The sequence below is a fragment of the Arvicanthis niloticus genome, chromosome 7 (assembly GCF_011762505.2).
Source record: "Arvicanthis niloticus isolate mArvNil1 chromosome 7, mArvNil1.pat.X, whole genome shotgun sequence".
Taxonomy (NCBI): Eukaryota; Metazoa; Chordata; class Mammalia; order Rodentia; family Muridae; genus Arvicanthis; species Arvicanthis niloticus.
In genome coordinates, this window is record NC_047664.1 from 72,456,491 (window position 1) to 72,600,669 (window position 144,179).

Here is a 144,179-nt window from a genome sequence, read left to right on the forward strand (position 1 = left end):
TGAGTAAAAATATTAACATGCACTATGAAATAAATAATAATTGTCACATAGCACAGATCAGTTTTAGACTTATCAAAAATCTCAACAAAATTTCACTGATAAAACCTGCTGGATGGCATTGCTGAGTATAATAGTTAAAATATTTTTAACAAAATACTTTCGTAACAGACCCACAGAAGTAAACAAAAGTTGTGATTTGATGTTTAAGTCACTTATTCTCTTTAGCATCAACTCATCCAGAATTCAAATTATCCAGTTCAAATTGTCACTATCCTAGAATCTTGTCATCAGATGAATTGGTATATTGACTTTGATTTTAATCTCTTGACATTGATATTGACACTAAACTTCTGAGATAAAGATGTGAATTTGTAGATGAAGAAAATGGCTACTAGTCATCTGTTTAAATATAGAACTTTATGAAAATAAAAAGAAAGTATAGTACCAGGAAATCATGAAAGGTCACACAAAAGAATATATGGCAAGAAGAAAATGTCAAAATTGATTTCCCTAGATGTAATCACAGACGTTCTCAGCAAATGCAGTTACTATGGGCATACAGGAAGCTTCTAGCAACACAAGAGGAGGAGAAAATCTATCCAGGATAAGGATTGATTCAAAAGTTCCTAAAGTGAGGTCACACAAGTTACATTCAGGGAGTTTTCATGTGCTCTGGAAGGGTAAATCTTTGAATAAATGAAGTGATGGGTCAAAGGTGACCTTGCATTGGATTGTGCTGTCCCTGAATGTCAGTGAGTGATTCATGTTTTATCTCATTTGATGGGGAACTGCCAGAAATTCTATGGCAAGTGTGAAATGAACAGAAATTTTCTTTAGATGTAGTCTGACATCATTCAGTAGAATGGGAAGGTCTCAAAAGATGAGATCAAGAAGCTTGAAAGAAGGTCAACTCTTGAGCAGAAATGCAAGAAGTAATTGCGTAATGGAGAATAGATTACATATCAGTCAACTTTTATGATGAACACTAGCATTTTTAGGTCTGTTCTTTGAGGGAGGTATTTGAATAATTCAGTTAGCACAGTCCCTAAAGGGTATTTTCAATTCTATGTATAGTTTATTCTTAGAGTGGCCAGAAGGCATAATTCTATTCACAATTCAATCTTTTTCAAAATAAAAGAGCAGTAACATTCCCCCCTCACATTTGACTTTATATTTTTATTTATTTTTTATTCTTTTTTTTTTTGGCTGGAAGAAACATTAGTCCTATTTTTATTTATGAGTGCAGGACACATTGTTCTCATTTCTGGAGAAACATTATCTATTATACAATGTAGTGAGTGATTTTAAAAGTACACACTTGAAAATAAACAAAAATAGAATCCATTCAGCTTTACCATTTTGAAAGCAAGAGAAACAGGGATTTTTTATTTTTTCCTCTGTGATGGTGAGACCACAGGTGATGAAGAACACAACTTTAGCATTACACAATCTTTCTTTCCATTAAGGAGCAGTAGGCAAAACAGAAATTAAAGAACAAATGCTTTCAAAATATTGATGGAGCACACTAATGTGTACATTTCTTTAAAGATGTATCAGTCTGTTTGGTTTTCAACTGAAACACACCTGTGAGCCATTTTGACAATAATATTTAGGTTAAAAACTTGTGCAAGACTTACTGAATAAAAGGGTACAGTGGATTGGCTTTTATCTTAAGACTAAAAACACAGATTCAAGATCACTTTACCTATAAACCCAAAATGAAAGTAATTAAAATCATATTATTAAGTATATGATCTTATTTTACGTTTACTAGAATAAAATGAAAGGGATAGCATTTAAGAACTCACAAGGTGAATGTACATTTGACATCAACAAAATATGCCAGAATTTAATAGCAATAAGTTACTGTAATTTTTCTTCTGAGGAAGATTGGTTTTAAGGAATGCAAAGTATGACAATGAAGACTTTGTAACATTATGAATACATTCCCAAATTACCAAATGACACAAGGTTTATGTTCACAGCCAAGAGACACGCAGTGAGCTTCAGTATCCAGTTATGGGAGAAGAAGATTGTCCACTGATGGTTATACTGTACTAAGTAAGAATGAGCTGTGTAGAAACAATCCAAGAAAAAATAAAACAAAAGCAATCGAAATGTCATTATCCTACAATGTCTTTGAGAGCTTGTTTTTTCTTACACATCTATTTATATTTGAGTATGTGGCTAGGGGTTAGTTGTAAATTTTGGACTTCTCATTTTTGATAATCATTTAAGTTGATTATTTATTTGTGTGTGTTTAATTGTACATATGAACTTATATGTATAGTTCCCCACAAATGTCAGAATAAAAGCATCAGATCCTTTAGAACACTGGTTCTCAACCTTTCTAATGCTAGGACCCTTTAATGCAGTTCCTCTTGTTATGGTGCCCCTCAATTACTTTATTGCTACTTTTTAATTGCTTTTGCTATTATGAATTTTAATATAAATATATGATATGTGACTCTTTCGGGGTTGTAGCCTACAAGTTGAAAACCATTTCCCTGGACACAGAGATACAGAAAATTGTGTGCTGCCACACATGGATGCTAAAAACTGAACTCTAGTCCTCTGCAAGAGCAGCAATTGCTCTTAACCAAGAAGACATCTCTCCAGTGCTTGCCTATGTTTTTCATTATAAACATTAAAGATAAAGAGTAGTCATTTTCTAAGGAGTATTAAGTCCATTGGAAATAGTTTTATAATCAATATGCCTTCAGAAATTAAATATTTGTATAAATACAAGTTATGTAGTCAAGAGGATGTATATTTCAAGTATTAAAGCTGTAATTAAAGTTATCTTTCTAGAGTTGAATACCATGTATAACTAATTAATAAATAAATATTGAAAGATTTATATATTGTCATTTAGGTAAACACAATAATAAAGACAATGTGAGCATATGCTTTATTAATATGTATTCATACATAAAGAAGTGTATATATGTAACACATTGCATGTAAAATGTTCTACCTAATATTATATGATGTTTTTGAAAAAGTGTAGAAGTGTTGTTTAAAGTGGGTCACTTCACCCAAATAATTGTTGATCATAAATATAAATGCCACTTTTATTTCCTCAGATTAAGTAATGAGATGAGAGTCATATCCCAGTTTTATGATACATAGTTTGGGCTGAGCCCAGAGCTTTTGTTTCTCTGTACTATTCCTAGGCCTAAGTCTAGAAGCTTCTAGCTTCCATACAATCTAATCTTCAGTAAGCCCAGACTTTGAAGGCTTCAGCTGTAACTTCTGTCTGCTAACCTAAGCCTAGAATGTTTCAGAAGCTGAAACTTACTATTGAATAAGCTCATCTTTTCTAGTTCTTTCTGAACCCTGGCTGGTTCAACTCAGCTGTTTAAGCCCGAACTCCTCTCCAATCTGACTAATTCAATCTGGCTTCTCTTGGATTCTTACTGAATTGCTCTGCTTGGTCTCAAACTAACTCTGGCAATATGTTCTAATATTCTGCCTTTTTATTCTCTGGCTCCTTCTGTCTTCACCTACAACCTGTCTCTATAAAACTGTCCCAGCAAAACTGCACTCTCATTCTCTCTCTCTCTCTCTCTCTCTCTCTCTCTCTCTCTCTCTCTCTCTCTCTCTCTCATACTCTCTCTCTCCCTCTCCCTCCCTCCCTCCTTCTACCTGCCTCCTTCCCTCTCTCCCTCCCTCCTTCCCTCTCTCCTTCTTTTCCTCCCTCCTTTGCTGTGCTGGTCTCTGAAGTCTCTTTCCTGTCTGTTCTCCTGAGAATTGGGTGTATCCTATCTCTGACACATTCTGTCAAATTTTTCTCTGATTTATCACTTTGCCCCTCAAGTAGACATTACATTCAAATATGGGGACTTCCTTCTACCAACTAACTTCATCTTTATTGTTTCGGATTAAAGCATGTCTATGTTCCAGCCAGAGGGATTAAAGACACTTGGTGTATCTGCATTCCAGGCTGATCACATAGACCTAGAAGGATTTTGAAAGTAATTCCTTGCCAGAGTAACCATGTCCCTGGATCAAAATTCCTCTACAGTTGATAATACTTCAAGAAAATATTAAAAAATCACTATCTGTGTAATTAAAAATTAATTTTATTCAATTTCTCAGAACTTAATTATGTTCTTTAGAGTTATGTTTAAATCATAGCTTGATTACTTTAGTCATTTGGAATCTTTTCGTTTTTTTGCACCAGTCAGCAATAAACACACACACATATATGTATGCATACTCATGCATGTGCATGCTTACACACACACACACACACACACACACACACACACACAGAAAGAGAGAATATTACAATATTAGTTGTTTTTTATGTCATAGTAGCTATAATTCTTCTTTTTTCTTGTCAAATTTTCCAAAAATTAAAACTGGCCATAGCTGAAATTTAGATATTATTGCTCATGTAGAAAATTACAAGCCAGCAAATATTAAAGCTGTAACAGTAGCAGAGATTCAAATGTAAAATATTATATCAGATGTAGGACTGTGGACAATTTAGTAGAAGATTTATATACCTAGCAAATTGTTATTAAGATAAAAATCTCCAAGATATAACTTTATTGTTTTAAAATTTAGGATACCATGTTTTATATTTTAATGATTCTGGAGTTTAGTTTTCTCAAATTTATCTTAAAATACAGGTATTTTCAATTATATTTTATAGAATTTATATCACTACTACTACTTTAAAGATACATTTTCAGTGACATATTGAGGCTTGAGTTCTTTGTACAGAAGAAAGCCTTTCCTTTCCATGTTCTCTATGGTTTCATCATTAAAGTGATTATTAGGACACCTCTGTCACTAGGAGAGGTCTAAATTTTGCATTAAGATGAAAAAGAGGTCTTCATATAAGCAATAAATTTACCTTTATAAATGATATGACATATAAAAATTCATTTTTAAATCAAATGTTTAAAACATCAATTTAACACATAATAATATCTCTTCTCTCAAAGGAAATTCGGACAAACAAAGTATTGCACTGTATTGCAATATAGAAAGCCAGAGCAACACTAAGAACAAGATCACCATTCTTGAGGAGGTCACACGGAATGGTTCAAAGTTCAACTGCATGTTTATAGGAAGGTAGTAGCCTCTGTAAAGTCCAAACACCTAGAATCACAGACTGAACTCTTGTAAAGATAACAGTTTACAATTTTTATTCACATAGCAAAACAATAATAAAACTTGGAGAATAACAAACTTTGTTTTTGTGATATACCATTTATAATAATTTTCTTCACTTCAATATAAAAATATTTTTCACTGTAAAAGTAAGCAATTAAAACTGATAGTGACAGAGGAGGAAGAAAATTACATTTCTTTATATTACACACCTTTTGCCAAAGAGCAATTGAAAAACAAAAAGAAACAAAAACCTGGCTTTTCAATGTTCTCCACGGTTTCATAATTAAAGTAAGTTTTGGGGTATCTCTATCATTAGTAACAAATCGGTGGACAATTCATGCCCCTGTTTCATAGTCTATCTATTCCTTGTCATACTGTATAAATATAGATTATATGATAACTGAATTCTTATTCATTATTCAATGCAAAACCTCATAAAATAATAATGTTTTAACATCAACCGGTAACAATGTGTCTGCTTTTTCATTAATGAGGTCTCTCATAATATGTACCATGTATTGTACTAGGAAACAATAAAAATAATCATTAAAAGTAACAACTCAACACTTTATCAATAATATTGGCAAAGAGAGAATATAGACTATAGCTAGCAAACAACATCTGAAAAAGATTATGTTGAACAAAGGTTAACTGCATTCGTATATAATTTTCTGTTATCAGAATTATATTTTATTTCCTCTAAGATATGTATTTTCAAGCAATTCTATGTAAAAATTTTACAGATACTCATGCAAATATATAATTTACATATTAGTTTTCTTTTTCAAATATTTTATGCATCTAATAAATGGTAAAGTTTTAAAATGAGGAAAATTCTGATTTCATTCTATGTTTATGTGATATTTCTAACTAATTGTATTCTAAAAATAAAATTAGGCATTAATAGAAAAATAAATATTTCAATTCAGAAAATTAATGCCATCAAACATATGACATGGACATTGAAAACCTCTTAATTATAACTCACATGCTAATATTCATATAAGAAAGTCTATAATGCATATGAGGAATTTTTATTAATATAATTTATAATACTTCTTTATGTTAAAATTTTGCTGACATTTATTTTTTTCTTGCAGAATGTATAGTGTTCTGTTCTGTGGCTGTCTGCTTTCTACTCTTGAAACAAGGTCTCCCACTGAACCTGAAACAAATTTGGGGCCAGAAAGCTCCAGTGTTCCTCCTAGCTCCTAAACCATTCCAGCGCTTGAGTTGTGAACACCCAAGTAACTGAGTCAGGCCTTTTATGCCAATATTGGTATCTGAACTCAGGTTGTCAATACTAATATTGCTGATGTTCTTACCTGATGTTATTTCCTCAGGACATCTTTTATAATTGAAGGAAATAAATTGCTCATAGGAAAATTATTCTCTTTAAAAGAAACAAACATTTCCAAAACTCCATTAAATTCATTATTTAAATTTTTGAAAAAGAAAGAATTTTTGTCCTCTTGGATAATTAAAAAAAACTTATCAATTTACTAATCATTTGATGAGCTGAAGAACAACAACAACAACAACAACAAAGTCAATGAATTAAAATTAGCCTAAAATACAAACAGAATACTGAAAAGTTAAGCTTCTAGGAGTAGAAGACTTGAAAAGAAATAAAAGATCTCACAAGAATTCATCTGAGATTCCTGAAGGAAGCTAACAATGCTTGCTGAAGCTCTGGTTTCTATCCCCTCTGTCCTTTTCAGTATTCTTGGGAGCTACATGGTTGATTTAACACAGTTTGTTCTTCAATCATAACACCCAGTTTTAGTGATACCTTCTACCTGGATGGCAGGAACCATTTAGCTCTAGTTACGTTAACAGTGTGGTATACTCAGTTCTTTTGAAGGTCTTGTGCAAAGCTACACCATAGGAAGTAATTCCATTAAATATGATGGAACAAACATGTTTAAATCTATCTTTTCCACAACAAACTCTAAAATAACATAGATATTGAAAACCTGAGGAAAAACTTGAAACCATATCTTTAATCAAATAAGATGGCACACAAGGTGTCTTTCCAATAAGGAAACATTTTTTTTCTCTCACAAGACAAAGGAAACTGGCTGGCATCTATCTTGAGAATGGTACAGATCCCACGGAGTATCATAGAACTGAGATGCCCCCAAAGTTGCTTTGTTTGAAGCCACCATGTGGTGGAACATGTACAAACAATATTAGAACAAAACTTCTTTTCATAAAAATTTCCTTTTATGTATTCCAGAATTGCAGAAGATTGGGTACAGGAGAAAACACTGAGATTTTTCTTCAAACCATTCTGCTGGGTAAGAAAATACTGGAAGAAAGGAAAGAGAGGCAGGGGAGAAAGCAAGAACAGTATTCACTCGTAATAACAGAGCAAGTAAATTGAGAAGCTTGAGCAGTAAACAATGAAAACCAACCAGACACCCAAGTGGAGTGAAAATTATGATCTCTGGGCAGAAAATTAAAACAGATTTTGGGAGGTGGGCTAGCCTTTGATTTAAATAGCTTCTGTAGGCTGCTCTGACTCACACGCCCACCACTTCCCACACTATAGCTCAGTAAATAGCTACCTTAATTCTATGATTAATAGAATAAAAGTAACCCAGAAAAGAGGCCAAAGCAGTAAAAGTACAATGAAATATCAGTTGAAAAATATTTTTTTCAAGAAACAGAAATCTAATATGAGTAGCTCTCTGCAATCACAAAAATAAAAAACCATAAATATCTCATTAGTATAACAGATTGAAAAGCTTAAAGATGACATATTATGTTTCAATAAAGCAAAAAAGGCATAAAAATTAAAAAGAAAACCTTTGAGAAAACACAATGAAAGCAGTAAAACCATTATTAAGTTGGAAATTACAAGTTATAAAAGTGAATGAATACAACGGAAACCCACTGAGTGTAGTTAAAAAGGCCTGAAATGTGCAAAGATACAAAATAAATTTAGAAACTGTTACAGGAAAAGATTTCGTGTTAGTATTACTCTTTTTAAAAAAGCTTATTTAAACATTTAAAAAGAGAAAAATTTCCTGAAATAGAAATCTTGGATAAAAGGAACAGCACCAGAAATCCTCTGCTTTGAAGAAAACTACCTAAATACCAACACTTATGTAATCTTTTCTTAACCTGGGAAAAATTAATTCCAAAAGTTAAGTATAATAATCACAGTTCTTAGGAGAGAAAGAAATTCAAAGCTATTCTATATATAAATATATATCAAAAACCAAAACTTTTCCATATATATATATATATATATATATATATATATATGTGTGTGTGTGTGTGTGTGTGTTATATATATATATAAGTTATATATATAAGTTATATATATAACTTATATATATAAGTTATATATATAAGTTATATATATAACTTATATATATAAGTTATATATATATATGTTATATATATATATATAAGTTAATCATCTATAGCAACTGGGGAAGCTGTGGAAAAAGAATTGAAGTTCAAGATCTGTTCAACATCTCTGATAGAGGTCAAAGATAATATAAATAATGCAGTGATAGCATACTTGCCTGTCATAAGGTGAAACTACAGGTTCCTTTTCCAGTGCTTAAGGAAAAAAAATCAGTCGCACTTTTTAGTATTTGATAATTGCATACTTGTCTCCTCACTTATAAAATGGTGCCTTTTAACCATTTTATTCCTCTCTATGACCCCTGTTACAAAGTTATTACAAATCGTGTTTATGAAATGTAACTCTTACCTTAGTATTTCATTGGTTCTTATTTTCTGCAATTTTAACTCTATTTGTGTGTGTGTGTGTGTGTGTGTGTGTGTGTGTGTGTGTGTGTGTGTGTTAGTTGGGAAGAAGGGGCAAGGCTTTTGAAAACAGGTTTTCTATATACAGATTTGGCTGGCCATGAACTCTCTGAGTTGTAGACCAAGCTAGCCTTCAACTTGTGACTTGAGAAGATCCTGTAGACTATTTACTTTTTTTCTTTTTTTATTGGATATTTTATTTATTTACATTTCAGATGCCATCCCCTTTACCCATCTTCCCTCCCTAGAAACCCCCATCCCATCCCCCCTCTTCCTTTTTGCTTTTATACCATTTTAATTACATGCAAGTATTAAGGACAGTTCTAGTTTGAGAAACTAGCAATACAATAGATGCAAATAGTCAAAGAACAAGCAAGGCAATAAGCAAAGTTCCATAAGCACTCCCATGATCACTGCTTCTAAGGGCTTATCAGGATGACCAAAATATCTGAGCCAACTTCCCTGTCCTAGCCTAAAGTCATTTTTATATCTGGAGCCTACTTCCTTGTTCTAGCCTTGTCAGGAATATGACATTGGCCAAGGACAAGGAAGTGGGCTTCAGACAGGAAGTTGACAATAGGCTATAACAAGGAAGTAATTTCAGGTAGGAATCTAAATATTAGGCTAGAACAAAGAAGTAATTTCAGATTATTTACTTTTAATTATTTATTAGTTTTGTTTCTTATGTAATATTTTTTAAAATTATGATATAATTTTTCTTTCTTCTTCTTCTCTGCAATCACTCCCAGTCACCCCTCTTGCTCTCTTTTTCTCAAGTTCATGACTTCTTTTTTTAAATCATTTTAATGTATATATGTGTGATACACACACATATATCACTATCTCTGTATCTAGACAGATGATAGACAGATTCCTAAATGCATAAATACAAACTACTCAGTATGCATATGATATCAGGACTTGCCTTCATTATTCAATTACCTTTATTTATAATAGACACATTTCATATATAAAAATAATAGTGAAACTATCAGGATTAAAAAAGAAATGGAAATCAATGATTAATTGGAAAGGTATAGATGAAGGCTCACTTGTTCTTCTTCAACCCAAAGTTCCAACAGCCATCAGTGGGTTTTCTTCAAACAGAAGCAGAAGTGTGTCAGTCTTTCCTTAATATCCTGTAATATTTTTAACCCATCATCACTAATCTGAGTACAGTTCAATCCTCTTCAGTAATTTCCAAAACTCTGTCTCTTATCTATCTCTACCACTTATTGCTGCTACCAACAACTTATACTTCCCTGACTTCAACTTTTTATCTATACAACAAGAGCTTAGCTTGACATTTTAAATCTTTGATGTTCCAGGTAATGATAGAAAGAAAATGTACTTTCAACTGTGGGTGTTCGGTGAGCTGGGATAGAAGCAGATCATGAACCACCTCTCTGAAGCTTGATCCTTCAAAACCTTCCTTGCCAAAGTCACGGTTACACTCATCCTTTCCCCATCAATATTAGACAGAGGCTAGAAAAAACTGGAGCATGAGACATAAGAAAACATTATTGACATGGGTCTACTTATTTATATCTTGTATATTTGGTTTCTGAAGTAATTTTTAGTTTTAAGATACTGGTTTCCAACACCTTGATGATTGTAACTTCAAGAGTCCTGATCTTGGCTGGGCTCTGCACTGAACATATTTATCACACACATAAGTTCCTAATCTACCTATGTATTTAATGGTAGACTGGGAGCATCTTCACAGAATGGCCAATATTTTTAAGCATAGTCTTAAATTAAATTAACATTGAGTTAGAGCTCATTGAGTGATAAGAGAGACAAAGAAAAGAAAACACTGAATATTCTTTCATCTTTAAATGGTAAAATCTTTCATGGGGGAACAAATGGTTAATATACAGAGAAAGGAATTTTTTACCTTGTTTTAATGATAAAGACATCTTACTTGGAAATAAACCACAGCCTGAAGTAATGATATATTATTTCTCAATAATAATGTATTTGTGGCTCAAGGTATGGGGTGTATCTATTATAAGAATATGCTTATACTTACTATTATATTCACAATATAATAGTAATGAAATTTAAACAAAGACTGAAGATTGTTCATATCCCTGTTATTCGCTCTGGGGTGGTTACAGAAGTCATTCAAAACAACCATGTGGTCAGAAGATGAAACCGCGTGCATCCTCTTCATTTTATTTCCCACTGCAAATTATTCTCAACTCTAGATGAGAAGACCAGTTAAACCAGGGAACTGGAGGATGGAGACCTTTTGTACCTTCTTCCTCCAACCAGAAACAACTGTCTGGCTTATAGAAAAAAGTAAAATACACACATATTTTATGTATTACTTGAAATAGCATCTCTGTTATGGTAGATGATTGAAGAATGACCTTTCAGAAGTTCATTCCAGCCTACTGCATTTATCTTCATTAGTAACTAATCTGTGACTCATCTCTCCTATCAAAGATGGTGATGCTGTTCTCTTCTTTAGGATTTGTGAAGCTCAAATTAAAGTCCATATTATAGAAAGCATTAGATCTGTGCACAGAGACAAGTTTTTTTTCACTATGGATTAGTTGTGGAAATTTATTTTATAACTAGTCATGCCTGGAGGAAATTAGATGTGATTCTATAACTAGGACCCATTAACATGAAAATGAAAGCCCGAAATTAATATATTCTTCAGTAAAATATAAATCAATCTAAACGTAAGTTTTAAAGATGAAGTTACACCAAAGGTACTCTTCTCAGACAGATTTATCCACTGACCCTGCAGTGGTCAATACTTTGAGAACCCATGGTCATTCTTACAAATGATGGTAAAAAGTGACTAAACCTTCACACAAGAATACCCAACGTGTCTCTGAGTTATGAGGAAGACATAAATGATGAACAAAACAAAAAGAAGAATCTGAATGCAACAAACCATGTGTTATTATTAAAAATACCATATGCAAATGAGATAAGTTTTGTATACGAATAATAAAATGTTTTGGTAAATACAGTCTTCAAATGAACAATGAAGCTCTTTGGCTAGTAAGTCCTTTCTAGTCTTGGATCTATATTTGTACAATCCACACACTTGGGAAACAGAAAGGAGAAACTAGGTTTGAGATCAGCTGGAATGTTATCTGTGGTAGTCTTTAACTCTTCCATATCTCGCAGCCCAAGAGTAGGGGAGTTCACTTTGATGTATTATTTTTTTATTCTTTATTCACCTGGGATTTTGTTTGTTCTTTTGTTTGAAGACAGGTTTGCACTCTGTTTCAGAATGTCCTAGAACTTACTCCATAGTGTCAAACTCATAGCATACCTCTGCTTCAGTCCCTCCAAAACGGGATCCCAGGTTTGAACTATGAAACTAGGGAGAGTCAGTTATTTTTCAATCCATTTAAAACCCATAAAATTTAAAAGGTAGCATATTTTAAAAGATGCCAATGAGGTATTTAAATTTTACAGAGAAAGAATGCCATTTTTAAAAGAAAGACAATAGGAAGATTAAAAAAAGAAAGAGTGTTTCTCTCTAAATCAGTACGATCATTGGATTGGTATAAAAAGTGATGGTAGTTTCCCATCATAGCTATGAGCATTGGCCCAAAGGCCAAAAACATTTTCACACTCATGAAGTAATTTTATTATAAGCTTTTATGTACAAGTACTCTTTATTAAATGTATAAACATATTTACAGATTTTCCCAGGCCCCATTTTCTAGAATCAACGTATAAGTAAAGATGCCTTCAGCATCTTTCAACTTTAAAGTGGATTTAATTCTATGAAATATTTAGAAATAAAAAAAGGAATTCTCAGGTGGAGGTCAATTAAAATTTGACATTTTCAAATTTTGTAAGTATCATGGACAACCATTACAAACCAATGTAGTTACTCAGAAGTTCATATTAATCAATATAGTTTTCTCCCAGAAAATAAGACATTCTGTCTATAAGATGGACATTTCTATCAAATGTTTCCCTTCCTCAAACTCAGAACACATTCATTTACACATATCAAGGACAGTTAGAAATACAGAAAAAAAAATCTGAAAGTGAAACACCAAAAATATAAACCAAGATTGAGCTATTTTTAAAAGCTGCAAAGATTCTATTAGACTTAAGCCTCCATGATGAAAAGAAAAAATTAGTACTTGAAAACCCAGATACATTGCATAACACTCACTGACATCCCACCCAAGGCTATGATATTTTTATTCTCTCCTTTTTCTAGTTGCTCCTTTAATTTTTAAAGTAGCTTGGTTACAAAATCTTATCAAACGCTCAGAAAAAACAAACCATGCCGGACCTACAGATGCCATGAGCACAGAAGCTTGTGAGGACATTAGCAATTCAGCAGCTAATATTGCTCTCTATTGGGATAAGCAGACAAAGGGCCTGTGCAGACTTTTATTTGGATGATTCTGGTACAGTGGGCAAACTGTGTTATGTGACCTGCATCAAATTTGACACAGATAATCTGTTAGGTTCTCCAGTCCCCAGATTTGTATGTTTCAGGTATATAATACTTTTTGCCTACAGAACAACCTATATCAGTATTTCCTTATAGTTTGAGAACCAATCATCTAGATTGTACTAACATGTACTTATCTCTAAGCTGCTATAGAAACTTTGTTTTCTTCTGTCAGCTCAGGAGAAACAAATAGGATGGCTATGTGGTCTGACTCTAACTAGATTGCCTTCATTAAAGAACATCATGTCCTCAGCTAAATTATGGTTCTTTAACATGCATTGACTGTCCTACTATTGAAGTGTCTTTGTAAAGGTGAGAGAGCTTCCTTAGAAGAGTCTCTAAACAGCACCTAGAACACAGTAGGTTCCAGGTTCTGAGGAACTATGGGGTAAATGCATACAGTACACAACTGAATGACTTACTAGGAAAAAGAATTTACACAATGAATTTAACTTTGGCTGAGAGCACAACGTTTCAAGTCAACTGTTAAGTATTGTTCGACCAGTTATGTGCCAGAAAATACATTTGCACTGGTCACTGTCTGTTATTGATGCATCAGAGGCGTCACTGTATCGATCAGTGTTTGTTTTGTGCCATTTTCCTCTTCTCAGTGTTTTGTTAAACAGAGAAGGTCTCATTTTGCAGGTACTATGAAGAACTGCAAAGGTCAATGCGTATGACTTCCAGCACACAGTTCTGGTTAAGGGCAGTGCCAATGGGAAGTCTTTGGTGACTGTTTGATTTCATGGGGTATATTTAAAAAAATTCACAGTCTTTTTGTTTTGTTTTGTTTTTTTCAAATCTCAATGAAAAGTGTGTACGACATATCTCTCCTGGCTCTAGTTCTCTTCCTCCAACTTTCCATAATGCTCTGTGTTCCATCCAATTTGAACACTAAATAGATTCTTTTAAAACCATCTTTCTATAAGGAAAGACAGTTCACTTTCTAGCCATTGAAGAATTAATTACCTCTCTCCATATCTGGCTTATATTTTTTTAAGTGAAAAAGTTACATAGAATTTTTATTTTAGTAAAGAATACTTACCTTTAAAAACATTTAAAAAGACAGTCTGTATTTCCATCATCGTTATGAAATTACTATAGCAACAAAATTACATTAGACTTTCTGATTTCTCCATGGTGTCCTTAGATAAATAAACAACCCAGTAGACCATGTTAAATGCCCCAAAAGTGACTGGGAAGAGAATACGAGCATATTTGTCTATTTTACTTGTGCCAGATCCAGAAGGTGGTGGAGCAGAAGGAGGAGGTGTGGTTGACACATTTCCAGCCACACCTGTCGTATTCACTGTTGTCTTAATTCGCCCAAGTCTAGATCCAAATGCAGGGCGAGTAGAAGCCGACCCCACAGAAGCTGGCCGCAATGTGCCACGAGGAGAGGGTGATGCTCCAGATGAAAGACCTCTGGCTGCTGCAGATATAGTCTCAGCTGCATTTGCCCTGCTGAATGGATTTGGACTGGAAGCTAAGTGGGCCTTAGGTGTGGCTTCAGAAGACTCCTGGACAGCGGTGGTCTTGCTGGAATGGTTTCCTACCTCAGTTCTGCTGTTGACATCTGACTCTGAGTGGACCAAGGCATTTGTTCTTTTCCTCATGTTCAAATTGGCATGTGTATTCTGAAAAGATACATTAAAAATCACATTGATTATGTAATTTTATATAGATTTGTACACAATTCAAAGATAAAATATGTGGTTACTTGGGTCCATAAAATAACCATTTTAAAATTCTCTGTAGCCATTTAACTAGATGTCATTGCTAATTTCTAGCCATATTAAATAATTTCTAGCCAAAGTGAAGAAATGGAGAAGTCCAGAGAATGGAGAAGAAGATTAGAAATGGGTGACCGAAATAAAGAGGCCACAGAGACCATCAATTATATATACATATACACATTTATAATTATGGCTTCAAAGTCAATGAGTTGAGTTTGAAAACAGAATGTGTGTGTGTGTGTGTGTGTGTGTGTGTGTGTGTGTATGTATGTATATGTATATATAATGATCTCACTTTGGAGAGACAGGCATGTTTATAACTACATTTCTCAGTACCACACTTAGACATTTTTTAAAGGCTCACTCCATACCTTGTGTACTTGTGAATCATGATTCAAGGTCAATGAGTTTGAAAACAGAGGAAAGCAGTTTCACAAACCAGAAACCAGACTCGGAGAGGCTCAGAACACATTCTTCATGTCATTCCAGAGTACTCTTCCAAGCAGATTGCCTCTGAACTAATGAGAACTTGTAACCTAACATATGGCAACTAATTTCAGTGGAGACAACTGAAATCAAAATCGACCTAAAAGCTGAAGACAACAATTATGTACCCTGAACTTTCCCTCTACTATATTTAGATCCCATTTTATAGAAAATAATAAATTTTAACTTATTATATCATATTATACACATCAAAACACCCCCAAAATATGTTTGAAGTATGTATGCTACTGCTAGGAATAAATTATGCATACCCACATATCATAATATAAAAAGAATATAAGGCAAGTAAATATATTGAAGGTAAAACTGGACAAAATACTAAGCAGGAGCAGAGCGATGGCTCAACCAGTAAAGGCATCTGCTGACAAGCCCAGTGACTGGGGTTCCATTTCCAGAACCCATGTGGCAGAAGGAAAGGACTGACTCGGGAAAGTTCTCTGATCTCTACTCATGTGCACACAACCAACACACACACACACACACACACACAAACCTATACATACATGAGAAATCAGTAAATGGAAAGGTAAATAATTGAAAGTACATGGAGGAGAAAAGGAAGTGAGGGATTATTAATTGAATATAGAGTAGAAGTGTGTGTGTGTGTGTGTGTCTGTGTGTGTGTGTGTATGCACGTGTGTTTCTGTTTTCAGCTTGATAGTTTTGTACTGTTTTCTTCCACAAAAAGTTGGGTTGTGTGTAGAAAGCCATATTTTCTCTAATGCTAAACGCAAAGATGAATGATTTCTAACTCCAATCATACAATAGCAGAGAATGAATTTTCATTCCTCATTGAAATGATGAGAAAGACCTAGATAAAATATGCAAAACAATTCATTATCAGAAGACACTGATATCAAACAACATAGGATGAGAGTCACTGAGAGAGAAAGAACTAACCTGATACTCTCCATACTGTGGTGCAGGAAAACAAAAACCCAGAAAAAAATTAGCAGATCCCTGAAACTAAACAGATGATTTGAGAATGTGTGGGGACTACCAGTAACTAGCATTTACAGGACAAAGCACTTAAGAAGCAAAGGTTGAAAAAAGATCTCCAAAAGTCTAAACAGAGTTATGTTCAGTCATGAACAGCTGATGAGCAAGAAATATTCCCCCAAGACAGGAAAAAAAAAAAAAAAAAGACAAAGTGCAAAAGAAAATTGTACTTGACAGGATCCCAGACACAAGTATAAAAAACGAGTGTTCCTATTCAAGTGTCAATATCAACTCAGAAAGGCTTTAGCTGAGGTGTGTGGAATGACCAGTTCTAAACTGTGACAGTAGCTCTAATAGCCCTACTGATTATTCATGAAATTTAAAAGCAAGATCAGAAGATGAAGTTGAGATCAATAACTTATCTGTTCTCCAGAACAAAGTGGAAGAATATTTAAGAGCCTCTTAAAGATTCCCTCTAGACGAGTTTTATACTAGAACATTCTGAAGTCCTGTGAATTCTGTACTCTCTGTCGAGAGCTGGTTACAAAACTGATTCCAAGCCATGGCGTTTGTTTATAGCCATGCCCCATGTAACATGCACACTCCTCCCCCATCAAGAGATGGAGTCAATTTCCCCGTAAGTTGCCTTCATCTTCCTTTAGCCAATAGTTTGCAGTGTGGTAATGATAGTATGTCATATACAAATCTACCTCGAGAATTCTGATTTGAATTAATCAAGCTTAAAGCAACCAAAACGGTAAAGAAAACATCCAACTTAACTTGTAGGGTAAGAGAGCATTGGCCCATAATCACTTACCCCACTGAGCCCAAACAACACGCTGATGTGTCTGTTCCAGCTAAGAGAATAACGTAAATAGCCTAAGCAAGCTAAACCAACACAAGCAGGTCACACTGATCCATAGAATTGAAAGCAAAAGTAAATATTTATTGTATATACATAACTATTGTCAAGACTTACTAGGAAGCATTGTTCCTTCAATAGTTTAACAGCTGTACACTAGTAAAGTAAGCGTTCAGACAGTGGGTGTTTCCAAACCTCTCTCATGAGGAGAAGTTTTTTCAACCTTTTAAGCTAATAAAAAGGCTGCTTTATCCAGAACCCATAGAGGACCTTCAGGGGGTACTGTTGCCAAATGTCAAACGCTTGTTAAATCACCAAGATGTGTGTTGTTTTTCAGAATTCCATTTGTGCTTGGCAAATGGAATTACAGTCCTTTTCAGCTGGGAGAAACTTTAGTGCCAGTTTACTTTGTTGAGAAGGAAAATAGGAGCACAGAGGTCCTGACTGGTTGGAAGTCATACCAAGTATTACTGTGTTAAATTTGCTGTAGCAAATAGCCTTCTACTCAGAAATGTGATGGAGGACTTCAAACACGTGTCATTCACAAGTTTATTCCAGGCTTGGAAATCAGAAGGATGGTATATTTTCTTTCAATGTTATAAAAGTGTATGGTCAGGAGACCATTCAAGGGATGACAAAACAAAACAAAAGAAAAAATAGGAACAATGACAGCAACATAAAGATTAGTCGTGATGACAAACCACCAAAGTACTGAGGAATCCATTCCTCTCCAGAATAGGACTAACTAGAAAAAAATATTGGTATTGAAGTCAAGTTTTGGAACAAATGAAGTGTCAGTCACTGTGATTTTGATTCACATAGAGTTCAGAGACTTCTATTAGCATTCTACAAACACACAGTAGTTTCCAACAAGGACCTAAGCATAATTTGAATAAAAAAAAGATTTAATTTGAAATCCTTTTAACACTAGTCACAATAGCCTAAAGGGAAAAAACAAACAACTTAGTGGGACAGAGATGGGAGATGACAGATTCAAACACGACCAACAAATTAAGCAGCAAGCAGAAAATAGGATCAGATCCAAGCAATCCATCATTCATGCATATGATCTGGCAAAATCTCTGAAGAAGTATTTTAACTCAAAAAAATAAAATAAAATTCATCTCAACTTATTACTCTACAGTGAAGATGTAAAGTTACAAAGATTAGGTTTGCAGAATGAGACCAGCTCCATTCATATTCTTTGCCAGAGAAGCTAATGAAGTCTAATAAAATGTAATTTTGCACTTCTAAATTAAAAACTAACAAGGCTAATAATGAACAGGTTTATCTTCCAGAATATCAATGAGTCAGATACATACAAAATAAGAATCAAATAATGTAAAGACATTTATTCAAGGCTACTAGAGCGGGTTTCAAGGGTGGTCACAAGTCTCATTTTAGAAGGAAATAAATAAGTATGGCAGAGCCACTACAAATATGCCCAGAGATGATTAACTAAAATCTATCAATAGTGGTTTTAGAAAGTTCTCTCATACAGAAATTAAAAACATCACTTCCAAATAAACATGCTAAATATTTCATAAATAGTTACCAAGGGATTCTATCACATATTGAGCTCCAGAATGTAAAAATGAAAACATTGAATTCCCAATTTATTATATTTCATTTCCTCCCAGTGTTAGCATTTAATCCAATATTCGAATTTCCATAAGCTACAAAATATTATCTTCAATACCAGGGACTGGAACAAACATCTATCATCTATTTGGATTAACCAACTGCTTCCTGAGATCTTTGACAATTTATTTTGTCTGTTTCATATCTGAGGGTTTGAAACACTAGGATTTCTCTGAGATAAGTGGTTTTGTGGTCAATTTTGTTTCAGAGAAATTACTGGTGTTTCTTTTTATTCCTAAGCATTTTATATATTATATGTGTCCCCAGTGAGAGAAGCTCTGTGTTGGCAACTTGAGCAATCAGAGCAGAAATTCTCAGCTTAGTAAAGTGGATGTCTCCAGAATGATGTCTGGGGTTGGTTTTTGTTTGTTTTGTTTTATCAGTTGTGCCAATTTATCCCAGAGAAGGAAAATGGCAAAGCAAACCTAGTTAGCTTTCCCAAAATCCAAACACTGAGGTGGGGGAGTCTCATTCAATGAAGCAATGGGGTAATATCATACTGTAGTCATCTAAAGTGTTCATAAGAATACTCTCAAAGGCAGTCAAACACTCTTAAACTGTATTTGTAAACAGTTCATGTGTTATTTATGTGATCTGGTTTTCTTCTTTTAAACACTGGCTAACTGGTTAGGACTTCAGTCCTCAGTCCAGATATAGCTGAATTCCAGTATATATAGTCTGTTATTTTATAGATACGGTAGCAAGTTATTTAATCTCTCAAAACCTCAGACTCCTTCATGCAACCAGATTAATAATGTGTTTTTTCTCATACTGAATAAATGAGACCATACATATAAGGTACTCAAGAGAAAACCCAGGATGCAGTAGACATCAACTAGATAGTGTACAGATTTTTAATCTCTGAGGTCAGATACAAAGAATCTGTGGACAAAAAAAATCAGAAATGATTAATTATAATAAATAAAAATTTAGGAGATATTTTAATGATCTATAATTTTTAAACAAAGAATTAGAAAAGCAGATGGATATTAAAACAGTGAATAGGCTCTTGTAAAGTGAGACAAAGAAAGTATGTTGGTAGTCGGATAAGAAATAAATGTGAATAAATACAAAACTGCATTGATGGTAAAGATGTGAATTAACTTATGTGCAAAGCAAATACAACACGCCATTTGGGGAAACTAGAAGCACACTGCAACAAAGACAATAAAAATGATGTGGTTCTCTCACAGCTGACACGAAGCTCACAGGCTTTGGCTAACTCAAGCATCACAATCAATGCCAAGCTCCATGTAGGAAAACTGTACCAACAAATATCAAGGTGTAAGTTATATATAGTTGCACAACTGTATCAGACCCTTGTCTCTTTGGTGTTTTGTAAGTTACTGGTAAAACCTAAATTCTAGTTATCAGGAAAACAAAACTGGCTGGAATACAGCTATAACCCATGTTCCCTCAGAAAACTATACTTCATAATACTATGACAGGGCAGCATTAAGTTACAATTCCAGACTAGCTAGACCACTCTCTAAATATAATTCAATATTAAAAATAATTAGATCAGTGAACATAGCTCTCTGGTGTTTTACAGTTAACTCTTTCCTTTCCTTCTTATTTCAGTTATAGTGTTCAAAAGAATAAAGGGATGAGGTCAACAGATATAGGACAGTGGAAGGCAACAGGCATCAAAGAAAGTCATAAATGCAAATATTAATAGCTTAATCCCTGCTATTTAAACTCTTCCCTCCTCAAATTCCTATGGGCTCCCAGAACAGAAAACTAGCTGGAGACTAGAAGGACCTGTCCTGGAACCATGGGCCCACAGGACTGAGCCCAAGGCAAATGACATTCATGTGGGACCACTCAGGCCAGCCTGGGCAAGGAGCAAGGCCCAGACAACCATCAGACTTGAATCATAGGCCTGGATAGGAAGCTAGCCTAAGATGACCACCAGTCAGGCACTCTGCAGGCCTGGGAGGGGTGGCAGATCATACTTGAAGTGATCCCTGCCATGTGTCATGATGCACAAGCAGGGCACTCCTGAGACCAATCCCGAGACAATCCCAGACACTCAGAAATCCCAGGTGCCGCTAAGAAAAGTAAGAATGTGGTAGAGAAATGGAAGAGAACAAGACACAGAAGGATGTGGGCACAGTGAATAGAGCCAGAACTGAAGAGTCGAGGATAGCGAGGAATAGCCTGATGTGAGCAGCTGGTAGTAAGAACAGTCTGATGCCACCTGGGACCATGGTGGGGTCCTGGCCTTTGCTGCCACCAGAAGCCACATCTGGGTCCTTGCCCTGTAGCAGCAGGGGTCTGTTACCACCAAAGGCCAGGCAGACATTTTGAGTCTGGGATGCCACCTAGAGACATGTTGATATTTGAGAACTGTGCAGAACTGGTCCCAGGCCATGCCTGAGCACCATGGGGGAACTGACACCTGGAGGTGTGAGATAAAGAGAGCTGACCTCACCCTAGTCAGCTGTAGTACTTGGGAGATCTGCCTACCCTTTGTAAGTGTTGCAGGTGAGCCAGCCCCAAGGATATGAGTTTGAGAGAGCTGGTCCTGTCACTTCTCTCCCCTGTTGTGGCATGGAAAAGGGAAAGATACCCTCCTCTTCCCTTAACCCTGACCACCTGCAGAAGATGGGAGACCTGGCCCTGGAGTCCTAAGAGTAGGAGAGTTATCAATGCCCCTCACCTGCTGCAGCACTCAGGTGTATGTGCCCTGCACCTCACCTGACTAGTAGGGTAGAGCTGGCCACAGTAGCAGAGGCAATACGTGGGGTGTTGCTGATGAGCCAGCCCTGAGAGTGTGGGATCAGGAGAGATGGAGGAATGATGTTCACGACACATGGCAACAACAGAACATGGAAGAGGAGTCTCAATGAGGTTCTAGTACTGATAGAGTAGCAGAAGCCAGAGACCTCCTACCAGACCAATGAGTCATTGCAATAAAAATTTGCAAGCAAAGATGTGTAGATGAAAAAGAGTATACATTCTCCCAATTGACCACATACTCAGTTACAAAGCGAGTCTCAGCAGATCAAAAAATGAAGATAACCCCTGTATCTTATCAAACTACCATGGATTAAAACTGGATTTCAACAACAACAGAAATAACAGAAAGCTCACAAACACATGAAAACTGAATAACTCTCTAGTGAATAACCATTGGGTCAAAGTAGAAAGAAGAGAGCAAGAGAGAGAGAGAGAGAGACAGAGAGAGAGAGAGAGAGAGAGAGAGAGAGAGAGAGAGAGAGAGAGAGAGAGAGAGAGAGAGAAAAAGAGGCAAAGAAAGAAAAGAGAAAGAAAGAAAGAAAGAAAGAAAGAAAGAAAGAAAAAGAAAATGCTAACTAGAATTCAATGAAACTGAAGGAACAACCCAATTTATGGGACACAATGAAAGTGTTGGTCAGAGTAAAGTTCATAGAGCTAAATGCCTACATAAAACAATTAGAGAGAACTAATTCTTTGTTTCATTGATTCTCTGTATTATTCTGTTTCTATTTTATTTATTTCAGTACTCAGTTTGATTATTTTCTGTCATTACTTCCCTTGGATGTGTTTGCTTGATTTTGTTCTAGAACTTTCAGGTGTGCTGTTGCTAGTATGAATTCTCTCCAATTTCTCCCCAGAAACGTGAAATAATCCAGATGTCCCCCAACCAAGGAATGGAATTTTAAAAGTGTGGTACATTTATGCAATGGAGTATTACTCAGCTGTTTAAAAATGACATTGTGACATCCATTGCAGGCAAATGGATGGAACTAGAAAAAAAATCATCCTTAGTAAGGTAATCCAGACCCAGAAATAGAAACATGATATGTACTCACAAATAAGTGGATATTAGCTGTAAAGAAAAAGGATTCTCATGCTACAATCCATAGACCCAGAGAGGGCACGTAATAAGGAGGACTTTTGGAGGATGCAAGGATCTCCCTGGTAAGGAGAAATAGATAGATTTCAAGTGTAGACTGGGGGCAGAAGGGCATAGGAATAGGAGGAATTGAGTAGGGGGTGGCAGAGAGAATACTGGGAGAATTGAGGGCATTTCAGGGGCAAGGTAGAAACCTAGTGCAATGGAAGCTCCAGGAGTCTATGAGGTTCACATTTTGTAAGACTTGTAGTAATGGGAGACATTTAGCCTGAACTTGACATTCTCTGTACCCAGTCAAGGCCTCAAGTGGTGGGACTGGGAAACCAATCTAGCCACCAAACTTCTTTCATGCATGAAAGATGTACTGGGACTGGAAACTACTATATTCAACATCAGAAAGATAGGAGAGACTTTATCCAACAACTGATGGGAGCAGTTGCAGAGTCTCATAGGCAAATATTGAGTGGAGCTTGGGGAGTCCTGTGGAGGAGCAGAGGAAGAATTGGAGAAACCAGAGGGTTCAAAAACACAACAAGAACAAAGCCCAGAGAAACAACTGACTGGAACTCATGTGAGCTCACAGAGATCAGGGAGCCTGTATGGGTCTGATCTAGGTTCTCTGCATATATGTTATAGTTGTGCAACTTGATGTTGTTCTTCTGGGATTTCTAACAGTGGGAGCAAGGGATGTCCCTGACTCTTGCCTGCCTTTGAGACATATTTCCTCCCATTTGGTTGCCTCATCTGGCCTTGATGTAAGAATATGTGCCTGGTATTATTGTAGCTTGTTACCTTGTTATGCTGTATTTGGCCTCTCTCTCCCTGGTGGGGAAAGGGGATGGATCTGGAGGAAATGGGAGGCAGAAGAAAGAGGGAGAGAAAACTACAATAGAGATGTAGTTAGTATATGAAAAATTAATAAATAAAAGGAAAAATGGAAATTAAAGGGATCTCATACTCACAACTTAACAGCACACGTGAAAGCTCTGTAACAAAAAGAAGCAAATACACCTAAGAAGATTAGATCCAGGAAATAATCAAACTGAGAGATGAAATTAATAAAATAGAAACAAAGAAGACAATATAATGAATCAATAAAACAAAGAGTTGGTTCTTTGAGAAAATCAACCAGATAGACAAACACTTATCCAAAATAAGTAAAAGGAGAAAAAATAATATCTATTAATGAACTCAGAAATGAAAAGGGAGGCAGAACAATAGATACCAAAGAAATCCAAAGAATGATGTTATATGTCAAAAGCCTGTATTCCACAAAATTGGAAAATCTAAGAAATGAACAATTTTCTTGATAGATACTACTTATCAAAGTTAAATGAAGATCAGATCAACATTTTAAAAAGACCTATAACTTATAAGTAAATAGTAGTACCAGTCATTAAAAATCCCCACCCCCAAAATCAACAACAATAAAAAGCACAGGCCAGACAGTTTTAGCACAGAATTCTACCAGACTCTAAAAGAATAGATAATATCAAATTATTCCACAAAATATAAACAGAAAAAACATTGCCAATTTCATTTTATGAGGCCACAGAAACCATAAAGACTCAAGAACCTCAACCTTGTTTGGAGGGACAGGGTCTTTCACTGAACCTTAAGCTTGATGTTTGGGATAGGCTATCCAGTGAGTTTCCAGGAACTGTTTCCATAGTCCAAACTTGAGAGTTACAAGTATATATGCCCATGGCCAGCTTTTATGTAGGTATTAAGAATTTCAGCTCAGATTTTCTTGCTTGACTATCAAGTGCTCTTAAGTACACTCCCAGACTTTGGCTACCTTGTGAGTTCTTCTTTCTTCTACCCTTCTCTGCCCATTTCCTTCCACTTTTTCAACTCCCTAAGACTAGATAGGAGACAGAGAGGATAGAGGGGGAAGGGGGCGACATTATCCTTAGACTACTTCCTGTTGATTAGAAGAATCAGGTTCCCCCAGGCAAGTTTGATCTCTGCTAGCAGGATATCTAATTTTGGCTTCTTTCTTCTTTGTAAATGATAAACAAACTGTGACCAACAGCAACCAACCAACAACCAACCAACAGCCAAGAACAACATCGCCTCTTGGGGACCTAGCATTTCTATTCCCTTTGAAGGGTCCTCAGAACCACAGAAAACATATGCAGTTGGCATAATCACACCCCTGAATGGGGCAAATCATAGTCAGCTGCTATGGGAAATTTGAAGAAGCTTCATATCCCATACCTTAGATTAAAATAAACACACATTCCCATAATATTTCTGTGTTTTTTTTCAAAGAAACCAAAATTCTCACTATACCCCAGTCCTATATATATACATATATATGTATATATATATATGCATATACATATGCATATATATACTTTCATATACAAATTAAATATCTAATCTGAAAATGTGGAATCTAAGTTTTCAAAAGAAAAACTGGAAGGTCGAGTAAAGTCACTCTTTTAGCCCAACATAATCAAATTATGAAAATAATTTGTTGCAGCCTCAGAATATTTACCAAATTACATTAAAAGTCATGCACTATTTATACAAGTTTTATTCTTCATGTACAGTTGATATAGTTTGATCATAATGAAACTGTGCTATAATGAATATTCAGAAAGACTCAGGGCTATGCCAACCCTTTAGGAAGCTGTCATAGCAATTGTCTGAGTCACAATTTTATCTGCGTCAACAGACACCAGGAGTATTGTCTAGAAAACAGTTATTCATCAAGACCAGATCCCCAGCACACATAAGCAGAAAACAAGACAAAATGAAACAAAAAACAGACAAAACCCCCAGTAACCTGGCATATTCCTTTATAACAGAATAGTCATGAACATAAAGATGTCTTTGATGAAATAAGCTGCATATTGAATTTCTTTGAAATCTCTGTCATCTACATATTTATATGCTTTTAACAAAGTATTTTTTAAAGAAAAATAGACAAACTTCATGTTTCATCTGTTGTTAGATATTACTATCTAGGAAATTTTTTATAAAAGATCTATAATTAATGTAATAACCAAAAATTCCTCATTGAAGACATTGACTAAAATCATTTATTGATTAAGTCTGTAAGTTTTTTTTACAGAAAGCTTAATTTTTCTTCAAGCTATTTACCTGGACATAGGAGGAACAAAGTGTAGAAATATTTAAGTCCTAAAAAATTTACCCAAGAATTATTATACATCATGATAATAAGTAAATACCATAAATAAACTCCAATGTGCGAATCATAGGTGCATTGCTTCACCTTTGAGCTGAAAAGGAGTCCTGATCAATGTGACAGTTAGGCTAAGATATTAAAGATGGAAGCTAAGAGGGGCTCAGGAATAAGGGAAGAAGGCACCTGGACATGACAGGAACAAATTTCAAAGATTTGTTTCAGTAATAGAAGGATGAGAAAGAACAAAACTTCTGCTTGAGAATGAAAACTTCAGTGCTCTTGACTTTCCAAAATCTCTCTTTCTTTTCTGTCTTATTTTTCCATTGAAATAAACACTTTGGGCCATGGTGTACATTCTACTCAAAATAATATCTACTAACAGCACTTTCCAGACAGAAACATTGGATCTTCACCAGCATAGATCTCTACAATTTACTGAGACCGCACTACGGGTCAAGATGCACTGAATAAAGTTTACAAGAAATTTCAGCCTGTTGCTATGACTCATGGAATTGTATTACTGCTTTAGTCCTCCAAGTCAGGGTAATGGTGAGAAGATCTTCCAGAGTCACTCAGTTAAAATATTTAGAGTCATAATTTGAATTCCAAATGATACTCTTAACCACTTTCGGAGTCTGTTAGAAACGGTAAATACATATGTTGAGGAGCCATTTTAAGCACAAGTGCATTTTCCTGAACTATATCTACACAATCCAGCTGAATCAGTGAAGTTAGCAAACAGCATGTTTTTTTCAGATCTAAATTCAACTGTATGTAGATTTTTGGGTTATTTTTTAAATTAATTTATTTTTATTATAAGTGCATTGGTGTGTGAGGGTGTCAGATTCCCTGGAACTGGAGTTGCAGACAGTTGTGAACTGTCACATGGTTGCTGGGAATTGAGCTCAAGACCACTGGAAGAACAGTCAATGCTCTTTCTTAACCACTGAGCCATCTCTCCAGCCCATGTGTGTAGTTTTGAATATAGAATAAATGCCAATTCTAAGTCTTTCTTTCCCAGATAATTACCTCTTCAGGTTGATAATACATCTTTCCAGTGTGTATAAAAATGGTTTGTTAACCCTGCTTCCTGGTCTTATTCCCACTCAAAATATGCTGTCTTTGTTACTCGATTATCATAAAATGTGTATATATCCTATACGACATAGACTCCCTATGCTCCAGCCTACATACTTATAAATAGGACTGCATTCAGATGACTTGTTCTGCAGAAAGTTTTACCTTAGCAACAAAAGCAATTTAGTTAAGTAAAGTTTTTCTTTTCTGTTCCTGTCCCACGTTTTTGTTTTCTAGAGACAGATCTTGCTACACAGTGCTAGGCGACCTCATATTCAAAATCCTAGTCTGATAAATATTGGGACTGAAGACCAGAACTATCATAAACAACTAGGAAGTTTTTTTTTGTTGTTGTTGATGATGATGATGGTGGTGGTGGTGGTGATTTTTGTTGTTGGTGGTGGTTTTTTTTTTTTTTTTTTTTTTTTTTTTTTTTTTTTTTTTTTGCTTAATTGAAGAAAGTTTTGATTTTTTTTTTAAAATGGTGAATTGAAGTCACCACTCAAAATCTGTATTTTCTGTATCTGATAAAGACTCTTGCATGTTACTCCTAAGACAAGCTTCTTCTAAATGTGCTCTAACAAATTCTTTTTTTTAATTTTATTTTTTTTATTTTATAGGATATTTTATTTACATTTCAGATGTTATCCCCTTACCCCATTTCGCCTCTGCCCAGGAACCCCCTATCCTATCTCCCCTCCTCCTGCTTCTATGATGTGCCCTCATCCCCCACTCACTCCCAACTCTCAAATTCCCCCACACTGGGGCATCCAGCCTTCATGGGACCAAGGATCTCCTTTCCCACCTATGCCCCACAAGGGCATCCTCCCCTCCATATACAGCTGAAATCATGAGTCCCTCCCTCTGTGCTCCCAGGCTGGTGGTTTAGACCCTGGAAGCTCTGCTTGGTTGGTATTATTGCTCTCCCCATGGGGCCACAAACCCTTTCAGCTTCTTCAGTCTTCTCTCTCACTCCTCCATTGGGTACCCCATGATCAGTTTCATAGTTAGCTGTGAGCATCTACCTCTGAATATGTCAAACTCTGGCAGACCTCTAAGGAGACAGCTATATCAGGCTCCTGTCAGCATGCACTTCCTGACATCCATGTCAGCGTCTACCTTTGGTGACTGCACATGGGATGGATACCCAGGTGGAACAGTCTCCAGATGGCCCCTCCTTCAGTTTCTGTACCACACTTTGTCTCCATATTTGTTCCCTTGAGTATTTTGTTACTCCTTGTAAGAAGGACCAAAGTACCCACACTTTGGTCTCCCTTCCTCATGAGCTTCAATGTAGTCTGTGAGTTGCATCTTGGGTATTGCAACCTTCTGGGCTAATCAGTTATCAGTGAGTGAATACCATGTGTGTTCTTTTGTGATTGGGTGGCCTCACTCAGGATGATCACATTTCATCACAGCACTTAAAAAAAAAGTTTAGAGATTTACTATACAAAACACAGTAAAGCTGGTGCAAGAGATCGTTCACTCTGTCAAGTGTCAAGTTCTACAAAATAAACCCAAACCTCAAAGCTATCAAGCAACAATGTCATTTTTACATGATAGTATATTAGCTGCTGAAGAAATTAATGTTAGAAACACAGATTATAAATCCAGGTAGACACACTCTGAATCTACTAGATACTACTTGTGTACTTTGGGGGAACTTAGTGTGTCTGTGCTTGACAGATATTCAACTCTTGTTTGTAACCCAGAGAGAGCTTTAAATCAGTAACATCCTTACTTTCAGACTGGAAAATGAGTCTCAAAACAGGTTAGTTACATATGAAATGAAATTCAGCAACATGTGAAACAATTTATGGGTAAGTCAAGTCCATATACACAGGCATATTCCGCAGAAGGTGACTTATAAAATAATTTATTGTATAAATTATCTCTTCTTAAGAACAAGATCTTGGCTGGGCGGTGGTGGTGTACGCCTTTAATCCCAGCACTTGGGAGGCAGAGGCAGGTGGATTTCTGAGGTCGAGGCCAGCCTGGTCTACAGAGTGAGCTCCAGGAGAGCCAGGACTACACAGAGAAACCTTGTCTCAAAAACAAACAAACAAACAAACAAACAAACACCCAAAACCCCCAAAATAAACAAACAACAAAAAATCCCAAGATTTTACCATATCCCAGGCTGGCTTTGAACTTACTATATAACTGAGGCTAGCCTTTGAACTTAGATCCTCCTGACTCACACTTCACAGTGCTGGTGTGACAAGCAGATGCCACAACACAGTGTGTACGTAACCGCTATACTTTACATCCATTACAATTTATACACTGAAGCATGGTAACTTGTTCAGAAGGCAGAGGTTGAATTATCATGCTACCAAAATGTGGTCCAAATCTACTTTATCTACAGTCAAATAGCATATTAAGTACATACAACAAATTCATGTGGTTCCATGACACCTCATAGTGCTTACAGTATCAAATAGCTTAAGTCATTTGGGATCTTTTCCAGGAAATAAATTTACTTGTCCTAAGGGGTAAGCCCCATGGTATCAGCTGCAATTTCCAATGGGGCATTATCAAAATCATTCAGGACTTAATAAGCCTCTCGTGCTGGAACAGCTGTTCATCTGAAAGGAAAAAAATTCTAAAAACTTTCTATGATCCTAAGCTAATCTGACTTGAGCTAGAAAATAAGGTATTAGTCTATTTTGCATGTTCTATCACTTTGTGACAAGAAAGCCAATTTTGCACTTCCGTAAAGGCAGACTGTAAATTTAGCATGAATTGAACCAGTAGCTGAGTTTCAATTTCTGGCAAATGGCTCATCAGTGCATTAATGTATACTACCAAGATAACCACTTCAGCCAGGCAAGCAGGAAAGTAGAAGACACAAACATTCGGGAGGCAGCAAAGGAAGTAGACTCTCTACCAACTCCTACAAAACAAATCCTAAACTTCAAAGCTATCAAGCGTCCTTGGTATTTTTACATGATAGCATATTGGCTGTGAAAAAAATTAATATCAGAACCACAGATTATAAAACAAGGTTGACACACCTTGACTCTACTAGACACTACTTGTATCCTTTGGAGGAACTTAGCATGTCTGTTTGACATGTGTCCTGCATATACTGGAGAGAAGAATAAGTATTAGAGTTATTAGTGGTGAAATATTAGTGAGGAACACAAGCACTTAAAATGATAAAATGACAAAATGATAAAATGATAAAAACTCAAATGCTATTATTATATTGGTAACATTTCTTATTAATGACAGATACACAGATCCTTCCTATGGTGTAAAACACTAATATAGAGGTTCCATTCTTTCTGTATGTTCACTCTATTTTTTCTCCACAGAGCTAGATGTTAAATGAATAAGTTGCTGAAACACAGTCCAAGAATGGAGTCATGTGAGGATTCTCTGTGTGCTCGGGAGAAAACTCCAAGATAACAAGAGTATTTTGACATGGCTTTCTTCAAAAACACTAAATTGTTCTTGGAATGTGTTTTCACTCCTCCCTGGTATAGCACATAGGACTGAGTTTACTTTAACTGTTGTTCTTTGGTCTTTATGGAAAAACATGGTTCTGCTGTGTATAGATTTTCCTTGTGATTGTTTATTTTTACACAGGTAACTCTTAACCCTCAGAGTATAAATTATCTGATTCTCTAAATCAAGTTGGGTATTGCATGAGACATTAGGCTGCCTCATTTTTAGGACCCAACTGCCAAGGTCACACTCCCAGTTAGAGTGGTAAACATACAACTCAGACAATTATGATAGCTATCCCCTGCTCAGATTTCATCTTGGCTACTATTCATAGGTGGAGACATTCAATTTCATTCCTTAGGGTAATGCTAAGAACTAGTTAAAACCAAACTAGCCCTGAACTGCTAGTTGACAGAATAAATAAAAAAAAAAAGGACCCATTTCAAAATGTCCACTGGGCTAGTAGGTGTTTCAAGACAGGCCTAAAATCAAAACTTCTGTGAACCTCATTTTACTTAATGGGGTTAGCATATTTTTAAAAATATTTTGTTAAAGCTATAGTATGTTAAAATTTCACCCTCACCATAAATAGGCAGAGACAAATGTGAGCTTTGAAGATTCTTCACATTTTTTTTCATTTTTATTGTTTATTTATTTACATTTCAAATGTTAATCTCCTTCCCAGTTTCTGTCCACAAGCCCCCTAAATGCAGAGACTAAGAGTGAAGCAGAAACTGAAGGAAAGGTCATCCAGAGACTGGCCCACCTAGGGATCCATCCCATCTGCAGACACCAAACACAGACTCTATTGCTGATGCCAAGAAAAGCTTGCTGACAGGAACCTGATATAGCTATCCCCTGAGAGGCTCTGCCAGAGCTGGACCAACACAGATAGGGATGTACACAGCCAAACATTGGACAGAGCGAGAGCCCCCAATGGAGAAGTTAGGGCAAGAACTGTAGGAGCTGAAGTGGTTTGCAACCTCATAGGAAGAACGACTCCCCACATTTTTAACCCTTTAAGCCAACTACTATTTGTCCCTACAGATCTGAAGACAATCATCTACAATGACTGCTTTTACTGATCCATATGCCTTTACTCTATGTGCCATCCTTATGGGATTCCTCTCCCATATTCTTTTGAAAGTTTCAGCTTATCACAGTAAGAACTTTTTAAAATCTGTATTGCACACCATCTTAGTTATATGTAACACTAATAATCTCTCCTCATTTCTTTAATTTTTTTCTGTAACTCTATATTACAGTAAAGTAGAAAATTCTACTAAACATTTCTTTGACCTCCAAGTAAGAATTCTTTTCATCTAATTCTGAAATGTTGATTTCTCTGCTTTCAATTCTCAGGTATTTGAGTGTGCTCAGTTTCGCTGAATGAAGTCTTTCCAATAGCTTTTGTTATAATTTTAATATCAATATCTTATTATTAAAACTTATTATCTCAAATTAATAATTAATTAATATCAATATCATTAAAACTTATTATCTCAAATTTCCTGCAGCTTCTAGACATGTATTTAATGAAATATACCAATCATATACCTTAGATGCACTATGTCTCAGATTATTTGTCTATCTACCAATTTCATTCAATTATGCAATAAATATTGATGGTGTTTGCCACCAGTGATGTATAATTCAGGAAGAGTAAATGCCTGCTACTATGGAATTTTTATTGCTTCTCATTTCTAAAGTCTAACCTATGTATAGGGTTATTGACATCAAATGAACAAGATATTTGTTTAAGCCAATACATTCCTACTGCTATACTTCATATTCTGCCACTTTTCCAAGAGACAAAAATTCTGCTGTCTCTGACTTCCATCCAACATCATCAATATCTTTTCAAACTGCTTATCTATAATTATTATAGAGATATTGATTATTTCTCACCTGGCTGTTGCATGGACAATTAACTCTCTCTAATCCAACATCGTTGTACACTTCCCCCTCTCCTCCATTCTCTACTAAAATGAAACTCATAAAAATATCATCATTGCACTTCCTAACATGTTTTAATGGCACCATTTTGTTTTCAAGTGGAAACATATAAGTTTCATGTTCACATATATGTATACATTTAACATGATCCTGACCCCACTTCACTCACACCTCACACCTCCCCCTCAAGCCCTCTCTCAGATGCCCAGGTAATCTGAAGTAATATATTCTGTCAGTGCCTTGTATACATTTGCTTATCCCACTCTGTCTTTCTTGCTGAATGGTGCTCTGAGATTAGGGTAGGGAAAATGTTTTGACAAGAAAGGTGAAAAAAAAAAAGTCATGTGTGATCTCACATACACATGGACCCACTGTTTTAATGTGTGTATGTGTGTGTGGGGGGGGGGGTGCTCATCTGTGTGAACACCACATCTGTCCAAGTGACCAAAGTTTAGAAATGGGTGTCAGAGTTGCATGTGGTTGTGAGCCACCCAATGTTTTTCCTGGGAACTGAACTGAGGTCTTCTACAAGAAGAATGTGTGCTCTTAATTGCTCTCTAGCTTCTCAAGTAGATTCTTAAAACGACTTCATGAAGGGGAAGATCAGAGTGCTGCTTACTGGGGCAGAACACACAGTGAAGAAGTAGGGAGCTGATTCTCAGAGAGGAAAGGTTTCAGTTGTGCAAGCTAAATAAATTACAAAAATAAAATGTCTATCTGTAGAGCTCCACTATTTAGTTTTATAGTATATATTTGAAATACAAAGAGAGTAGACATTTATTGTTCCCACCATATAAAGAAAAGGAAATTATATGTATAAATGGATATAATTTGTCAACTTGTACAAATTTCACTATGTATATCACAATGCTATAGCAAACACCTTGAATATATAATTTTAATGAATAAGCTATATCTGAGTGACCTAACAAGAGTAAGAGTTAGAAAGTAAGTAGCCCAACTTGCTTTGCTACCAAGTAGGGCAGTTCTAAAGCTTGTTCAACATACACACTTTATATGGGTCTCCAGCATTGTTGGACATGTTGGTCACTTGACCTGTTAGTGCTACCAGGTTGCCCCTCCCTTCCATTTGCCCTGTCTCATTGTAATCTTGGGATCTGTCCTAGTTAACATCAGATATCAACTTAACACAAACGTGGAGTCACATGGGAAAGGAAGAGCTCAGCTGAAGGACTACCTGGATGAGACTAATCTTTGCTCATGTCAGTGATATATTTTCTTAATTGCTACTTGAAGTATCAGGGCCTAGTCCACCATGAATAGTGCCATCCCTAGGCTGGTGGGGTAAGCTACATGAGAAAGCCTGGAAAACAAGTCAGGAGGCAGCATTCCACTATACTATAGCATCTACAGTCTCTGCTTCACTGTCTGCCTTGAGCTCCTGTCCTGGCATCCCTTGATGATGGACCAAATATAAGCCAAACAACCCCTCCTCTGGCAAGTTGGTTTTAATCAGTGTTTTACCATAGCAACAGAGAAGTAAACTAGTCCAGGATCACATTTCAAAGTAAATTGGAATCTATTAAATGTTTACAAGAGAGTTACCTTACGGAGAAACCCAGATTAAAACATTGGATGTCTAAGTACTATGCCTTAGTTAAGTTCTAGCAATATGGGCCGTATTTCCTCTGTTCAGAATCTTTTCACATTCTCTTCTGACTTCTTGCTTCCATCTTCTTTGCCTCCCCCTCCCCAAACCCCCGTTAAGACAGAATCTAAACATTGATTTCCTTGACAAGTTCGTTACATTTTGACCACCTTCATAAAAATCTTTCACCAGAGAAATTTCAACCAAGGTTGTAATACCTTTACATTGCACCAAATGCCTTTTCTAGACTAGTACTTAGCATGCGCGTGTAGACATCCTCCCCTATAGTGAGTTTCTTAGGGCTATGTGATACCTTACTATTTTCCTTCCTTCATCAACCAACAGACTATAAATTCCCCTATAAAAATACGTTGAGTGGATATTAAATAAATGATGAGTAATTGTACTAAAATAATTCAGCAACAAAATCAACTTCTGTGCACACAAAATAGAAAAAAAAATTAGTTTCACTTACAAGTCTCAGGAGATATGTTGCTGGCAATGAATATAGCCAAAAAGCAGCACATTTAAGTCTATTTGAAAACCAGATGACAGTCTTTTATTCTATACAGATTATACTTCCTGGGACACTATAGTAGTTAATGAAGTAGCTAATGAGTCAATCCTGGATATTAAGTGATAACCAGAATCGACTGTGTTTACTCTCCTGTTTTGTACCACTGCCTTAGGAACTATGACTATGTGACTACCACTGAGCATGGAAAAATCACCTGATACACAGATGTCCCCACACTCCTGTCATTTGGTGTCACTCCAGAAAGTCATAAGACTCATGAGACTAACCTGCCTCTTGATTAGCAAAATGGAGAGATACAGGAGCCTCTTTTCCAGGATGCTTTGAAACATATAGACAGTGGCTGCAGAAGCTTGCTTAACAAGTCTCTATTCCCTCTTTTCAATCATTTGAAGCTATCGTTTATTGAAAAGCTGACTTTCAAAGCACACACTAGAACAGCTTTTCTGTACAGCTGCAATGCTATTTAAAACTTCCATGAATATCTCCACAAAAACCAAGAAAAATTTCAACTGAAATCATACTCTCAGGAAGGACATAGTAAAATATGACCCTATGGGGAAAATATAGGAAATGAAATATAGTTGTTAATTTAATGAAGAAATAATAAAATCAGATACATGACCTTTTCTCAGAGGTAGAAGAGCACCTGAAATCACTAGGAACATCAACCTTCAGGCAATTTCACAAGACTCTGGCAGACATTCGTATATTTGTTAATAGGCTCCAGAAATGTGAAGAAATGCCTCACATTCTGTTATGATAAAATTGGAAATGGATGGAGAATAAACACCCAGAGCAATGTGCTAGGCACTAGGAGAGTGGAGAGATGCAGCATCTTCACGGTGGAGAGCTGATCACTGAACCCTACTGGCAATACTAGTCAACTCCAAACTCTTATTTCCCACAGAAGTTAAAGGGGGAGGTGAAAAATTCTAGTAATCCACGGGTGACTCTAGTAACAATTACAGGATGCTTTAATTTCCTGCAAGCAGAGGTATCATCTTCCTGCTGTGATCAAGCCATCCCACTGTATCCCTTTAGGATCTCTTTGCTTCACTGTATGATGTTGATATTCCTTGAATCCCATGAAAATGAAAACTTCCAGCCGGTGGCCTTCTGCATTGCAATCCACATTCCCCTTGCTAAAATATTCTATTGCAGTCCTGACAAATGACCTGACAAATGAAATTACATTGGATACCAGTCACTATTATTTTGTATTTTGAAGCTATTTATTCTGCAGCTATTGATAAAAAACTTAACTACTGATTGCATCTTTGGAAGGTCCCAGAAATCACTGACCAAAGAAAGAGCATCATGAGAACTGTTTTGTATTCCACCGAGTGTTATGAAAGTCCTACAGTTCGTGTTTTGCTAAATTTTAGCTTCTTATATAACATGGTCTCAAAGCTGAAACTAGGTGGACGCTTGGTAAAGGGTTGATTTACGGCAAAAAAAAAGAAATGGCCAAACATCCCATGGGCATGACAGGATGGTTGTAATATATAAACAGAAGTCCACACAGCCTGATACCTAGCATGGCATATGGTATGAACAAAGCATTCATATAAACATTTCTCGAAAGACTGGGCAAATAAATGTGCATGAGATGCCGGTGCCTTTGACAGCACTGACATGTTCACACAAATGTCATAAGGCATCATCTCATCAGAAAGCATGCTTAAAGAGCCATCAGATTAAACCAAACTTAATCATATTATAAAGCCTTGTGAAATTAATAAATGAAAATGTGACGTCATTGCGAGCTCTTGTTATACTTTGAAAGCCTGCTGGTCCCTTGGTTTAAAAATACCTTTCTAGCAGACTGAAATCAGCACTCTTTTTTTTTTTTTCTCATGTTGTTCTTTCCTTTGTTTCCGTAGGAAACAGTGACTTCCAGGGATCCAAGATGACACAACACAGATTGCCAAATTGCATGCCACCCTGCAGTTGCCAAGGAGATAATGTATGTCATTCCTACAAATAACATGTTGCTCATGCCTTCATTTCCTTTATCGAGCTTTTTAAGATATTTTTCGCCTGAGCGGAATGCAGATCGTGTTCAACGTGAACTGATGGAAACATTCCTTTTTAAAAATTTTGTTTACCCCATCCCCCCAAAGCACCCAATCGAGTTAGATTTGCAGCTTCTGGAAGATATGAACATATTTTATGCTGATTTTGGAACTGGTGATTCAGCAGTTTTCACTGGGGATTGGGGGGGGGGGGTGGCGGGAATCCTGAATACTGTCTGCCTGTGTTCTAAGTAAAAGTCCAATTAAATCCACACCTGGCACTAACATATTCTAGTTTGAAATGGCCTACCACCAAAGCAGCTGCACTCAGTTGAATGTCAGTGGAAAAGAAGGCAAGCAAAGGGAGAGGAGGAAAAACTGTAGAAGGACAGAAGATGAAAAGGCAGGATGAAAGGAAGGAAAATAAGGAGACACATAGAGTGCACCTGCTGTGTGATATGGACTGAACATCTCGAAGATAAAGAAAAAGAATTAGTCAAATTCAAAATACTGGGTGACATGAACTTACAGAGACAGGGTTTGTACCTGGGTACAGGTGAGTTGATAGGAAGGGCTTCCTCATGATGTAGTGCAGTATACCCAATGACCCCAGAACAATGCGCAGAAAAACAGTAGCCCCTGAGATCCTAGGACTCAAATATAAAACTTTCAGGATGTCTTGCTTCATGGCAGTAAAAGTTGATGGCTGGGGGCAAAAATCACCCCGAAGACATCTTTACCACAATGCCTCACAATCTATTCTTGGTTTGTCAGCTTGACTATCCAATAATGTACTGAAAATAGTAACATTCGGTGAATGGTTATTGTAAGGGGTGCTGTGCACAGTTATTTGAATTTGTGTTCTTATCATCTTATTCCATTACTTTTTCTCAGTATTTCCAGAGAACCCTGCCTTAGAAAATCGTTCTCAGAATTTCAAAATATCCTACCCGTGAATCTAGATAGGTCTGAACCATGAATTCTCAGCAATAAGACTTTCCCTGAGCATCTGATCAGTACTTTAACCACAAACAACCACTGTTTTTATCCTTCAGAGATCTATCAAACTATTATGATAAACACAGAGACTCTCAGCTAGAGCAAATAGGATCTTCATGCCATGAAGAGAGAACACAGAGGAGTAAAGGCAGTCATCAGGCTGTGGAGCGCATGCCAACTGGAGAGGAGCATTATGGTGAGCTAGTGAAAAAAGAAGCTCAGAATTACGTCTCATTGCTTGCATTGCTGGGAGTATGTGATTGTGAGCACTCTACTCTGCCGGCAGATTGGCCCAGAATAAACATCCATAATGCTTTATTTCATGTGGCAATTTCAGGGAATGAAGCTGCACAATGAATTCGGCTGTACAACACAGTGCTAAATCAGGTCTATCAGTAAAACCACAATCCAAGCAAGAGTGTTCTTCCCAGAACAGAACACTTGGGCTCATACCAATCTATTGGCTAATGTGAGTCCACTGTATATTCTTATTCAGACCAACAAATAGGATTAACCCTTTTAGGACCTCCTACATGCTCCACAAAACATCCCTAAAAATGAAAGCACTTAGTGAGCAAGGTATCTCTCAGAAGGACAAAGACCACAAATAGCCAAAAATCCGCTCTGTAGATTTGTCCTAAATGAGGAAATAGTCTAACAAAATTTCTGAGAATAAAAACCTGATGTTTTCTTTCTTGTTAAACAGTTTGCTATGTTTTATATAATCAATATAGCACAAAGAAATTTTGGAGAGTCTCTCCCTCTTTCTCCCCTCCCACCATCCCTCCCTCTCTATGTGAGAGTGTGTCTATCTATCTATCTGTCTTTGAGTGAATGAGTGTGTGTGTGTGTGTGTTCTTCTCTTAGAAGAAACTCAGAAACTGCTATGATTTCTAAAAGTTTGACTGACTAGTCAAACTTAATAGCTAAAAAACTACTGGATACCAATCAGAAAATTAGTTTTAAAACGTATTTATTCTAAATTGTCTCCTGGGTCTCTGGAGTCCTCGATTAATTGCAATTTTTGCCATTAACTCTATTATAACATAACAATTACAATCACATATATCTATATTACTATTTGAGGTTTAATATTTTTGTAAATTTCAAAAATGATCAAGGCAGGGCACTTCTGCCAGAAAAACATGTAAAACTGGGTCAACCATACAGACAAAAGTCATAAATGTAGATCTAGCAGACACACGTTGAAAACATTGGTATATTAATTACATGCTATTTGAGAACTTTTTTCTAATATGCTATAACTCTTGAGAATCATGTAGAAAATTGTTTTGATCAATAAAAAAGTGGCTAAATTATGCCTACCCATCTTCTAGCTCAATAATGTATTGATATATTTCTTTACACACATTTACAGTAATGTATTAGATAAAAAGAATTAGCTGTGCTGCAATGAATATTACTCATTACAGACATACAATACCGAATGACTTATGAAATTTTGAAAGATGAATGTAATTCATAAAGACACAGTGGGAAAATGAGTTTAACTAATACAGATGAAATATTAAACATTCTAAAGAATTTATTTTTTTAATGAACAGAAAAACAAACAGGAATCCCTATATAAAAGCCTCATTCTATTTCTTATGAATTGCTGGAGGATACTAAAATAACTTTCTGTCAGCAGCTCAGGTCCCCATTGACTATAATCTATTTTAGTCCCCAAATGTATTCTTGTTCTGTGGATAATAGGTAACCTCCTTGGTGCCATTTTTAGAACAGCCCCATTAGCAAACATTAGGCAGACAGCATGTGAGCATTTTTCAGGATCTGCTGGAGCGAAGTGTCTTTCTTGCAGAAGCAGCAATTGTGAGACGAGCACACGAGAGAGCGCCTACTGAAGCCTGAAATTTATACGAAACTCTGCTGCTTCAAGTCAAACTGAAATAAAGCAACTTACAAACAGTCCTGTGGAGAACAGTAAGATGTCCACAAATGATTTACTCTCCTCTACCTCGGGCACACTGAGTGGAGCTCCAAGTTTATAACATTTCGGTTGTAAAGATGAGCACCCATGAAAACAAAAGCAAAGCAGCAAATGCATGAGTCTCGGCAATTATAATCACCAAAAAAAAAAAAAATCCTTATTAATTAGTTTACTGTCACAATTAAGGATCTGGGAAAATAATTATCAGTCATATTTGCCTCATCCTTACTTCAAAAGATTATTGTCACCCACCTTTTTTTCTTAACGACGTGACTATAAATGGTGACATTACAGTCTAGCTTCAACCTATAAACTCAGACTTTCGTCAGGAAAACAAAACCCCATAAGCTCACAGTTTTCATGGATGCATGAACCCCCGAAACCTGTTACACAACTGGCTCTACACACTGACCATCCACAGCCCTCCCCACTTTTTAGCTAAAGAGCTGCTGGAGGAAAGTAACTTTCAGGCTACTCAGTGATGGCCAAGTCCTTTTTTACTATTTCAAAAAAGCTTATGTAAGGTCCAGAGAGGCCTCCATTGGCCACCTTGCAAGTACGGCATCATATCAGAGCCTCTTCAAATCAGTCCTCCAAAGATCCCAAACCAAGAGCTTTCTTCTGTTCTAGGAATAACTTAACCCGAATAATTCAGTGTTTCTAGCTGTCCTTCTAGCCATGACCCTTCTGTGGTGGAAAGTACAGATAACCCACACACTCCAAAATAAAGCTCAAAGCTATATCCAATGGTAGAGAAGCACGATAACATTTGCCTCATATGGAAGTTAAAAAAAAAAAAAAAATCAAGGTTGCTTGATGTTAATAGTCATCTAAATTTCCTTCAGTTATTCCAGATCCTTACATAGGTCTCAAAAATCAAAACGAAACAAAATAAAATGACAATGTTGGAATAGATTAATTGGAATCTTCTGTGGTATTGCTTTGACCCAAGACTTCTGTTACTGTTAATATTTTAAAGATACTACAGTTGATTCCTTCATCTTTTTCATTCATTGATTTGGTCAATGAATATTGAAATTTTCAGTTCTATGCTAAATATTAGTCTTAATGGTAATAGTCCTTTAAAAATATGTCCAATAGACTAACCCCATTTATTCACATGGACTCACAGTTTTTTAAACTAATGGCAATAACATACCCATTTTTTTTTATACAAAATTTGGCTTTCTACTCTTTGTATACACAGAGTGTCCACTATCACTTGACTGTTTCTAACTGTTAATTCTCAAGTAAAGCACCAAGCATCTGAACACACAGACAGTGCGAAAGTGGCCAAATGTGAGACACTCAAGATTACTGAAAAGGAGAATGACAGGCACTTTGAGGCTGCCTATCATGTACTAGCCAAGCAAGAAAGCTGGGTAGGGCAAATGTCTAGTGTCTCATAAACCAGTGAAGTGAAAAGTTCTGCCTTCTTAAAACTATTGGGAAATTAACCAAAAAACATAATAATTTTTTTTTTACAAAAGACATTTCCCTTACATAATATGCTCTAATTCATTTAAGTGAAATGAAATAAGTCATATCCAAACTGATGCATCTTGAAACTGCTAAATCATCTGAGGCTGAGCAGAAAGCTGGAAATTTAGAGATGTATATTATGTTGTGGGAAAATTAGCTCCTCAAAATAGCAAGGAGAAAATTGGCAGCTTAGTCAAATAAACCAGAAGGAATGAATAATTTTACTCAGTAGCTTACAGACTAGAACTTGCTGCAAAATAGATCTAAACACTGAGAGAAGTTTGTTTCAAGCATTGGATACTTTCAATCTGTTTCTTTTTCTATCATATAAAGAAGTGTTGGTGCACCCATACTATTGACACAGAGGGGGAAAGGTCAAATAAACATTAATTTAAGCCAATATAGATTTTTCCAATGAGAATGTGTGGCTCTTCCATGTGCTGCCATTCATAGGATCTATTCTATATAAGTAATGAAATCAATCAGGAGGTATTTCTTGAGCACTTGATCTAGTCTCAGAAGCTGTGCAAAAACCATTCAAAAGCAGTACAGTAAATTGAGAAATAAAAGCCCTAACAACTTGCTAATAGTTTATAAATTATATGGCAATTCTAAAATGATTTTTCCTCTACTCTGTGAATATCATAAGCCAACTAATAATATTTATAGTACTGAGCTGGTTCATTTCTGTGCTACTTCTTTTCATCTTGCTGAATATCAGTATAATGCAAGATTAACCATCTAAATTCTGCTGAAACCCAGCATACCCTATGGTTCTGTGTATTTCTCAGAATGTCCTTTGCGCCTATAGAATAAGTGTTTCTCTCTCCATCTTTATACACCTATATTCTCTCATCCAATAGAGCATAAATTCTGTAAGGGCCAATAGTGATTCTGTAAATATATTCTCATAACAGTCCCTTGATCATTTGTTAGAAATAAATAATCCTTATTGGATATATGAATACATATGAAATAGAGTATTTCAAGTAAAAGTTTGAAAGAGTACTTGCTCCAGTGTACTTTAATGTTTAAAATTTCAAAAGTCACAACAAATTAAGTGGGTTACTTAATCTATGATTTATTAAATTTAGTGTCAATTAATTGATGTCTTTTTGGTTTAACAATATACACATATTTCATGCACTGCTAGAGTTTGGGAAGGTACATTACATTTCTGTGACTTTGCTGAACTATGATAAGCAATATTTTATTTATAAGTGGGATAAAATGTTAAAGAAAGATTGACATTTTTAATGATGTGAATATTGATATAACTTTAAGAAAAACAGGAAATGAGGTGGGAGGTTGTGTAAAAGCAGAGGCAGGATGGAGACCATCATGGGTTATACGCGAAGGGCAGCAGTCTGTACCAGTTTCTGAACATATATTTGGACACAGTGTATCTGGCTTTAAATCTTGGCTCTGTTACATAGCAGCTGTGTGACTTTGGGCGAATCACTTAGACCTGTTGGCATTTCAATTTCCTCATCTATAAAAAGGACTGCTGTGAAGACTGTGAAGATATATATATATATATATATATATACAGAAAGTACTATATAAGTGGTATTTTTATTGCAGGAGGAACAGTATGAATACTTGGTTTATAGGTGAATATAATATAACCTAAATATTTAATTGTACCTGACTCAAAGACCCCAGAAAACTCTCCTCCATTTAATCAGCTCTTAATATGTCATATATAATGACATACTTCCATGTCAAAGAATATAGAGTAGATAATGCACTAATTCAGAGATTGGAGAGCACACAGTGACACAGACATCTTAATTAAAACAGATCGAGATATATGCTCGTTTACCTGCACAAGTTAAAAGAAAAATGGAAATCTAAGTACTGGGTTATATGGTCAAACCAACAATAGAGAACTTGAATAGAGACAAAATCCCATCCTTTTTGGTGAGTCTTAGGAAGAGGCAGCAACATGACTTGAAATTATCTAGCTTTCTGATGCTAAGCAGACAAGGCTCAAACCCCACACGGTCAACAATTTACTACACATATATTGTACATTTACCAAAATGGCTTATCAACAACCATTTTTGTCAACCACAAAGTTATGCATATAGCACAATTCATCTTACAGTTTGTTGTGAAGCTTAGACAAGTGTATGGCAACTCACACAGTATGTTACATGCAGCAAGTAGCTCAAGAAACTGCCATAAGGGCTAGACAGGACAGGTAGTTTGGTGGTTAAGACTATTGGCTGCTTTTGCAGAGGACCCACGTTCAGTCTCAGCACCCACAAGGTGGCTCACAACCATCTTTAACTCCAGTTTCAGAGGATCTAATGCCCTCTTATGATCCCCTCAGTCACCAGCCACACGTGATACACATTCATAAATTTAGGCAAAAGACTCATACATATATCTCTCTTAAGAATAATGACATTGCTAGTTATCTCCATCTTGGTGATAATGCTGGTTTCTCAAATTGTATAGTTAGTACACTCTGCTACTTCTTCATTTATTATGTTATCTGTAAAAGCTGGATATGAGAAAGAAATGAACAAATTTGCTGCAAACCTAAATCATCTATATTTACAGCCATATCACATACACCCTCTGCTCAGTGTGCTACATTATGATGGCACATTCCTTCTTCCTTAAACACTAGCTAATATATTCAGCTTCCTCCTGCACTGTTAAATTTATGCCATATTCATCTCTGAAGAAGAAAATAGCCTATCTTCAGGTAAGATGCTCATGCTGGTATTTTTCACTCCATGTAACATTATTAACAATTATCAAAATATACATAATGTTGTTTCAATAATCTACAAAGACTGACTGCTTTCTCTTCTTCATCATCGGAATGCAATCCTTTAATTTATAACTTTTTGCATTTCAAAGACGAAGTTGATGTCTAAGCCTAACTTTCTCTGATGTAATTCTTTATTTGCCCTCTCTGCCTTTTCACAGTAAATTGTTAATTTTTACTAATTCAATGTCTAGCCTTCTCAGTATCTTCATACCTATAAAGGATTATAAAAGCAACCCACAGTATTCCCAACAAAGCAATGTTAAATATTTGTTCTATAAACATATGCATAATTATAACAGATTTCCAGTTTGTAATTGAATATAGTATTTCACCAATTCTATAATATAGTATTTCTACAGTTCTAGGGTAAATTGTAAAAATCTAAGAGTAAGTTTACATTACTATCATCATGCTTGACTTACAAAATTCATAACATAGTTTATATTATGTTATGTTACTGGACTAATGTGAATTTTTGTCTTCAAATCCTCAGTGATTGTCTACAATAGGTGGCTGATGTATGCTTGTAAGTCATCAGCTGGGATGTGCACTCATATGTTAGGAAAACATGTCTGCACACAGAAAACAAGGTGTATCATGAAAGACAATTCTGGCTTTCCTTATATAAATGACTGAATTTAATGTGTGTACAATTAAACAAACATGGATGAACTAAAGAATATTACTAATTACAGAACATTTCATACTTGAGAAGCTATGAGTTTGGAAAGGTATATGGCCAAATAAGATTTAAAGAATGTCATTAAACTCTTGTCACAAACATGCCTAAATGTCACATGAAATGACAGTACTAATCTACTTTCTTTTTCAAGCTGCCAAGTTAGGAAATTTTAAAAGAAGTTAAGGTATGAAAGGCGTAAGAACAAAAGGAGAGTTGCTTTGTACTGCTATGTGGCATTTAGTTGAAACTATTTAAAGAACAACATTTCTAAGAGGGGCTTTTAAACAGCATTTCTTTGAGGATGGTTGAAGTTAAAATTTGAAACTGACCCATTTTGGCACCCTTTAGGAATGGAATGAGGCTTACATATTACCAACCACCAGGAAGTCGCTGCATTTAGCACATCACAGGCTCTGACACCTGTGAAAGTAAAATGACTAAAGTGATCAAAGTCGCTGGCTCTTCCTTTCCTCACCCTGAACAGCTGCGTGTGGATGTTGTCTTTGTCTTCTTTTCTACGTGTCCTTTTACAGTATTATTCTACTGCTGTCCATTAGCTAACCCCAACTGTCGACAAATGTGACTCAGATTTGATAATTGCACAGTTTTACATGAACTAGAGTGACGTGCTGTGGTACATAAATATGTACAATTATTATGGGTAGTCACATGAGCGGGGATAAAGAGATGGCTTATAGTTTTAGAACACAAACTCGGATCTCAGCACCCAGGCCAGGCAGATAACAATGATCTCTAACCACAGCTATAGGAGGACCAGCTGCCTCTAGTCTCTGCAAGAATCTTCAGTCACATGCACACTCATATGTAAATACAAATAATTTTAAAAATGATAAAAAGTAAATTTTAAAACATTTAAATGTTTAAAAACCAACATGGAGAAAAAAATATGTGAAGAATAAGTTTCTATTCTCTCAGAAGCTTACAATGGCAATGTTTTAACTCATTATTACATTCTGTTCGGATTTATTCCCAGTAAAATGAATTTTATGTAAAAGACACGTGTTGAAAATTAGTGATAAATACATTGCTTTCTTTTCTTTAAAAGACCAATGCATATAATAGGACCACAGTTGATTAATAGAAAATACCATGAACCCACACTCTTATTTTATAAGTGAATTTACATCTACCAAAGTAAACACAATTATATAGGAAAAAATGGAAGCAAAATTCCACAGAACATGATAAAGTGACAAATGAGGTCAACCACACTTTAAACATTCCTCCTGAGAAATTTAAGGAGGAATTGACCATGGGCATGGTCTGCTAGGCACTGAACATCACGCTGGATATTTTACCTACATAATGCAATGTGATCCTCGGTATTTGCCTCTCTAGTAGGCCCATTCATTGCATTGCCAGGCTTTATAGATAAAAACATTTGAGGCCATGTCCTTGAGATTCAACATCTGACTCAGAAGGAATTCCATATAAGCAGTAAGGTTAGAGCTTGACTCTGAAGAATGAATATTAAGTGGGATTCTCAGAAGGGCATGCAGGGTACATCTTGGATTATTTACATAATCTTTTCATGCCCCCTTTCTATTTAAGACTCTTAGCAGGGGAAATAATTCTTTGTTTTTCAAATAGCTTTGATAGAGCCTAATCTTTAAAACTGAAAAGCAGTCACACCTGAATAGTGAAATCAAAATAAAGAGAAAAAGGAATGAGGCTGATGGAGGTAAGGGAGAGGTATGCACTGAGGAATAGAAAAAGGAGCCTATCACTGTTGTGATAAAGGATGAAGCTGTGCCATGGAAACTAAGCTGATGAGTTCGTTCATCAAATGGGCTTCGTTTCCCATAATTTTCTTAGTGAGTGATGTCAACACCATCCATCCATCCCCAGTGTCCCTTATTTAACCCACCTAATCAGTCACTATAGCTCATTATCTCAGCCTTGCCATTTACCAGATAGAGAAAGAGGCAGAATACCTGACTCTTATAACTTTTTCCTTGGTGAACCAGGATAAAATTAGTGACTGCTTTATAGATTATTAGAAATAAATTAGATTGTGTATACAGGTTTCTTTTATTATCACAAGGATTCATAATACAATAAAATTATCAGACATTAATAAAAAGAAGGGATTCATAACACTATACAATTATCAAGTATTCATAAAAATAGGAACAAAACAGTGCTCTTACATGTACAAAGTCACTGCAGCTACAATTATGTGCATAAGACCTGCAGAAGATGACCTGCTAACATTCCACTGTTAACGGAGGAAGGGTTTATGAAGCCAACCTTCCCTCAGGAACAACTGGCAGTTAATGGTTGCTGACTACAAGGGTGTCATTTCTTCAGTGATGCAGCTGATGTCACCCATAGTCGACTAATAAAGTCCCACCTATGCTCATGCAAGCAACTCTAACTGACTTCAGTGAATCACAAAAACATGAAGAGAAAACCATTTTAACAAGTCATGACGTTGAGAGGAACTTTTTTAAAAGAAGGACAGTTTCTATGTGATCTGGAAAATGATGACACATGTTAATAGGCGGTAAAATGTATTAAAACATATTACATGCAATGTAAAAGTGTCAAAGAGTGATGAAAAACTTAAAATTATGAACAAAAGACTAAGATGGGCTTATCAGTTTTTGTATAAAACATATGTATGTGTGTGTGTGTATTCTAATACCTATATTTTATTTGCTAAATCACACACATACACACACACACACACACACACACACATTTATAAAGCAAGGTCTGCACAAAGCACATTTGAAGCAATTTCAGTATTATATTTACTACATTGGATCTGTGTTATCATGATCATATAACTTAGTTGCTGAATAACTGTTTCTTCTTTTGTAAAATAGTTCTTGTGAGCTTGCAACTATATAACACATGTAAAGCACATCATATAAGACCTGACTTTCAAGCTCAGTATTTGCCACCCTTTTTGCATCACTGGTCAGTTTTTCATCAGATATAGCATATTAACATTAATGCATCCTTTATGGATGAAAATGGCTAAAAGACATAGTCAAATAACTTTCATAAAATCTATGTATGCATGTATGTATGTGTGTGTGTATGTATGTATGTATGTATGTATGTATGTATGTGTGAGTGAGAAGATATCCAAAGGGGCCAGATAAGGGGATAGATCCCTGGATGCAGAATTAAAGAGAATTGTGAAGTGCCTAGTGTGGATGCTAGGAGCTAATCAGAGATGCTACGTCATAGATTTTAACCTCTAGGTCACTTTTAAAATGCATATATAAAATTGTTAAGAAAGCTTTAATGGTTTTAATTCTACACTTACTTATCTTTCAAAACATTCTATTTATCCAAATTGTCTGCATCCATGAGACTGTGATTATGTTAAGAAGAATCAGTAAGGATATAGAACAAAATCACGAGGATGGCGGACACTCACAGATTAGATTAGAGTCAAGGGTAGAGTTAAGGTAAAGATGAAAAGAAACAGAACAGATGTTTTGTCCCACTTAAAATATCCAAAGGTATACTGAAGCTATTGATAGCTACTCTTACATTCCAGAAATTGTTTTTTCTACCTTTTTCATGAATATTCCATTGAGCTATAATCTTCTCAATTCTCAGAGAACAAAAATAGTCACCATAAGCCTTTGCCTAGCTACTAACAGTCCATAGGTCAAATAAACCAAACTGCTAGTGAACTCCAAAAGGACCTTTAACTAAATGTCATTAAATAAAAAGGTCTTTTACAAATGAGGTGCTCAAACATATTTTAAGGAGAGTTAATATCAGAAAAGTAACTGATGGTATATTTTAGAACACATATTTGAATGAACAAGTGTTGGCTATCTGATTAAAATGTATACTGACACTCCAAACCAAACCCAATATGGATTCTTAGAATATTTCATTTCAGGAATACATTAAAAATGTTTTTGTTCCTAACACATTCTCTCCATTTCTGTACTTTCTTCTCCCCATAAATCAGTCACCCAATTTAATTTCCCATTTAATGTATTCTTGACCTATGAAGTTGTACTTGTTACTGAGGCCAAGCAGGGAGCTGAACTCCAAGTTGCATTAAGTCATTTGTCACTGTCTTTAGAGCATGGGTACTTTGAAATAAATTGCTATAAAGATCTAAGTCATTGCACAGGCACTCATTATAGAGGACATAAAGCATATGATGACTACTTTGACTGGTTTTATTTTAAAATCTTTCTCAAGGCTAAAGTGGTTGGATTCTTCATCATTTTGCAAAAACATTTCTTCTTGCTCCCTACTTATGTTATAAGCACACAATATGTGTGCTGTGCTACAGAGAAATTTCTGAATCACAACATAGCCAAGCAGATGAGCTCAGCCAAGCTTTACTAGTGATGGCAACAACTGTAGTCAAGAGCTATGTTTCAGAGCAAATGGGATTATTCAGAGTCCCTGGTACTTTAGCTCAGTGATATTTCCACGTTATATCAGTGCAACAAATCGCATCAGGTGCAGATACAAAAAGGAACAGAGTCAATTCATCATAAATAGATTTTTTTTAAAGATAGGATCTTATTGCATAGCCCACATTCACATCAAACTTGTGATTTGTTCTCAGAAATTTCACGTTGCATGAATTATTAGTGTATAGCACAATACCTAGGTTGCATAAAATCTATTTCAAAACCTAAAAGCCTTAATAAAGTCATTTTTTGAACTAAGGGGGAGTTAATATTTACATTGGACATTTATTGTATTTTATAATTTCAACATTGTTAGAAAATTACAAGACAAAAGAAATTGCTTTTGGACAAAAACATTGCTTTAAGCCTTAAAGTCATATACTTGCAGTATAAAAACATGACAGAACTTCCAGAGTGCAGAAGTAAAAGAAGGAAAGGACAAGTTTAATAGCAGAAAACATTAGAAAAGTTAATATTGAGAGGCAAAAACGTTATTAGAAATGTCAACATGGATTTTAGGAGTATAGATCAACAGCAGCACCTGCCTAACATGCACAAGGCTCAGATCACAGGAGGGCAGAAAGGGAGAGAGGGAGGGAAGGAGGGGGAAAGGGAGAGGGAAATGTTGGAATTAAAAATCAAACAGGATTCAAGGTAAAGGCTCTCATGTGGAAGAAAAAAAACAGCTTATTTTATGATTACATTCAACAACTGATACAGAAATAAAGCAGTTATAAACCTTTAAGTGCTGGAAGTCATTGATTCCAACATGTGTAAAAATTAGTCAAAATAAAAGAAAGATCAGTCCAACTGTGAATATTTATGAGAGTATATTTCACAAATTGAGAGAAATTTTTGTATATTTCACAAATTGTAAAGACTGTGGGGTCTTTTAAAAAGTGAAAAAATAGTGATCTAAGTAAAACAAAATTTTAAGTAAAGATAATAACTTTTAACATAAATCAAGGGACAATTTAAATATTACTCAAATCAATATATCTGAAGGCATACAGTAAAAGAACTAGCAGAGTTAAACAAAAATTACACCTAGAAACTTTAGTATTATCTCTATATTTTTATCCCAAAGAAGAAAATAACATTACTCCATAATATATAGCAAATAATTATGATAATATTAAAAACAAAATTGTGAATCATAAGATTCTATACAGAAGAGATTTGAATTCAAAAAGAGAAACATTATTCATAAATAAGAAAGCATGAAAATAAATTAATATGTATGCACAAATATCTTGAAAAATGTAACAAATTTAATCTGCAAAAAGATATAATTAAATTAACTCATGAATCAATAAAGATGTAACTACATTAACTCACAAATCAATCATTAGAAAATAATAAACAGTGCTGGGCAGTGGTGGTGCACGCCTTTAATCCCAGCACTGAAAGGACTGAGGCAAAGACAGATGAACCTCTGAGTTCAAGGCCATCCTGGTCTACAGAGCAAGTGCTGAGACAGTTGGGGCTACACAGAGAAACCTTGTCTTGAAAAATAAAATTAAATAAAATTTAAAAATTTAAAAAGTAAATAAAGTAAAACCACTAAACTATACCCAAGATCTGGTGACTCCAAAGAAGCAAGAAGTGAATTATATAGTTTCAATATGGCAGAGCAAAACACAATAGAACGACAACAAAAGTGAGTTTACCAATGGGAAGAGCAGAGCACAGACTGAAATCCTGAAATGGCTGAAGGAACCTTGATCTGGCTGGCCTTGCCCTTCTCTCCCACTCCCTCTGACTTGCTAAAACCTTGCATTCCTAAAGCTAGCTACTGGAGGTCTATCCCTTTATTTGGCCACTTAGTCTCCTGAGGCTGACTACCAAGGTCCAGCTATCAAAGTATTGAAATCCAGCAATCAAAAGCCCCCTTTGGCTCACCTAATTAACATGCCCAGTCAACAAATACAAATCCCAATGCAGCCCTTCTCCCTTTTCTCTTCTTAAAAGTCATGCATTCAAGGTCAGTTGCTGTTGTTTTTCTGCCAGGAGTTAGAAAGCAGCCACCTTAATCTACCTTCCTTCCTTCCTTCCTTCCTTCCTTCCTTCCTTCCTTCCTTCCTTCCTTCCTTCCTTCCTCCCTCCCTGCCTCTCTCTCTCTCTCTCTCTCTCTCTCTCTCTCTCTCTCTCTCTCTCTCTCTTTCTCCTTAATTATTTTTTATTGGATATTTTATTTACATTTCAGATGTTATCCCCTTACCCCATTTCCCCCCCACCCAGGAACCCTCTATCCTATCCCCCCTGCTTCTATGAAGATGTGCCCCCACCCACCCACTCCCACCTCCCTACCCTCGAATTCCCCCACACTGGGCTTCCAGCCTTCATGGAACCAAGGATCTCCTCTCCCACCTATGTCCCACAAGGCCATCCTCCCCTACATATACAGCTGGAGCCATGGGTCCTTCCCTATGTGCTCTCAAGCTGGTGGTTTAGACCCTGGGAGCTCTGGTTGGCTGGTGTTCTCTCCCTATGAAGCCACAAACCCTTTCAGCTCCTTCCTGGCTGGATCTCTCTGTAAAGGAAACCTCCACTGTGTGAGGTCTCCTAAGGATAGGTTAACACTGTAAATGTAGATTCCTAATCTCTAACCATTTCCTGACCCTTCATAGCCTCTGCATTTAATACTCCAAGTGTTTTATTTCTTACATGAAAACAAACCATGTGCCTCTCCTCCCTTGCCACTTGGAAATAAATGGAATTTCCATAGGGTAGGATATTTGCTTTAAAATATAAATTACTGATCAGTAGTTGGCCCATTGCTGGCCTTAAATACCTACATGTATAGTGAATAAGTGCATAAATACAGGGGTGAAATATCACTTTGTAGAGTAAGATGAGTTGATAATTTCTAGTACATTTTGGTTTGGGTAAATGCAATCCAAGCAGCATTATGGTGTTATTCGTGGAAATTACAGTTGGCTAGGTGTAGTTTACCACAGGAATCTGTCGGTTTATACAAAAAAAAAAAAAAAAAAGAAAGAAAGAAAAGAAAAGAAAAAGAAGAAGAAGGCAAATAGAAGGAAATGAATACAGTCACAGGGACAGAGCAGAATAGTAGAAGAGGAATAAAAAGCAGGTGCTGCTTGCCTGATTATCCATGTCTTTGTACGTCCTGCTGCTTCTATGCAATAAGATACATGCACAAAAAATCCTCAATTAAAAATGAATCTTTGATAAGGCAGATGAAAAAAATCACAGTTGGATTTGTTATGTTTTCTACCTTCTCTTAGATATGTCCTTTAGAAAATGAATTATTCAGTTGTATGTACATCATCCATAGCTATGGATTCTTTTGTTGCTACAATTATTTTTTTCTTTAATACTACAGGCAAGCAGCCCCATAGAAAATGTGGGACCACAATGATAAAGAACCATCATTTTCCTTTGGTCAATGAAATCTACAAAAAGTGGCCTTCGCATCTCTCTCAATATCATCCACAGGTTCCCCTTAATAGTGTGCTCCATTTTACCAAGTTCTGTGAAAAACAAAGTATCCTTCATACTGAGAAACTTTCAAACAAACAAACAAACAGAACAGCGTTATGTCACGTATCATGGTCACATATACATTATGTAGCTTTTAAGTAGATAGGCACTGCTTTAAAATATCAATATATTAGGAACAAGTGTTTGAATTTCAGGTGGAGGTTTGGAGGGCAAGGTAGGGGTGGCAATAATGGGAAAATAACTGATACTAAAGATTGTTCAACAAAGTCATATGGAAACATACCACCATAGAAGCTTTCTAAAATAGATAAATATAAATAAATAAATAAATAAATAAATAAATAGATTTATTCTATAACTGGGTGATAAAGCATCTACAAGATACCACAAGTTAACAAATTAATTTTTTATAAAAGCTTTTATGCAAGAATGGTCTATCTCTTTCAGAGTTCCTGGACAGCAAGGTCCCATAGACCCCAACCATTAGAGGGTATTGCCATCCTTCAGTTACTCTTCAGGACTTGACAGTAAGCCCTTATTTCTAGGAACATCACGTACTTGAGTTATAGAACAGAAGAAATCAAACTGGTACTGAACAGGAAGTTTCATCCTTATGGGTTGGATTCCATCATTTTGGAAGGTACTATTTTGGTAGTTAAGAAGAAACAGATCCATCAGATTTCACAGCTATGAACTCTGAGAGTTACATTAACTGGCATGGCCAGATATGCCCATTCCCTCCATAATGGCAATAATAGCATGGTAGTAACTACTCACTTTCTGATTAGATTTAAGATCCAGTCCACAAGCTGAAACACATACCTGGCACCATTACTGGGGTCAAGAACCTTGAACTAGATAAGGTACAATCTTTATATTCTGCTAACTGGCCACAATGTTAAATTGATTTTTTATGACTTGTTAAATTCACAATGCATCTTTCAACCTTCATCAGATAAAATTCCTTCTTCCTGTAGATGGTGATCAACACTGAAACACACAACTAGCTAAGGTACAAAGAATAAGAGACAGTAGAATGCTCATCCCTAAACAAATTATCTATATCAACATCCCTTGCTCCCAAGACCTAGGGATCATTCTGGATGAGGGGACAGAAAGAGCTCCCGAAGTGATGAATGACTCGCAGAAAATACTGTTCTGGATGTGGAAGTACAATTTCACATATGAAGACACAATGGTTATTGCAACACACACCAAGTCCTGTTGAAGCTCAAATTGGATAAAATCCCAGCATGGAGAAAGGATTTGCAACTGATAGCTTCTGGAAGAATGAGAGTTAATTTTCTTTTAAAAATGTATGCCCTGGTAAGTAGACCAGGTGTCAATGAAAGCCATGCATCAAAGAATATATAACCAACCCAAATTGTATTATGCTTTTTAAAAAAATAAAAGTACATAAATTTGGGTGGGTACAGAAAGAGAGTTGGACCTTGGAAGAAATTAGAATCAGAGTAAAAATTACCAATATATATATTAAATGATATCCTCAAATAACTAGTACAATTGAAAAAATAAAATATCAATGTACATATTACCACTTTATAATTTCCTAAACTTCAATCATCCTCAGAAACTGTCATTGATATTTTTATGCTCTTTGTTTTCTACTACAGTAAAAATTTCACCAAGCAGATAAACCCTTAGAAGGAAGGAAATAAAGTCAAATACCTGGAGAGATGTTTCTGTGTGTTTTTCCTTCAGCACTGGGGCTGGTGGAGCTTCTGGAGAAGGCTTCGATAGCTTCTTTTTGGCTTTTTGCATTTGAATGTTGGTGAAATAGTTGACAGCAGCAAACTCAATAAGAGCCGAAAATACAAAAGCAAAACAGACAGCTATGAACCAATCCATGGCAGTCGCATAGGACACTTTGGGCAAAGAATGCCGAGCACTGATGCTTAGGGTGGTCATCGTGAGGACTGTGGTAATTCCTTTAATGCAAAAGAGCAAAGAGATAAAACATTGTACTGCTAGTTTTACGGGAAAAAAAAAAAAAGGATAACCCCTAAAGGAGGAGGTGGGATGAGGTTGACGAAGTTACTAACTGAAACCCACCACCTTTGAGAGAGGAATTGGGTCGTTCTGTTTCAGTGAAATCAGCACAGGTGTTGGAATAAGAGATATATATGTTTAACTCCTGGATCTCATAATCAACAGTTCAAAGTAAATTGAATCGATTGGAAATTTCATTGGAACATCTTTGTACATTCTAAGTGTTCTATGGAAATAAAAAATATGTAACACATATAGAATATATTGATTCTATATTGGAGTCTGAAACAATATACATGAAGAATCAATATACACACCTCCCAAGAAGGAAAATTAATTGAAACAGTGACTCTCAGATAGGAATAGAAAACTGGGCACATTGACTTTCTAATGGGAACATGAGAACATACTAGGTAAGTTAGGCCTGTTACCACTGATAATTATTGCCAGAAAAATCACAAGTCATATAATTCTTACTGAATATAGTCTTTTGAATAAAATTAATACATTCTTTGGGTATTCCAGATCCTAAATCGTTAAAACTATAAATATATTCTGGCTAAATGTACTTCTTGAAAAAGTTGGCCTTCAAAATGTGGGTGTTCATCACACATCCGTGTACAACTTGAAGAAGAATACTTGCAACAAAAATGGAGCCCCTCTTCTCTCAATTGTCTTCTGAAATAACATTTTCAGGAAAAGTGCCTTCTTAATCTAGGGAAAAGAGTGACTTTCATTTTTAGAAGGAAAAAATGTCACTTGTCAGTAAACTACAGAACAACGCATTCTTTAAGGATGCTAATGTTTGCGTAGTTTTTACTATTTCCATTCATTTATGTTTACCTCATCAATATTACTTAGGCTATCCTAGAAATTTCTGAAGTTCTTACTATATCCATTTGTACTTATTCTGCATAACTCCTAGGATAAGTCCTAAAGGTGATACACCCAGGAAGATGATGATAACGATGCTGGCAATAATGAAGGCACCTTAACTCTATCTGTCAAAACACGCCAATCCCCAGCTGAAAGGCAATTCATCCATTTTCACTTGGAAATACAGGGAATTTTTTCCAAAAATAAAGGAATATTCATATTTTGATTCAAAGAATCAATACTATGTCTTCAACTTAGACTCTGATTATATTATAACTTGTACTGTTGTTTTTACTGTTTCTCATATGCAAGCATAGAGAGGAGTGTAAGAACCACCTAAGACCATTCCTGGAAAATGGAAGCAATGATTTCAATGTGCCAGCTCTGCTCTTCATGTGTAAGGCTTAGCCATATTGGAATAATTAGCAAACTTAGACAAATTTCAATATAGAAGGCCTTTTGGAAAAAAATCAACATAGCCTGCTTCTAGTTTGAAAGAGTGGAGCACCCTTGAGAGATGCCATGTTGAAAATTGCTTTAGGAATCATCAGGTTGGAATGCCAGAAGCATCACGAATGCACAATGAGCAAAAAAATCATTGTTTGGATTGAGTCCAATCCTTTTTCTCCAATTCCAATTCCTTCCTAAGCTATTGGTTCATATGAGATGAAAATCTGGAGCATCTGTGTATCACTTGAGTTACAAAATTAAAAAAATTTCTAAAACTATACATAAATATATATTACATAAGTTGTTTAGTAATTTTCTTAGCTTAAAGTAAATTTTTGAAATATATATATGTATGTTTGTGATATGCATATGTATATGAATGTGTATATATGATGTATCAGCCATATGTGCAGGTGGCCAAAGGCCACACTGGCTCATTGGATCCCCTGGATCTAGAGTGACAAGCCACTGTAAGTCTCTTGATATGGATGCTGGAAACCATATGAGTCCCCAGCAAAGCAGGAAGTACTGTTAACCCCTAAGCAATCTCTTCAGTCCCTGAAGTAGATTTTTAAAAACCTTATTCCATTAAATAGGTAAATTGACTGTATATCTACTTTAATGGCACACTGGTTCATAATGAATTTGTTGGGAGTTTTCCAGAAGGAGACCTTCAAGCATTTAGGCCTCCTTTTAAATGTCCTAGAGAAGGCACAATTTTCCAGAAGGCTGTGAAATAAATAAATAACTACCAAAGTACCTGAATAAACTTTAGCTACAAATAATAAAGATAAATTATATTTCCTTTCACTCATAACAATTGGTCTATAATAGACTATTAAGATTTCAAAAGTGGGGCTACCGAGATGGCTCAGAAGAATGCTGGCTGTTTTTCCAGAATACCTAGGTTCAATTTCCAGCACCCACATGACAGCTTACAACCTTGTGTAACTCTAGTTCCAAGGAATTTGACAGGCTCACACAGACAGGCATGCAGGCCAAACAGCAATACACGTAAAAATAATAAAAACAGAATCACACAAAGTACAAAAGTGTTCCACAAGTTCTGCCAAGTGTAAGTGGTGCATTTCTTCTAATGCCACAGAAATGAAGATATAGGCACTTGCAAGTAGAAACAGGAGCATGTTCTGAATGAAAATACCACTTAGTGCTCAGAAAAGCCTCCAGAGACCATATTGTAATGACCATAAAGGACACTTACATTGAAATATGAGAATCTTAAAAGTCATCCTGCCCCTGTCAAAGTGAAAAAAATTTCCTAGGTGATAGTCAACAGAAGACTAAGGTCATTACTGAGTTATGATTTCAGTAATGACATCCAACTGTTCAGAATCAGGTTGATGGCTTATGTTAAATCATAATGCTTATACCAACAAAAAAGCATGTACATAGTTCTGTCTTCTTTTTCTCTTTCACTGTTGTTTTGCTTACGGAATGGCCCTCTAGATAGTACAGTTTTATATCTTAACGATTGGCAAAGTTAGGAGTGTAGACTGATAAGATCAATTGTCTCAAAATTCCTTTAAAACTTGCCATCTTTTCAGATATTGAAAAGTTCTCTATCTTGTGTTCAAATATACAGAAAACAGTAGAAATATGTGCTTCCATTTCAGGTCAAGCTCTTGGCAAAATAAACAACTCTTTGGATAAGAATCGCACCCTGAAAATTTTTCAAAGGCATAATTATTTTTGTGTGTTCACGTATTGATGCCAGTTTGTGAATTTAGAATGCTGAATATGCACCATATTGGCTGGCCCAGGAGCTGAGAGAGGAAATGAAGGAGTAGGCTAAGACTGTACACATGAGTGAATTTTTGGCTGGCCATTCCTAGAAAATGAAGTAGCAATGATTTCAATATGCCAGCTGGCATCTACTTGTGTTTAATGTTTAACCATATTGGAATAATTAAAAAAAAAAAAAAAAAAAAAAAAAAAAAAAAAAACTAGAGTCAGACAAATTTCAAGATAGAAGGCCTTTGGAAAGAATTCCATATGTCCTGCTTCTCAGATTTCTGCTGTTTTAGGGGTTTTGTTCTCCCTGGTGTTATCTATGACCCAGCCCACTGTGTCTTTGTGAGTGAAAGGGCGGGGGGCAGTGCTAGAGCTGAAGAAGAGAAACGTTCACCTAGAGTTCACAGTCACCTGTATCTCATACCGAGTAAAAAATGGTCAATGACCCCAACAACATAGGGCTTTACTTCCCTGGAAAACTACTATCCTAGACTCTCAAAATGAACAGTCTAATACTGCAATTGTGATATAGCTGATGTTTTTTGAAGACTTTATTATTGCTGTCATTTTCCTGATTGATCAAAACTAATATTGATCTAGGCAAAGACAAGCAGGCAAATTTCAAATTGTAAATGAAAAATCCCACTGGCAAATTATTCTCAGTCGGAAGTTCTAGGATCCTTCACAAGCCCCCTCTCCACTTCTATATCCTCATACCTGCTGTGAAGATAGCATGACTGAATTCTTTGTGTTATATATTCTCTTGGAAATACCACTTACAATTAAATGACTTGATAAACATTTCTAATGCCCTTGTACTATTTTACTTATCTATAAAAATGGAGAATAACCATCTTGCTGAACTACTGTGGATGTTAAGAAACGGGGTCCCACTAATAATACCACTATTAGAGCTGGTGATAGTAGCATTTTGCTACGCTGCTTAATGTCCTTAAGCTGCCCTACGTGCACAGGAAACGTGGGCTGAGATCTGCTGTCTCGGCTATCTCTTCCCACATCACTGGGTATTTCTTTTACCTATCGACAAGTAAATTCATCAACCAGCAATAATGAAATTATATACATTATATGCTAAAATTTTTCAAATGTTTTACTGAGATTAATGTGTTTAATCTTTACAGCAACACTAAGAGATGATGAGATGATGCAATTCAGTTTGTTGGAACATGTGAGTTAACAGGCAGAAGTAACCCACTGAACAGCGTAACTGCTTCGTGACACTAGGGTCACAATCAACATCTGTATGTGTAACCTCACTTCCTCATCTTCATGGTAGACAAGTGTGATATGTATTCTAGTGAATTTATTGGTAAATATTAATAGAAATACAAGGTTTAAACATTTTCTTGAGGTCAGATGCAGAAGGTCTAGGTTTGTGTGTGAATGTGGTATAGTGCATGTCTCTGCAGGTGTCCAGTCCACATGCCTGTCTGCATGTGTACTTACTCACTGAGGCCAAGGAAAATGGCTGGCATCTTTCTTACAACCTTAAACTCTGTGTCAGTCTGCCACTGAGCCCAGACCTCAAGATTTTAGCTGCGCCATCTGGCCAGAGAGCTCCAAGGATTGCCTATCTGGTCAACCACACTCAGTAGTGCAAGGCTTTCAGACACTTGCCACTGTCCATACCTTTTACATGGATGCTGAGGATCCAAACTTGGGTCCCCACACTTACTCAGCAAGTACTTTACCAAGAGAGCCATCTTCCTGAGCCCTTGATTATTCTCCACTAGAACAAGTAAGCTAAAGGACATGCATACTATTCTCAGTCTCAGCTGCCCCCTTTTGCAGTCAGGCAACCTTTGAACATGATGTGTAAAGATTCCAAATCATTAGTAGTGCTAAATAAGATGAAAAACTGCTAAGAACTTCAGACTATCTGGGAGTACACCCAGAAAAATATTTTCTTCAAAACTATGGAAACAGAAAAAAATGAATCTCCTTCTTGGCAGATTTTCATGGCAGAGTATATAGAAGTATATTATATTAAGCACTCTTTAAACCCTCAGGAGTTGAGTTCTTTGAGTATGCCAACCACTAAGTCTGTGATGGTCCCTGAGGCTTTTGGGTATGTGGTTAATATTGATGTCCCACTTGTGAATGAGTATTCCATCTATATTATTATCTGCAGTTTGATCAAATGTGAGCTTTAAAAATGTTCACCGCACAATGAAATCACTCCGATAGGGTCTGAGAGCTACAGCAATCCATGGATTTGGAAATACAAACTTAGAGGCAGCTTAATACTACATTCACTTAGTGTAATAATAGTAGTAGGTTCACCCCTGGGGGTTTCTCCTATAGAGCAGGCCTCAAATGCAATCAGAAAGTGGTTTGTTGCCCCCACACCACTGATGCCACTATTATACTCATGGGGGTATCTTGCCATGTTCGTCATTGTTGTAGTTCACCTGGGTTTACAGCTGGATAAGATTGCTCATGGTTTCCCCCACAACAGGCTACAAAGCCACCTCCAATACTATGAAAGCAAGCTGGCAGGGAGAAAACTTCCTGGTCAGTACGAACTTCATTTCTCCATGTTGGGTGACAAAAGTAGCCTCTAATTTTTCTAATAGGGTCTTACTATCATGTTCTGTATCAATAGCTTGTATTACTTGAGGAAGTTTCTGAAACATACTTAAGCAACAATTTGAGGAGTGTTATCCCACATCTGGCACAAGGCTTTTTATTTGACAATCTATGTCTTTTGCTTTCTGGTAGGTTCATTATCCCCTGTGTAATTAATGCCTACTAAATGCTATTATATGAAGATAGATAGATAATTGATAGATAGATAGATAGATAGATAGATAGATAGATAGATAGATAGATGACAATAAACAGAAAGAAAGAAAGAAAGAAAGAAAGAAAGAAAGAAAGAAAGAAAGAAAGAAAGGAAGGAAGAAAGAGAGAGAGAGAAAGAAAGAAAGGAAGAAAGAAAGAAAGAAAGAAAGAAAGAAAGAAAGAAAGAAAGAAAGAAAGATTAAATAGGAAACATTAAGTAGTAGGTTGAGTACTGGCCCAAAACAGTGTCTTCTGGACATGACAGAACTATTATGTTCATGAACTCACAGCAATTCTGATTGCTTGCATGGAACCTACACAAGATCAAGGCACTCAACAATCTAGTGAGAAAAGAATCACAAGTCCAACCTTCTTACTGACGTTCACTGACAGTTGATGGCTTCTTGATGAGGGGCAGTTGATTTTTTTAAGGGTGTGGCCCCTACTAGGTCTGCCACACTCCAGGGGATGACCCACATCTATAAGTGTATAAGCAGAACAAGTTGAACTCTGTGTGTTATTATTTTTTAAGAAGACAAAAGACATAAATTTGACAGAGGAAAAAAGTAAAGGATCAATCTGAGAGGAGTTAGATGGAATCAGGAGAGGGAGGTTTTATCAAAGGATAGTGTTTGAAATTTTCAAAAAATGTAATAAAATATTTTTAAAATCTTCACTACTTTTGAAGGGAAAGTATATTAACACAATTCATGAATAGAGAAAACACATGAAATATTTACGTTTTAAATGCTAACCTTTCGATGTTAGTATCTAATCCTTAGATGAATTTTTTACATTTTATTTTTACATCCACATTAGCAGGGAAAATTTATTTTATAGCTGCAATGTATAGTTATTTAATTAAATTTTCATAACATTATGAAGCAACTAGAATAATCATTCCTGCTCACTTTCTGCCTTAGATCAACACTATCTCTAACAGTAGCTCTGTGTATGAGCTTTAATAACAATTCAAATACCTTTAGATTTACAGTCACATTGATATATGTGGAAGAAATACTTTTGTAGGAGTATTTGAAGTTTCTAAAGGGTACCACAACACCCTTATCTCTGAAGATGGCAAGTGCTATGGTTTGAGTCTGAAACGTTCCCAGAGGATCATGTTTTGAATTCTCCATCCTCAACTCATAGTGCTATGGTAAAGGCTATGGAACCATCAGGAGAAAGAACATAGCTGATAGAAGACCATTATTAGATGGCCTTTGAAGGTTACCCTAGTCCTGGTAACAGAGTGCTTCCTCTCCATTACTGTGACAACAGGTGTTTTAGGCTCCTTCCGAGGTCAGTTCTGTTACTATCTGCTTTGTAATGTCTCAAACAATGAGCAATAATAAACCTTTGCTTGCTGGGCCTTTTGTTGGGTATTGTGGTCATAGCAAAGTAAGATAGACGGTTCCCACAAGCTATTGTATGATAAATGTTGTGGCCACACTTAAATCCTACCAACTGAAGAAAGAATTCAGCATAACTTGGGAGAGCTATGCCTTTATCCTGGAAAAAAATTCTGATCATTTTCTTCTTTTCTCACCACTGAATGATGTTTATAAAGCATAAAGAATAGATAACTGTATTAAAATAGATTCATCTACACTATCATGATATAAAAGTAACTCTGGTGCATAAACTTACACAACATAGATTTAACACAAAATGTTAGCCCTATATTTTCCCAGTGGCATAGCATCTGGAATACTGTAGAGGAACCACAATAAGAACAAGAAGAGAAGAAATACTGGTTTAGTAAACAATGGAAGTCATGCACAGAGGATGCAATAGAGCTCATGCACAGAAGACCTTCCCTTTGGATCCACTTAAGCCATTTGCATTTTGTTCCTCTTCACTAAAAACCAAGCTGCTCTAAGGCTTTCATGTGTAGTTGGCCGTGACTTTGATTTGTTTTATTTTAAGCTGTCTGTGCATTCCATTTTAACACCTAGACATAATTTTAATTCAATTACACAGCATTATGCTAGCAGCCCAGGAATGTCACCGAGAGTGAAATTATATCCACATTTCCATTTGTTCTTCACCTGACTGGTTCTCACAAAGGGAAATCTGAGAAGTCATCAGAAGGGACAGACTGCCCTATCTCCCTAAGCAGTGGTGTGTTATATTGACATAGAAAGAAAACGTTGAGTTCCTTATTCAGTTCAATTTGGTAAACTAGTGTATAATTTTTTTTTTAGAAATATCAAAAGGTTCTTCCCATGAAACATCATCAAAAGTGTAATGTGGGCAAAAACATCCCTCCCAAAAATAAACAGAAATTACCAAATACAGTTCTAGCTGGAACAGACTCCTTGTTTATCCAGAAGGAAACTTGAGAAAGGATCACTGTCATGATGCATGGGATATAGGTCTGAATCATAAAATAGCCCATCTTCCGTCTGAGGTGGAAGTAAACTGTCATAACAATGTATTCACCTGCCATAAAAATGAAGAAAATAGATTATTGATCCTATAGGCAATTATCTAATTGCTTTATGATCATTATGTTAGACTATCTTCCATGTATATTTCAATGAGAATTGTGTAGCTCCATACTATGGGTGGCAGAGCAAAAGAGAGGATAGTATTGAAGATCATTATTATTTAGAAAGATGATGTCTCCCTATGTATAGATTTAGCAGATTAATACTTGGGCTTTTGAATACTTGGGTATTCAAAAATACCCGCATTTTAAAGGTCTAGTATGCTTGAGCAATTAGCTTTCATGTTCAGTATTTGAATATACATGTGATGTGGGCTGATGTCCGTGTGTGTGTGTGTGTGTGTGTGTGTGTATACTATATGTTCACTTTAATGTGGAAGCCAGAAGTCAGTACTTAGACATTGTGTGCGACTTTTCTGTAGCTATTCACTGGATTTTCATTTATGTATTTATTTTTTGAGATAGAATCTGTCAGTGAACTTTGAGATGAGCAGCAATTCTTAAGACTTGTTAGCCAAGGAATGTCTGTGATTTGTCTCTGTTACACAGTGCTAGGATGTCATGCATGTATCACCTTTATGCTCACTCCTCATGTGGATTCTGGGGATCCGAACTCAGGTCCTTATACGTCCACCATGACATATAACCCCACTGAGCAATCTATCCAATTATAATATTCACCACTTTAAAAGCATAAATTAGGCTTGTTATTTATAGAAAACAAAATTTTAAATGTAAAAACACAAACATACACATAAAATTAAAACCTTAAGTTTGGAATGACATGGAATACATAACTTTCTATAAAATTACATAAATGTGAATATATTTTTCAAACATAATTCATACCTATACATGTATACAATAAGTATAGAGAGAAGCTAGGTAAATTGTATTTCTAAGTACAACATACATGACCAAAAATATAAATAAATTTAACAGAGATATAACTCTAAAAGCCTGTAAATAAATAAACAATAAACTTTCTGATAAGTAGTTTTACTAGAAGCAATATATAGAGAATGGTATTTAGAATCCAGTGAACATTCACAGCTAAGTAAAATATTTACAAATCTCCACTTCAAGAAGTGTTTTCAAATGCACAGATGGGAAAAATCAGCACAAGACATCCTGTTAGGAGACCATTGCATAGTTTCATAATTACTGTAAAGATTGTCTCCCCAAAATGAGGCTTCATGAAACAGGTATTGGAAAGATATAAGGCAATGAAATTTGTGAAAACTGTCAATGAGTAGGCATAAAGACTGTAAAAGCCAGAGGATCAGAGATTTTTCCTGTGAGGTTGTGTCTCCTAAAATAACTGAAGATATGCCCATAATGTCTTACCATTATGACTGCCTAAACATGTTCTGAACAAAGACAATACCAATAGATGTGACAGACTGGAGGAGGGAAACCTCATGAAGCCTCAACCTTACACAAGGAACTGTCAGCAAGTGAGGAAAGTGAGGCTTACAGGGGAGGTCTTCCCCATGGAAGAGCACACCAACTCCTTGTTCAGTGCCAAATAGATAGCCCTGAACATGTATGCACACACACATAACTGAAAACATTATATTTAGGAATATACATAAACATATATACATATACACACCCAAGAAAAATTAGCCAAAGCAGAGGCCCTGAATTTGAAGAAGAATGTAGACAGGTATGTGGTAAGGTTTTGTAATGAAATAGACAGGAAAAATGTAATTATGATTTCAAATATTTAAAAAAATGAAAACTTAAAAAAAATGTATGAGAGTTTCAGGGAGAGAAACAGTGCCAGCAATTTCTTAACAGTGTGTCTGGTTTTATACAAAGCAGTTTCAAGCCATCAGAGAGTAAGCTAAAATATTTCACCATGAGCATTCTCATGAATTAATTTTACTGATACTGCTGATAAAATTATCAATGGCCTGAGGTCAGTATTTCCATTTTGGTCAAGCTTCAAGAATGACAAGCTTGATCATGTTATCCCTTTTGACCTTGAAATACTTTTATTTGTGCCCGTCCTATTAATGCCTATCTTTAATAACATCAACATGTTGGCAGCCAAAGTACATGGCTTGAAACTGAAAATGGACCCTGAGACAGTTTTATTAACTTAATAGGCTGGCAACCTAAGGACAGGTAAGATTCTGCACAGGTCCTTATCAACCTAAGACAGAAGTGCATTGCTTTTGATAATGCATAATCCATAATGGGTAAGAAAGGCATTCTTGCCAGAATGACCTAAGACAGACTCAGTCTTGTTTATGAAATAAAAAAGGGGGAAAGGTTGAGAGCCTTTTAGAGCTGCTTGACAGGAATCTGACATTGGCCAAGGACAAGGAAATGGACTTCAGGCAGGAATCTGACATTAGGCTAGAACAAAGAAGTAATGTCAGACAGGAATCTATAGCTTAGGCTAGAACAAAGAAATAGGCTTAAGGCCTATTTGACTTTGGGCTACGACAGAGAAGTAGGCTCAGATACTTTGCTCATCCTGATAAGCCCTTAGAAAGAGTGATCATGGGACTTTGTTTATTGCCTCACTTGTTCTTTGACTATTTGTGTTTACTGTCTTGCTTGATCCTTGACTATTTGAATCTGTTGTATTGCTAGTTCCTCAACCTAGAACTGACCTTAATACTTGCATGTAATAAAAATGGTATAAAAGCAGATTGGGGAAAAATTAGATATAGCCTAATTCATCAAAATATGATTTGAAAACTAGCATGTACATGTGTGTGCACATGCACACACACAAATGCATACAGAAACACATGTGAAACTTAAAATTTATTGAATGAATAATAGTAAAATATCTGTGTATCTGTTTAATATTCTATTTATAATTTTTATATGGCCTTTGATTTCCTGAATTTTGAACAAAAATGTGAATGTCCCCAGAAATTTGTTCTACTATTATCAAAGAAGTTAATGAACTCTAATATACAAAGCATGATCATTTAATATTAGCTTGGAGTTTTATGGCATCTGAAATGTAAATAAAATATCCAAAAAATAAAGTAAACACTAAAAAAATTATTAATTCTTTTCAAGGTATACACTTAAATTGCTTTAGTTTGATAACAAGAATAAACTATATTTTAAAATTAGGATTAAAATAAAAAAGAATTAAAATCTCCTTATTTCTTGTCACTTGCTTCTAATTTTCTCAGCATCTTGCTTACTGTGTTTTTGAGATAGAAACATTGAACATCTGTCTTCTTTACAAATTACCAACAATATGTACTAGGTAGTCAGTAACTCCCCAGGATTATTTATTTTGCATGGCTATAATTGTGAGCTCTTTTCCCACTAATTCTTACTTCCCTTTATCTGCCAAGATCTGGAAACTATCATAGCACTCTGCTTCCAGGAACTTGATCTTTTAGAAACACCCCCTTCACATCAGCATTTTGTAAAAATATTTTTTAAAACAAACAAACCTTCATTTTACACCATTGTTCAAAATCTTACCATAACTACTCTACTTTTGTTTGTTTGGTTTGGTTTTGGTGGGTTTTTGTTTGTTTGTTTGTTTGTTTGTTTGTTTTTCGAGACAGGGTTTCTCTGTGTAGTCATGACTGCCCTGGAACTCACTCTGTAGATTAGGCTGATCTCGAACTCAGAAATCCACCTGCCTCTGCCTCCCAAGGGCTGGGATTAAAGGCAGGCGGGCGCCACCAATGCCTGGCTTTTGTTTGTTTTACTGATACAATGACATCCAAGGTCTTTTTAAAAAGCTTACAGAACATAGAAAGTTTTGGGCTTTGATATTGAATAGCAGTATGATAAGAAAATATATTTATATTTATTAATGTACTTAAATGCATTCTATTTATATACTTCCCATTAAGAAAATTGAGACGGCAACAGTACCATTTCCATGGGTGGTTTGGAACAAAATGTAAGTAGCCAATTTTATTATTAAATGAGAAGCTAAATCTTAAGGTTCTTTCTATTTATATTTCAAAATTGGAAAATCATCAGTATCACCTCCCACCCACTTGTTGGACGATTTCAATGTGCATTCTAAACATATACTTTGTAAGTATGCTTTTGGTTTTGCTTTCACTTTAAGTGGAAATGACACCATAAAATTGGGCAATATTAAACATCTTTTGAAAAGCATCACCAAATCAGAGCCAGATTTTTGCTCACATTTTGTTGAAACTAATTTTAATATATTAATTATTGGCTTTTGTTTTTTAAGAAAGAAAAATCTATTCATTCCTCCTGTGTCACCAACTCAGAGTTTATTCTAAACTGAAGTAAGATTATAAATATATCAGCTCTATTTCTGGAAGAAATGTCCCCTGAAAACACTGAATATTTCAATGAAAGCGATAGTATAAAACTCCATTGCTGATTCCAAGTAACACATTGACTTTTGCCATTAAGAATCTCACAAGGAAAGAGCTAGGGAGATAGCTCACTTGGTAAAGTCCTTGCCATACAAATATATCACCATACACATATCTACATGCACACACACACACACACATATGAACAAAAGTACATACACACACACACACATACACACACAAGTATGTGCATGTGGTCTCACCTGTAATAGATTTGATAGTCTCACTTGAAACAGTCTGACCAATTAGGTCATATTGAACTAAGCTAGAAGACTCCTTTGGTACTTCCACTGACTTCTCAGGGCCTTTGGTCCATGTGTAGATCATCTCACTCTTGGGATATGCGTCTAAATAAGAGCAAAGAGTGTGCTTACAGTCAGGACTCCTCCTTTGTCAATAATAAAAATCAACCATGTGACAAATGGTCAAACAATTAAAAAAAAATGGAAAAATACTCATCGTGAATTTTTCAAACATTTTTATAATTTAGGAAACTGCAATTATGAAACAAATTACAGGTTTTATTGTTTTTATGTCAAATGAGGTGACTAAAACTAAAACAGCTATAAAGCTACATTTGTACTGATGCACATGGTCGTGTTTTTATTCCAAGAAGGCAGATAGCTTGAAAAGCAGATAGAGCAAACCTCCTAAACTGCAGCCAGACTCACTTCTTTCAATTTCTGTCTATCTGTCCTTAATAAAACCTGATTTCTTTCATCCCATGCTGTTCTGTCTTCTAGAAATGGACCATGATGCTGCCTCCAGTAATACAAAGAAAACCAAAACAAACTCTCCAGGGGTCACCTCTTCTAGACTCTGCTTCTGGCCAGTGCTCAGGCCATTTGGGAACCATTCTGCAGAGTTCAGACTATGCTGGCTGCAAAGCTCTCCAGGGTACAGAGTTACACAACCATTTCCAGTACCATTTGAATCCTACAATTAAGGCACTTTCCCTTCTATCTTCAAAGAACCCTCCCCAGTGGCAATTCAAGTACATTTTCTGTGTTTCCTTGTTCAGAGCAAATGGAGACCAGCTGCTTGTATACCACTCTACCCAGAACAGATAGCTCGGTTCATGCACAAATAAGTTCAAAAGAGCCAGAATGAATTATGTGTCATCCTCCCCTACAAACATCCCTAAAATGGCTGGAACACAGGAGGTCCTTGGTGAACTTGTTTAATCCTACAAAAGGAATCCATACCCAGAAAGATTTTCCTTACAAATGACCTTGAAAAGCAAACTATGAGCCTTGAGTAATCATCCAGCAGTATACAGCACCATATCAGCAATTATCTTTAAAAGTGTATTCACAGTTTTATAGATTTAAACTCTTTCAGACAATATATTTTTGCATTGGGGATCATCTATCAAATGCTCTATTTTGACAGAAAAATCTTTTTCTTTTATTATCTTTCATATTCCTTTTATTTTAAGCTTAATTTAATAGTGATTTTCTTTTTCGAAAAAATAATTAAGAATTAACTTACTCAGAAAAAAAAAATCACTTACTGGTATGGCATACCTCTCTTTTAAATTCTTAGTCTAAAAAACCAAAACTCTTTCCAAAGTGTGGTTCCTTAATCATATACAAAGCCTGAGAGAGCAGCAGCTTCCCTATAGTCAGTGGAAGAGTATGCTTCAGATCAGAGCTAGAGAGGTTTGGGGAGGAGACTTTCTCAGATAGCAATGATCTTTTGTAAAATTCAAATTATTATAGTAAAAATGAAATTTTAATTCTGGCCCTAGGAAAATCACCCTCTCTCTCTCTCTACATATTTTTTCTGTTTCTATCTTCTCATTAAATCACTGGTCAGAGAGCAAATGGCTTTCTCTAGCCTCACGTTAGACCACTGAGCATTGTGATTACTAGGGTTATAAAAAGAGTGGTGACTGCCGATTCTCATTAAGTCAAGCAATGAGCAATGAGAACAGCAGGCACTGGTTTCACAATCAGTGAAACGAAGACTCTGGAGCAATAGTAAAAGCTGGCATCTATTTTTGGTAGGTTCTGATTGAATCGAACGTTGGAAGCAGACCTTACAAGAGCAATCACAGTTTGTTGCCATCTCAGAGAAAGGAGCTTGAGGAAAGGAGCCGCCTATCCTTTACCACCCACTCATGTCCCCCCCTCCCCGTGCCTTCATCTCTACTAAACACATCTATTCCACATTTGCTGCTCTTGTGCCTAACCAACTGCCATCTTTGATTCCATGACAACAGCAGGCACCAGCTCTCCTGTCCTCTATTCTTCCCAGATAAATCTGTCAATGAGGCCACTATCACTCTACAAAATCTTTCAAAACCTTCCCCAGCTTCAGCTTCGAGATGGAATCACACTCCTTAACTTAGTCAAGGGTATATCAGGCACTGATTTTTTCTCACACTCCACCTCAACTAGAGATTTGTCTTAGCTCAGTTACTGAGTCACTAACAGGGCTACCTAGGAAATTTAACTCAGGTTATTTCAGGAAAGTATAAAACTTTTTCACCCTTTCTTAAGCTTTCTTTAAATGGTTCTATTTGATGCTGACACTATTAAATCATACTTCTTCACAGTGAAGTTCCTGTGCTATATACCTCTGACAAACTGTCCCTGAATCTACTTTCAAACATGTCCACAGACTTATTAGTTATAACCAGTTTTCCATGGCCACCTGTTAAAAAACAAACAACTTCGTTTGTTATATTACTTTATATTTAAAACATTGTTAGTTTCCCAAAACTCAAACACCGCTCAACTTTTCTCACAGAGAGGGACTTAAATACTGGATAATTAAAATAGAACACACATATAAATATAAGGCTATTATGAGACATTCAAACACTTTAACTATAACTTACAACTCCCAAATTTCAAAGGGCAGGCATGACCATCCATAGGAAAATCCACCAGTCTCATGGGACACTCCGCACTTATGGTGAGTCTATTATGGAAAAATGCAAAGAAGTAAAATCAACCCTTTTTTAAAACTAATATTATATTGCTGAAATGAAGAGATAGAAAGCAAGAAGGAAGGGAAGATAAGATACAGGAAGGGAGAATTAGGAGTGAAGAATTAAAAAAAAAATCTATTACCTCATTGTGTATAAAATAGTGCCATTTCTCATAATTCTAAAAAGCTTATTTGGAGCTGTCATGTTATGTGAGACAGATTTCTTTCCATTTCTGAAGAAAGTATCAGGGGTCCAAACTTTGGTGACCATCATATTGTTCAATCTCAAGATTTCAATGGGACCATCATATTTTAGTCTTTTGTCAATCCATGTCTGTCTGAAGAAGACATCCATTGTGTATTCCTACGGAAATTAGTTTTTGACACAGTCAAGTCACAGGTGACTACATATGCTTATATGCAAAAAAGGAGATGCTAGTCTCTAGCCTGGCCCTATCATAAAAGACTATACCAGGAGAAGCTACCAGAAACAGAGACGATCTTAAGTTAAAAGAATGGATTCTCAGCAACTATACTCTGTAACATACATCTTGATCCCTTTAGCCTCAGCATTAGTAAGAAGTAAATCATCATACATTTTAGTCACCGAGGACTAATTACTGCAATTAAATCCGAACAGGCAATGCCAGGTAATTATGGCTGTGCATTACTTTATATCAGAGAGGAAAATCACTTAACACGTAACGAGTCCCATTACATAATTGATCACAAAATTACAGGTATTTCTTTAAGATGAAGCCAATTTTTAAAAAAAAGATAAATTTTGTTTTCAGGAGTATTTTAAAAATTATCCAAAGAACCCAGGGCTTCAAGCCATTAGGAGTCCTAACTTTAAGAAAAACTACAATGTAGATTCGTCATTACTTACTAAGTAGATTCAATGTAAGCACGGCTGAAGGGATGAAGACTTCCTGACCGTCACTGGCCCTTTTGACCTCTTTAGACAAGAGAGGGAGGAATAGAAGCAGAGAGTGGAAAGCGAGAAACTGGGCCAATGAGGAAGATAACAGAACAGTTAGAAGTATACTATTGTGCATACAATAAATTCTAAACTACTGGTGATCTCTCATTGTCTCCTCGGTAGTTTCCATAGATGGCCTGGCTGTGTAAACCTTTCAAAGAAAGACCTCTTTATAGAGAAAGATTCCAACTCAGTCGATGCTCAAAATTATAGCTTTGAGATGCAGATGGAATATCTTGATCTTTATAGACCTCTAGCTTTAATCAAGCACTGGCTTTGTATGATTGACAATATAATAAATATCAATTGTTTCTTTTTTGTCTTATTTTTCCTCAAACCTCAGATACCTACCATTTCAACATCAGAAACGGGTCCAAAGCTGGTGACATATATATCAGTCTTCACTTCTGTAACAGGACCTATTAAGTATGAAGTAAACAGGTGTGAAAAAATAATTACCAACATTATAGCCTTGGAGGATTAGATAATTAAAAAGTGAATACAGATATGATATGTCATGTTTTCACATGCATTTTGACTTTCCAGTGAGATAATAAATCTCTAAAAGAAAAAAAAGCATAAAATTTAGTTTAAAATGCAACCAAATCAACCAAAAAGAAAAAAAGAAAGAGAAAGAAAAACAGTGCTTAACAGGCAAATAGACATCCAATTACTTACCAAGAACGTGAATCTACAGAGATACATCACCCCTGGGCACTATTATGACAGGCAGTGCAGACACACAAAAGCTTTTAGTCTTTGTGATTTTTTTTTTTTTTTTTTTAGAGTCCATCATCTGATTGGCCTCTAGAAAGAAGTGAGCTGTTCAGAGGAAGAAACAGCAGGGTGCAGGCGTGAAGAGAGGCAACACTGTGCTGAGAAGTGGCAGCTGAAAGCAGTGTGCCTTTGGGGAGTTGAGGATGTTCATACATAACTTCCAAAATGATTAATGTCACCTTTAACAATAGGCGCACCATCCACTGGTGATTGGGATCCGAGACAAGGTCTTCTGTCAGTTACAGCCATTCAGGCTATGCCACCTGTTGGCTTCGAGATCTTCAGCAAGTTACTTAATGGCGCCACCGCAGCACCCACACCTGTCTCACAGAATTTTTACAGCAATCAAATGGAATGCTGAGTGTGGCTACTCACTCATGCAAAAGCTTATTCCTTATCATTTTCCCTCAGCTGCTACTGATTCTTCACTATCTAAATAAATCCTGATCATGAGCATGCATGTGAGTGTTTAGCCCAGAGAGAAAGGTACGGTCAGGATGCCAATATTGCTGGCACAGAAAATAAAAGGATACTGCCACTCTACAAATTTAAAAGTATGTTTTAAACCTGGGAATTTTTGTAGTTCAGAATCTGATGGTCTTTTCCAGTCGTACAAATTTAGGCCAATCTTCAGTGCAAAGATTTTAGTGAGTATTAAACATATTAGCTATAAATTGTGACAGTAGTTATTATAGATAATTCAGCTTTTTACCAACAATAAAAATATATAAATTGTTTCCCTTCTAAATACTGTTTCCTTAAATGATGGTTTATAATGCTGCCTGGCTAGATAACTAGATATTATAGAATCAGCAGTTAAAGTAGAATATCATTTGGATACTGGTTGGGAAACTGGAGCGATGGGGTTAAAAAAAAAAAAAGGGCAAAGAGCAATTGATGGCACTTAAAGCTCTAGGTCTGAAGTCAGCCTTATAAAAATGAATCTGTTTCTTCCCTCTACAGACTGAGGACTAGGCCACAGAAAGGGAGAACGAGAAAGTTATTTGTGGAATAAGTATCCTAAGAAACACACAGCTTTTGGAAGTATAATGAGAACAAAAGTGTAGCATAGTACATGCTTTTATTTCAACATCACATAAAGTGTACCCCCTTGGAAAGGGTAGAAGTTAATTAAGCTTCCATTTGAATGAGAAAATAGAGTCAACAACAACAAACGGTAATAAACAGGCTCATTAAACTCAAATGTGTCATGAAATGGGTAATCCAGGAAGTAATTTATAACTTTTAAACCACAGAAGACTGAAATTTCACTCAAATTGGCTCAGAACCACTGTCATTTCCTTAGCAACAACGGCAAAGGTATCAAAAGGCAAAAACCCTGTCCTTGCAAAATGGGGAGAGGGGAGGCGTTTGGGGAGGCTGGCTCACACAAACAAGGTTGACAAAATCCTGACAAATGTCTGCTTCACCAATTTTAGTAAAGTGAAAGTTATTTCGGGGATAGACTTCATGCTCACACATCATCAGAGAATCACCTGGACACATTGATTAAGTGCAGATTGTTGGACAAATCCCTGGATCTGCTGACATAGTAGGAACAAAGTTGGACCTGACAATTTGCAGTTTTTTTAAAGACACTATTCAGTTTACTGTTGTTGACAAACATGCACTCAAGCTGTTTTCTATACTGTACTTAAAATAGTTTCCTATGAAATACTGATGTCACAGGTATGCGAAGACAGTGAGTGTGGCAGGGGTGTTCAGAAGAACAGGTACAATTTTTTTCCTTATTAACATGTTGTCAACTGTGTGAGCTTATGCTAATCCTGTAGCTGTAATCATCCCATGATAATGAAGTACATTTATAAATTCTTATCTCCCTAAATTCTACTAATTTTGTAGTAGTTCCAAAATACTGTTCTACTTCCAGAATTATAATCTCAGTTTTGTGCGTGACAGTATCTGACATTTGCTTATTTGATTATGCTGCACTTTGAGATGGAGTGAGATTCTAAACACATGTGACCGGTAAAGAAACATTTTAGGACATCCACTCAATACATTTTTGCGTGAGCAGCAGCTGCATCCAAGGATCGAGAATTCAAGAATTCACCACACTACTGAAAGAGTCAGAGACTAAGGCGAGATTATGACAAGGGCTATTATTTCAGGATGCAGTGCAGGCAGGTAGGAAAAGCAGAGGCATGGAAAGCAAGTTTAGTGTTGTGCTCAGAACTGCTTCTTCAAAATGTTGAAGTTCAGATGAGTCCTGGAGCATATACATGAACTATTGGAAGAGCTGGGACAATAGCGAGCAAAAAGGGTATTACTGTTTTCAAGGACTAACAAGGAGACCAGGGGGACAAAGCAGAGTTGGACACTGGTAAGAAATTGAAGCCTCAAAGAAATAAAACCAGGGTGCCATAGATGGAGCATCTACCAACTCCTGAGCCCATTTTTGTTTAAAATTGTCATGTTTTAAGTAACACATTTATAACACATACTACAGTGACTACTGTTTAAACCATAAGCAATAGGACTTGCAGAAGGCGAGGAAATGGCCTGGAGATGAAAAAGACTTCCATGGACTTAAGTTATGTTCCCCTCACATTCACATGTTGAGGTCCTAACTCTCACTACCTTCTAATGACTATTTTTGGAGACAGTGCTCTAAAAAGAGGTCTTTCTAATGGTACCTAATCCAATATGATTGACTGGTGGCTTTATAAAAAGAGGAGACAAGAACATAGACACACGTCAAATGAGGACCATATATAGACACAGAGGACATGCTTTCTCCAAGCAAACATACCAAGCTTGCTGATGCCTTCAGACTTGTGAAGAAATTAATCTCCGCTATTTAAGCTAATTATTCAGCAATATTTTGTTAAGGTAGTCCTGCAAAAATGAGCATATAAGATGGCATTTTCCTTATATTCTGTCTCTGGGGTTTTGTCTGCTATTCAGTTTTGCTCTGGTATGAATGCAGGCTGCAGTAAGGATGAGTATCTGATAACTACTGACAGACCCTCAAAGGCTTGATTGAATTATTTATATTCTTAAAGAATAACCACATAGGCTCCTGGATGGAAAATAAATCATCAGGGGGCAAAGAACATAAAAAGGTCCATATAAGAGGTCATTAACCTACTCCAGGTGACAGGACCAGCATCAGAAACAAGGTTAGAACGTGGACAAAGCAAGTGGCATGTGTTATGTATAGTAGCATACAGAGTGTGTTTTTTTTTTTTTTTTTGAACTAAGATACAATGAGCAAAGAAATAACAATTATATATTTAAATTCTATTTTTATGTCAGACAAAATGCTGGACTCCTTTTATATGATATTTTAATCCTTATTTACCTCCCAAAAGTGGGTTATCCCCACCATCCTTACTATGAGAACTGTATAGATTTAGAAACTAGGTTTACAGAGGCTAACACAGAATTCTAATTCTTCTTCTTCCTTTTCCTTGAACGTGTAGTCTAGCTTTACTATATTCTATTATGTCATAAAATAATTAATTACTTGTCATTTAACTATACATGGAACATTATGGTACTATCTTGATCGAGACTCTAGCTATATGTACATTCCCTTTCTTCAACAAAAGCTTCTCAAATATCTTCTTGAGACCCTCTTGTGTTTTCCTTCAGACTTTTTGCATCTGCCTTTTGAACATTAACAGTGCAGATGAAATCTCAGTCCCTCTCAAGTCCCAAACTGTGTAGAAATGAAGTGCTGAACAATCCTTTGCTTGTTTTAATAATATCAACAGTGATAATTTTACAGTGCTTCCAAAGGGGGAAAAATGTTAAGACGTAGATGCTGCATGAGTTAAGTTAAAAAACATTTCCCAATTAAAGCAGAAACCGTCTGGTTTATATTTGTATTCTCCCATAGAATTAATTTGCCACCTGAAATGCAATAGGACTCTGGTAAATCAGTTGTCAACTAACAATGGTAGCTATGCAATTAAGAAAAATTCTTCGAGATGCTTCCTCTAATACTACTGGTTAAGATACTCAAATCGGCCTTGCAAAGTGCATAATTGCATAGAAACTAGACAATCTGAAATCAGGAAGATTAATTCCCATAATTGTAAATGCATTAGGGGAGCATCAAAGGCACCTCCCCCCCACAAAATTTCTATTTCATTGATACCAGAGATGTTATAAAATATTTTTTAAATCTTTCTGTGAGGTGATACTTTGACCCTGAGAGTCTGTTAGGCAAAGAGAGTGATCTTCATCAAGTGTCAAACAGACAAGACTGTTAATATTAAATTCAGGAAAATGGTCCTATCTAATTATGTGGCTGGGAAAGCAATTAAGAAAGTACCAAACATTCTCCAACTCTTACTCAACACTCAAAGACCTAGTTAAGGCCATCAATTCTTAATTTCATTTCCAATAGTGATGTACAATTTGCTGTCACAACATAAAATAAAAACGTGTCTCACTGATGTATGTGTCAGTCCTAGTTCTCCACATTATCTCCATAGCTACGCCCCTGAGGAAACAACTTGCTTTCCAGCCACCCACATAACAAATGCACCAACATCTTACAAAGTTCAAGTGGTATCCAAAACTAAGGAAACTGCAAGAACTTAGGCAGAAAACAACAGCAACAACACATACTTTTCAGGAAGATTGTAAAGATATTTCCAATTTTGCTTGACATTAACAAGATAGAGAAATATTATAGTTACTGGAGAGTAAACAAAGACAAAAGATATCCATTGATTTTATCAACAAAATAGGAAATAGCTCAGAGTTTTAGAAGCTTCCTTGGCTTAGAAGACATTAAAAAGTGGTGCCTTCTACAGTTTATGACCCTTCTAACAATATCCATTTACTTTACAAGCAGTAAAAGTTTTCAATAATGAAGGCAAAAGACTTGAAGCTGTATGAATAAACCATGAAAATAAAATTTAAAAAATAGAAATTCCTGTAGACAATAAGATTTTAAATGATGTTCGTTGATATTTGAACATGATGAAAAGAATAAATATTAAAATTATCTCGAAATAAGATGCCATTTCAATCTCTCTCTCTCTCTCTCTCTCTCTCTCTCTCTCTCTCTCTCTCTCTCTCTCTCTCTCTCTGTCTCTTTCTCTCTGTCTCCCAGCGCTAAAGTATACGTGGATCCAGAATTTCTGTTCATTTCTGTTCATTGTAAAGGGGAGTTTAATTTTGTAAACTCACCATGGAGAAACAGTTTGGCATTATATCTTCAAGTTGAAACCCCCACTTACACTAAGAGCCAGAATAAACCACTCCTTGATATATACGCAAAAGAAACTCTTGCACATTTACAGCAGGAAATTTGGGCCAGAATATTCACAGCAATACAATCTGGGAAACAAGCAAAGGACCCACTGCCAACAGAGCAGACAAGTAAGCCAGTTCTTATGCAACGCGAACATCACATAACAAGCAGAGGAAGGATCAATAGCACTAGGCAACAAAAAGAATGAAGCTTGGCGATGCATCATTAAGTCTAAAGCATGGCAAACGTTTATATATAGCAAATTAAAGGCAGCTACATGCTTTAAATATACTGTAAAGATGAGGATAATGTAAAATGCCCATTAGAGAAAGGCTTGGAATAGAGCAATGGGACAATAGAGAAGGGAAGAGGATAGATATAAGGATAGGATTGAAGAAACGAGTAGCAAACTACAAGTTGATATTAGGCTCTGCTCTTTAGGCTGGATGCTGTTCAGTGAGTATGGTGACTTTGTTTTAATGAATAAATGAATGGAGGGATGAAAAGAAAGTTTAGGTTATAGTGGAAATGTATTATTAAACAAACATCATCATGTGTACCTAAGACATCTATAAACACATTCAAAAGGGCCTAGAACAGAAGGTAACAATATTTAAGGATACGCAAATGTAAGCTAAAATGTTTTTATATAAAATCTGAAGACCCGCTGAAGCTTTACCTAGAACCACAACAATTTCTTAATATCCTATTATCTATATTTGACACAGTTTGTTTCAGGACATACTAAATGTATTACTACATCCTTATTTCAAAGAAAAATGTATATGTGATAGCACTAGTATGTTTGTTTTCTTATAAACTTGGGTAACGTGTCCTTTCTTCCACATGCCCCTGCTTTCCATTCCAGAAAGCATCTTTCATTACCAATAGTACACAAACAATTGATATTTTTAATCTTAAAAAATACTTACTTTCAATTGTGATGGTTTGTATATGCTCGGCCCAGGGAGTGGCACTATTAGGCGGTGTAGGCCTTTTGGAGTAGGTGTGTCACTGTGGTGTGGGCTTCAAGACCCACATCCTAGCTGCCTGGAAGTCAGTATTCTCCTTGTAGCCCTTCAGATGAAGATGTAGAACTCTCAGCTCTCCTGAACTATGCCTGCTTGGACACTGCCATGCTCCCACCTTGATGAGAATAAACTGAACCTCTAAACCTGTAAGCCAGCCCCAACTAAATGTTGTTCTTGTAAGAGTTGCCTTGGTCATGGTGTCTGTTCACAGCTGTAAAACCCAAAGACAATTCCAAATATTCATTTCTATTTACTTAAAAATATCCTTCCCACATTTATATTTCTGGGGGAAAAATTCAGTACAAACTGCCCCAAATCTTCCTTCCTGTCCCCTCCCTCCTCTGCTGTACTCTGATTCATTGAAATTTTCGTCAGAACCATGAGTTTTCCCCTAGCAATTCCACTGTTCTCACCAACTTTAAAAGCTATGATTTGTCTCCCATTTAAAAAACAAAGTTTTAGTTCATAAAACACACTAATATCTTGTATTCTGTATTTAGCCTACACCCTCAAAGTGACAATCAGTGAGTATATCTTTTGTCAAAAATAACTGTAAAAAATTATTTCAAAAAATGGTCATTTGATTCTATCTACACAATTTCTCTATTCATTAGTACAAACGTATATACCCTCAAGTAATATTTCTCTCTCTCGGAAGAAAAGGAGTAAGAAGAGGAGAAGAAGAAGGAGAGGAGAAACTAGGTGATGAAAGAGAGAAAGAGGGGGGAGACAAGGAGGCAGATATGCATGTATCTCCACCAGTCAAAGATAGTTGTTATATCTAAGTTGGTCAGTGGGTTACACCTCTGATTGAACAATTCCAAACTTATAAAGCCTATGATTAACATTATTTTAAAAAAATGTATAAATGCAAAAAGGAAAAGGGGGCATGGGATAGGGGTTTCCTAAGGGGGGTGGGGGGGAATGGGGATAGGGGATGGCATCTGAAGTGTAAATAAAATATCTAATAAAAAATATTTCTCTCTCTCTCTCTCTCTCTCTCTCTCTCTCTCTCTCTCTCTCTCTCTCTCTGTCTGTCTTACACAAACACACACACACACACACTACACCCATGCCCACCATTCGTCAAAACTGACTTTATCAAAGTCATCTACCCTCTATACATTGCTAAATCTAGTGGTCAGTCTAAGTCATGTCTCTCTTGATCTGTCTGTTGGCAACTATCATCTTTCCTAAATCACACAAGCCCTTATTTTCCTGCTAGCACACCATAGAATACTTCTGCTCAAACTTCCTTCTAGTCCCATGCCTGTTAACATTGGAGCCATCAGAACTCAAAGATAAGTGTTTGTGCATTTCTGTCTCATCTTTAATCTCTTCCACCTCTTTGGTCTTAAGACATCAGATACCATGTGTGTGCACATACATATTTCTCTTCAGTTGCAAGACACTCTCTTTGGTACTTGTTGTATGCATGTGCAAATCATTCATCCACCCCTCTAAAGGGCTTCTACCATCATGCTGACAATGGTATTCCTTTAGATATTTAAGCCAAAACTTTACTCAGTCTCATTTCTTTCATTTCTTACAAACCCTGCATTATAAAAGAGAAAATATAGGCAAAAGACCACCAAGTCTTAGAAACCAACAGATCACTCTGTCACTTGCTTTGTCGAAGTGTTAATCATCTCATGCCTGAGTGAGTGTGAAAAATTCCCAACCATTCCTGCTTCTTTCTGTTCTTAACATAATATCCCTAATGAGCCTTTTCAAAAGTCTCCAATTCAGGATGTGCCCCTAATTTGATCCACCCCCCAATCATATCCAGCATGACTAAGAATAAAAGCAAAGTCTACATGTCTGCCTACAGAGCTTTGCAGAACCTCTTCTTTGGTATGGCCCTTTCTTCCTCAGCACTTCCATCTGCACTGCACCAGCCCTGACTTCCAGGCTTCGCAGAATTGCCCCTTGAGCTCTTGCTCACCAGAACACCTCACGCCAAATGTGCCTCCTCTTCTCATGTCTCTGTGATCACTGTTCAGGTAAGACTTTATCAACAAAGCCTCCCTAACTGTGGAACTAAAACCACCCCCACCCCTGTGCTGTACGTTCACTGACACCAGGCACACAGCACACTCCATAGTTCACTTGTTTTGTGTTTTAATTTCCTGTCTCTTTTACTAGCAAGTGAGCTTGGGAGGAAACTTGGACACTCCCCTATAACTTTAAACACCACACTTGTTCAGTTTCTCAGAATAGAAATCACGGGGCTAATTTTACTTCCCTTGATCATTCATATTAAATATAACATCATTTTGTTGAATCAAAATCCCCAAAATATCTCATCTTTGTCCATTTATGTCCACCCTTCCTACAGCTGTGTCATTTCATATGACCATTTATATAATGAAGAGGACCAACAACAACGATAACAGTACAACCCTGAAACACAAAAGCTGCACCATGCGCCATGTGGTTTCCTCTGCTTTTAAACCTTGCTTTACTTATCACATAGATGGGTCCTTTCACAGTAAGTTAATGCCTTACGTAATGAAATCCAGTGCCTCCCAAGCTTACCAAGAGAATCATCCAGAACACTTTAGAGAATCCCCCACAGATCTTTTATGACCTGGCTTCTGCTTACGATTATAATCCTGGCACTACTTTATAACAAGAAGGGCACCAAATACCTTTGATTCTCATAATCACACCAATTTATTGCCTATTTATTAATATTTTATTTCTTGTGTTTGTCCGCTTGTTGAGTTCGTTTGGCTTTGTTGGCTGTTTACTTGTCCAACAATAACTTTTCTCTTTCCTTCCTGGTACCCTTTGCTATTAACTTGAAAGATTTGCTTGGCTATCATTTTTTTTTGTGGACCAGATTCCTTTCTTACTTTCTGTTTTGATGCTACTAAATTGTTCAGCCATATTATCATTTACTCGTTTGATCTTTGCTACTTTTATCTCTTTCTATTGCTTAGAGGTAAAGTCCATGATAGACAGTTTTGATTCCAAATACTGTCTTAACACCTCCATATTACTCCTTCTACATAACACTGTATCTTCACACTGGTATAACAAATGAGTCAATCAGTGACTCTGGGAATGTCACTTTCTCTTTCTGTTCCTCTACTTAAAATATTCATTTGATGTATGATTATTAATCATGGTTTGACAGTCAATTAATAAAGCTAGCACATGACACAGGAACTTTCAGATGGAGACACAGATCATCTGAAAACTTCATAAGAACAATTAGGTCTGTGTCAGAGACATAAACCAACTTCATCCAAATGAATGCAAGTTTCCATGTTTTATCCTCCATTTTAAATACTATTATTTTCTCTTTAGGATGGTATAACTGCTTATTTATCCTTAACCAAGTAATAAGAGTTACGTTCAGGACAACTGACTCTTGATACATAGTACCTGTGAGGATGCCTCAAGAATGGACATATCCATCAGCTGTCTTGACTAAAGATTAGAAGATGTGGTGTGAGCTGTGACTGTCAATTATTAGTCTCAGCTATTGTGGACAATTCTAAAGGAATTCTTTCAGCCTCTTCTCTAGCAGAGAGATAATGCTTGCCTTGAGCGTCTCTGTGTTTCTGAAACAGTCTTATTATTTAAGACCATGATGCCTTCCAGTAATATGAAGTGCTACTACACTAATGAGCAACCTTGTGAAATTAATGGAAGTCTTCGGTTTCCATATCAGAAAGGTTATGGAAGAGGATCTAAAGCAACCACCTATATTTATCATATTGATTGTTTGAGACTATATGTCCCCAAGAGTGCATGAGTGCCTTAGATAAGGAGAAAATAGGGAAAGGCAGGATTCCTAAACTATCATCCTGTGGTCAGCTGCTTAGTTCTATGAAGCCATACAACTGTGTTCAAAGTGAACAAGAGACAGAAAGAACGACTTTCTAGTTCCTCTGTGACAAAGTCCATGTGGGTGCCACTTCTAAGCAGGAACAAGCTACATCAGCATGATAGGAACTGACTCATCAGAAACTGAAAGACTTCTGCCCTTCAGAAGTCCATTCCAGCTTCTCTCTACTGGCCTGCTCTGCTCACCTTTCCCCTCGCCCCCCTACCCAAACAGTAGAATGAGAAGATGAGAGAGAGGACTCCTGGAGGGATGGAGAGAAGAGAACCATTCCAGCTCCCTTTATCTCCCCACGGCAAGCTGTGCTGCTGAGTTAAAAATACATAATTTGGTTTCCAAATCTATTCCAACCTCTGCCTGGCCGACTGTGTAGTCACAAACCATCCCGTCGCAATTCACATCTTTACTTTTAGCTTTATTTAAAATTGAACCCGGCTAAGTTGTATAAACAGATAAAAGGTAAATGTCCCACAAAGAGCAGAAATGGGATTAAAGGAAGCAGGAAGCCAATCCATATTTATAGTGTGCCGTGGTCAAAATCTGAATGGTTTTCATCTTATTTTTAAATGCCAAACTTTCCGCAAAGTATAAAATGTCAAGCCATGGAAGGGACGCAAGTTGTGGCATATAAATTTACCTGGTAAGGGTAATGTTTCCTTTTATTTTCAATAGTTCACAATAGAACTACAATGTAAACAGATAATCCATGTCCTGCAGGTGATAGTTGTCATCCTCCTGTCACATGGGGAAGACTATGTGCTTAAAAAAGAGTGGCCCATTTCTGAAAAGCCAATCATCTAACCACAGATATCTATGATCAGAGTGAAAAACATCCCTTGGACTGTGTTTTTATGGTAACTTGTTAGTAATTAATTATCTGCTAACACTCAAAGTAGGATAACTGCAATGCTGCCCCCATGACGGTTTATAGCGATGGCCAGCTGAATAAAGCAGATCACTCAGCAATGTCAAGTAAGATGACTGATAATGGCCTTGAGACACTTAGCCTCATTAGAGGTGACCAGAATCTAACAGTCATATTAGGGTCTACCCAGTGTTATGGGAGACAGTACATGGTAAAATGCTTCTGCACAGCAGATTCCTTTCTCCTTTTTTAAAATAAGTTGTCTTCCGGCCAAGAGAACATATTTTTACTTTCAACACTTACTAATAAAGTCATATAGAACCAGCTATAAATTGTGCTTTCGTTTATGAATATTTAAGGTACATATGAGTTATATTTTCCTTGCTTTTGTATTTAAAATGTGAGTTTAAAAGCCCTTCTGGGAAGAGAAAGCCTCTTTTATTGACATTCTACGGATTCAAGCGGTATCACATGATCTAGAACATTCTCCACAAAACTATTTTTGATCTAAAATGATAATTTCCTAGTCACTTATGAGAGCTCACACTTTGACAAATGATTCACTTCTCTAATGAAGTCTCTCTTCAGCTTTGCATGAAAGCAAAGGCAGTGTAGGCAACCTATACCTGGAGAAACAACGGGGAACAAGGGCGGGAGGAACTTCCATTTTCCCCATCCATCTTCATCAGTGGCGATGCACAGACACTAAAGGAATCACCTCCCTACTTTATAGAGTTTTGCACCCCTGCCCATCCCCCCCAAAAGAAATGGATTGGAATCCTGGAGACCAGATCTCAGCCTCTTATGAGTGTGCTATGTGCCCTGTGGGAAACCTCTCTGTGTCCTCCTCTGTCTTGTCCTCACCCCAGTCTATCCAAGTCTACTTTACTCCACGACTCTTTCTCTCTCCGTCCACATTCCTTCTCATATCCCCTGTGTTCCCCACTCCAGGATCATATCTTATCTGTTCTTCCACTCTCTCCCTCCTCCACGGACTCAGCTGGAGGCCGAGAGCCCTGCCCCCATGCTTTAAGTTCACCTTTTACTCATCACACCATCCAATGTAGGACTTCAAGTCAATCTAGTAGCTTTGCCACCCAGGGGGGGCTCAAGTCCATAAATTCAAGTTGAACCAACCTAACTTTCCAAACCTGTCAAATGGGGACAGCAACCGCTTTTTCTTGGAGTTGCCCTGCGAGTTAAGAGTAATGTATACAAAATGCCAATCTAGTTGAAGTTAATTAAACAAACACGCTAATAACGGTTGTCACTGTTACCATCCCTATCAGTTAAGTCTGAGGTCCTCTGGTGTAACTCATTTACAGAAGAAAGAGCAGGACTTTGCATTCAGAAGAGTGAACCAAGCCGAGCAGGGTCTTATCCAGTCAGGTCTCCCTGATGAACTGACTGCTAACTGGATTGCTAGGCTGGACTGAGGATGAGTTCTTTCTGGTTTGAATGTACCCAGCGCCTGGCAGCAAGCTTGCCATATAGATAGCCGTTGAATATGCAAAGGAAATATGGTATAAGAACAAATGTGTGCTGTGGATGTCGCTCTACTATGCACTCCACAGGTACTGGCTGAAGGAAGAAATAAAGCTAATCACTTCTGAAACATTCGATAAGAAAGGCCGAAGACCAGCTCCTCAAAGAAAGTGAGAAGAAAGCTGGAAAGGACAGGGCTCCCCAGCAGAGCAGCTACCTTCAGATCTGTGTCCCAGATTCCTGTCCTAGGTAGAACACAGGGTGAACCTTTGGCAGGGACAGGGACACGTGGGAGGGAGGAGAAGACCCGAGGCCAGCTGCTTCTGGAGCAACAATGTACCTGGGCAAAGTGAACAGATTCAAGGAAAATCTATGCTCAGGCTTAGAGAAGCCAAGCAGCCACGGGGCAGCAGCTCTGAGTTCATTTTTGACTTCCCAGCCTCCCCCACCCTGCAGTCAGGTCTCAAGAGGTAATTAGTGTGGGGGAGGCCAAGCTCCTGAGGGGGTGGGGAGATGGGAAAGTACGGGTGGAGGCGGTCTTCTTGTCATAGGTCTCACTGAGGAGAGGAAGAGAGAAAGGGGGGAGGCGCTCGAGAGAATGACTGGTTTTCATTTTTGCACGTGAGGCGTACCTAATGATATTTCCACAAATAGGCAGACCAGAGACGGACAGACAGAGCACACTTGCATGTTTTGAAACAATCCGTACCCCCAAATCCAGGACGCAGCCTGTTGTCATAACCATCCAGCAAACTGTCCAGGATACGGGTAAAATTTTCCGGGCACAATTTCTCGTCCTTTGAGTTCTGTCCTGGGGATTCGTTTAAACTGCAAGTGCAAAAATAATAGGGGTGGAAAAGACTATTTTAAGAATGGATCTAAGAACAGGTGGAAAAGGGTTGCCTTCTAGGGAAAGAGTCGCTGGCCTTAAGCTAAAGGAGGGTTGGGGGTTGGGAGGTGGAGAACCAAGATGGTCAGGAAAAGAGCATCCCTGGGCAGCAGGCACCCCCAGACTGCAAGTACCCTCAGGCAGCACGTACCCCAGCACCCGCGCTTCCTGCACCCTACTTCCCAATGGTCTCTGAGTCTACTCGGTCAAAGGAAAGCTTGCTTCAGCCCATATGGCACTGAAGACGGAAAGATCTGGTTCACTCGGGGAAGGAAGAGTGGCCAGAGGGGTGCTGTGGATCTGAACTCTTGCCCACCTTCCCCATGCACCCCGTATGCTACGACCAACTCACCAAGCCGCCAAGCACAGGAAACGCAGGAGGGCGAGGCTGACCCCGGAGCACAGCGCGATCGCGGGTACCTTCTGGACAGAAACCATCTTCGCAACATGCCATACTTTAAGCCTGTTCACGTTTCCAGCCTCTCGAGATGCCCTGTGCAGGGTGCGAGGAGAGGGCAGAGTGGCTCCCGCGGCGTGCGCACACTCGCGCTCACACTCGCCCGCGCTCACACTCGCCCGCGCTCCTCCAGCCTAGCCGCGGTGGGCGTGTGTGTGCACGCGGCCAGGGGAGGCGGGACCTGCGCGCCCGCCCCCTCCCTCGCCGCTCGCGCCCAGTGCGAGCTGGAGCCCGGCGCTCAGCTCCGCACCTTGTCGAGCCTGCAAGCGCTGCTCGCCGGTGAACTTGGGAGCTCCTGCCACGCGAAGCTAGGCAAGTTTGTTCCAACCTGTAACTCAGGGGACGCTACCCACGGTGCTTGATCCCTGCTCCGGGTCAGAGATTCCACAACCCCAAGTGGGTCCCCTGCCACTAGCCTGGGCTGACTTCTCTTCTTTCTGCTGGTCTCCCTCCCTTCACGAGGGTTTTAGCTGGAAACAATGAAGCGCCTTTCTCATAGGTTGTTTGAGGACTTGCCCGTGCCCACTGCGGAGAATGTAGGTGGAGAAAGGGCGGGATGAGAGGCATTGCGGGGCGTGGCGGTGGGAGGTATTGACGAAGAGGCAAGAACCGTTTTTTTTTTTTGGGGGGGGGGTACCACAGCCTTTGGGACCTCGCGTTTGGGGGCTGGTGGGAGGAGGGGACGGGGGGGGGGGGGAGGACGCTGGGTGGCCTGGCAACTAAGGAAGGGGGAGATTCTTTCTACTAACCTGGGCAGACTTTTGCCAAACTGTTGGACAGTTAGGGAGAATGCTGTCAAGGTATCTGTGGAGAATGTTTTAAAGATTTTCTTTCTTTGCCCTATCCAACTCAACACACTCATGTCCCACCCCTCACCTCCGCCCCTTACAACTCTACCCAGGAACTATGGGCATACAGACCTGCAACCTCTTGAAACCCTTCCCCTTCAGATTGGAACTGATTGAATCCCAGAAGTTGACAGCTGTATTAGGCAAAGGTGGCAGGGTTGGCTGGAGAAAAGAAGAGAAAGAGGGACCTAAGGGGCTTGGAAGTATGGAGGGAAAGATGAGGGAGGGAGGAAGTGAGAGAGGGTGGGGGATGGAGGAAAAGAATATGAGGAAGGAAAAGAGAGAGGGAGGGAGAGGGGGAAGAGAGACAGAGGCAGAGGGGCAGAGACAGAGACAGACAGGGAGACAGAGAAAGAGAGATTCAGACAGACAGAGAGACAGACAGAGACAGAGGCAGAGAGGTGGTTTCCTTCACAACTTGAGAGCCCTAAGCAGGGTTTGTTTTATGGAATAAAAACAAATACTTGGAACAGGCCTTTTTAAAACACAGTAATTACTAATTCCTGGGGGGGGGGTGCTTTTCGTTTAATATGATGCACTGAACTGTTTTCATATGACATGTGTCAATGGCATAAGTAATTTCCATACTATTGCATTCTGTTTAGAACACTAATGACTTGTTCAAATTTTTATGGCTAGTGGGATGCTAACATGGAAAAGTCAGAAAAGAGTTCTGTAGGGATTTCCTTATCTAATTCAATCTCTTAATATTTTTCTTTAGAAAGGAAGGCACACAGTGTCTATAAAGTGAAGAGCTGTGAGCTCCCATAGGAGTCTGCATTTTGAATTGCTGTCTTGTGGAATTCACTAGACCCCCATAGTTCCATCTCTGATATTCTTCTCCTACGGACTGTAATTGGGAGTCTCAGGCTGGCTGGTTGCCATCCTTGTGTTTATCTCTTGTTACAACACAGGGTGTACAGCATATCAGTAACTATGACTGGACAAATAATTGGCGACGTCCTTAGTCAGAGATCTGTCTTTTAATTTTTTTATTGGGTATTTTATTTATTTACATTTCAAATGTTATCCCACTTCCTGGTTTCCCCTCTGAAAACTCTCTATCCCAACCCCTATCTCCCTGCTTCTGTGAGGATGCTTCCCCCACCCACTCACCCACTGCCCTTATGCTGGGGCATCAAACTTTCATAGGACCAAGAGCCTCCCCTCCCACTGATGCAGATAAGGTCATCTTCTGCTACATATGCAGATGGAGCCAGAGTCCCTCCATGTGTACTCTTTGGTTGGTGGTTTAGTCCCTGGAAGCTCTGGGGGTCTGGTTGGTTGATATTGTTGTTCTTTCTATGGGGTTGCAAATCCCTTCAGCTCCATCAGTTTTTGCCCTAACTCCTCCACTGGGGTCCCAGTGCTCAGACTGATGGTTGACTGCAAGCATGCACATCTGTATCAGTAAGGCTCTGGCAGAGCCTCTCAGGAGACAGCTATACCAGGCTCCTGTCAGCATGTACTTCTTGGCATTAGCAACAGTGACTGGGTTTGGTGGCTGCATTTGGAATGGAACCCCAGGTGGGGCAGTCTCTGGATGGCCTTTCCTTCAGTCTCTGCTCCACTCTTTGTCTCTGTATTTCCTGTACACAGGAGCAATTCTGAGTTAAAATTTTTGAGAAAGGTGGGTGACCCCATCCCTCAACCTGGGGCAGTGCCTAACCTCTGGATATGGTCTCTACAGGTTCTCGCTCCCTTTGTTGGACATCTCAGCTAATCTCATCCCCATTGAGATCTACCTTACTAATTCTCCTTTAGGAAAACAATCAAGGAATCCTTGAAAACATGCCATGGAAATATTGTCCTGTGAATTCTCTATACATTGTTTATAAGAAATACAATGCTCTCAGCAGACTGTATTATTACTATAGTCGCTATTAGCCAGCTGTGGGATTCCTAGATTATATGGTAGTTCAGTCCCTGGTGATTTCTATAGTGAGTGAGTCTCAGCCACAGTGTAGAACCTTCCCCTAATCTGGGGATTTTAACAGAATCTACAACCAAAAGCATTTCAAGATATCAGTGGTTAATATTGTCCTAGCAATTATTTTTGTCACATACTTGTCACAGACTTAGTTGTTTTAGTATGATTATTTGAAAAAAAAATTAAATTTGGACAGTGTTTGCATCTTATCTGAATAATATATCTGTTCATGAAATTCACAAAGTCAACATTCTTAGGGATTTTGAATTATTAAATACTTTGTATATTTATCTATAATTGAATTAGTCACTGACACTTTGATTTTGTACTTAATCATCTCTAAAATCCCACAGTAACGTAGGAAATACTCTATTTCCAATACAAACTTTTGATTTATTTGAAAATCTGATGGTTTCTAAGGAAAAGGAAGGATACATTTTAAAGGCCAATTGCACTGTCTGGTTCTGTGTGTCAACTTGACACAAGCTGGAGTTTTTACGAAGAAAGGAGCCTCCCTTGAGGAAATGCCTCCATGAAATCCAGCTATAAGGCATTTTCTCAATTGATGATCAGGGGGGGGGGGGCATTGTGGGTGGTGCCATCTCTGGGCTGGTAGTCCTGGATTCTATAAGACAGCAAACTGAGCAAGCCAGGGGAAGCAAGCCAGTAAGCAGCACCCCTCCATGGCTTATGCATCAGCTCCTGCTTCCAAGTTTCTACCCTGTGTGAGTTCCTGTCCTGACTTCCTTTGGTGATGAACAGCAATGTGGAAGGAAGTGTAAGCTGAATAAACCCTTTCCTCCCCAACTTGCTTCTTGGTCATGATGTTTTGTGCAGGAATACACATCCTGACTAAGACACTAGTGAACTGGAGAGAGGAATCACCAAAATGTCTGCTACTTTGTAAGTAGTTAATAACAGACAATTATTTTCTTAAAATTTGAGTAATTAAATGGGTTCACAGTGAGTACAGAAGTCCTACTGATTACCCTTCTAAAACAACATGACCAGGGTAATTTACAGAAGGTTGAGTTTATTTGCAAAATTCCAGGGCCTTAGAGTCTACAGTGGCAAAGCAGAGGTATGTTAGCTGGACCCAGAAGTTCAGAGCTCACATCTTTTGTTTTTGTTTTTGTTTTTGTTTTTGTTTTTGTTTTTGTTTTTGTTTTTGTTTTTCGAGACAGGGTTTCTCTGTGTAGCCCTGACTGTCCTGGAACTCACTCTGTAGACCAGGCTGGCCTCGAACTCAGAAATCCGCCTGCCTCTGCCTCCCAAGTGCTGGTATTAAAGGCGTGCGCCACCACTGCCCGGCTCAGAGCTCACATCTTGATCCTCATAAAACAACTGAAAATGGCATGTCTTTAGACTCTTAAAGTCACCTCCAGTAACTTAGTTCTTCCTAAATATCCCAATCACCTCCAACTGGGAACCATCTGTTCAAATGCTAGAGTCCATGGAGTAATTCTCATTAAAACCACCACAGAAATACCTCCAAAAGTTCATAATTATTTATGTATAACTATTCTATAAAGTTTCTATAGAGTTCTGAGTATTATTTAACTGTGTTAATACATTCATGTGATTATATCCAAGTTTCAAAAAAATCAATTATCAAGTTATATAATTACTCAGTGTCAAATGGCAGTAGCTAGTGGGAAAAAATTTAAGCATCATCCACAGATCCTGAAAAACATTGAAGTTGTTACCAATTTCTATATAATAAATACAATGCTGTGTCTTGTACTAAGAAACCTCATGCCTATTTCAAAGACTATTAAAGCACTCCAAATTTTTGTATAAGGAAGCACAGGGAGTACTTTTAATTCTTATACAGGAAATTATAAACAAATCAATATTTCATGAGGAAGTGAAGGAGGAATCCCATGCAGACATAGAGTGCTATGATATAACTATATGTGCTTCACTCTTTAACTTCAATTTAGCCATACCAAAGTATCTCAGGCTTCGTTATGCAGCTCAGAGTTTTGGAAGCTTAAACCCAGGGCAGCATAGCCTTGGCTCTAGTAAGAATACTGCTTGATCACAAGATGGGTGAGTGGTATCTGATAGGAGTTTATGACAGAGGCAGGTCACATGTTGAGATAGGAAGCCAAAACAAAGCAAGGACAAGCCAGACTTGCTCTATTTTTTTCTCATCACACCACCATAATAACTTACTGGGTTCCTATAAAAACCACCTGAATCTCTTTGGAAAAATGATGCCTCAAATAACAACGTATGTCTTGGAATTGGCTCCTACCTTTTAAAGGCTCTGCCATGCTCACAACACTAGGGACCATACAAGTCTCGGGGAGCATGCTTAACCCATATTAGACTTCTGCAGCAATTAAACTGAAGAAAATAAGATCCATCTACATGTCTATGAACCCATTCATCTGTCTAGAGATATTTGACACAATGTATGCAGAATAAGAAACAGAAAAAATATTTTCAGGAAGATATTCATTTAAAATGAACAAAGTGAAAGATAACACTGTGAATTGTTCACAGGCACAAATCTATCCACTTGTGCAAATTTGCATGAAGAAAAAATCCACAAAATTTTAGATACCAAGTATCCATGAGAAGAAGGAATAGGGTAAAAGTGAGGATTATTGCCTGCTTAGACTGTGCAATGCCTTGTTTCAGTGAGAAAATAGCTGAAGGAAATAAGGAAAATGTCAACATTTTCCAGAGGCAGTGGTAAGGATGAAAATGTTGAAGATTTCCTGGGACTTTTTTGTTGTTTTTTTTTGCTTTGGTTTTTGTTTTAGTTTTTACTGTTATTGTTGTTATTGTTTGTGTTAGTTTTGTTTTGAACAACTGTCCATATGCAGCAAACAATATAAAACAGTGGTTTGTAGTGCAGCTACAGCAATTCTCCATGGATACTACTACAGTGAGACTGATCTATGCCTGTTCAGGGTGTAAGACACTGCTTTAGATTTATATGACAGACACTTAGCTGGACTATCTGAAACAACAGAGGAGGGCTTGATTCCTTACAAGATGGTAGTCTAAGAATAGTGAGACTACTTAGATACTGTCTGACTTTCCCAAATAGCCAGGCTGAAGCAAGAGACTTCTTAACAAAAATCTTCAAAATACAGAGGATCACTCTATTGGTCAAAGCAGGTTATAAGATTTAATAGATTTGCACAAAGAGGATTCATAAAGATAAAAATACTGAGAGATATTTGGTGACTGTCTTGGACAGGTAGCTATGACCCTATACATGTTTTAGAAGCCTACATCATTCCACAAGGAAAAAAACAAAACCCTAAGGACCGTTTAATGAGTACTGTGATAGTTAATTTTGGGTCAACTAGGCAAAATCACTGTATACATATATCTGGTAAAATACTCTACGTGTTTCTACAAAAAAGTTGTCTTTATAGGTAAAATTAAAATTATTCTACAGCCATATCACCCTGAATGAGTCCGATCTCATGTGATAAGATTAAAACTAAACTCATTAGACACTGAATAAATAAGATTACTTTTCATGTTGTGGCTGTGTTTTATCCAGTAATTTAGAGACCTCTGCAAACAATGACTAACTGCACTGGAAAAGAGATTCTGCTGTAGTCTTAGGTTGCTATATTACTTTATTTTCTTAGATGATCGAGCACCTAGCACATCCAGCTCAGGTTAGGCTTTTCTGGCTCATGAATTAGTTCCGTTATTGTTGAGACAGAATCTCACTGTGTATCTGTTGCCGGTTTGACCTGGAACACGATGCCCTTGGATTCCTAGAAACCCACCTGCTCTGTCTTTTGCATGCTGTGATTAAAGATGTGTACCTCTATGTCTGACCAGAGTCAATTCTTTAAAGTGTGGAGAGGGGCTGGAGAGGTAGCTAAGTGGTTAAGAGAACTTACTACTCTTGCTGAGGACCTGGGTTTCCTAGAATCCACATTGGGTAGTTTTCAACTCCTTGCAATTTGAGGGTTCCAACACCTTCTGGCCTGTTTGTGCCCCAGCATACTCGGACTCATACCCTTCATAAAAAATAAATAAGTAATTTTAAATGTGTATGGATAAGTGTAAGATGATAGATAATAGATTATATATACCCTACTGCTTCTAATTCTTTGGAGAATGGTCGCATAGGTAATACAGGAATAGCAGGTTAAATAATCATCTAACATTTTAGGTTCTCCTAATATTTTGATGTTTTAGTTAAATTATATATTTTCCTGCTTTTCAAGTGCCAATGATTTGTTCCAAAGATGGTGCTAAGTTTCTAAAGAACCTTGACACTTATAACAGATTATCTTCTTATTTGTCTTTAACTGATGAATTTTGTGAAATAGGCAGTCACTCATGGCATATTTATACATGACAGGAGCACGCATAAATATTAAATATACTAAATTAGTTACCATATTTTAAGTTGGTCTCTTTCAATATTTTTATCAAATACTGCACCTGTATTATAAAACCTTGAAAAATAAAAACTGCTACCAAATAGAAGAAAATTATTTTTAACATAATTACTTAACTACTACAATTTTAAAACATATATTTAAAATATAACAAATGGTCTAAACCTTTCCCAAAGAAATACTACCTTGGGGGTTGGAGAGATGGCTCAGTGTTTAAGAATGTTTTCTGTTTTGCTAAGGAACTGAGTTTCATTCCCAGAACCCAGAAAGGTGGGTCATGGGTACCTGTACCTCCAAATCAAATGCATTGGTAGACACCCATCACACACACACACACACACACACACACACACACACCAATAAAATGAAGATACCTACCCAAACCTTAAAGGCCTTCCTTATCAACTTTGGGAGATCACCAGTGACTGGGTATATTTGTCAACTTAAATAGGTCCAAAAGGCAAAACATAGAACTTTATCTATATTTTCTGCAGTCATATGAAATCATTTACACAGTGTATACTTTTCTATCAGCTTAAAGTGTGAATAAAGGGATCAGTATTTCAGAAATACTCATAATTAGAATGAAACAGCGATTCAGCCTGATGTTTGCTTGCATACGCAAACATTTTGGCATTCCAAATGTTTAAATAAAAATAACTCTTAAAAAAAGTGGTTGTGGGTTATTTTATGCCAATTTGTCTTGTCTGCTTTCACTTTCTCTCTCTCTCTCTCTCTCTCTCTCTCTCTCTCTCTCTCTCTCTCTCTCTCTCTCCCTCTCTCTCCAGAACCTGTCACACAAGTCAGAGACACATAAACTAAACAATCTGAGCATCATAGGTATACCCAGCCTGCCATCAGTTGAACAGAGTGATCAGAACTAATCTTCTACACAAGCTCGTGAAGCCTGAACAGAGCCCAGTGGTACTGTGTGCATCCAAACTGCTCTTCATTACCATCTGGTGGCTACTGTATGGAGTGGCATTACCATAATTTAAAAGAGTGTTAAAAAGATTGAGTGTCAAGCCTAACAACAGAGGGAACTTTTTAACACAATTGATATTAAAAATATGGTAGGATGGGCATAAAAGGATTGGTAGATTTTTTTACCATAAAAATTCAAGGTTGAAAAATCTCATTCACTGAAATCAATGGGTAAAAGTTCAATGATAAATAAGATGCATAAAGAGCATGAAAGTGTACATTACTTTTATTTGTTTTATAACACAAAAAGATAAGACAAGTGTTTTTTTTCCTTTTAGTGACAATGTTCAGAATCTAGTTAATATTTCAGTCATACACACAGCCTCCTGTGTCATTAGCCACAGAAATATCTTTTTGTTTTATTTACCCGTAAAGTATCATCTATTAAAATTTAGTTAACATAGCACTTCATTTTAGCATCTATGACCATCAGGTAAGGGTTTTGTTATCTTTTGCTATAGACAGTTGTAGAACATCTGTCAATCATTTACATAATAATTTTCTATTGAGGTTTAGTAAGAATGCTGGTTTGTTTATTCTCCCAGGGTTCAAGTCCTAAATATTTCATATTTATCAATGTAATGAATGAATCAAGGGAGAGCCTACTGTTATGTAGAGATTTTAAACCAAAGGCAACTTGTCATACTTCTGGCTTCTCAGATACCAAAGCAAGTATAGAATTAGGTTTTAGAGAGGAAAAAATATTCATATTGACCTTGTATATATCATATCTGCTGGCATCTTGCAACTTCAAAGCCAAATGTAACCATAGAAACCACCCTGTTGCACCACATCACTTGGAAAGGGAACTGAAGCAGAAATGGAAAACCCTATTTCCCCCAAGTTTCTATAATTAAAAACAATCTGAGGCTTTGATTCACAGTTTTCAACTCTTTACACAATATTCTTTTTTTCCAGATAGGATCTTGCCTTACACTCATGGCCTCCCAGGTGCTGGCATTAAGGTGTTTGCCATAATAACCAGCTTTAAGGCTTTTATGGAGGGGAGAGGCAGGTAAAATAGCTTAGTAGATAGAGTGCTAGGTAACAAGCCTGAAGTGACCTGAATTCCATGCCTGGACCTTGCATAGTAGAAAGTAGAGAATCTAATCCTATAAGTTGTCTTTTGGCCTCTACATACACACAGTGGTACCCCCCCCCCCAACACACACATAAACATAGACATACAATTACCAAAATACATGTAAACTTAAAGGTTTTATTCTGCTGTTTTGATCTCTGATTTAAGAAGGAGCTTAGCTCTGAGAATAAGTTTGTTCCTAAATTTTCATGTCTATTAAGAGAGTTTAATTCAGTAATAAGGTCTTACTGTAAAATTTCAGACCCTACTACTGAAGACACTATATACTTTGGCCATAAAACACAGTTCAAGCAGGAAAGGGACTGGAAGATTCCTCAGTCATGGTGAAGTTATAGTATCAGAAATGTTGTGTTGGCTGATGGGGTAGAAAGGGCATTAACTGTATTTCCCAGTGTAGCCCTTTGAGCTATAATAATGACCCATTGGGGAAGATATGGTCACTGCTGCAACATAGAAATATCAGCAGCTTTCTACTTGGAATTGCGGTCCAACACAAAGTCAAGAGCCCATGGCTGGAAAACTCATTGACTAAACAAGGAGAATGTTGTTTCCCTCTGCTAGGTCTCAGTTCAGAACAGATCCTTCTGCTATAACCCCCAAATCTAACTAAATCTTAAAGTAGGTGAGTGGCAAGTGATGAAGTCTATCCATGTCCTAATTTAATTTTTATTCTTGTCTATTCTTGATTTTTGACAGCCAATTTTCATTACTTCCACTCTTTCCTTGTTTTACTTGAAAAAAAACCCACATTTTTAATATTTTCACCTAATCCTTCTTTTAAAATAATGTACTTAAAAACTGCACATTGAGATTTGGAGTGTTACCATGTGTTTTCAAATTGACCCACAGAGTGATAGCATCTTCTAATTTTGCCTAGTTGGGCGAAATTAAATGCCATTTTACCAACTTGTTTCAACATCTTTTAAGAATGGAATGCCTTAAGTTGGGTTGTTTACAAGACACTTACAATGCATTATGGTTTTTCTTTTTCTTTTCTTTTTTTTTCTTTTTGGTTTATCAAATTATGGCCATAGATTTTAATTTTCAGTTGCAGAAATTTAGTAAGCCTGTTGTTCTGACTTTTGGAGAAGGCATTTGACATATTATATTGACATTTAATTTTTGTAGAATAAAAAAAGCTCACAAAAATCACAGGAATAAATATTAGAAAAATGTGTTAAATTTTCCACATAAAATAATAAAGATAAAAGTTTTAGGAGCCCTGTAATATATCTCTTGTTTTATATCAATATAAAAGTAATACAAAATCAGATGACATCACTCATTTTTAATACATGGCTTTGAAGGTTATGGTCCAATTTAGAATTATAGTGACTATCCATCACAAAACATTCAATATATGTTGGCCAAAGGTTCCAGAAAAACAAGTTTGCACTTTTTGGTTCTGCTTGAAAATTCAAAATTCTACAATAAACAAATCCAAATAGGATAAGTGGAATAGCTAAAAAGTTTTTAAAAGTGTCAGACTTAACCCAAATGTGTCAATTCTCACATTGTATATAAATATAAATAATGCAAGTGAAAGTAAAATGTGGCTGCACTGAGTAAGAAAGCAACTCCCCAGTATCTGTCACTAAAAAGAAACTTTAAATGTAAAGACACAAAACTTTAAGGTAGAGTATCTACCAGGTTGTTCCTGTATTAAAATTAGGTAGTCGTAAATATGAGAAATAAAGAGGGATGTTTTATATTGAGAAAGAGATATACTCACTAGGAGGCTATAATTATTAATTTTATGCATTCGTCTTTAATCAGTGTATTTTTTAAGGCTAACAGTGTATTAGTTAGACTTGCATAAATTCACTGGCAGAACAACCTGGAAGGGGGAAACGTTTACTTTAGTCCATGGCTTCAATATCATGGCAGGGAATGGATAGCAGAGTCTGACAGCTCATGGACCCAGGAAGCAGAGGGAAAGAATGTCTATTCTAGTGGGTGTCCTCCTTTTTTCCTTTATTTTATTTGGGTCCCAGTGTATGGCTGGAGAGCACCATCCATATTCAGCATGGATATTTTTGAATGGCTTTTCCTGGTTAGACAAGAACAAATGTTTACTGCCTCCAGGTAGGAGACCAGTGACAGGCCAAAGTAATGATCCCACCATACTGCACTTTGGAGAAGCAATGGGATTGTTAGGGTTTCTTGCACTGGTATGACTGAGAGTCATTCACAAGACAGTGAGAGATGCAAGGGTGCTACACCAGAAAGGCCAGCTCATCACTCCAGAGCTTCATGCAAGACTCTCATTTCAGGAGAGTGACTGGTGGGACATTCTCCCCTCCTTAGCAACTGTTTCCTGATTGTGAATCTTTAAGTTTCAACTTTGCAGAGACTTGTGGATTTCATTTATTGCCTCAGCCAGATGAGCTGTCGTCTTCCTTGTATTAGTCAGGATTCTCTAGAGTCACAGAACTTATAGAATGTCTCTTTATATTGAGGGAATTTATTGTGATGACTTAGTCTGTAGTCAAACTAACCCAACAATGGGCAGCTGTGAATTGTAAGTCCAAGAATCCAGGAATTGCTCAGTCCCACGAGGCTGGTTGTTTTCAGCTAGACTTCTGTAGGAGTAGGTTCTAAAAAATGTGCTGGCAAGTAAATGCAAGAAGCTGAAGACGAGTGAGTCTTCCTTTTTCCAATGTTCTTATGTATGCCTCCAGCAGAAAGTATGGCCCAGATTAAAGGTGTGTACCACCATGCCTGGATCTGAAACTTGCTTTGTCCCAGACTGACCTTCAACTCAGAGATCTCCTTGCCTCAGTGTCCTGGGGTTAAGGCATGTGTGTACTACCTTGCCTGGTCCTAAGCTTTTCCTGGCCACTATGCCTCAAGATCTCCATGTCAAGATCCAGGTCAGAAACTTGTGTCTTCCGGCCTCAAGATCTGGATCGCAGGTGTACCCTCCAATTCTGTATTGTAGTTTATTCCAGATATAGTCCAAGTGACAACCAGGAGTATCCATTACACTTCCTTCTAGAAGTAATATTTCAATTTGGAAGAAACTGCTACATGATTTTGCCCCTCAGCATTTGAGAGAATATACTTAACCACATATTGAGATGTATACTTAATAACTCCAACCAAGAAGAATAATCACAAAAGGAAATGGCAGGATTTGTCTTTTAAATTAACTGAAGTATAATCACATTGTTACCTCCTCCCTTCTCCTCTCTCCCACCCCTTCCATGCCCACCATCTCCCGGTTGTTCTAAGGACCTCCTATAAGGTTTTTCCTTTCAAACATCTACACATTTCTACAACTATAAATGGAAGATAGACTTCCTACCACATGAACTTCTGTGTGTGACACCTATAATCATGTCATGGAACTCAGAAAACTGAGATTCTTAATCACAGTGGGAGATCTTAACACATCCCTCTCAGTGTCTAATGAGGAAAAAGACTTAAAAAACTGTCAAGAACATATAGAAAATAATCAATAACACTAGTAATAAACTTGTTACGGATATGGAGGGATATGGACCTAATACGTGTGTGGCATATAATGTTCTCAATTGATACAGAATATTTCTAAGCTGACCACAGCTAGGGTACCAATGTTACGAGGATGAGATAATAACAAAACTCTTCTTTTTACCACTACGAAATTAAGGTTGAAGTCAGTAGCAAATAAATCAGAACAAAGCTTCCAGGGAATGGAGATAAAAATGGAGCAAGGAGACAGAAAGATAGGTGTGATTCAATTTGAGGAGGTTTAACACTTAAAACATTTATATTTTAACAAAATGGATAACACACACAAATATATGCAATTATTCATCAAGTGTAAAATTGTAAGTTGCAGCTGGGATGATGAAAGCAAAAATGATGACATTCCAGAAAGGATTTTTTAGATTTTGTTTTTTTGGTGAGGAAAACCATGGAGCCCAGGAACCCAGGAGCCCAGTTAGCCCTTGTAATATTGTTGATAGGAATGGCTGCCTAAACTACAATGTTCCCGAACTACAGGGAACTACAGGTTCCTCATCTAGTGACAGTAGTGGTGCATTCCACTGAAAAACTTAGAAGAAAATTATCTCTGCAACATGGTAGGGATGGCTGGGATTTGGTTACAACAAAATAACTTTCCAGTTTTGTTTTGTTTTGTTTTGTTATCTTAATTAAATGCTGGGTGGGGTGGTGGTACTTACTTATAATCTCCGGATTTGGGAAGTGTGCACAGGAGGATGATCAGGCATTCAAGGCCAGACTCCTTTTGCATACACAGCCAATTTGGGGTCAGCCTGGGATATGTAAAGTTCTGTCTCAGAGAACAACAACAAATTTAAAAAATGGCTGAGGATGTAGCTCTGTAGTACAGCTCTTGCCTGGCATATGCAGATTCCCAGTCCAGTGGACATGTGCACTCCCAAACACACACACACATACAAACACACACACCCATATATTTATGGGGCAGGGCATAGAATAAAAAGAATGCCAAGTTATAAGTGTTATCTCTTGAGAATAATAAAATGTTTTCCATTATTACTTTATAATTGGAGTTTCTTTCAAATGTCTAGGGTTTTTATTGATTAAAGTGCCGAACACAGGTTTGGGGGCATTGTGACTGTCAGACTGGATGCAGAAGGATTATTTTGAGGGATCGTTTTTTCTTTTCAAGAGTACAGTGTAATTACATAACTTGCCCCTTCTCTTTTCTCCCTTCAAACCCTCCCGTATGATTTTCTTTGCTCTCTGTCAAATACGTGGCCTCTTTTTTCATTAATTTTTGCATTGCATATATGTATTTATTTTTTTAGTAAATATAACCTTCTCAGATTGTATAATGTCTCTCATATTTTTATAAATATCACAGTTGTGACATCTTTATCCTACAGTTTAAATTTATGCAATTTAAATGTATAAAATATTTACACCTTCAATATATTTTTATTAGATATTTTATTTACACTTCAGATGACATCCCCTATCCCCATTCCCCCCCACCCCCCTTAGGAAACCCATATCCCATGCCCCCTTTTCATTTTTGCATTTATACATTTTTAAAAATAATGTTAATCATAGGCTTTATAAGTTTGGAATTGTTCAATCAGAGGTGTAACCCACTGACCAACCTAGATATAACGACTATCTTTGACTGGTGGAGATACATGAATATCTGCCTCCCTGTCTCCCCCCTCTTTCTCTCTTTCACCACCTAGCTTCTCCTCTCCTTCTTCTTCTCCTCTTCTTACTCCTTTTCTTCCTCTCAGTACTCCTCCTACCTTAGCTCCTCCTACACATCACCCTTCCTGTTAAAATGAAACTTTTCTCTCAAAATACAATTAGAGCATAATTATGCCAATTTGTACCAGTGAGGTACAGGATAGTCCTAATACCCAGTCCATCCTTTTGTTGACTAACCAGCTCCTCTGTCATCTATTCTAACTAAAACATTTAGTTCTGAACCTGGCTTTAGGATGAATGTCAGCTGACGACCATCCACTCAAATCTTTTCTCTTAAGGTCAATTGCTATATGTTTTCAACCCCATCAGAAATCCAGAATGACTGAGTTAACTATAATTGTGGGAAGCACAAATCATAGTTTCTAAAACTTAGCCAATTTATAGAGACCTCTAAACACCTGGACACTCGCTCTACTTCAAAACGTTGGAGCATCTGTTATTCTGCCTTCTGGCCCAGGTTCATCTGACAGACCTTAGTGATGCAGAATTATTAAGGGCTGATTACTCTGTCTAGGCAGATATAATCAGTCGACTATTCTGCAAGTGTGTCCTTTTCTGGACAGTAATTTGTCTGTAGAAGGAAAGTGGCAATTCTTGCCTAGTGGCTGTCTCACCACAAATGGAGTAACTCCAAGGATGCTCAATTTCTTCTTAGAATTCAATTTAGGAAGCTGTCCAGAGCAGACAGGTCTCTAATCAAAATGAACATTAATACTGAAATGTTTGTCATGTCAATTCTAAGGATTTCTGATGTTTTGAAAACCAGCTATCCATGTAAGGTAATCTGGACTGTTGCCTGTTAACTCCACTCAGCTATTTCTAAATAAAACATAGAGAACACCCTTATAATAAACTCCAAGTCATGAATTTGCTATAGTCCCTTAACTCACAGGCTGACCATCTCAAATCAGTTAAAAATAGTTAAAGAAGGACTGGGTCTAAGCTTTGTATTCCTAAATGTGTTATACTGGTACAATGCCTATGAGAGTAACAATATTCATCTCACTCTTATATCACTAAGAAGCTCATGCCAATGAAAACCTTAAAATCTGTAAACAAAGTAAATTGGTGCCATTTAAGAATTTATATCTTCATCTTGATATTAATTATACAAATTTCTACTAATAGGTTATGGCTATGCAATAAACCCTAGCTAATCCTCTCTATTCCGACAAAATCACTACTTTTCCCTAGAGAGACAGCCCAACATTTACCACCTTAGTCCTCAAGCCCAGGGAATAGGGGCACTGACTCATCATTAGCTTCTTCAAGCTGATTGTGGGCGTTGAGATATTAGAAGAGGAGTGGGGGGAGAGCAAATTGACAATCCTCTGATGCTGTGTCTTCGCTGCCTCCAGATGGAATTCCCGGACCTCAGAGGTTTGAGCAGGTCTGCCCAGCTTGCTTGTTGAGTAGATACACCAAGGATGATCATTCTGCAATATACAATTCTCAAAAAAATTTTAGTATCAAGATAGTTTTTTTTTTTTAAGAGGGCTGACATTTTATTAAGAATGTTGGTTCTAACCGCTTTTCTATTTTTTTCCCCTCTTTTATTGGATATAATATTTACATTTCAAATTTTATCCCCTTACCATATTTCCCCCACCACCCAGGAACCCCTTATCTCATTCCCCCTCCTCCTGCTTCTATGAAGGTGTTTACCCACCTACCCCCAACCTCCCTCCCCACCCTAAGATTCCCCCCCTCAGTGCTCAGCCTTCAAGGTACCAATGACCTTGTCTCCCACCTATGCCCAACAAGGCCATCGTCCCCTACATATACAGCTGGAGTCATGTGTCTCTCCATATGTGCTCCTAGGCTGGTGGTTTAGACCCTGGGGAGCTCTGGCTGGTTGGTATTGTTGCTCTCCTCACAGGGCCACCAGCCCTTAAGGTTCCTTCAATTTACTCTCTAACTCCTCCATTGGGAACCTTTGATCAGATTAATGGATAGCTGTGGGTATCTGTCTCTGGGTATGTCTGACTCTGGGGGACCTCTAAGGAGACAGCCTTATCAGGCTGCTGTCAGCTTTCCCATCTTGACATCCCTATCAGCGTCTATTTTTGGTGACTGCCCATGGAATGAATACCCAGATGGAATGGTCTCCCTACAACCCCCCCTTCACATTCTGTCCCACACTTTGTCTCCATATTTGCTCCCTTGGGTATTTAGTTACTCCTTCTAAGAAAGACCTAGACATCCTCACTTGTTCTTTCTTCTTCATGAGCTTTATGTCGTCTGGTAGTTGAATCTTTGTTGTTTCAAATTTTTGGGCTAATCTCCGCTTATCAGTGAGTAAATACCATGTGTGTTCTTTTGTGATTGGGTTACCTCACTCAGAATGATATTTTCTAGTTCCATCCATTTACCTAAGAATTTCTCGAATTCATTATTTTTAATAGCTGAGTAATATTCCATTGTGTAAATGTACCACATTTTTTGTATCCATTCCTCTGTTGAAGGGCATCTGGGTTCTTTCCAGCTTCTGGCTATTATAAATAAGGCTGCTATGAACATAGTGGAGCATATGTCTTTGTTATATGTTGGGGCATTTTCTGGGTATATGCCCAGGAGTGGTATAGATGGGTCCTCAAGAAATGCTATATCCAATTTTCTGAGGAATCGCCAGACTGACTTCCAGAGTGGTTGTACCAGTTTGCAACCCCACCAACAATGCAGGAGTGTTCCTCTTTCTTCACATCCTTGCCAGCATCTACTATCACCTGAGTTTTTGATCTTAGCCATTCTGACTGGTGTGAAGTGGTATCTCAGTGTTGTTTTGATTTGCATTTCCCTGATGACTAAGAATGTTGAGCATTTCTTAAGGTGCTTCTCGACCATTCGAGTTTCCTCATTTGAGAATTCTTTGTTTAGCTCTGTACCCCATTTTTAATGGGGTTATTTTGTTGTTTGGCGTCTAATTTCTTGAGTTCTTTGTAAATATTCGATATTAGCCCTCTATCGGATGTAGGATTGGTAATGATCTTTTCCCAATCTGTTGGTTGCCGTTTTGTCTTGTTGACAGTGTCCTTTGCCTTACAGAAGCTTTGCAATTTGATGAGGTCCCATTTGTCGATTCTTGATCTTAGAGCATAAGCCATTGGTGTTCTGTTCAGGAACTTTTCCCCTGTGCCTAGGTATTCGAGGGTCTTCCCCAACTTCTCTTCTAATAGTTTCAGTGTATCTGGCTTTATGTGAAGGTCCTTTATCCACTTGGAGTTGAGCTTTGTGCAAGGGGATAAGAATGGATTAATTTGCATTCTTCTACATGTTGACCTCCAGTTGAGCCAGCACCACTTGTTGAAAATACTGTCCTTTTTCCACTGGATGGATTTAGCTCCCTTATCAAAGATCAAGTGGCCATAGGTGTGCGGGTTCATCTCTGGGTCTTCAATTCTATTCCATTGATCATCCTGTCTGTCTCTGTACCAATACCATGCAGTTTTTATCACTACTGCTCTGTAGTACAGTTTGAGGTCCGGAATGATGATTCCCCCAGAGGTTCTTTTATTGTTGAGAACAGTTCTCGCTATCCTAGGTTTTTTGTTATTCCAAATGAATTTATAAATTGCTCTTTCTATCTCTATGAAGAATTGATTTGGAATTTTGATGGATATTGCATTGAATCTGTAGATTGCTTTTGGCAGATTAGCCATTTTTACTAAGTTAACCCTGCCAATCCAGGAGCATGGGAGATCTTTCCATCTTCTGAGATCTTCTTCAATTTCTTTTCAGAGACTTGAAGTTCTTGTCATACAGATCTTTCACTTGCTTTGTTAGATTAACTCCAAGATAATTTATTTTATTTGTGGCTATTGTGAAGGGTATCATTTCCCTAATTTCTTTCTTTGCCTGTTTATCCTTTGAATAGAGGAAGGCTACTGATTTGTTTGAGTTGATTTTATATCCAGCCACATTGCTAAAGTTGTTTATCAGGTTTAGGAGTTCTCTGGTGGAAGTTTTAGGTTCACTTAAGTATACTATCATATCATCTGCAAATAGTGAAATTTTGACTTCTTCCTTTCCTATCTGTATCCCTTTGACTTCCATTTGTTGTCTAATTGCTCTGGCTAAGACTTCCAGTACTATATTGAATAGGTAAGGTGAGAGTGGGCAGCCTTGCCTAGTCCCTGATCTTAGTGGGATTGCTTCAAGTTTCTCTCCATTTAGTTTGATGTTGGCTACTGGCTTGCTGTATATTGCTTTTACTATGTTTAGATATGGGCCTTGAATTCCTGATCTTTCCAAGACTTTTAACATGAAGGGATGTTGAATTTTGTCAAATGCTTTCTCAGAGTCTAGTGAGATGACCATGTGGTTTTTCTCTTTGAGTTTATTTATATAGTGGATTACATTGATGGATTTCCGAATATTGAACCATCCCTGCATTCCTGGGATAAAGCCTACTTAATCTTGATGGATAATTGTTTTGATGTGTTGTTGGATTCGGTTTGTGAGAATTTTATTGAGTATTTTTGCATCAATATTCATAAGAGAGATTGGTCTGTAGTTCTCTTTCTTTGTTGGGTCTTTCTGTGGTTTTGGTATGAGTGTAATGGTAGCTTCATAGAATGAATTGGGTAGTGTTCCTTCTGTTTCTATTCGATGGAATAGCTTGAAGAGGATTGGTATTAGGTCTTCCTTGAAGGTCTGAAAGAATTCTGCACTGAAACCATCTGGCCCTGGACATTTTTTGGTGGGAAGATTTTTAATGACTGTGTCTATTTCTTTAGGCATTATGGGACTGTTTAGATGGTTTATCTGCTCCTCGTTTAACTTTGGTACCTGGTATCTATCTAGGAAATTGTCCATTTCCTCCAGATTTTCCAATTTTGTTGAGTATAGGCCTTTGTAGTAGGATCTGATAATTTTTTTAATTTCCTCTGTTTCTGTTATTATGTCTCCCTTTTCAGTTCTGATTTTATTAATTTGAATGCTGTCTCTGCGCCCTTTGGTTAGTCTGGCTAAGGGTTTGTCTATCTTGTTGATTTTCTCAAAGAACCAGCTCCTGGTTTTGTTGATATTTTCAATAGTTCTTTTTGTTTCGACTTGGTTGATTTCAGCCCTGAGTTTGATTATTTCCTGCCGTCTACTCCTCTTGGGTATACTAGCTTCTTTTTGTTCTAATGCTTTCAGGTTTGCTGTCAAGTTGTTAATGTATGCTCTTTCCACTTTCTTTTTGTGAGCACTTAGAGCTATGATTTTTCCTCTTAGTACTGCTTTCAATGAATCCCACATGTTTTGATATGGTGTGTCCTCAATTTCATTTAAATCTAAAAAGTCTTTAATTTCTTTCTTAATTTCTTCCTTGACCAAGTTATCATTGAGTAGAGCATTGTTCAGTTGCTAAGTGTATGTGGGCTTTCTGTTGTTTTTGTCCATGTCAAAGACAAATCTTAATCCATGGTGGTCTGATAAGGTACTAGGGATTATTTTAAACTTTTTGTATCTGTTGAGGCCTGTTTTGTGACCAATTATATGGTCTATTTTGGAGAAGGTACCATGAGGTGCTGAGAAGAAGGTATATTCTTTTTTTTTTAGGATGAAATGTTCTATAGATGTCAGTTAAGTCCAATTGGATCATAACTTCTGTTAGTTTCATTGTGTCTCGGTTTAGTTTCTGTTTCCATGATCTGTACATAGTTGAGAGTGGGGTGTTGAAATCTCCCACTATTACTGTGTAGGGTGCAATGTATGCTTTAAGTTTTAGTAAAGTGTCTTTTATGTATGTGGGTGCCCTTACATTTGGGGCATAGATGTTCAGAATTGCGAGTTCCTCTTGGTACATTTTTCCTTTGATGAATATGAAGTGTCCTTCTTTATCTTTTTTGATTACTTCTGGTTGAAAACTGATTTTATTTGATATTAGAATCGCTACTCCAGCTTGTTTCTTAGGACCATTTGCTTGGAAGATTGTTTTCCAACCTTTTACTCTGAGGTAGTGTCTGTCCTTTCCACAGAGGTGTGTTTCCTGAATGCAGCAAAATGTTGGGTCCTGTTTACATATCCAGTCTGATAGTCTATGTCTTTTTCCTGGAGAATTGAGTCCATTGATATTAAGAGATATTAAGGAAAAATGAGTGTTGTTTCCTGTTATTTTTGTTATTGGCAGTGGAGATATGTTTGTGTAGCTACCTTCTTTTACTGTTTTTGGAAGATTACTTTCCTGCTTTTTCTAGGTTGTAGTTTCCCTCCTTGTGATGGAGTTTTCCACCAATTATCCTTTGAAGTGCTGGGTTTGTGTTGAGATACTGTGTAAATTTGGATTTGTCATGGAATATTTTGGTTTCTCCATCAGTAATGATTGACAGTTTTGCTGGGTATAGTAGTCTGGGCTGACATTTATGTTCTTTTAGGGTCTGTATGGTATCGGTCCAGGATCTTCTGGCTTTTATGGTCTCTGGTGAGTCGTCTGGTGTAATTCTTATAGGTCTGCCTTTATATGTTACTTTGCCTTTTTCCCTTACTGCTTTTAGTATTTTTTTCTTTGTTTTGTACATTTGATGTTTTGACTATTATATGGCGGGAAGTATTTCTTTTCTGGTCTAAACTATTTGGAGTTCTGTAGGCTTCTTGTATATTTATGGACAGCTCTTTCTTTAGGTTAGGGAAATTTTCCTCTATAATTTTGTGAGGATATTTTCTGGTCCTTTAAGTTGGGAGTCTTCCCCCTCATCTATTCTTATTATCCTTGGTTTGGCCTTCTCATTGTGTCTTGGATTTCTTGTATATTTTGGGTTAGTAGCTTTTTGTATTTTGCATTTTCTTTGACAGTTGTGTCAATGTTTTCCATGGTATCTTCTGCACATGAGATTCTCTCTTCCATCTCTTGTATTCTGTTTGTAATACTTGTGTCTATGACTCCTGATTGTTTTTTTAAGTTTTCTATCTCCAGGGTATTCTTTGTGATTTCTTTATTGTTTCTACTTCCATTTTTAGATCCTGCATGGTTTTGTTTAATTCCTTCTCCGGTTTGGTTGCATTTTCTTGCCATTCCTTAAGGGATTTTTGTGTTTCCTCTTTAAGGGTTTCTATCTGTTCTTTGAGAGTGTTATTTATGTCTTTCTTAAAGTCCTCTATCATCATCATGAGAAGTGATTTTAATTCTGAATCCTGCTTTTCTGGTGTGATGGGGTGTTCAGGGCTTGCTATGATGGGGGAACTGGGTTCTGATGATGCCATGTAACTTTGGTTTCTGTTGCTTACGTTCTTGCGCCTGCCTTTTGCCATCTGGTTAAATCTAGTGCTACCTGTGCTTCTGTCTCTGATTGAAGCCTGCCTTTCCAGTTGTCTCGCTTGTGTTTGGTCTTCTAGGGGTCCAGATGTCTCTGTGATTTTTTCCAGCTGCACTGATTACTGTGGTATCTCTAGGATGCCTCAGGATATGGTGCCTCCAAGGTAGCAGTCCAGCTAGTTGTCTGCTGTTCTGGGTGCAGCGTCTCCTCTTGGATATCTCAGGATATGTTGTCTGACACTCTGAGTTCGTTGTTCCTCTGTGGCTCTGGGTTGAGTGGACCTTCCGGTATGTCTCAGGTGGAATCCGGGGTCCACACAACTGCAGACCTGGCAGAGGTCTGGTCCAGGCCTCAGACCCGGGAGATGGGCAGAAGGGGGGTGCTAGCCGGCAGGGGCGGGGGGTGGGGTATCTGCTGGATTCTGAGCACTCAGGGCACCCAGATATGAGCTCAGGGTAGTATGTGGGTTTTCCTACCTAAAGCTGGTTGTGGGATCTGTGGAGTCCCCAGAATGTGTCTGGCAGTGGTAACCGGGATGCACTCACTAGCAGGCCTCAGACCAGAAGAGGGGCGAGTGGCGGAAGGGGAGTGCTAGCGCTGGCTATGGGTTCTATGGATCCCCCAGAATGTGTCTGGCGGTATCCGGGGTGCACTCAGAAGCTGGCCGGGCAGAGGTCCAGCCCAGGCCTCAGACCGGAGGAGGGGCGAGCAGCGGAAGGGGCTACACCTTCAATATTAATAGCAAATACTATCTGCTAAGCTTTAACATGTATGCTCGAAACAGCATCGATTTATTTTATTTTATTTTATTTATTTTTGTAAAAGAAGTCAGGTATGCCTATCATCCTAGTCCTTGGTAGGTTGAGACAGGAGAATTGCCACCAGGTGAAGACCAGCCTGGGCTGGTACATACTATAACTCTCTCTGAAAAACAACAAAAAGAAAAGAACATAACCTTGGTAGTGAATCTAATTACAGGTACCCTGCTTAAGGCAACTGACAAAAAGCTCTCAGAGTTCAGATTATATTGAGAATTTAATTCACAAAACTATATATGTTTTACAACTTGACCATAAAAGTAGAGAAGTTGTAATTTCAGTTGGAAGATTTCAGATCCTATTCAATAATAAAGACAGGAGAGAATAAAAGAATATTTGCATTCTCCAGACGGATCTACAGAACATTATGAGCAATACTGGGAAAAAGCTGGAAGGGTTGGTGGGGTGGGCGGTGGAGAAAAGAAGGCAGGAAATAGTGTAATGATCACTATTTTATAACTAATTGTAATTTTTATCGTTTAATGCTTTTATTAAAACACAAAGAGATGTGGATAAAATGCTGATTTCATCAATGTACACAGTTCAGTAAATTATAATTTCCTTAATATTAATTCTTATGTAGAAAGTCAATCACATGAACATTAGGAAGATCTTGAAAATAATAAATCTTGAAATAGAAAAATAATATTCAAAATAAATTCCTGCAGAATCAATTATAAAGACAGAATGTGAAGAACAAATTTCTGCCATTTTTGTTTCCAACCTTTTTAAATGGATTTTCTTAATTTTAGCTGAGGTTTATCTGGTTGCATATATATATGTGTACACACTCTGTCTTTTGCCAACTGCAGTCAGAAAAAGGCATCATTTGTCCAACACTGACATTTAGGATAGTTGTGAGCCACCATGTGCGTTGGGAATTGAACCAATTACCAAAAACAAAACAAAACAAAAACAAAACAAAAAAAACCAAAAAAAAAAAAAAAATCACCCAATTCTACTTACTGGTACAGGATCACAACAACCCTCCAAGGGAATGTGACCATTTCAGTCTTAGTCTCCTGAAGCCCTGATCATCCTTATCTCAAAACCTGAAAATACCTGGTATCTTGTTACAGTGTTCTTTCAGTGCACCTTCCAGGACTCTTTGTTCTGCCCCTCGGTTGAAAACGTCATGCTTATCAGTGAGCCTGGCATATGAAAAAAAATATATTCTTCATGAAGTATCTGGACTTCTAACAGTATTTTGCTCAATAGATAAAGAAGAAAATAATGTAGAAGATTCTATGAGATTCCTCAGCTCACATGGAGTTTCAGATTACAGAAAATCCTTCTGGAATATTCTGAGTGACCAAAACTTGAGTCCCAACACTTATAATCATAGGTCAATCATAACTCAAGGGTGCAAATGGGACTAAATGATTGGGATGAGGGCCGTGTACAGCCGAAGTGCCTGAAATTTTCATAGAAAAGAATATGAAGGATGAGTTACACCTCCAGTAAGGAACAACATGAATAAATGACAAAGGATCATGCAACATTCCCTTCTCCTCTGAGAATCTCAGTTTTCTCTGAGTGATGTTACATTCTTTCACACAATGCTCATACACTCTGGGAGGTGATTTCCTCAGGAACCACAAGGAAGATCAAGAGATAATGCAGGGTAACTATCTTACCTGTGTTGGTAAATTACTGACTATGTAAATGTGACTTTTCCTGACTTTTTTCATTCATTTTCTTCTTGCCAGGATATTTATACAATAACTTCGGAGAGGGTGTTCTTGACTGTTGTTTTCAAACATGGTTATATTTATTTTGTGGCAGGTGCAAAGCAGGTATAATTTCCATCCATCCATCCATGGGTTCTAACTCTGCTGTTTTACCACTATCCTAGTCAAGACCTTTGGAAATTATTCATTCCTAGTGAGCTTTTTAGATATTAGTCGCTTAAGGACCACTGGAATTTTGATTGATGTTGAAGTAATATTTTAGCAATCTTTTTTTATCTGTTGTATCTGTCTTTAAAGTTATGGTTATATAAACATTGATTAAGCAATGAAGCACTCCATATTAATTTTCCATCTGAAATGTATGAACTGTGAGATGTAAATACAGCATTCAGAAACATATCCTCATATACTGATTTATTAATGTTATACCTTAGATTATGATAAAAAATACTATGTATGATGCTGTGTGATGATATTTGGCCACAATATTTTTATACTTTTGAAATACATTATAGGTTAAGATAACAATAAATGGCAAATTTCAAATAATCCTGTTCAGGTAAATATGGCAAGGATTCTGTGTCTTTTGTCTCCATCCAAGGAAGTACATTGTTCCGGTGCATGGCCTGCTGTTGATGCTTTGAATTTGTTTTGTTGAATAAGATTCTTTTTCCTATCTCAATCAGAAGTCACCTTGTACTCCAAGTCGGGTCCAGGTAGCATCTGTCTGCCTCGCTCTTTTGAATGCTGGGAATAAAGCAGTGCAGCAACACACCCAGGTCCCACACTCATTCTTTTATTGATTTTTAGAATTTATTAAGAGTCTTGGCTATGACAATGGACTCTTCCTTAGAGAGGGTCAATACCTAGACACTGTTCAGCTGGCTTTTACTTAGATTTTATAGTGCAGAACTGTGGTGTAAGGTTTTTAAATTCAGTAAAATTTTAAAGGAATAATATACTTATGCCTCGGAAGCTCCAATAGCATTGCCAAGTAGTTCACACACAGTATTTGGATGGGATGTGTACATCCCTGCAGGTAAACTAAGAATTCTTCACCTACAACAGCTGGCATTCCATCAAGTTCCTGCTGGCCTCTAAGTGAATTTGGCTGTTGTACGACAAACACTAATTCAGTCTTAGCTTTGGTGAATATTCAAGGAAACTCCCATAGTTAGTGGCTGACACTTCCATGGCCTCCTCTTCATAGAGATGAGAGCAGTGAAGCAGGAGCTGCGGTACCATTTCCCCCTCTGAAAAACCCGCAAGCATGAAATGGGCATCTGTACCCTTCACAAATCAAATGGGGCTGCGCTCTCCTAGGATTAACCAGAATGACATGAAGATCATGGGACTTTAAATGTTGCTGAGGTCAACAACATTACATATAAGACCATCTGAAGTAGGAATCATTTACCCTGCTCTATTAGGTCATTCAGTCCAACTTTATACACTGAGCTTCAGAATCTCACTCACAACCAAGATTTTAATCTGGATCTTCTTTCAGTTCTTGCCCAAACAGTGGCATGTCCCCAAGCTTAGTGTCCTAAGTTGCAGTTTTCCACACAGATCCTTGTGTGTCTCCTTGTTTTCTGATTCCTGTTGCTTCTCACCCTCACTAAGATTTGTCCTGATCCATGTTCAGGATGCAGTGAACTTTGTTGGATGTTAGAATTTCATACTGGGAATGAGTCTTCCCAGAAGCCAATTTGCTGTTGCCCTTCACCTGTCATTGTCTATGTCTTCCACTTTATATCTGAGCTTCCGTCTTTCATATCTACCTCCATGTGCACTTCCCCTTTTCAACATCTGCTACTTTGTGGCTAACTTGGAAATCTCTAGCCCTTTCCACTGGAGCCCATCTTCCACCTATCTTAAGAGTATACTACTATTTTCCAAACTGAATCAGCAGCCATGGAATGAATGGCTGGTTAACATGGATCCGGACTCAGAAGTTGGTATAAAGTCTTGAAAGGAACAGTATTCATAGATCTTAGGGTTGGCCTTCTCCCACTCTTAAAAAGTTAATGCTTTCTGAGCAGCAAACTGTAAAGTATTTTCTATCATCTATCTATATATTATCTATCTATCTATCTATCTATCTATCTATCATGTATTTATATATATATATATATCTGTCATTTATCATCTATCTATCTATCTATCATCTATATATCATCTATCATCTATTCTACCATCTATCTACATATTATCTATAATATATCTATATATCATCTGTTTATCATCTATATATCTATCATTGGTCTATCATCTATTGTACATCTGTTTGTGGTTGCTTAAGTTTATTTGTGCCACATACATTCAGGTGCCCTTAAAGATGTCAGACAACCTTAAAGATGGTTGTTAGCCTGATGCGGGTACTTGGAACTGAACCCATGTCTTCTACAAGAACAATAAATACTTTTACCTGCTGATAGCTATAACAAAACATAATCCTCCGCCAAATCAACAAAACCAAAACAAGATCATTCCCTGAATATTATAGTAGAAATAATCTTTAATGATGGAAATAATGACTCATGAATATAATTCTCGTACTTCATAGGCTGAAACAGGAGTATTGCCATGAGTTCAAGGCCAGCTTGGACTACAGAAGGAGATCCTAACTCAAAAGAAATAGAGATGAGGAAGAGAACAAAGGAGGAATGGCATGAAAGCGACAACGTGGTAGGGACAAGAAAGGAGAAAGTATTTGAGATCACCTCTGCCTTGTCCTCAGGTTACTCCATATTTTATGGAACAGCCACTGCTCAGACCTCCTCTTGCTCTTAGAGACTCCGTTTTAGAAGCAGCTTTTGATTTTTACGAGGTTGGAGAAAGGCTGTTTCTGGGTTGGACATGCAAAATGCACCATCTGTCACCATGCAAAATCATTGAGGTAAACTGGAACAGTAAGGCTACACTAACATATTAAAATCCTATCAGAGGAACCAGGCACAAAGCCTATTTAGACAAACCAGATGAAGGAAAGGCTGCAACTTTGTCCAAATTTGCTTTTAATTGAATGATAAACATCATGACCGAAAGCAACTTGGAGATAAGATTTGTTTGGCTTACACATTTCAGTCATAGTTTATAAACGAGGGAAGTCAGGACAAGAACTCAATCAAGAACACTGCAGGAATTTTCCTTAATGACTTGTTCTCCATGACTTGCTTATCTTACATTTTTAAAATACAAACTAGGGTCACCTGCTTGGGGATGGAACCATTTACAATGGGCTGTGATCTCTCACTTTAATCATTAAATTCTCTCACAAAATCATTAAATTATGTGTATTTAATTATTAAATACACAGATGCCTACAATCCAAGCTGGTAGAGGTAATTCTCTAACTGACACTGCTGCTTTCCAGGTGACTCTGGTTTGTATCAAGTTTACTAAAACTAAATATAACCCAGCACAAAGTTCTTCACCTAGACCACATAAAGAGGCAGATGTCTTACACTGTAATAGTGAAAGCCCCTGCTGCATCCAGGACCAATGGGCTGAGAAGTTCTACATTTCTCATAGTCTTCAGCTTAGCATGGTCTTTACTATTGATGTGGCCTACGTGAAATGCCATCTGCCCATTGTCCTACACATCCATCTGCACCTGCCCTTTATCCTTTGCTTATTTGTTTGTCTGTGTCCAGTCACTCCTGCCCTTTTTCCTGTGGACTCCACCCAGCAGCTCTGCTCCAATCAATGCTGCAGGAACAACTGTAGCAACCTAACTCTAAGGCCACCAGTCACATCAAATATATCTGTGACTCAGCAATTTGTACTCAACGCTGAGAACCTTGTATCTTTATCATTTTAACAGCTCTGGCCATCCAAGTCTTTCTGAAACTCCTCACTTCTTAAACTCCATTCAAGCCATTCTTCAAAACACACACACACACACACACACAAATGTGATAGATAGATAGATAGATAGATAGATAGATAGATAGATAGATGCATGCATACATACATTGGTACATACATACACATATACATACATAGATGCATAGATATATTGATAGATATAAATAGATCATAAACATAGATGATAGATAAATAGATGATAGATAGATAGATAGATAGATAGATAGATATTTTAATGCATGATATATAATGTATGATTTGAAAGTTAATATTAGTAATTAAGATTGGAATAAAAGAGTCTGCATTTGCCTTGGCCAGGGTTATTAAGGAGAGCAAGACTATCTGGAAAGTTGAACCTTGCTGTACCTTGGGAATTTGTTATTTAATAAATTCTGACAATGTGAAAAATGCAAACATGGTTGTTTACGTTTCTGATATAGCAAGCCTACTGCAAAGAACAAATGAACATTTTGAAATATGACTTTTCTGCCTTGATTTATATGCAAGAAAAATAAAGCTCTGAGAACTTAAGTACAAAAGTTGAAGATCATACCTATAAACAGTTAACAGCAGTAGAGAGAGGGCCCAACTCCTGCTCCAGTGTTGAGAGGTGACTGCACAATGATTATTCTGTTACATGCTAATGAAAAAAATTGGTACGAGAAGCAGAGATTTTCTTATTATATTAGTACAAATAAATATGATCAATTGAAATCTGGTCACATTTCCTTTTCCCATTTATTGTTGGGGAATCAGGTCGTCACTGTATATTGCTTTAATTCAGCCAATCCCTCACACACACACACACACACACACACACACACAATCTCTCTTAAAGCTGGAATATTGATGCATTTTACATATTCTAACCACTTATGATCTTAGGAACCCTGGGGGTGATGCCTTCTTACTGTGCAACTAGGTGTCATCATTTGCAAAATAAGGACAATGATAAGCACCTATTTTTTAGGATTGTTAGCAAGGATGAGATGTGCTAATGCATGTTAAGAGAGTTTGAAGAGTGTTCAGAATATATCAAATACTAACAAAGTGTTAGCTGTATTAATAACTAACACATTGGACTGTTGTTTTGTTAAACCTGACACTTTTTTTTAAAATCATTGCCACTGATGGAGAGAAAGTTCTTCATTAGTTGGAGATATAATGCTTAAGTATATTAAAACATTAGGACATTAACACATTGGGTATGATTAAGTTTTAGTTAAAGTAAAAATAAGGGCATAAAAGTATATAGTTTCTACAGTGGATGGTCCAGAGGTCATGGTATCTAAATGATAAGTAGAAATGTACCTGAATGAGAAAATGTTAACAACAAAGGAGTTGGAAGTTCAGAGTCAAACTTCAAAGTCTCTAATTTTGCTCAAGGCTTTCAATTATCATTGCTGCTGCAGAAATGAGCCCAGTGGTATAGCTGGCCCTCAATCTGTCAGCCTGCTTCAGGATGTAAGGCCTCCAGTAGGCACCCAATCCAGCTGTGAACTGTCTGGACAGGAGTTACTATGAAAAACTGACAACAGGAAGCTTGTGGGGGCCGATCCAAGAACTTTGTACTCATACACTGCTTGCCTGGAGCTAAAACCTTGACAAGAAATCATGAGGGCAAGGTCCAAGGTGAGGCAAATGGTCATGCTTGACTAGGAAACGGAAGAACCACCAGACATCAGGAGCATGCTATTCCCAACTAAATGGTTTATAAGCACACACACCTGGTCTCTGGGTTGAGCATGTCTCAAAACTCCTGCCAGGAGGTGGGAGACTTGTGAATGGTTTTGTCTAAACTTTGTACTTAATTGCATTTTTAAGGGATTCCAATATCAGAGCAGCTCATACATTCAGACTCTGCAAGTAAGATAAATTTTCTGAGTGAAGAGAGGGAAAGGTGGCCCTTTTAAAGTTTTATGGTTGATGCCTAAGTCTAATTTTACATGATTGTCAAATAAACACTGCTTAAATCTTCCATCATACATTTGGAAAATTAAACAAAAACATGCTAGTCATCAAAAATTCATCTTTAAATGTATTTTAGATTTAATTGTTTTAACATTTGCGGTTAAAAAAATAGTTCTTTGAGAATTTTGTAGTGTAATTTTTATATTTCCTTCTTCCCCTAACTCCTTCCCAATTCATAGCCTCCTTTTTATTTACCCAACTTTGTATCCTTTAAAAAAGTTTTTTAAACAATAACAACAACAACAGTAAAAATTCATCAAGTCTAATTTGTGTTCCCCCTATGTCCTAGCATGTGTGACTACCCATTGGCAAATGGCTGACTTCCCAAAGACCACACCTTTAAAGAACACTGACTCTCCCTCTCGAAGATACTATCAATTACCAATAGCTTCTTAAATAAGGGTGCGATATCCTGCCCACCTCCCCTGGCTTCTTGAAATCTTGTCTGGCTTGAGCTTGTACAGGTCTGATACATACTGTTAAAATCTCTATAACAGTGATGCTCAACCTGTGGGGTACAATTCCTCAAACAACCCTTTCACAGAGGCTTTCTAAGATCATTGGAAAACACAGATAATTACATTATGATTCCTAACAGTAGCAAAATTATGGTAATGAAGTAGCAACAAAAATAATTTTATATTTGGGGCCACCACAACACGAGTAACTATATTAAAGAGTTGCAGCATTAAGAAGGTGGATAACCACTGTTCTATAAGTTTATATGTGTAAATGCCCTGCTGTATCCAGAAAATGTTACTTATTTCTAGTCACCGAGTGCCTCTGGCTCTTATAATCTTTTCCTGCCTCTTCTTCCAGAAAGGTATGTTATATAGATGTCGTAAATAAGGCTGAGAACTCCAAATTTCTTTATTTTCTGTACCTTGACCAATTATGGATTTCTGTGTTGAACACCAACTATTGAAAAAAGAAGTTTTTCAGACAACATTTTTAAAAAATACACCAATCTGTGAGTATAATAAGTCACTAGAAGTAAGTTTAACACTGTGTCAACTTAGCAAAAATATTGGGTTCTCCACTAGAGATTATGAATTGTTTAGTCACAGGTTCATGGCCTGAGAAATGAAGGTAGGCATCGATTTTATCTTGTGGAACAGGCATTACATCTAATCCGAAAAGGGTTGGTTATTCCAGTGACATTCATGCCACTATTAAACCAACAGCCATATTTTGCCAGGCCAATCATCACTGTAGTTCTCAGTGTTCACTCCTGGGCAAAATTGATAGTTACATTTTCAGCACTGTGAAAGCTACCCAGAAGGGATGAAGAAGCCAAGTGAACCAGTACTCTTATGTTCTATATTCAAACATATGCTGTTCTAAACAATGATGTCTTACTGTTCCATTCTAGGATGTAACCAAAAACATTGGCAATAGGCAGTAATGTTTGGGTCTATGGGACCTTAATGGCCAACAGCTCCAGCAGAGATAACCCATTCCTGATACTGGTCATGTGGGATTTTGTTTTGTTTTTCTCTTTTGTCTTTTTATGTATTATCCTTTGGTTTCTAGTCAATTTGTCATCCTGTTGTAGGGTAACTCCATTTTCCACACACAAACACAAATACCACATATGTGTATAGTATATAACATTAATATATTAATGTGTATGCAGGTATGTGTGAATATATGTATAGTGCGTGCGTGCATGTGTGTGTGTGTGTGCGTGTATGTGTGTGTGTGTGTGTTTAGAAGCTCTGCAGTAATGGATTTAATAGATTTCCATGTGACTTCTTCAAAAGGTCCTTGCTTTTAATGTCTGTGTATGTGTACATGTATGTGTATGTGTAGCTGTACATACATATGGAAGCCAAAGGAAGGTGTTGGGTGTCCTCTGTCACTTTGTACTATTCCTTTTGACTCAGGGTCAGTGTTTAAACCTGAGCATCACATGTTCTCTGCAAGGCTAGAAGAAAACAATCACCAGTGATCTTGTCTCTGTCCTCTTTGAAGCTATGGTTACTGCTTGCTCAAACTTGCCTTGTAACGCAGATGCTGCAACCCAAACTCTCATCCTCATGTGCAATGCTTTTAACCCCTTGAGTTACCTCTGAAGGTTCTAAAATATTTTTAAATAAAAACCTATTTTCACAAGAGAGAATGAAATAACAACCATCTAGAGACTCTGTATCTTCTACCATTTTAATAAAATTTACTCTGAATTGAAAATATAAAATAAAACATTATAAGTATAAACAAAGACTTACAAGAACCATACCACACCTCTGATTTCATTTCTGAAAGTAACCATCATATTAATTTTTTATCCATGGTCCCATGAACATTTATGTTATTATCAAATATGTATACAAAATAGATAACCTGTAAAGTGGTTTCATATTTTATATTATATATGTATTATTATTGGAAATTTATTTTTATTAATGTTACATATAATTCAGACCCACATATTTGATTGGTTTTTTCATGAAAATCCTAGTTTCTGTAACAATCAATACAAGTTCATAAAATAAGAATTTTTTATTCTTTCTTCTGTAAGGTTATGCTGAATAGCTTTTATGCCGGTGGTGACTTGCAAATTTTAGCTTCTCTCATGCTATGGTTTCTCCTTCCTTCCTCTGTGCTTCACAGAAATACAAGACAACTGAAAGCCCTGGATGTATACTACATATTTAGTCATGCTAGCTATAAAGTCATCACAACATTGCTTTTACAATTCTGGCACTCAAAACATGCATCAAGTCACTCTAATTAGAAAGGGCTTGGGAAAAGGTAAGAGTCTGCCTCAAAATTGTAACTTCATGGCATTCATTTAACCACTATAAAACACTATAAGAATGTACTATGATTTATTAATCTTCCTTCCAAGGGCTCAGAGCTTGCTAAAACTTCACACACACACACACACACACACACACACACACACACACACACACACCATTTGTAAACATGTAGCTTATTTTCAGTAGAGCAACAAACTGAACTTCTGAAAAGTGACATTTCTTGTAGATTTGGGGGTGGGTGGGTGTGAAAAGTGATGCCTAGCCTCAGTACTGAAGAAGCTTCATTTTCTGGCTGGATAATTAAGTTCAGTATCTCCATTCATTCCAATTCTTAAGAATTCTTAATTGGGTTATCAAGGTTTTTTTTAATGTTTTTAGAATTAATCATAAGCCTATGAATTAATAGTTGGTTACTGGTTTTGTACTGTAACCTTTTTTGTGGCTTCAGATGGTGTTTACCTTTTTCCCCTTTGAGTTCAGAAATTCTGATACATTGCTCATTCTTTCATTGGTTTACTGACTTTATAGTTATTCAGGGTCTAGTTTGTTAATTTGAGGTTTCTTTTGCTGTTAATTTATATTTGAAACACATCTTGCCTTATAGCTCAGCTGGTTCCCAAATGACTGTGTATCCCAAAAAAGCTTCAAGTTTAGTCTCCTAACTCCATTTCCTAAAGGTTCAGATACAAAATTATGCCAGGATATATGGCAAATTTAATAGTTTGATGTCATATTGAATTACATAGAAGACTTAAGCTCAGGAGAAGTTAAGTATATGAATCTTCTCATCCTAGTATTCATTTTCTGCATATGGATGTATCCAGAATTCTTTTTATTTATTTGTTAATTAACTATAAAATTTCCAGAAATCTTATTATCCTTTAAAGTTGACTCCATAATCTATCATGGTACCATATACTATTAGGACAGATTCTGGATTTTTTTTCCTTCTGAACTTTTAGGATTCCACAGTTTCTGTAATCAATGTTGAAAGTTCGGATGGAACAATCATTCTTTTTGTCTCTTCTATATATTCTTTTAGCTGTTCATTGTTGCAAAATTGTCATTATTTTTTTAACATGCCATGTTTTCAAAGAAGCTGTTTGTATTTTAATGGAATTACATTGCTACTTAGACTGAGAAGTGTGTTATATTGAGTATCAAGAAGTAATGAAAATTTGTTGCTTTCTTTCTACAAATTCTTATGTTTAGGAAAAATATTTATCTCAATTTTTGAATGTTCTCCTTATTCCGCAAAACCCACATCAGTCTCCTCAGTAGATACCAGTTGGGTTTCTATGACTTAATTCTACGATCATTTACGTAGAGAGAGAATCTGCTCCTATGGGTTATAAAGGCTCACAACACAAAATAACCAGTGTCCATTCAGATAGCAATGAAAAGTCCAGGTTGTTTTCTGTACTCCTAACTCATGGGATATAAATCAGAATTTCCCATAACTGCCCCTCCTACAACTCATCTTTGGCTAGAACAGCTCATACATGAACAGCTCACTCATGAGAGTGATTTTCTTATTATCAACTATTCATTGTAGAATATAAAGATGGGAAAGGAGATTGGAAATGGGCGGGCCTTGGGCAAGGTATAGAGGAAGGTCCCAATGTTTCCAGAGCCTGTCTAGATACCTACCATACAAGCACCTCCATTTGGTAATCAGTCCAGGAGCTCTGCAATTGTCCTTTGTAGAATTCCTAGAAAAGTCCTTATAGAACCTAAGACTGATTTAATCAATAAACATTGGTGATCACCTGAACATTTGGCCTTCTTTCCTAATGAAAGGAAGTGAGAAGTCAGACTGAACTCTTCAACCTTCTAATTAACAATTGGTTCCCCTGGAAACCAGCCACTTTCCTGAAGCTATCCAGGAGCTCTGGCCATAAATTATCTCAGTAGCACATAAAATACAAATCTCTTTAGAGAGTCTGAGAGTTTTAGGAGTTCTTGGACTTGGTTTTTGTGTACAGAAAACACTATACCCATGTGCTGGCACTTACACATACAGAGACACTCCCGGAGATATACATGTACACATAACACATACTCGCTCTACAATGTCAATTCAACTCAATAAAAGTGCCAAATGAACTAGTCTAAACAAATCTTTTATTTTCAGGGACTTTTCATGTTGAAAAGCAAAACCATGAGAGAATCCCATATTGAACAGCCTCTGAATTATATCCAGGTGTGAGTAATGTTTCAGCATGAAACTTTTTATAAGTGAAATTAAAAATGGAATTATACGTTTTCATAAACATTGATGAGAAAGGTTGGATAGCAACTGCTGTCCTAATTTGTAAAGATTTGCCTGCTGTCCTTCAACATATTATATTATCAATAGACTAGCAGGGTAATTTTGAAACATGTTGAATTTCTGTGATTAAGAATAGAACTTACTGAGGCCTTTCTATCCCATTGTACCAGGGGAGTTTTTGTTTATGTATTTTATTCTTATTTTATTTGACATATCTGAGCTTCAATAGTATGTCATAATTTTGTTAGATTCTATTATAGACATAATTCCTATGGATTATAATAAAGTGGGAAAATTATATATTGAGTTAACAGTGAAGCTATAGAAAAACTTTAGTCAAATAGAAGTTTAAGCTAACTTGTGAATAAGGCAGGGCTGCATATAAGTTTACAGGACTGAAGTGGACAGAGCAACTTAACACTAATCGGATTCCAGGTACATGGCAAGAAGGAATGGGTTCATAAAACAAAAAACCCATAAATGCACAAAGGTCCAGGAGCATGGTTTCCTACAGCTAAAGGCACAGCATGGTGCCTTAAACCAAATAAAACAAAACTGCAAAACCAAACATTCATAGGAGTTTTGTAGAACTGAAGTCAAACTCTCTTGCTCCACATACTAGACTACTTCTATAACCATGAGCTATAACCTTATCCCCTTAAAAAAAAAATAAAGAAAAAATGTCTTTACAAAATACTGCTCTTCTTTTTCTTGGCCCCACAAACGCCATGTTGCTGACTACTAACTGACAAAACAAGCCTATTTCTATTGTTGTATTTTTTTTCACTAATTTATTTCTTTACTTTATATCCCTCTCATAGCTTCTCCTCCCTTCTCTTCTTCCAGATCATCCTTCTCTTCTCCCCTCCCCTTTCCCCCCTCATTTTCTTTTCAAAGAAGGAGAGGCCTCCCATGGATATCAACCAGCCTTGGCATCTCAAGTTTAAGTAGAACTAGGCACTTCTTCTCTTACTGAGGCTATTCAGAGCAGCCTGCCTAGAGGAAAGGGCTCCAAAAGCAAGCACCAGAGAGAGAATCAGAGACAGCCCCTGCTCCAGTTGCTAGGGATCCCATATGAAAACCAATCTATACATCTGTTATATAAGTGTAGGAGCCTAGGTCTGTCACATGCATGCTCTTGGTTGGTAGTTCAGCCTCAGTGAATCCCTATGGGCCCGAGTTAGTTGATTCTGTATGTTTTCTTGTTGTGTTCTTGACTTCTCTGTCTCCGTCAATCCTTCTTCCCCATCTTGCACAAATTCCCTGAACTCTCCCTAGTGTTTGGCTGTGGAGCTCTGCATCTGTTTCAGTCAACTGCTGGATGAGGCCTCTCAGATTACAGTTCTCCTAGAGTCTTGTCTGCAAGTATAGCAGAGTATCATGAATAGTATCAAAGATGGGCTCTCTCTCTCTCTCTCTCTCTCTCTCTCTCTCTCTCTCTCATGCTATAGGTCTCAAGGTAAATCAGTCACTGGTTGGTCATTCAATTTCTGCTCCATCTTTATCCCTGCATACCTTGTAGGCAAGATAATTTTTGGATCAATAGTTTCAGGGTTTTGTGGGTGAGTTGCTGTTCCCATTGGAAGTCTTGCCTGGTTACAGGAGGTGGCCATTTTAGGTTTCCCTGTTGCTAGGAGTCTTAGCTAGTGTCACCCTTATAGATTCCTCAGTATTTAACTTTGTCCTGGGGTTCTGGCTTATCCCATAGCTTCCCCCACTCTGTACACATTGGATTTCAGTTCCCTTTCCCAATTCTCTCTCCCTCTATCTTCCCCACACTTGATCCCTCCTCCTCTCCTTTCCACCCCCTCTCTCACCAAGTTCTCTCACTCCATTCACTCTCAATATCTATTTTATTTTCCCATCTGAATGAAATTCAAGCATCCTCCCTTGGGCCCTCCTTGCTACTAAGCTTCTTTGGATATGTGAATTGTAGCATGGTTACACTATACTTTATGACTAATGTCCACTTAACAGTGAGTACATATTATGTACTTATTTCTGGGTCTGGGTTATTTCACTCAGAATGATAATTTTAGTTCCATCCATTTGCCTGCAAAGAAATTAGACACCAACAAACCAATTAAAAAAATGGGGTACAAAGCTAAACAGAGGATTCTCAACAGAAGACTCTCTAATGGCTAAGTAGCACTTAAAGAAATGTTCAACATCCTTATTTCATCAGGGAAATTCAAATCTGAGATTTCATCACACAAACTGCCCTAAAGGGTATAAGAACGGCTAAGATAAAAACATACTCAAGTGATGGCACATGTTGGCAAAAATGTGGAGTGAGGGGAACACTCTTTCATTGTTGGTGGGTGTGCAAACTTGTACACCCACTTTGGAAATCAATTTGACAGTTTCTCAGATAATTGGGAATTGTTCTTTCTCAAGACCCAGCTCTACCACACTTGAGCATATACCCAAAGTATGCTTCACCACACCACAAGGACACTTGTTCAACTATGTTCCTAACAGCTTTATTCATAGTAGCAGAAACTGGAAACAACTGAGCTGTTCCCTCGACTGAAATATTGATAAAGAAAATGTAGTATACTACACAATGGAATACTACTCAACTAGTAAAAACAAGGATATTTTTATATTTCTTATCATTAAAAAATTATGAGAAAGGAATTTACTGTGTTGTCCAGATCTTTTGCATCTGTATCTACATCTGCATCTGAAGGATAAGATTACAAGCATGTGTCACTATGATCATCCCCTCTTGTTTAATATTGTTATAATTAAAATGTTGGGAAATTATTACACCTATTATTTTATATATAATTATATAAAATTATATTTATATATAATTATATAACCCTAATCACTAAATTGGTATACTAACACTTCAGTGGGCTATGAAATCACTCTATATTTCTGAAGAAAATAAAAATATGATTACAAAATGCTCTTCCCTTTCTACTCTAAAAACATTTTTTTTTTTTTTTGTGGGGAACAACTTACAACAATAATGTCCCATGGTTTCAGTGAAAGGAGGCCATTTAAAAAAAACAATATGTTATTCTCTCTGACTGGTTAGAAATATTAACTTTTAATAAACAATATGAACTGAAGTTAAGGATGAAGTTTAGAACAGCGGAGTGAATGTTCTGTATAAACTGTAGGAGAGGTTGACGAGAGACCTGGAGAAAATGATACAGAGTGGCTGTGTGCCAGCTGAATGGTGTCTTTTGCATGTTGCATACTTCCTGTATCTTGCTATTTCTCAGGTTAAACTCGAGGGCTGTGGTGTGGTCAGACTGTTAAGTTTTCTGCTTGTGTTAACACTGAACAAGTCTAAAGGTTCATCATTTGATGGGTCAAAATTTAATGAAAAGCAGTATGATTCTGGCAAGTATGTGAAATTATACTTCCTTCCAATGATACCAAGGGTCACATTAGTTATATATCTGCTCAACCCCAGGTGGGAGGTGACTGGTAATGAACATGTTTTTAATTGAGAACTGAATCTCAGGGCTCTACTGAACAATATGTGCTGAAGACTTCCACAGGATTGTGATTAGAGACTCTGTTAGGTTAGGACTAAACTCACATATTGAAATAAGAAACACATTGCAAATAAAAACTAATATATAAATCAGGAAAGAATAGCTATCATCAAGAAAAAACTTGCAATATATAATGATTCATTTGTAATACTCAAACGCACACATAAACACACACACACACACACACACACACACTTTTCTCACTTTGATCATTGTCTGTGGAATATTGTCCAGAAACATAATTTTTCCCCAATACTAGAAACTGAACCTAGGGCCCAGCATATGCTAGACAAATGCTCTACCACTGAACTATTCCTGATTCATTTTTTTTTTTATTTTTACAGCTTTTGAAACAATATCTTACAAATTATTCTGGATGGACTTAAGTTCATCCTGAAGCTCAAGAAGGCTTTGAAGTTGTTCCCCTTGGCCTCAGCCTTCCTACTTCTTGGGACTAAGAACCTCTTCTGACACTCACCTTCTTAATGAGTTCATATTCCCATGGTGACTATTTCATAAAGAACAACAGACAAGTACTGATATATGAATAAGGCTGCTATGAACATAGTTGAACGAGTGTCCTTGCAGGATGGTGGAGCATCCTTTAGTATACCCAGTAGCTGGATCTTGAAAGAAAAACTATTCCCAATTTTCTGAGAAACTGTCAAATTGATTTCCAAAGTGGTTGTGCAAGTTTGCACTTCCACTAAACTTACACAAAATGTTGTGTAATGCTTTGAAATTTTGGAGGAATAAACCCACAAATTGTTTTTGTTTTTTTTAAGAAGCTCAAAATATGCTTAGACTGGTTGGTTATACTCTTTTAAAATTCAAATGATTAATCTGCTTTTAAATTCAAATATTTGGGTTGAACATTTTAATTTTCAATATTAGAAATCTTTACTTTTATTATTTATACATATTTTCATTTTTTTCTGTTTTAAGAATCAATTGCATATTTCTTTCTAGCAAACAACTAACTTATGTTTGAATTTCTAATGTTTCTTAATAGTTAATAGTTCTAATGGTTCTTAATAGTTAGAAAATAGCCATTATAAAAATGTTAGTAATAATGTAGATTTAAAATTATGGAATCTAGCTTCTTCCCCCTTTGTATCTTTCTTAGTGTTTTATAAAAAGTATATGCATTACTAAATTTTAATAAGGGATATTTCTTTTCCTTAAAAAATATTTTATATTTTCAATTCTAATATTGGTGTAGTTTAAAAATCTTGGCAGCAGAAATAAAAATAGTTTGAAAGTGAAAAGTACTCTCCTGTGAGGTTGCAATCCCCTTCAGCTCATAGGAAAAACAACAACATCAACTTATCTGGACGCCTCAGAGCTCCCAGAGTGGGGCAGGTAAAGCTTATGAGACCCTTTACTTCTGAGCTTGTTACTCATAGGCAGTCACTCTTCTCATCTGATCTTTTATACAGGCCTCAACAAAATCAATACAGTTTAGAGATGTTAGCTATAAATGGCATAATACATGATGAAAACTTAAAGCAGTTCTTGGCTCATGGCAAACACTCAATAAACTCAACACGCACTTGAAAAGTATATGTATGGTACTTGAACTATCTGCTCCTTCCTTCTTCACAACCTGTCAGTTTCACAGCATTTTCTCTAAGTGATAATATTTTGATCTATACCTCTAGCCTATATAATCAGAGTAAATTCTTGATTTATGCTTTAAATTTCCCACTCTTCTACAAATAATGCCTTAAAAGTCTATTTGCTTACCATTTCATTTTGTGTCAAAATTTTTTCAGTTCATATTTATGGCATTTATTTTTTTACAGGAATCAACTTTTCTGCTGGAAGAATCTGTTGAGCCAACACTTTCTCAGTTCTTCTATGTTTAGAAGTTAGTTTCTAGTGTTAACACACTGAAGTGCTACTTGGTTAGAGCACAGAGCTCACACTTGGACACTTGCTGTGATTTTTAAGACTTTTTACTGTCTTGTGGTGCTAACTTTGCTGATAAGAAGAATGCCAAGTTATTCCCTTTCCTATGTAGATAACTTATTTTTCTCAAAAGTATCTTGGATTTTTCGGTGTCCAAGATGTTCTGAAATTTCACTGGAATATAACTAATGCTGCTTAACATTCAGTGAGCCCACTCAATCATAAAACTAGTAACTTTTGTTGTTTCTGGGACATTTCTAAGTTTTAAATTATTTCCTCACCCTTTTTTCTTCCTGATTTCTTGTTATATAACTCCTTTCATAACTTTGCTTCTTCTCTTTCCTTCATGTTCGGTGTATCTTTCTTCTTCCTCTCTTCCTCATCCTTCTCCTCTTTCTTCTTCTCTTCCTCTTCCTCTTCTACTTCTCTCCATCCTCTTCCTCCTTATTGGTATCCTCCACCTTCTTCCTTCTGATTTTTCCTCCTTTCTCCTACTCCTTTCCCTCCTTTTCTTCTTCCTTCTTCTCTTCTTCCCTTCCTTCCTCTCTTGCTACTCCCCCTTCTTCCTTCCTCTTTCTCCTATTCCTCCTCTTTCTGCCTCTTCTCCCCAATGCCACCTGAACAGTTATTTGATTCTGTTTATTATCTAGCTTACTAATACTCTCTGTGATTACACCCTTTACTTTCTATATGGAATTTTTCTGTCAAACTTTGCATTGCATTTCAGTGTCATTGACTCCTGTCTGTTTTGTGCACGTCTGCTCCCTGAAATGTTTGCTCTTTATTATGCATTCTCGAACTCAATCATGCTCACTTTGAAGTAGTCTTGCTTGTCTGTAATGACTAGGTTTTTATTTTTTGACATTTATTTCCTTTTCTTTGTGGTCACTGTCTTTATTTCTTGGTGACCTTTCATTACATATCAACATTTTTATTTGAGAGTTCATATTAAATAGCATTTACCTTTATAAGGAAAATTTTAAACCTTTCTATGCCCATGCTTAATACATTTGCAAATCCAAGAAAGGCAACTCACCAAATCCTTTATCCAATGTGTATTCAGTATTAATATGTTATTAAGAAAATGGCACATGACTGAAGAAAATGCAGTGCTATTTGAAATGTTTGATCATTTTTCTTTAACTTCCAAAGAAAGAATGGTTTCTTAGTTTTGAATTTATACCCCCCAAAACAACTAGGTAATTCTTCAAGTAGTAACACTTTTGCTGTATCATTTCAGGGACCAGTACAAATGTGTAGATTAATTCTCTATTTAAAAAAAAAAAAAAAGAAAGAATTTAGACAGCACCCAGATAGAAATGATAAGAAATTGGAAATGTGTATTTGAGATGCATATTGAGGCAGAAGGAGAAAATCCAAGGGCTTGGTTGGCATGCCAACCAGCAGTCTGTATCACACAGGCTCAGGGTTCAGGGTCAACAACACATGGGTGAGTGTGTTATTTCTCATCACCGACCTCTCACAGTCCTTCACTGAACATACCTGCCTCTACTGGAAATACAGCTTCTCTTCAAAGCTCCATCAATTACTTCTACTTACTGCCAACACCCTCAATTTTAAAACCTTTGGTGATGTTTCTCATCTGGCTTAGTCCCTTCCCAGGTCACATTTCAGTGTGTTACAATGTCTAAAGGAAGAATTTAGCTCTGTCAAGTCATCTTCTTTACACTTTAGGGCCACATGAAGAAAGAATAAATATTCTTCCCCAGTATTACCTTCATGTTATATATTATATTGGTTGCTTGGATGTTTTTACTGTTTTGTTGTTTAATTTTGTATAATTTCAAACCACATCCTCCCTACACACACACTCAGGAAACATGGGGAAATGAGTAAACATGAAGCCTTTATGTTAAACACAAAAAAATATCCACCAGACATCAAAAAATCCCGATTGTAATATTTTGTTGTTCAGATGATACTACACACTAAACTTGTTTTTAAAGTTTATTTGTATGAGTATGCTATAGATATCTTCAGTCACACTAGAAGAGGGCATTGGATCTCACTACAGATGGTTGTGAGCTGCCATGTGGTTGCTGGGAATTCAACTCAAGTCCCCTGGAAGAGCAGTCAATAAAAAGCCATCTCTACAGCCCCTTTCCACTAAACTTCATTTTATGAAACAAGATGAAAAGTAGATTCTACTCAGCTTTTATAACATTCTGAAGTTTTGCATTTTATCTTTTATTTTTTATCTCTGTCTTAAAATTTTGTATATGTAACAAAGTAAAATATTCTTTTATGAATAATAAATTTCTTTATAGACTTCCATTGTATTTAACCTTTTATGCTTTATCAGACCATTCCTCAAGCTTTTATATGTGCTTGTGCTAGTTTTTCTTATCTTTACACAAGACTCAAACAACAGACTATTAATATTTTATAGGTTAAATATATTTTGATATCCTAAAAATAAATTTCCCCAACTCTATTTAATTTGTCTATCTATCTATCTATCTATCTATCTATCTATCTATCTATCTATCTACATCCAAATTTGTCTTGGCTTATTCTGACCTCCCACTATTGCATTTAAACTTTAGAACTTCATTTTCAATTTCTATTTGAATTGCAGGAATTTTTATTTAACTTGTTTGTTCTTTATAGCATAGATAAAATGTTACAATTTTCAGTTTTTACATTCTCCTCCTCTCTCTCTATTTTCTTTTCTTCCTTTTTTTTCAGCTTTTTCAGATCTATTTGATCCATTTGAAGTCACTGTAATATAATAGTTTTTCTTATGTTTCCTTGTTATTGTTTGTCTAAAGAAATATTAAGAATATTTGTTAATGTTTTGTGAATATGTTTTAATTACCTTTATTTTAATTTGGATGCTAATTTTTAAGGTTCATCCATTTTCTTCTAAGAAGTTGGACAAAAGGAAATAGAATTGGGCTTGTCAATGGCCTTCGGGGCTTCAGAGACAGATTTTTTTTTTAATTGGGTTGAGCTCTGAAGGGAGAAAAAGGTGTTGGGAAGAAAAAAGCGACTTCACAAGAGAAGAAAGTGTTGCCTTTTTTCAGGCTGTGAGGGGAAAAAAAAATCCCCAAAGCATCTGGATCAATTATTAACTTATTTCTTTTTAGTTTTTAAGGTTTATTTATTTCGCAGTTCCAAGACAACTTACAAACTCTATATATTCAGTGCAACATATCTGTTTTTAAATTAGTAAAGTGTGAAGAGGGGAGATTAAATTTAGACTCCTAAAACATCAAGGAGAAATGCAATGTATCAAAATGCAGGTCATTAACATCTTGCATAATGATTAAAGCTAAGCTGTATGTATGATTCTTACATGCCCAGTGATCAAAAAACAAGTAGGAGATTTAATGGGCTTTAAATATAAAGATACTTATTGTGTTTAAGATGCAAACTACTCAGGAAAGCAGACAATTGCCAGAGTGTGAAGGTCTGGGAAACTATTTTCCCAGAGACCCTCCTCATACATAACGGACTAAGATAAACTAGGTTCCATTTTCAGTAGCATTCCAGTGATACGTGGTGGCTATCACATGAAATGTTATGATAAGACTTAATTTATACCATTGACACATGTTAACAAAAATGAAAAAAAAAAACTATCACATGATTTCTTAAACTGTCCTTTTATTCAAGCAGAAAGTATAATTTCAAAGCAAAATCCAGTAGGATTGATCTGGCAGCAGCATGCTTAACACTAGGGTTAAAGTATCCAAACTCACACCTTGACTCTAGGGTGACTCCAGGCTGTTAAGCAGAGCTTGCTAAAGGAGTGATGCTTTCTACCCAAAAAGGATTTTGGGATTTTATAGTCATTGAACAGCCACAGTGAGCAGCAAACAAATGTTTTCTTTTCTGACTTGCGTATGTGTATAACCTCCACAGGTGAGAAGGGAAATTGAACACTGTTTTATTTACTGCTATACCATCAGCTCCCAGCACACAGGCTGGCACCTACTACATGTTCAGTAAACATCTAAGGAATAAATCCACAGCTAAGGACTGTGGTAAACCTGTAAGTGGCTTGTGTCCCGCAGTGTGGCTTTTGCAGAGTTGGATAGAACAGAGATTTCCTGTTTCAGCAGAGCTTTGAGATGTGAATAAATCTTCTCTTTTACCCATTAAAAGAAGATCCGTATATGTTTTGAAAACAAATTGACATCCTTTCAAGCAGACTTAAGGAATCTGAGACTTAATGTTGACAGTTGAGGATTTTATGGTGCTCAAATATAATATGAAATTAATGTTACTACACTTTTTTCCCTCTTCTTAGAATGTTCAATTCAGTACATGTTGAAATGATTGTACCATTTTTTAAAGGAGCATTCACTCACATGTACCTAGCTCATAACTCTTGCAATCTGTTGATGTCTCTAGTATACTTTAGGGAGACTGTGCCTGTTACTTCTCTCCAAACTAAACAGTATCTTATTTTCTTTCCTTCTGCAGTAACCTCCTTGTCTTCTTGTTTCCCTTACCTAATTCTTGCTTTTATGGTCTGTGCTATATAATGCAAAGAGTAGCATTGCCCAAGGATTCTAGGTTAAAGTATGTATACCACTACTTATCAGCAGTGTGACTTGAACTACTGGTTTCCGTGGTCTAAAGCAGTCTCCTCATTATTGAATTTTTTTTTACTCTAAAATCCAACTCTGGCCATCCTTGCTTAAATTTTCAGTGTCTCCCTGAAGTCTAAATGATCTCCTCAACTTTTTTCGACGTCCTATCACCCACCGTCAACTTCTTCTTTCCCCTCTCTATGATAGATCTCTTCTGCACACAGTTATACAAATAAGTTTTCTATTCTATAAGATTCAGTACATACTGTTTTCCCTCAAGAAGAATTCCCCTGCCTCACCAGGCAAAAGCTTTCCATTCCGTCTATTTTCTCCTCCTCTAAGATAATTTCTGATGCTTCTTGGTATGATAATAATTCTGCAGTCTACACAGACAATATAAGGATCAAGTGATTTCTTTTTCTTTTTGCTTATGTTTGTAAGGAGTTTGTGAATTTCTGTAGGCTAGAAACACTCTTAAGTTTACTCTAAGTTTTAGAATACCTAGCATCAAAGGAAAACTTGATACATGCTATTTAACAAAGGACATGAGCCTATTCCGGAGTCTCCAACCACCTAAGATGTTTTAGTGATACTTACTGAATTTCATTTACTAACTTCTCTTTATTTCAAAGGAGATTGGTTTCTCTTGAGCTGCATAATGCATGTTACACCTAGGGTGTTCAGTGTTCTATTTAGGGATTACCAACAGGAGTTAGCATACTGGCAGGTATAATAAGAAGCTTGGGCTACTAAAAACTACAAGATTTGCCAGCAAAGGTCATGGAAAAAGAGATTCGATTCGCTGCCAGGGTTGCCCCATCCTTCTTTCCTTCACTTCCCATTCCAAATCTACTGATGGAGATGAAGAAAGGTACAGCGTACATTTAAAAGTTAGTCAGCTCTCGCTCTCCTAACCCCAACAAGCACTACAGCAAGCCTGCTGCTGCCCTGGTTACCTCAGAAGAGGATGAGATTAGCAGATTCCCAAACCCTCCCTGCCGGCTAAACCCACCCCCAACCCCCACTCCTTTTCCGGGCTGTTGCTGCCCACTCCCCTCTTCAGCACTTCCCCCCACCCCCACCCCTTCTACAGGCAACCAGAGAACCACCTCCAGACTTCTTGTTCTAGGACCTCTAAAACTGTCAACAAAAGATGCCAATCACAGACAGCCTTAGCCAGATCACTGAAAGCTCAGTTTAAAAGAAAAAAAAAGAAAAAAGAAAGAAAAGAAAAGGAAAAAGAAAAAAAAATCAAGCTTAGGACAGGAGGGAAAAGAACGCAGCAAACCACAGCGCAGGAAAACTGGGCACACACAGGCAGGCACGTTGGCTTCTTTGCATAGAGACAGCAGGTTGTATTCGACTACCCGGAGAACGCGGAGCACCTCAGACAGGAACTTTAAAGTGATTGAAATCTGTTGCCTGTTCCACTAGGAATATTGTTTGCAAGGCACAAGGTGTCTTTTGGTAGTGAGTACCCTCTGCGCATGCGCAGGTCCATTCGGGAATTACTGCCCAGCCGCCGACTAAGTTGCATTCCTTGAATCTTCGCAGAAAAGACAATTCTTTCATCAGAGTTAGTAATGTGGACAGTACAAAATCGAGAGAGTTTGGGGCTTCTCTCTTTTCCTGTGATGGTTGCCATGGTTTGTTGTGCACACAGGTGAGCTGCCTGCTTCAATCTCTCTCTTTTTTCTCTCCCTTTGGTGTTTTTCTTTTTTTCCCCCATGCCTGCTGGATCATGCATCTTGTTATTTGGTGGTAGGTGTGCCTGGGTCTTTTTTATGTCTGTTTGTGATCATTCTGAATACGGTCTCTACTTCTTCCCTTCAGCTCCAATGAACCTAGCAACATGTCATACGTGAAAGAGACAGTGGACCGACTGCTCAAAGGATATGACATTCGCTTGCGGCCGGACTTTGGAGGTAAAGCTTCTTCATTTTTTTTTTCAACCTGTAACCCATCCCTAGTTCACCTTTTCTTTCAGATATAATGCCTCCTTCCCCATTCTACCGTTTCTTTAAACATGCAATACTACGCCCTGCGCGCACACACACACACACACACACACACACACACACTATACCCAATCTCAGGTGGACGTATCCTCAGGCTGAGCTGTCCCTCTCCTCAAGCCGACACACCCTCTGCACTGTCACTGCATCACGCGTGTGCCCACACCTGTTTTCTTGGGCTGTCCCCTACAACGGAAAAGGGGGAGGGAGGGAGCCTGGTCAGTCTGTAATAAGATCTGGGAAGCCCCCAATGTCCCTCAGCTCCCTGCCACTCAAAGACTGTCTTTGCTGTGGTCCACCTCCCCGGCAGGGCCCCCAGTGGACGTCGGGATGCGGATCGATGTCGCCAGCATAGACATGGTCTCGGAAGTGAATATGGTGAGTGGCCTCCCCATGGGCTTGGCGGCCGGGCCGAGCTTACGCAGATGCGAAATGAACCTGTCCCTGTCCTCTGCTTTTCATTGGTGGTCACCTCGGCCCTGGTCCCCAGGGTCCCACTCCACGCGTACGCCCCACTCCAGTACACACACTGTCGGTCTCCCCATAGTTTGTATTTTCGACACACACAGGCTACTGCAGTGCTCCGAAGGAGACGTACTCCGCACTATTTTGGGAAGGAAGGGGGACTGTTGCGCCGGTGGATTGGCTGGGGCGGAGTCTGAGCCTTACTTTAGCCGGGTCTCCCTGACTGTCGGGATGTGCAGGGCACCATCTGCCGGCGGCCAGGTGGCGTACACTGGGGTCTCCCCAAACCAGGAGTTCGCAGCCAGCTGTGGCCAGGCAAGCCCCCCCCCCCCCAAATCTCCGCAGCTCCAGCAACCTGAAAGCCCCAACCCACCCAGCTCAACCACTAGGCTGGCAGAGCTCACAAGTGTCCCCTCACTACCACAGAATCCAGCGCAGTGTGTGGCAAGAGCAACAGGCTGAGATGACACAGTTCAGAATTGCTAACAGGAGAAGTGCCCAAGCTTGTTTCTAGGCATTCTGGACCCATGCGAGGGTTCATGTGTTTGTCTTCCTGAAGCTGGCAAGTTTTAAGTTGGAGGGGAATCAGCCGAGTCTTGTGGCATTGCTTTATCCTAGAAACCTGAGCAGAAAAATACAGATCTGATGATTAACAGGACTGGGGGGAGGCTGGATTATCATACTCATTAATTTTAAGGGATCTACACTTTACCACATTCCTTCCTTCCCCCTCTGCTCATCTTCATAGCATGTCTTTTCTCTGGGGCTGTGGCAAAGGGATTCAAATCAGGGCAACCTCTTCTGTTGGTTGTTTTCTTTCACCCTGGGAAGCCCTTTTCTAGTTGTTAGAGTTCCTGAGGAGAAGGAAGTGCCTGTTACTTTTCTAGAACCCAGCACCCAGGGAACAGCTAGCTAGATTGACAGGAGCAAAATGCCATTTTTATTCCGCTCCCGAAAGGGAAATAATTCCAGCAACAGAAATTTAAATCTGCTGAGGAACTGGGGTTCTTTGGGATTTTTCTGTCCGCAACAGTTACTGTTGTTCGTTCCATTCCTCGTGGGGCATTTTTTTTTATTGCAATATGCTAAGGTTTAAGAATTTTCCTTTCCATTGTTTAGATTATGTCAGGAAGCAATAAATACATTCATAGATCCTTCAATGGGTGGTATAAGGATAAAATGTGTGGTGGGGGGGACAGAGAAGAAGCGTTCACTGTCTTAAATGGCTTATTTAAAGTGCTATTTTATGTCTCAGATTGTGTCAAATATTTTCAAGTATTTTTTCGACTACTACATTGAAAAAAGAAATCAATTTTTCAAATTTTATTTTAAAAAGTGGATTTTTTTAACTAAGCAAAGACATTTAAGACACTAATACTCTGTTTACATGCATGCTATTGCCACAAAGCAGCTATTTACAAACATTGAGAAGAGCATCATAAGATGTGCATACAAAACCATGGCCCATGACTGTAAATGCAACCGGATACATTGGACAATGTATTACCTTAACAATTAGTGTCAATGCAGACACATTATGATAACGTTTTCCTGTTCGGTCATTTATATGGCATCTTGTAAATATCTCCGTAGATCATTTATGATAGAGGGAATTCAGAGATCTCAGAAGGCAAATTGTACCTCTGTCAGTGGTCTATGTCACGGTGTTAGGGTACTTAGATTTCCAGAACTGCAAGGCCCTAAGGTGAACTCCCAACACCAAATACAGATGTGCATGCATGCACATGTGTGTGCAGCACATGTGTGTGCAGCACATACACAGGCATTCTCACACAATCTATGTAAATTTTTTTGCATTCTTTTAACTATATTATAAAATATATTCTTTTATATATTGAATATATGAGCTGTACAACAAGAAGCTGTGCCTCGTCATTGAAATGAATTCATATCCAAGCAGAGAAGGGCCACGTATAAATGTAGCATACACCACCCTCTAATGACTGAAAAATACAGTCTGTTTGCTCACTACTCCATGACACCTGCACTTGTTTGTTCTTTAAATAGTTATTCATAGATAAGCCTCTGATAATGCTCTTTACCCAAATGCTCATTGTGTTTCATTGTGACATCAGAGACATAGACAAATAGTGACTACTGAAAGCTGCAAAATTAGAAACCCTACTTTGTGTATTCTTTCCCTTTTAATGAGAGCTACTGACAAGACTCAGGTTTAATTTCGTGGTTCATCTATGACAAAGTGCTGAAATGAACACACTGGAAATAACTAAGGACAATGGAAATTCAGAGAGTTTTTCTTTTGAAAAGTTGAAAGGATGCTATGTACAGAACAGGGATCGTTAGTCCTACCCTAACCCCTTACCAAGAAGAGAATTCTCTGCAACATGCTTTGGACACTATAAGTAGAACTGAGGGTCTATGGGAAATAGGAGTTTTAGCTTGTTTTTAAGCATGCTTTTGTACCTTGATGGACACTAATTTACATGTGATTGGAAAATGTCTACAAATTGAAAACAAAATAAGAATTGATAATAAAATAACACAACTAGTAGTTAATGAAATGCTGGTTAAATCCATTATTGCAACATTGCTAATTAATGTTCACATCTTTGGTCATTATTGTTACAACCCATTCTATGGCCAGGAACATGGCATAATAATTATGCATTAAATTAATGGGTTAGAGAACTAGGGTCCTGTTAATTTTTGTCCCTTTTGTGCTAGTCTAAGTAAAATATATTTCAAAATCTGTTTATAATATTAACCATTTTGAAGGCTAATATCATACCAAGACTACTTTCTAAGTAACGTTAGTTAGATTTAAGTATATAAGTTGTTCATTCTGAGCAATGAATTAACCTTTAGAGAATAATTCTAATGTAGAAACACACACACACACATTATATATAATTAAAAGCAATATTTTTCTTTTAAGGTTTTAATTAATGTTTCTAAAAGAAAGGGTTTTTTTTTCTCATTATAGACTTTGTGGTGATGTAACCATATAGTGCTACTGTCTTTTAAACTTTTATATAGAAAAAATTGCCAGTTTCCCATTTATTGTATATTAAACACTTTAAATCTTTTTAGTTTTAGAATTTCTATAAAATGCTACACACACACACACACACACACACACACACACACACACACAGAGGCACACAACTGAGGCAGGAAGAATGAAAGGAGGGATGGGTTCCTAGCAATTACTCATAAAATAACTCCCATCTGCTCAGTAGAAGAGCCAGTACCAGAGAGAAATTTTCTCCTTGAGTAGCATCTTGGTTAATGGTGATGTTGACTATAAACAACCAAGGCACTAAGCTTTCCCGTTCTGATTTCCATAGCAAACTGTCCCTTCTCCTGCAAGAACCAGGTGCGATCACAAAGAAGCAACTCCAAATACAATTTCTTTCCTCAAGATAAAGATAGGATGGCTTAGTGTCCACACGCAGAAGACTATACTTGCAGAGCTCTGCCTCAGGCTCGGGCACAGAACAAGCCATTGCTTGCAGGAGGTGGCCTCTCTCCTGTGTTCACTTTTCTGAAGGTGCAGAAATGAATGATTTTGCAGGAATCACAAACAGCATCCACATTGACGGAGATGAGATATATATATATGGTGCATAGAAACAAATTAAACTGAACAGATATCCATTTATATTCCCTGATGTTGCTACTTTAATATTAGATTCCATAGGTTCTTGGTACATTCTTCAGTTGGCTCAAGAACAGAAACCATCAGGATTTCTTTCTGCAATAATCCTCCTTCCTCTATGCCTTAGCTTCTCAATCTTAAAATCATACCTCAATCACTGTGAGGTTTACAAGATGCAAATTCTGAATCTGAGGTTTGGGATTGGAAGCAGGGGGTTGATATATTCTAGTCCTCCTTCAAAATGCCAACTGCTGCTCTTCAGACAGCACTTTGAATATCAAAGCTGAAGAGTATGATTCTATTATCTGTAAAAGTGAACTCTTTTCCTTTTTTTCTTTTATTTTTTTCTAGGAAGATACTTTCTAAGTAATCTAATAGGTGGCTGGGCTCAAAGGGAAGATTAGTTCTTAATTAAAGATAAACCTGGGGATGTGGTCTAGTGGAACCTGATGTCTTCCTGTATCGATACTTGTTACTCGGCTAGTGCTAAGTGGAGAGAAAAACATTGCTGGCCACAATAGCTAACAATAACACCCTTTCCCCTTACAGAGTTCCCCTTACACTTTATTTTTACTCTTCCCAATACAGAACACTGAAATTGTTTTTTCCTTACCAAGCAGCCAGCGATGGGCGTGTTAAAAACATCCCAAAGGAATTCTTGCTGCTTTCAATAAATTCTCTTGGGTTATAATAAAGTTTCCTTTGGAGATCGAGCGATCAGTCAGTACCAATTAAAAGCTGGAACACACTCCAATAAATAAATACATAAACATCCCTTTCTTTTACCTGAGAACTCAACAGGGACCCTCTTTTAGTTTCTGCACTAGAATATACTATCTGAGAGCGAAAGAGTTTACTTTGTCTGTTTGGAGATAACAGGCATTTTATGCTCAAATCGCATTAAAACTAAACCATCTAGATATTAAAATGTTGGAGTTCATATATTAAAGTTAGCAATTTGAGGTTTACAAGAACATATTGAGCATTAAAGTTTGTAAGATAGTGAAAATAAATATTTATTGACTAATACACCTATGTAGAATATGCCTCTTACAAATATTAAATTAATTGCTTATTGCACTCTGATTTAAGGGTATAGAATTATCATTTTTTACTATATGTTGAAAAAATTAAGCTGAGACATGGAAAAATATAGGAAGAGAGAAATTCAAAAACAAACTCCAAAGCTACAGAGCTAGTACATGAAAAAGTCAAAGTTTAAAACCAGGACTTGGGGATGTAGCTCATGGCTAGATTGATAGAGTGATTGCCTGGTGTATAGGATACAGTTTTGGTTCCATGGTACTGCAAAACCTGATAGTGGTGGCACATGTCTACAATACCAGAAATAAGGTGGTGAAGGCAGGAGGATCAGATGTTTGGGTTCAAAGCAAGATCAGGTCACACTGAGATACATGAGACCAGTCTTAAAACCTGAAAGCAGGCTGCATCTGCTTAAATTGCCAATCTAGTAAACCTTAAATGTTTAAAGTGTTCCTTGTATTTAATTTGGGAACTTGAGTGTAGACTTTGTCTTCTCTTGGATTTAGCAAGTTATGCTGAAAAGGGAAGCAAATCATGGACCTGCTAAAGCCTTCTAAGTTCAAATACCCTAAAATTTCTGTTCTCAAGGAATTTAGACTGTGCCAGATCAAGAATTATTTCATTTTATTCTACTGTTAGATTCTGTCTTGTTCCATCCCATTATCCTGGTCAGAAAGTCGATCAGCAAGCCTTTTCTGGGCTGCTCCAGAGTGCTCCAGAGTGGTAGCCTCTTGGGAGGGCTTCAGAAGTGATAGAGTGTGATGTGGGGCATTGTCAGGAAGCACTGTTTAACCAGTCATGAGATCATCGTTCAACCTTGTCTTCCTTAATACATTTACAAAGACAGCAACAAGAGACTCTGATCAATGGTCCTCAAAGGAGACCTGATTGATGCTTTGTTTATATTGTGTTGAATACTGAGATAAAAACTGTGTTGTAGGTATTTCTTTTCTTTTTTCTTTTTTTCTTTTTCTTTCTTTCTTTTTTTTTTTTTTTTTTTTTTTTTTTTTTTTTTTTTTTTTGTTGTTGTTGTTGTAGGTATTTCTAATCTGATGCTATCCATGTTTCTCATGCTGGCGATATTGTTCTGCTGATACCAAACTCATACATTTCAATACTTGCTATGGAACAGAAGTAAATGGGTTTTGTTTGTCTGTTTGTGTATGTATGTGTGTATGTATGTATGTATGTATGTATGTATGTATTTCTTCAAGACCTAGATATCTGGAAGTTCTTATTCAATTTTCCTAAAATCTTTCTGAGCAGTGACTGAGGCATAAGCAGTAGAAGCTGGGTGTTTGCTTGAGCTAAATTTCAGTGTCGCTTCTGAACATTTCTGGTGCTTTTTGCCTTACTCTTTCCCTGAAACCTGTGGTTCTTAACATTCTTAATGTTGGGACCCCTCAATAGAGCTCCTTATGTTGAAGTGAATGCAACCATAAAATTATTTTTTGCAACTTCATAACTGTAATTTTACTACTGTTATGAATGCTAATGTATTATCTGAGATGGAGGATCTTATATATGACCCCCAGAGGGGCCATGACCCTTAGGTTAAGAACTGTTGTCCTATGTACTTGATACATCTTCAGCACGCATGCCCAAATGAAATGTTACTTTAACAGAAAGGTAAAATGCTTTGAAGTAAAATGAACTTAAAAGTTTCTAATGGTTTAAGTTTCAGGAATGGGCTCAAATGTCATGGCTTTTTTTGGGATAAAGGAAGATAAATTGGTACGTGTATATAGTTGATTCAGTATTAGTATATCCTTCCTCTATGATCCCAGAGAGAACTGAATTCATCTTTCCTAAGACTGGGACTGACCTTAGAACAGTTGCTTTTAGCCGATTGTGAATTTTCTGGAGTCCCTTAACTTTTCTCTATTGAACAGGAAGTTTGCAGAACCTTCCTTCATCGGTCACTTAGCACCTGTCACAAGTGCTTTATGAACAATTGATTCCTACCAGTAGCTATAACTTGGAGGCAAAGCTGGTCACATGAAAAAGAAAAGATACATTTTTTTATGTACCATGAGCCAGTTACCCTTGTTCCGATCATCATACCCTACCAAGAGGTCCAAAGCCTCACTCGGCCAGTCACATGCCCCATGTAAACTGCTATTATATTCTGAGTATAAAATTTAAAGGAATTTTTCTAAGACCATTTATTTAATGAATCTAGTGAACAGAAAATAGGCTTTATGTCTATTATATAGCTTATAAGGGGCTCAGGGGTGTTGTTTACATTATAATTTTGAAACATGCGAAATTGCCTTTTGGAAGACTTTTGAAACATTGATAGCTATCCTGATCTTGGGTGTTTCTAGTCAGCACAAACTTACTAAACATTGAGTCTTTTATCAGGTCTTGAATGGAGGCCAGAATGGGAATGACACTACAAGTTCCCAACATTCAGTGATTTTTTTTTTTTTTGATGTATGAAGGAAAATAGATAATACACACTTATGTTCAGTCAATGCAAAGGATTATTTGATAGATACCTATATTAGTGGCATCTCCCAGAAGCATAAAAAAATAATACCCAAGGCATCACGAGGGGGTCTGTGCCTAGAAATAATGTAGAAGATAAATAGTAGTTAGCAATTGTGGATAGACTACAAACACAAAGAAGAATCTTCCTTCAGAACAAGAGGAAAGCATACGAATAGGCAGCCCTGCCTGGAAACGGCATGAAGTGTTCTGGGAACTACAGGTGACTCACTATTTTGAGAATTAAGAGGACACAGGGAGTATTGTCAAGAGATTAGACTGAGCTGTGAATACAAGCTGTATCATAGAACTATTGAACATTCTCACTTGTGTGAAAAGAACCTGCTCTAAAAACATATTTGTCTGTCTACATGCCATCTCTTTCCAGTAGAGTATACAGGATATCCAATCGACAATTATCTCTTCCAAATCGAGCAAGGGTCAGGGATGTGCCTTACAGGGAATTACTGCTCTTGTATGCTCCTCTGGAGTTCTACCTTAAAAATTTTTATACATGCAGTGCCCTTTAAGTTTTCAATTAAAAAGGAAAAGGAGAAGAGAGAGAGAGAGAGAGAGAGAGAGAGAGAGAGAGAGAGAGAGAGAGAGAGAGAACTTGAGGGATTTACTATTTATTGACTGACTAGTTAACTGAGGTTAGAGTTCATGGTATTCTCTGGGCTTCTTTAATGAGTGATGGTTTAAGAAACACCTTCTTCTCAGTAAAGAAACCCCAGTAAAGAAACACTATTGTCTTCTCTCTGAAGTGGCGTATTTTCAGAGTAATGGGATACTCCATTGTATTATTTTAAGGTAGTGCATTGAGTAAAAACATGTGCATTGAGGTAAAACACTGGAAGTTGTGATTTTTGTAAAATGAACTAATTATTTGGTGAATCTTCCTATTGTGTCCACAATCAAGCATTTCCCAATGTGAAAAATCCTGGGCCCCAAAATACAATGGCCCAGTGGGTTGATCAGAGTGTTGGGATAAAGTACTAGGCTAAGACAGAGAGTGGGATGCAGTTAACTTTAATATGTTTCTTTACCTAGCAATATGTTTCTTTACCTAGGTGGCCATAAGACTTATCAACTTCTCCCAGGGAAGAGATCTTTATATTCTGCTTCAATTGTCGTTATAGATCAGGGGAGAAGGGAGTTGTAGGAAAGTCACTTGTGCGGCATCTGCTCTCTTCTCCACTGCATCCTGAAAGTGATTCAGAGTCTTTCTGGAACATTGTGCTGCGATATGAAATTGCATGAGAGCAGTGTGAGTTGTTGTAGACGGTGCATCTGGTGATGAGAGGAGACTGAGAATAAAGACAGGGCAAGGGAGAGTGACACTGTGCCCTGAGAAGGGAAGCTTACCTGCCAGGAAATTAAAAAGTGACTCCTAGAAGATCTGCAAAGGAATGGAAATATCTGAACTGGCATTTGGGTATGATTTTAAGCAAGAATTCAGCAACCCTGTACCTATAAGATGGTGTCAGACAGTAAATATGTGAAGGCAAAGGGTGATACATACATTGCATTGTTTACGTCAGAGAAAAAAAAAAGATGAAGAGAAACACTAGAGAAATAGATCAAAATAAAGAGGTTTTACATAGCTGTTAGCCGTTCCATCCCTGCCTGTATAGAGAGCTAATATGAGTGTTGGGTGACCCTCCTTAGCATAAATTGGGGTGAGTTGCAAATTAGATGCATTAGATGCTTTGCTTTTGTTGTTGCAGATTATGCATGGAAGTTTCAAGCACTGACTCCCACATGAAGGGCTTTACATGGGACTGTGAAAGAAGGGGAATAGACTTGATAACATCTCCTAGTCTAACACATTGTGGCTAGGGACAGAATCTTCCCCCCAACCCCCGTAAATTATTATTTTATAGGGAATGATACACAATTCTCTAGTCAAGAAAGCTGGCTTTGTTGTTTCCATAGAGACAGATCATTTGAAATCCTACCTGTTCCTGGAACATTCTCTCATGTCAGTGGCTATTATTTCTCCCGCCTACTACCTGTAACCCCTCTCCTACGCAAATGTATTGAGATCTGCTTTCAATCCCACACAAATTACATTTAATATATAGAGCAATTTCTGTAGACATTACAGAGATTTCAGCTGGAGAAAAAGTGTCTGGGTCGTATGAGAAAATCGGGAGTTCTAAAAGTCTTCATAAATTCAATATCAATTAAGGACCATTCATAGAAGACAATTTTTAGCCTTATATTTTTCCCTTATAATACAACCTCCAGGAAATTTCAGAATATATTCTTTATATTCTCAGTCTTCTGGTCTATTATATACTTTGTGATAACATTTATTAAGATTGTAAAAGATTTTTTTCTCATAAAAAATCATTAGTGTGATAGCATTTATATTTTTTAATTCAGAAATTAATAGTTTCTCTGTCTGGTATATATTACAACTTCATCTGTAATTTTTGTTTTATGTTGACCATGAATCATGAGCTGTTTCTATAGAAACAGCTTCATCATAAGGCCTTACCATAATCACAGATACAGAATTTTTTACAACAAAGATCCTTATATATATTTATAAAACCTTTAATGCACTTTAAAAACAACCACTGTTTTTAATTTTTCAATTACCATTTTCCTGCCACCTGGACTATTAATATTTCTTGATACATTTAAGACATTTAAAAAGAATAATTTGATTGGTGACAAGAGCATGAGTGGCATTAACAACAAAAGGGAAGAATAAAACACAAAAGGTTTTTAAATGAGAAAACTTGGGTTTTAAAAGACAGTATTTTCTCAAGTACAAAATGTAGAGTAAAAAACTGTATAATCCAGAGGAAATACATTTAATAGATGTGATATATACATACATATATATATACGTGTATAAATGTATACATATACAGATATATACATATACATATGTATATACATATTCAGATATATATACATATACACATAGACTCACACACACACACATATATATACACACACATATATATATACATGTATATGTATATGTATATATGTATATGTATAATGTATATATACATATATATATGTATACACACACATATATATATATATATATATATATATATATATATATATATATGTATAATCTGGCTAACCATTTTGGCTATACTTGTATCCCTCATGCTACAAGTTATGTTTGCTCTAAGGTATCAACTTTGCTTTTTATCAACAAAGCAACTACCACATTCAGAGCAGACGAAGGACTCTAATCTCTGACATCTCCACCTGTCTATTTCCTTCCCATAAATATTGCACATACAATATGCCACATCTCAAAGCAGTCATGGTGAAAACCCAAAGTTCTTGGTTCAAGCCAATTGCTGAGCTGAGGCCATCAGCTTAGACAGAATATTCACTACAAAGTGAATACTGGCCAAGTGAAAAATTGTACCGAAGGTGATGAGAAGAGATCTTCACAAGTTTTGAAATTTAGAAAAAGAAAATGGGGGCAGTATGAACATTTTGGAGAGGAATATGGGGAACCAGGCTAATTCTTTGCTGGCCCACTGCTAGAGTTCTTGCTCCAGCACTTATATCATCAAGATTTTCTGGGGTGGGGGGACCCTCACAGTAACTTGTGTGGTAACCAAGTTTAAACAAGCATTTAAAATGTGCTTCTCTGAAACTGTAGAAGGAAATGACTCTCAGGATGTTGCAATATAGCATCTCCTATTGTAATCAAAAGCATTGCCGTATGTCATAGACATAGCCTAAGGAGTTATGTTTCTGAA

General features: G+C 37.1%; 2 protein-coding genes across 4 annotated transcripts in view; one reads left to right on the forward strand and one right to left on the reverse strand.

Moving 5' to 3' along the window:
* Window positions 1–12,528: 12,528 nt before the first annotated feature.
* Window positions 12,529–85,830, reverse strand: Gabra4 (gamma-aminobutyric acid type A receptor subunit alpha4). Of its 3 annotated transcripts, none has more exons than XM_034509117.3 (9): window positions 85,596–85,830; window positions 85,064–85,182; window positions 71,459–71,526; window positions 70,269–70,489; window positions 70,034–70,116; window positions 67,392–67,535; window positions 62,674–62,826; window positions 54,178–54,437; window positions 12,529–15,000 (listed from the first exon to the last, which is right to left on the reverse strand). In XM_034509117.3, exons 1-9 carry the CDS (start codon window positions 85,679–85,681, stop codon window positions 14,476–14,478), a joined length of 1,659 nt encoding a protein of 552 aa, XP_034365008.1. In that variant the 5' UTR covers window positions 85,682–85,830; the 3' UTR covers window positions 12,529–14,475. The 3 variants fall into 3 exon arrangements, with proteins under 3 accessions (XP_034365008.1, XP_034365010.1, XP_034365009.1); XM_034509119.2 differs by having other exon boundaries at window positions 14,792–15,000; window positions 54,178–54,303; window positions 85,596–85,809; XM_034509118.2 differs by lacking the exons at window positions 54,178–54,437; window positions 62,674–62,826; window positions 67,392–67,535; ... (1 more) ...; window positions 70,269–70,489; window positions 71,459–71,526 and having other exon boundaries at window positions 14,792–15,000; window positions 85,596–85,809.
* A 46,381-nt stretch (window positions 85,831–132,211) lies between these two features.
* Gabrb1 (gamma-aminobutyric acid type A receptor subunit beta1) overlaps window positions 132,212–144,179 on the forward strand; it is a 397,281-nt gene continuing 385,313 nt past the window's right edge. The window contains exons 1-3 of the mRNA XM_034508743.2: window positions 132,212–132,442; window positions 132,613–132,704; window positions 133,105–133,172. Coding sequence (XP_034364634.1) covers window positions 132,363–132,442; window positions 132,613–132,704; window positions 133,105–133,172 — 240 coding nt within the window. The 5' untranslated portion in view covers window positions 132,212–132,362. The remainder of the gene's footprint in view (window positions 132,443–132,612; window positions 132,705–133,104; window positions 133,173–144,179) is intronic.

What these genes read in the sequence shown, in the direction of transcription:
- Gabra4 (XM_034509117.3), bottom strand. Translation starts at nt 85,681, where the DNA reads ATGGTTTCTGTCCAGAAGGTACCCGCGATCGCGCTGTGCTCCGGGGTC. An exon ending in ACTATTTTATACACAATGAG is followed by an intron (nt 70,117 to 70,268) that starts GTAATAGATTTT and finishes TTTCCATAATAG; the next exon opens with ACTCACCATAAGTGCGGAGT. An exon ending in CCCTTTGAAATTTGGGAGTT is followed by an intron (nt 67,536 to 70,033) that starts GTAAGTTATAGT and finishes GCTCTTATTTAG; the next exon opens with ACGCATATCCCAAGAGTGAG.